The 144,179-nt window shown below is 41.7% G+C and overlaps 1 protein-coding gene across 2 annotated transcripts; it reads right to left on the bottom strand.

Moving 5' to 3' along the window:
- Nucleotides 1–43,379: 43,379 nt before the first annotated feature.
- Nucleotides 43,380–103,333, bottom strand: cacul1 (CDK2 associated cullin domain 1). 2 transcript variants are annotated; one of them, XM_078413431.1, is made up of 10 exons: nucleotides 103,233–103,333; nucleotides 102,742–103,061; nucleotides 92,650–92,776; nucleotides 90,387–90,489; nucleotides 80,290–80,385; nucleotides 68,705–68,807; nucleotides 64,153–64,242; nucleotides 57,109–57,247; nucleotides 51,757–51,800; nucleotides 43,380–49,939 (listed from the first exon to the last, which is right to left on the bottom strand). In XM_078413431.1, exons 2-10 carry the CDS (start codon nucleotides 103,049–103,051, stop codon nucleotides 49,887–49,889), a joined length of 1,065 nt encoding a protein of 354 aa, XP_078269557.1. In that variant the 5' UTR covers nucleotides 103,052–103,061; nucleotides 103,233–103,333; the 3' UTR covers nucleotides 43,380–49,886. The 2 variants fall into 2 exon arrangements, with proteins under 2 accessions (XP_078269557.1, XP_078269558.1); XM_078413432.1 differs by lacking the exon at nucleotides 57,109–57,247.
- Nucleotides 103,334–144,179: the final 40,846 nt, after the last annotated feature.

The raw sequence follows: 144,179 nt of genomic DNA, 5'->3' as shown, positions 1-144,179 counted from the left end.
ATAGAGAGGTGGTTGGAACAAAGCCCAGAGATTAAAACAGAAGGAGGGGGGGAAGTCAGAGTTCTGAAGAAGGCTCTCGACCCGAAACGTCACGCATTCCTTCTCTCCAGAGATGCTGCCTGTCCTGCTGAATTACTCCAGTATTTTGGAACAGGGATGTCACTTGGGGAAGAGGGTAGAGGGGAGAGTTAACAGGAGGGGTATTGGAATGATTGTGGAGTTACTGAAAGAGTTAGAAGAGAAAGACCTTGTGAGGTACAGTGTGTAGGTTCTGTAGAATTTTGGATTTATTTTTCACATGGTTATTTTTCATATATCGAAGGTCATGTAGTACATTGTTGGGAATATGTTAGAAAGATTAATTAACAACAACGAATCAAAGAATTTTTATTGATTATAGCTTAATAATTGGGAAAAAATTAATACTGAAATTTTGGAAAGGTCCTACATCCCCCACAATTAAAATGTGGATTACAGGAATGTCGGAGACACTCCATCTGGAAAGATTGAGACTTGTACTCATGGACAGGTTGATTCTTTTCAGAGGAATATGGTCTCCATTTATCGTATATTTAAAGGGTCAAAATGGCTTGGTGCGAGGACCTGACCGCGGCCTGAATAATGGAATGGAGGAAGAATTATGAATTGTAAATCATCGATATATCTCCAATGATGGATAACTTTTTTAATACTCCATTCATTTCTTCAATTTGGACTTCTTATTTTTATTTTATTTTTCTCTATCTTTTCCTCTTTGAAAAAAAAAAAAGTATAGAAATGTATAAGATATAATAATTTATTAATATGTACTTATGCTTAATAAAAATATTTATCAAAAAGAAAGATTAAGACATTCTTTCTCAAAAATATTAAATGTAATGTGAAAGCTCTAGTCTACTTGAAATCTGCAGGAAAAAGAAGGAAGTTAAGATTGCTTTTAACTTAAAAACTCTGCTTGTTTATGAAGAGCTGTTAAAGCTACAGGCCTTTGGTCCAACGTATCCTTGTCGACCAAGATGCCCCATCTAAGCTAGTCCTATTTGCAAGCACTTGGTCCATATCCATCTATTCCATGTACCTGTCCAAGTGTCTTTTAATTGTTGTTATTGTACATGCATCAACAACCTTTCCTGGCAGCTCATTCCGCATACCCATCACCCTCTGAGTGAGAAAGATGCCTCTCACATTCCTATTAAATCTTCCTTTTTTTACATTAAACCCAAGCCTCTGCTTCTTGATTCCACTATCCAAAGTAAAATACTCAGAGTATTAATCCTATCTAGTCCCTTTATGATTTTATTTATCTCTCCTAAGATCATCCATCAACCTCCTGCGCACCAAAGAATAAAGTCCTACAAAGAATACAAAGTGCTGGAGTAACTCTATGGGTCAGGCAGCATTTGCTAAGTATTTCTTGGGAATGGGAAAGGGAGGGGACCAGGCGTGGGGAAGTGAGACCAAACGCAGGCTCGGCGATCGTTTCGTTAAACACCTTCGCTCAGTCCGCCTTAACCTGATCTCCCGGTGGCTCAGCACTTCAACCCCTCCCACTCCCAGTCTGACCTTTCTGTCATGGGCCTTCTCCATTGCCATAGTGAGGCCCAGCGCAAATTCGAGGAACAGCATCTCAAATTTCGCTTGGGCAGTTTACACCCGAGCGGTATGAACATTGACTTCTCCACCTTCAGATAGTTCCTCTGCCCCTCTCTTTCCCCTCCCCCTTCCCAGTTCTCCCACTGTCTTCCTGTCTCCTACTACATCCCATCTTTGTCCCGCCCCCTTCCCTGACATCAGTCTGAAGAAGGGTCTCGACTCGAAACGTCACCCAATCCTTGTCTCCTGAGATTCTGCCTGACCCGCTGAGTTAATCCAGCATTTTGTGTCTACTTTCAATAATACTTGATTAGCTGTGAATTGCTTTAGGGCATTCTGTGGGACATTGTGAAAGGCACAATCGAAAAGAGTGGTCCTTCTTTAATGACCTCTCCAACATCTCCTTCACATAGATTAATTATTCTTTATTGACTAAAGCTGTCTCAATATTTGATTCAGGGGGTGATCACCAATGTAGTGCTAATAAGATTTCATCTCAGCCAATCATGTATGATCTTAATTACCCCAACCATCCCAAATTAATGCAGAACACATCTTTTGTTTGATGTGATTCATTAACCACGATCCCAATTGAAATACATATTTGGATTGCTTTGATTTACCTGCAAGGAATTTATAAATGTGTCAGCTATTCTGAAATAGCTCCAAATTATTTTTTGGTAGAATATTGAAAAGTCAGCAATTTCTTTGCACAAACATTGATAGCTTTAAGATATTAAAATGAATACATTTCACCTGAAAAGCATTTGTGGAATTTTGATACAAAAGTTTTGCTCAGAAAGTAAACAGTACTCTTTGGTACTCAGTGGTTCATACCGTCCAATAAGTATTTCAGAGCGCTAAAAGAGATGAAGTAGATTAAGCTAGAGCATAAGATACTTCAAAACTTTCAGAGCAAAAAACAATCTTCTGGAGGAACTCAGTGGTTGATCAATATTGTGCTAACATTTGGACATGGGTTAATACGTGGTCAATAACACTAATGCTCTTGAAGCACCAGACAATGGAGACACAAGGAACTGCAGATGCCAGTTTTCAAAACAAAGACAAGAAGTGCTGGAGTAACTCCGCAGGTCATGCAGCGTCAGTAAATTTCCCCGGTGTGGGACGAATAAAGGAATATATTATCTCTGGGGGTTACAACCCAAATTATCACCTATACATGTTCTGCAAAGATACTGCTTGTTACTGGAGTTACTCCAGCACTTTGTGTCTTTTTCCGAACTAAGGTTCTGTATTAGCCTTGCAATGCTTTGAAAGGATTTTCAATGCACAACTCAGTAATCTAAGGAGATGAAAGTAAAAGGGCACAAGAGAAACACCAGGCCCTTTCATTTCATACCCATTGTACAATACGTACAATGTCTTTTGCAAAAAGGAGACCAATGGAATGTGGAAATTTAAGAAGGCAAAAATCTGCAACATTACCCCCAACCTTTTACATTGATAGAGTAGAAATTCAATCTAGCATTAGAACCAATCCCATTCAATCCATTTGTGCAAATAGTATTTTAAAATCTACAATTGAGGGACCATGTTGCACAGAGGTTTTACAGTGCCCGTGCTTACTTCAATCATATCCATTCTTTATACAAATGGTTTAATAATTGAGATCTTACAACATTTTATAACACAATTCTCAGGGATTTGTTTTCAGAGCTGGGGAAGAGTTTAAGTAGACTTCACTGAGGCTTTCACCAAGGATCTGCATGGTGGGCTGATCTGGAAGGTTAAGGTGCAAGAGATATAAGACGTGTTGGCAAACCGCTTCCAAAATTGATTTGATGATGAAGCAGAGGGTAGTGGCAGATGGGTGTTTTTCTGACCAGAAGTCCATATCAAGGGTCTCGACCCTAAACGTCACCCATTCCTTCTACTAAAGATGCTGCCTGTCCCATTGAGTTACTCCAGCATTTTGTGTCTATCTTCAGTTTAAACCAGCATCTGCAGTTCCTTCCTACTCAAGTGATATACTGCAGGGATCGATGCAGGGACGGTTGCTGTTTCTAATATATAAACGATTTGGATGATGACATAGGTGGCCCTATTTGTAAGATTGCAGACAAATGGAAAATTGATGTAGATAGTGAAGAAAGTTGTTTAATTATACAGCAGGAAATAGATTAGCTGAAATGCTGGGTTGAGTGATGGCAAATGAAGTTTAATATGGACAAGTATGAGGCAATGCACTTTAGGAAGTCAAATTCTGATAGGGCACACAGAGTAAATGGTATGTCAAGTCCATTCAAGTTCATTGTCACAAGTATGGTGAGGTGTAGGTAAAATGAAAACCATGCTTGCAGCAGGATCACAGGATGGGCTCAGACAACATGCAAAAGCATCAGTTCTACGTAAATTCTGAAAGACAGACGACTGTGCTAAAAAACAAGACAACATTGCAAACCACAGTAAAAAACAAGCAAGAGCATGGTAGTGCAAGAGGAGGCCCGTAGTGGTCTACTCTTCCTGTTGATTATGTTGAAGCAGTTGATTTCAACTTCAAGATCATGCTCGAGATCATAAGAGGAATAGATATAGTGAATGCACATAGTCTTTTACACAGAGAAGGTTCAAGTTGAGAGGGGAAACATTTAATGGAACCTGTGGGGCAACTTTTTCACACGAAGGAGAGTGGTTATATGGAACGAGCTGCCGGAGGAGGTAGTTGAGGCAGGTACTATAACAACACTTAGAAGACATTTGGACAGGTGCATGGGTAGGAAAGGCTTAGAGGGATATGGGCCCAAGACAGGCAGGTGGGACTAGTGTAGATGGAGCATCTTGGTCAGCATAGGCTAGTTAGACTGAAGGACCTGTTTCCGGCCGTATGACTCTGAAAATAACTCAATCCCTGATTCAGTAGCTTGATAAAAAATAGAGGTGAATCATGAGGTCTATTTCACCTGTTGAAAAACCCATCCTTGGACCGCCACAATTCTCAGCAGTAATGATACCACTTCAGTTACTTCACTGACTGCCAAAGCTAGGATGACTATTGATACAAACTAATCTCCTCGGATCTATCGGCTGGTCCAAATGCTTCCTTTCTCAGTTAGTCACTCATCTAGAACTTTCATCCCAACCCTTATTTTTGTCTGCAACCTCACCATTCGACATCATTGTGTCACAAAAACAGAAAAAGCTGATGAACTCAGTAGGAGAGGGATCATTGATGGACAGAATGTTTCAGATGATGATCTCTCGCCAGAACAATGGCCTCTTGGGGAAAAAAACCTGTTAAAAGAACAATCGCAATCTCCTGACCCATCCATTTCACAATATTAGTTCGACTGCCCAGACAAAGTAGAGTTTGGTTTCAGAAATCGCAAGAATGTATAGGTCTACAACATTTGCAAAGTCCAAGATAGACACAAAATGCTGGAGTAACTCGGTGGATCAGGCAGCATCTCTGGAGAAAAAAAAATAGGTGTCAAGACCCTTCTTCAGACTCATTTCTTGTGCTGTCTTCTGAGGTGAGACTATTTACGTACCTTCTGGATTTAGTTTGTAGTATTCCTGCCAGGAATCTGATGAAAGGCGGCACAGTGGCGCTCCGATACAGTTGCTGCCTGACAGCATCAGAGACCCGGGTTCGATCCTGACCATTGGTACTGCCTGTACGGAGTTTGTACGTTCTCCCTGTGACCGTGTGGGTTTTCTCCAAGTGCTCCGGTTTCTTCCCACATTCCAAAGACGTATAGGTTTGTAGATTAATTGGCTTTGGTCAGTTATTAATGTGTCCCTAGTGTGTGTAGGTTAGTGTACAGGGTGAACGGTGGTTGGCGCTGACTCAGTGGGCTGAAGGCCCTGTTTCTGCGCTGTATCTCTGAAGTCTAAAGTCTAAAGAAAGGTGTGAAATCATGTAAGGGTACATAACAACTGAAAAGACATAAGATAAGGGCCAAATGCAGGCAGATGGGACTAGTAGAGATGGGACATCTTGGTCAGAATGGATAGGTTGGCCTGAATAGTCTGTTTCCATGTTGTATGGCTCTATGCCTCTATGATACAGGGACATAAAGTTGGGTTTCCAAACCGATTTACAAGAACTGCAGGTAAATGAAGGAATTGAAAAATCCCTGCAGTAAGGTGCCTGAATCTGTTCCTCATTAAATGTTCCTTCAGTTACCCAATGACCTTTACAGCCCTTTTACCCTGTAGCTTAGATGGTCACAGTGATGATCAGCTCTGGGGCATTGTGCATACTCAAGTAGCATAAGAGCTGTTTGTATATAGAATACGCATGTAAATTGTATGAAAATGGTAAAAATCTGTACTTCTTTACAGGTTTCTGCAAACTGCGCACAAAAATCATCCAAGATATGTGCCAGACTGCATTAGTTTCTGCAGGTAGCCACAAGGAACTGGCAAGGTTCAAAGTAAGTCAGTGTCAGGTCTAGGGATACAAATCATTTCAGTATCTGAGATTGATCACAGCAGTTTCTTGTTTATTCCTCAAGCAAGAGTCAACTGGTGCTGCCTGCCATGGTATCCTGCTTTAATGATGACCTACAGCAGCAATGCTGAATTGATAGCAAATATAGTAAGTCATAGCTTCGGCTCCTTTGGGGCCACCCTCAACAAGCCTGTTATTTAAAGCCCTGCCCTGAAGACTTCAACACAAAGATCAGACTGATGTATTTATGCATGCACACTATTGCAAGCACACTATTGCATGCATTGTCTTTCAAATTTTAAACTGAGGCCAATCAGTTCTTTAAGGTGGATATAAAAATATTACAGCAGTACCTCGAAGAAGAGTATAAGAGTTTTCCCCAGAATCCTAGCCAATATTTATTGCACTGTCAACATTTCTGAAGAAAAGGCACATCATTTGGCCATTATCATGCAACTTTTTCCATGAGATTAGATACAAAATGCTGGAGTAGTGCAGCGGGTCAGGCAGCATCTCTGGGGAAAAGGACTTGCATCCCGGATGTTAGCACATTTTCCCCAGCCAACAATGTGGAGAATTATGGGCTCCACCCTTCCTGAGGCCCTCGGTTGCCGGCTGTGTTTTGTTCTGGCCTTGTTAATCTTTCAGTCGGAACAAGAGTTCTGACCTATTCCTTTTCTCCAGAAATGCTGCCTCCAGCATTATGTGTCTATCTTCGGTGTAAACCAGCATCTGCAGTTCCTTCCTAAACATTTTCTGTGAGATTGTTGTACACAAATTTACCTAGATTCAGATTCAAATTAGATTACTGTTGTATGCACTGGGTGTTCACATGAAGCTCAAAACTTAAACGGTATACATGCAGCAATAATAAATACAACAAGTTGTTGGGGAAGCACAATGGCTCAGCGTGGAGTTGCTGACTTACAGTGCCAGGGACCTAGGTTCAATCCTGACTACGAGTGCTGTTTGTACAAAGTTTGTACATTCTTCCCGTGACCTGCTGGTGTGATAGTGCTGGTATGCAGGGATCGTTGGTCAGCGCAGACTCGGTGGGCCAATAGGCCTGTTTCCGTGATGTATCTCTAATCTAATCAAGTACAAAATAACAGAGTGGTGCAAGACAGTACTGCAATTCAAAGTAGTGCACAATATATTAAATGTTATTTGAGATTACCGTGTCTTGTGAGCTTCTGCTTTGGCCTATTTTCTATGCCTTTTATTGTGCACTACCACCTCCCTTTGCCGCAGTACTTGGTAAGAGACTTGTCATGGGCAGAACAACTAACAGAACTCCGTTGATCCAGAATTGCCAATTATCCAACACTGCACTTCCGTTCCCTTCACCTCCACATTCAGGGAAGAACCTTGTGATAAACATAGTTTTCTCATAGCAGTCAACTATAACCTCAGACTATAATCTCTCATTGTTTACATATGTACTTGATGCTTTGACTGAGACAACGGGGAGCACCAGCCGAATTCCACCAGTTTATGATTGAAGTAAAAAAAAAAGTTTTTGCCCTAAATGTGCTTTCATAAATTCATGTTCATAAATTGTAGGAGCAGAATTAGGCCATTCAGTCCATCGTCTACTCCGCTATTCAATCATGGCTAATCTATCTTTCCCTCTCAACCTCATTCTTCTGCCTTCTCCCCATAACCCCTGACACCCGCACTAATCAAGAATCCGTTAAACTCCACCTTAAAAATGTCCATTGACGTCCTCCTCCGCCATCTGTGGCAATGAATTCCACAGATTCACACCCTCTGACTAATGAAGTTCCTCCTCATCTCCTTTCTATAGGCACGTCCTTTTATTCTGAGGCGATGACCTCTGGTCCTAGACTCTCCCACGAGTGGAGACATCCTCTCCCCATCCACTCTATCCAAACCTTTCATTATTCGGTCTTCTTGAGGCACGAAGATTGGATAGCCTTGAGGCACACACTGTATTAGGCTTCAGCTGCATTATGTTCAAACAAGATGATTTTCGAAGAAATGGTGATGAAGGTCATCCCATTAGCAGGCATGTACCCCTCACGTAGATCCAGAGAGGTCCATCAGGAAGGAAAATCGATGGCCATTTCTCTGAACACTTGCGTTCGGTCCGCCAAGGCCTGTTGGCTCTCCCTGTTGATAACCATTTTAACTCACCTTCTCATTTCCATACTGACCTCTCTCACTTGGGCCTCCACCATTGCCGGAGTGAGGCTGCACACAAACTCGAGGAACAGCACCTTAAAATCCACTTTGGTAACTGACAACCCAACGGTATGAACATTGAATTCTCCAATTTTAGGTAACTACCAACCCCTTGCCCCTTCTTCACCCACTCCCCCCCCCCCCCTTCCATCTGTGTCCCACCTGGACTTCCCTCCCCCTCCTTTCCCACCCTCATTCCTCTAGCCTCACAATTCTTCAATCCTTTTGTCTTGTCATCTCTTGTCACCTTCTGTCTTGTCATCTCTTACCTTTGTTCAATCATCGTCCTATCAAATCTCCCCCCCCCCCCCCTCCCACGACTGTATCCACCAACCCACAATCAGTCTGAAGAACAGTCCCAACCGGAAACATTGCCAATTCATGTTCTCCAGGGATGTTGGCTGACCTGCTGAGTTACGACAGCACTCGGCCTTTTTCTGTAAATCAGCATCTGCAGTTCCTTGTTTCTACGTCTGTATCTGCCACTGGTGTCAAAACATGTTGATGTACCAGGCACACAAGTATTCACATAGATTGAGGATTTATCATGGAATATTGACGGTGCGCTAATGCAAATCTTCAGCTGCTATATTTCAGAAAGCGCTAGCTTAATTTTAAATGATTCGTTGCCTTTGTACAGGGAAACATTTCATATGAATTTATTAACATTTTAATTGCTAACAACTGCATTTTAATTTCCTGCTATCAGGTTTGATACTCAACACCATACAAATATTGAAACGAAATGAAACTCCTCTTAAGGAAATTAGACTTAGATTACCAATGTAAGAAATCAATTGGATACTGTACCATGTCTATGGTGGTTACATTAGTGGACTACTAATCCAGAGATCCTGGTTATTGAACTACAGAGACAAGCATGTATCCCACCATGGCAGATGGGAAAGTTAAATTCATTTACTTATATAATCCTAGAATTAGAAGCTATAGTCAGCACAGTTTACCATGTCAATATTCGATTCATCAGATTGTCCAATATTCTTTAGGGAAGGCATCAACCATCCCAGAGATGTGTGGATTTGTAGGTTAATTATCCTCTGTAAATTCCCCCTAGTGTGTAGGAAGTCATAGAGTCACACAGTGTGGAAACAGACCCTTCAGCCTAACTTTCCCATGCCGACCAACATACCCCATCTGAACGTCCCACCAGCCTGTGTTTGGCCCATATCCTGCTGAACCCATCCTATCCATGTACCTGTCTAAATGTTTCTTATAGGTTGTGATGGTACGTGCCTCAACTACCTCCTCCGGCAGCTCGCTCCTTATACCTACCACCTTTTGTGTATAAAAGTTCCCCCTCCGGTTCCTATTAAATCCTTTCCCCTCACCTTAAACCTATGAGTGGAAGAGAATGTGCGATATCACAGAACTATTGTGAACCAGTAATGGTCAGCGATGATGTGATGTGCTGAATGGTCTGCATCCACACTGTTTCTTTTAATTAAATGTCTCCATCATCTGTGACAAAAAAATAGTTAATTCTGAAAAGGCTTTACATGCCAATTGTATCAAATTGCCATAAGATTAAATATATAAAACTGGACAGATCAGCAGGCATTGACTAAAGAACCAGACAAAATGAAAGCGCAGCAGCCAAGCTAAACTTCTAAAGTCATCCTTACTAGTATTGGAACTATTCACAATTGGAAGAGTTACACAAAAAAAACAGTTAAAAAGCAATCGCACAGAATCTTCCCATTCTCCCAATACTCCAGAGATATACTGATACACCATCATCACCGGTCAAAATCTTCCAACTCCCTACTTAACCACTTTGTGGAAGTATCTTCGCACTGGTTTCAGAAGAGTGCTCACTGCTATCTCTTGAATTCAATTATATGTTGACCATATCATGAGTGAATTAAAAAAATAAATCCTAACATGGTCCTAACATGTGCGGCACGGTAGCGCAGCGGTAGAGTTGCTGCTTTACAGCGAATGCAGCGCCGGAGACTCAGGTTCGATCCTGACTACGGGTGCTGTACTGTAAGGAGTTTGTACGTTCTCCCCGTGACCTGCGTGGGTTTTCTCCGAGATCTTCGGTTTCCTCCCACACTCCAAAGACGTACAGGTATGTAGGTTAATTGGCTGGGTAAATGTAAAAATTGTCCCTAGTGGGTGTAGGATAGTGTTAATGTACGGGGATCGCTGGGCGGCACGGATTTGGAGGGCCGAAAAGGCCTGTTTCCGGCTGTATATATATGATATGATTATGGTGTCACCAGATCTTAAACAAAATTTGAAAAAGCTGAAAATACTCAGTTGGTCAGGCAACATCCGTGGTTAGAGAAGCAGCATGAATGTGTTACACAGAAGAATATTTTTCATTTGATGTATTCATTTCTTTCTGTCTGGGCATCATGAGTCAGGTTAGCATTCATGGCTAGAAGATGGTGCTAAACCACTATTTAGAACCACTGTCCTCCTTCTGTGTGAGAACTCTAACGGGTAGAGAGCTCCAGGATTTACACCCACTAACAGTGAAGGAGTGCTGATACATTTCCAAGGCAGGATAGTGTACAAATTGGAGGGAAAGATGTGAGTGTTCCCATGTGCCTGCTGGCCCCGATCCAGATGGGTGAATTATGGCTTTGGGAGTGGTGTCAGAGTGGCCCACATTTGGGCAGGACGTTGGCACAGTGGTAGAGTTGCTGCCTTACAGTGCCAGAGATGCGGGTTCGATCCTGACCATGGGTGCTGTCTGCACTGAAGTTGTACGTTCTCCCCGTGACCTGTATGGGTTTTCCCCGGGTGCTCCGGTTTCCTCCCACACTCCAAAGCCATACAGGTTTGTAGGCTTATTGGCTTTGGTAAAATGATAAATGGTCCCCAGTGTTTAGGATAGTTTTAGTGTGCGGGGATCGCTAGACGGCACAGACTCGATGGTACGAAGGGCCTGTTTTTGCGCTGTATCTCTAAATTAAACTAAGCTAAACTAAACGAGCAGCTGCATTTATTTTGTTGATGGTATGCACTTGAACCAGTGTGTCAGCACTCCTCCCTTGGATGCTGCACTGACCCCTATCACTGGCAGACAGTCCAGGAGAGGCCAATCCCCAGCATCACTGGTAATGGCTGGGTTCAATGAGCTGAAGATAGACACAAAATGCTGGAGTAACTCAGAGTGACAGGCAGCATCTCTGCAGAGAAGGAATGGGTGACGTTTCGGGTTGAGACCCTTCTTCGGACAGCTGATATTGGTTTGGCCAACTGAACATTGTCAGCCTACTTCCTATAAAACCCAGGCATTCTCGCCCGTGGGTGTGTGTAATGGACATTGCAGGCTTGAGGTAGACTGAGCCACTGGGACAAACCCAAGACCACCAGCACCACCTTGTGGTCAAGACTGAGCTGCCGGGAACAAGCCCCAGACAGCCTGCACCATTACTGAAGTTGGAGCTGAGACTGAGCGGCCAGGGCAGGCCAGAGACGCCAGTGCACGTGGTTCCCATGGACAATGAAGGACTGCGCTGACACACAGAGGCAAAGACTGAGCCGTCAGCAGAGCCCAGAAGCCATCAGCGCCGCATCAAGCCCCAAGCTGTACGATACGATAGAACTTGCCAACAGTCATAAAACACAGGATACATGAAATGTGAAATTAAAGTAATGAGTGGAAAGGATTGGGAATGAGCAAAGATTGAGGGAAGGGTAGGGGTAGGAGGAGGGGCTGAGAGGAGAGGAATCAGTCAATGTCATGGCAGAACGGGGTATGCTGCCAGAACAAACTTGAGACTGCCTGCACCTCCTCTCCAGGTGAGGGTGAGCTACAAGGTGAAGCCTGAGATCACCACACCTCCTCCATTAAAGCCCAGGGCTAAGCTGCTCAGACATGTCCGAGACAAGCCATGTCATCGCACAAGCACTCTGGTGGCGAGGGACAGCGCCCCCACATGGTTCTGAACATTACTACTGGAAATAAAATATGTCATGTGAGTGCACCCTACTGCGAGTGTTGGCGTGGTCATTGCTGAACCCAGCATCATCCCTGACGCCACAGCATTGTGTGCTGATGATGGCGGGGAATGAGTGTTTAGGGTGGTAAATGGGGAAGAATTAGCTTTACTGGAGTGTTCGGGTTTTTTTGTTCAGGTAGTTGGAGGTACAATCAATGGGCAAGTGGGGAGTATTCTATCTTGTCTCTTACTTGTGGTAATGCAGTTGTTGGAAAGGTTTTGGGGTGTCAGGGGGTGGATCATTTGTCACAGACACCAAGCCTCCGACCTGCTCTTGCAATCACCACGTGACTGGTCCAGCTGAGCCTCTGCCCAATGACAGCACCCAGTACCCAGTATATTGGTAGTTGGGACCTGATGGTAGAAATGGTGTTGAAAATTAAGAGGAGGTGATTAGATACTCCTGTTTGAGCAGGTCCTTACCCGACACTCTTGTCACACATGTTACCTGCCATTTATTAGCCCTCGAGCATGAATATTGCTTGGATCTGACTACAGAGGGCATGGTGCCGTTTACAAAGAAAAAGTCCAAAGTCCGATCCACATGTTGGAAATATTGGAGCGCCCCCAATCCAGGTAAGCCCAGGCATTGCCGAGGCTGCTGCAGGCATTGCCGAGACCCTACGTCCCCTCTCCTCGCCTGACCGCCTGTATCCTGGGGATGCCTTCTGCAGCCGACCTTGAAGGCGCTGGATGCCTTCATCGGTCCCTCTTCTACCAGCCCACCCCTCGCGTCCGTCGTTGCCAGTGGCTCCCTCCATGACTCTCCAGTGTTCGGAGCTTCCCCCTGCAGGCAGCAACCGCTGGGCCATTCTCAGCACCCGCCGGGTCCGGCCCTGGTCTCGGCCGGCGGCCGGAGGAGTAAAAGGGAGAACATGCAGACTCCACACTGACAGCACCCGAGATCAGGAACAAACCCTGGGTTTCTGACACTGGCAGGCAGCAAAGATCTACCAGCTGTGCCGCTATGACAATGCCGTTAAATCTTACTACTTTAAACTCAAGTTGTGTTAAAATGGAATCTTGTGGCATCATTGAAAGATCAGCTTTCGTGGAACAGATTCTACTTGAATTTGACAATATTTTCACTCGGCCACTTGAAAGTTGCATGCACCATTCACTAACGTGCAGTTTTTTGTTCCTACCCTGACATTCAATGTTCGTACTACTTTGCCATTATTTGTTACCCATTTCTGTTTTTCCAAGGACTTGAGATACTTGTTGCACTAAAGGTGCTGTGTGCGCACAAGGTGTTGCAATTCATTCACCCATTGAGAAAATCCTATTCAGAGCCTTTATCTCTGATGAACGTCAAACATCTTGAGATGTGTAAAGTACAGTGAATAAATATATCTGAGTGGCAGAGCATCTACTTGCAGCATGAATGCGTCACACAGATGAATATTTTTCATTTGATGTATTCATTTCTTTCTGTCTGGGCATCATGAGCCAGGCTAGCATTCATGGCTAGAAGATGGTGCTAAACCACTATTAAGAACCACTGTCCTCCTTCTGTGCAAGAACTCTAATGGGTAGAGAGTTCCAGGATTTACACCCACTGACAGTGAAGGAATGCTGATACATTTCCAAGGCAGAATAGTGTACAAATTGGAGGGAAAGATGTGAGTGTTCCCATGTGCCTGGTGGCCCCGACCCAAATGGGCGAAATTATGGCTTTGGGAGTGGTGTCAGAGTGGCCAACATTTGGGCAGGACGTTGGCACAGTGGTTGAGTTGCTGCCTTACAGCACCAGAGACCTGGGTTCGATCCTGACTATGGGTGCTGTCAGCACTGAGTTTGTATGTTCCTCCCGTGACCTGTATGGGTTTTCCCCGGGTGCTCCGGTTTCCTCCCACACTCCAAAGCCATACAGGTTTCCTCCAAACCAGAGGCGTAACTATGGGCACTCGCATGGGTCCTAGCTACGCCTGCCTCTTTGTCGGGTACGTCGAACAATCCCTGTTCCAGATGTACACTGGCCCCATCCCCGAACTCTACCTCCGCTACATCGACGACTGCATTGGTGCTACCTCTTGCACCCATGCAGAACTCACTGACTTCATACACTTCACCTCCAATTTCCATCCTGCCCTTAAATATACCTGGACTATCTCTGACATCTCCCTCCCGTTTCTGGACCTCACCATCTCCATCACAGGAGAAAAACTAGTGACGGACATTTACTACAAGCCCACCGACTCGCACAGCTATCTGGACTACACTTCTTCCCACCCGGTCCCCTGCAAAAAGTCTATCCCCTACTCCCAATTCCTCCGTCTACGCCGCATCTGCGCCCGGGATGAGGTGTTTCAGACTAGGGCTTCCGAGATGTCCTCGTTTTTCAGAAAACGGGGCTTCCCCTCCTCCATTATAGATGAGGCTCTCACTAGGGTCTCTTCTACATCCCGCAGCTCTGCTCTTGCTCCCCATCCCCCCACTCGCAACAAGGACAGGATCCCCCTCGTTCTCACCTTCCACCCCACCAGCCAGCGGATCCAACATATCATCCACCAACATTTCCGTCACCTACAACAGGACCCCACCACTGGCCATATCTTCCCATCCCCTCCCCTCTCTGCGTTCCGCAGAGACCGTTCCCTCCGCAACTCCCTGGTCCACTCGTCCCTTCCTACCCAAACCACCCTAACCCCGGGCACTTTCCCTTGCAACCGCACGAGATGCAACACCTGTCCCTTTACCTCCCCCCTCAACTCCATCAAAGGACCCAAACAGTCTTTCCAGGTGAGACAGAGGTTCACCTGCACCTCCTCCAACCTCATCTATTGCATCCGCTGCTCTAGATGTCAACTTATTTATATCGGCGAAACCAAGCGCAGGCTCGGCGATCGCTTCGCTGAACACCTGCGCTCGGTCCGCATTAACGCAACTGATCTCCCGGTGGCCCAGCACTTTAACTCCCCCTCCCATTCCCAGTCTGACCTCTCTGTCATGGGCCTCCTCCAGTGCCATAGTGAGGCCCGCCGGAAATTGGAGGAGCAGCACCTCATATTTCGCCTGGGCAGTTTGCGGCCCGGTGGTATGAACGTCGACTTCTCCAACTTCAGATAGCTCCTCTGTCCCTCCCTTCCCCTCCTCCTTCCCAGATCTCCCTCTATCTTCCTGTCTCCACCTATATCCTTCCTTTGTCCCACCCCCGACATCAGTCTGAAGAACGGTCTCGACCCGAAACATCACCCATTCCTTCTCTCCCGAGATGCTGCCTGACCTGCTGAGTTACTCCAGCATTTTGTGAATAAATCGATTTGTACCAGCATCTGCAGTTATTTTCTTATACTACAGGTTTGCAGGCTAATTGGCTTTGGGAAAATGATAAATTGCCCCTACTATGTAGGATAGTGCAAGTGTGCGGGGATCGCTTGTCGGCACAGACTCGATGGTACGAAGGGCCTGTTTTTGCGCTGTATGTCTAAATTAAATTAAGCTAAACTAAACGAGCAACTGCATTTATTTTGTTGATGGTATGCACTGTAACCAGTATGTCAGCACTCCTCCCTTGGATGCCGCTCTGATCGCTATCACTGGCTAACAGTCCAGGAGAGGCCAATCCCCAGCGTCACTGGTAATGGCTCAAGTTGTGTTAAAATGGAATCTTGTGGCATCATTGTAAGAAAGATCAGCATCCCTGGAACAGATTCTACTTGAATTTGACAATATTGAGTGGCATAGCATCTACTTCCTAATTTCACTCCAAATGCCTTGTTCACTTTCTGAATGGACTGACGACCTTAAAGCTGCAGATGCTACTCGAACTAGTGTAAGGGATAAAGACACTATAAAAATTGCAGATGCTGGAATCATGAGCAAAAAAACAAAGTGCTGGAGGAACTCAGTGGGCCAGGCAGCAGCTGTGGAGAGGCATGGACAGATGGTGTTTTGGGTTGGGTCCATCTTCAGACCGGTTAAATTTCAGCCAAAAAAATTGACACTGTACCTCGGTAGACGTGATGATGAACTAAACTAAAACTAAACCGGTGCAGTTAATTTCTCTCATTTCTCCTGTTGGAATACCACCGTTTCAGCAGGTGAGAAGCCATTTTTTTCTGGAAACTCATTCATTCTGACGTTCATGTTAAATGATCATGAAGCTACTTTTTTTTAAAAAGTGTATTTGAAAAGTAATTACACTTTTCACTGTGTTAACCCTTCCCAATGCCAAAAATTCCAATTATCACACCGTCATTCCTATTTAAAATGTTATAATAGAGAAACTAAAAATATCTCCACTCATGAGAAGGATTTTTTTCTCCAATTAAATGTTTTGCTCCTGCTTTTGTAAGTTGCTCTGCACTCCATTCTTCTCAGCCTCATTATTATTTCCTGTCAAGGTGAAAATCCAAGAAAGTAAGAGCTAAAAGATCCATAAAATGTGCTGAATCTATCCTATTCAACCCGCATTTCCTGCTCCTTTCCCTCTATTTAAGATAAGGAAAGTGGAAACCCTGTTGGCCATACAAGCTGTATTAAAGGATAAGGAATACACTCAATCCCATAAAGCCAGACCCACCAGCACAAGCATCACGCTGGTGTCCCAAATGCAACATGTATTACAAGAGAGCAACATATAAAGTGAAAGTTTTAATTTTGTTTGAGAAACAATCTTCTGTAGCGACCATAGAGAATGGTCCAGGTCGTCGAACCCTCGGATTGGCCAGCGAGGTCACGTGGGAACGCGACCATGGGGATTGGTCCAGGGAACGACATCGCTGATTGGCCAGCGATGTCATGTGCGCGTTTGGCGCCCGTTTTAGTCAGTTCGGCGAAGTCTTCAAGGAAGACAGTAAGTTTGTATTGGTTGTCCTGTACCTTGTTGTTTAACTCTGTATTCGTGTATTGCGGCTGCAATAAACTTCGTCTACAACCAACAAGTTTCGGACTCGCCATATTGGTGACCCCGACGTGATCTGGACGATCACCGACTGAGCAGGAACCCGACGCCTCGTTGACGATGACCGAGCAGGGCACACCGGAGTCAAGCGCGGCAGGCGTTCATCTTCCGTTATTTTGGACGTACGCACCGCAAGCTTGGTTTATCCACGCCGAGGCTCAATTCCATATAAAGAAGGTGTCGGACGAATCCACGAAGTACTTCTACCTCGTCAGCGCTCTATCGCCGGACACAACCAAGCGCGTGATGCGGTTCATCGTAAATTCACCTGCGGAAGACAAGTACGAGGCCATGAAGAAGGTATTACTGCGAACCTTCGGGTTGAATAAGCATGGTGGTGCGGCAAAACTTCTGCACCTACCGGATCTTGGAGACCAACTGCCTTCCGTCCTCATGGCCGAAATGATGATGCTAGCCGGTGAGCATACGGATTGCCCGATGTTTGAACAGGCATTCCGCGAGAAACTTCCCGAGGATGTCCGACTGCTGCTTACGGATTGTTCTTTTAAGGACCCCGAAGCATATGCAGCGAAAGCGGACGCGCTCATAGCGGCAAAAAACAAGGCAAGTGGTTCAATCAACAAAGTCTCGACATCGGTGACCACGCCACAGCGACGGCAAGATGGCGCCACGTCTCCCGCCAATTCTCCGAAAGCCCGCCAAAAAGATCCGCACAAGCGCGGCTGGTGCTATTATCACCTACGATGGGGTAACGAATCCCGCAACTGTCGTTTGCCTTGTACCTTCACGGGAAATGCCTCGGCCGGTCGTACATAGGGGCAGTTACGATTGGCCAGAACCGGCGCCTCTATGTCCATGATCGATTCACGGACACAGAATTTTTGGTAGACACGGGAGCCATCGTCAGCATAGTGCCGCCGACCGACCTCGAAACCAGATCGGGTAAGACAGGTCCCACCCTCATCGCGGTTAATGGCAGCCCAATTCGCACTTTCGGTACACGGAAGATGTCCCTTGTGTTAGGCCTCCGCACGTACGAATGGCCATTCATCATAGCCGACGTCAAACAAGCGATCCTGGGCGCAGATTTTCTCTGGGCTTTTTCACTGGTTCCTGATGTCCGCGGTAACGACCTCCGACCCTCCCCCGAAGATGAGCACGTCGCTCCGACAATCGCCTCCTCGCCCAGCCCTACTGTCCAGGCCGTCGTCGCGGCCCCCGACTCGTATGCTGCGATTCTGGCAGAGTTCCCAGAGCTGCTCGTCCAACGTTTTGACGCACCTTCGGCTAAGCACGGTGTGGTCCATCACATCCGCACCGAAGGCCCTCCCGTTTTCGCTCGGGCCAGGAGACTACCGCCAGACAAACTGGTGGTGGCAAGGGCGGAGTTCAGGAAGATGGAGGAAATGGGAATTGTCCGTCAGTCTGACAGCCCGTGGGCCTCGCCATTACACCTGGTCTCCAAGGCATCTGGGGGGTGGAGGCCATGTGGCGATTATCGGCGTCTCAATGCTGTCACCACGGCTGATCGCTACCCCATACCGCACCTACAGGACTTTTCATCTGGGCTGGAAGGAGCGGTGGTGTTTTCCAAAATCGATTTGGTGCGAGGATACCATCAGATTCCGGTGCGACCGGAGGACATACAAAAAACTGCAACTATTACTCCGTTCGGGTTGTTTGAATGGTTGCGTATGCCTTTCGGTTTAAAGAACGCGGCACAGGCTTTCCAGCGACTGATGGACCGCGTGGGCCGGGGTTTACCCTTTTTGTTTATTTATTTAGACGACATCCTGGTAGCCAGCCCCTCAGTGCAGGAACACCAGGCCCATTTGCGGACCGTGTTCCAGCGGCTCCAAGACCACGGGCTCATTATCCAACCCTCCAAATGTCAATTCGGCCTGCCTGCCCTCGATTTCCTAGGGCACAGAATTACTCCTGCCGGCGCCGCCCCTTTGCCCGAGAAGGTGGAAGCTATCCGGGCTTTTCCCAGGCCCACCACAGTAAAAGGGCTGCAGGAGTTCGTAGGCATGGTTAATTTCTACCATAGGTTCGTCCCGGCAGCGGCGCGAGTCCTGCGCCCGCTTTTCCAATGCCTTGCAGGGAATCCGGTAGAGTTGTTGTGGTCCCCGACCGCAGAGTCGGCTTTTACGGCAGCTAAGGCAGCCTTGGCAGACGCCACCATGTTGGTCCATCCGAGCCCCTCCGCCCCCACGGCCCTGACGGTTGACGCCTCTGACGTGGCGGTGGGTGGGGTTCTGGAGCAGCAGGTTGGTGGCCGTTGGCAGCCTTTAGCGTTTTTCAGCCGGCAACTAAATTTGGCCGAGCTGAAATATAGCGCATTTGACCGAGAGCTTCTAGCTCTCTATTTAGCTGTCCGTCATTTCAGGTATTTCCTCGAGGGCCGCCCATTCGTGGCATTTACGGACCACAAGCCATTAACATTTGCTTTTTTGAAATTGTCTGACCCATGGTCGGCCCGCCAGCAGCGGCACCTGACTGCTATCTCCGAATTTACCACAGATGTCCGTCATATCGCGGGTAAGCTTAATGCCGTTGCTGACGCCTTGTCTAGACCTGCTTTTCCCCCTATTTCCCCCTATTTCGGCACAGCTCCTAGCGGATACCGTTTCGGCTTACCAGTCCACCACTTCGGGATTGAAGTTGGCCCAGGTAGCTTGTGGGTCGGAGGGCACGAAAGTCTGGTGCGATGTTTCTCTTCCACGTCCCAGGCCGGTAGTACCGCCCTCCCTTCAGCGCCGGGTTTTCGATGCCATTCATGGGCTGGCGCACCCGTCCATCCGCTCCACCTCTGCCTTGGTAGCAGCGAGGTTTGTCTGGCATGGCCTGCGGAAACAGGTAGCGGGGTGGGCACGTTCCTGCGTGCCCTGTCAGACCGCTAAAGTCCAGCGCCACGTCCAGCCCCCCGTACAGGATTTCGAGGTCCCGGCTTTTCGTTTTTTCCACATCCACGTGGATTTGGTCGGGCCTTTGCCTTCCTCCCGGGGCTACACCCACCTCCTCACGGTGGTGGATCGGTTCACCCGGTGGCCAGAGGCTTTCCCATTGTTTGATATCTCGTCAGCGTCTTGTGCTAGGACTTTGGCCCTTCATTGGGTAGCTCGTTTCGGGGTCCCGGCAGTTATTACAACTGACAGAGGGCCACAGTTCACTTCGTCCCTCTGGGCCGCGCTGGCGGAACTGTACGGGTCCAAGTTACAACCCACAACTGCATATCACCCCCCGGCAAATGGACTCATAGAAAGGTTCCACCGCCAACTTAAGGCGTCCCTCAGTGCAAGGCTTGAAGGCCCGGACTGGGTAGACCAACTCCCTTGGGTTCTTTTGGGCATCCGGACTGCTCCTAAGCCAGATCTCGGTGCGTAGTCCGCAGAGCTAGTATATGGCTCGACACTTCGAGTACCCGGAGATCTGTTTCCGGACCCTTCAGCCCTGCTCCCTACAGTCCCATCAGCGTTAGCATCTCTCCGGGAACGGGTGGGCTCCCTGGCTCCAGTGCCGACTTCACGTCATGGGTGTCCCATGGTACATGAACCGTCTTCCCTGAAGGACTGTGAGTTTGTTTTTCTGCGTAAAGTTGCCCATCGCGCCCCGTTGCAGAGGGTCTATCAAGGGCCGTTCCGGGTTTTACGTAAGGGAACGGCTACTTTCACCTTAGACATGGGCGGCAAGAGTGAACTCGTCTCGGTGTCCCGGCTCAAACCTGCCCATTTGGACCCGGATCAACCAGTCCTGGTCGGTCAAACCCCTAGGAGAGGCCGACCTCCGTTAGTTCCGCCCAGTCCAGAAACCCCCGTTCCGACAGTTCCTCCAGGACCCCCCGTTTCGGCAGTTCCTCCAGGACCCCCCGTGCCGGTAGTTCCTCCAGAACCTCTCGTTCCGGCTGTTCCACCAAGTCCGGAACCTCCGGCTCCTGTGGTTCAGGCTGTCCCTCTCCGTACTCGTTATGGTCGCGAAATCCGGCTCCCTGCTAGGTTCCGCACCTCGGGTTCTGGGGGGGGGGTCATGTAGCGACCATAGAGAATGGTCCAGGTCGTCGAACCCTCGGATTGGCCAGCGAGGTCACGTGGGAACGCGACCATGGGGATTGGTCCAGGGAACGACATCGCTGATTGGCCAGCGATGTCATGTGCGCGTTTGGCGCCCGTTTTAGTCAGTTCGGCGAAGTCTTCAAGGAAGACAGTAAGTTTGTATTGGTTGTCCTGTACCTTGTTGTTTAACTCTGTATTCGTGTATTGCGGCTGCAATAAACTTCGTCTACAACCAACAAGTTTCGGACTCGCCATACTTCGAATTTAGAACACAAGAAAATGTGAGCAGAGGGGGCAAAATGAGAATAGAAGAGTCTGCAGATGCTGGAATCTGAAACAACAGTTAATCAGTTGAAGAAACTCAGCTGGTCAAGCAGCATCTATGGGTGAAAAGGAATGGTCGATGTTTTAGGTTGAAATGCTGCATCGGCACTGTTGAGAATGTGGATGTTGCTGGAGCCTCCTTGGTTTAGTTTAGTTTAGAGATACAGCGTGGAAACAGACCCTTTGGTCCACTGAGTCCACGCTGACCATCGATCACCCGTACGCTCGTAATATCCTACTCCATAGGGGAGCCATTTACAGAAGCCAATTAACCCGCAAACCTGCACATCTTTGGAATGTAGGAGGAATGTAGGAGAAAACCCACACGGTCACAGATGGAATGTACAAACTCCCCAAAGACAGCACCCATTGTCATAGATCAAAAACCCGGTTCTCTGGCGCTATAAGGCAGCACCTCTACCGCTGCGCCACTGTGCTGCCCCTATCTGTCTTCTCCCCATTAACTGTTTCATTGCACTATCAGCATTCATGACTAGATGCAGTGGGGCTACAGAGATTTGATCTGATGCAATGCTTGTTGGGTGTGTTACACATTGGTTGATCTGACGTTTTTGTTGTTAGGTCAGTTACCTGATGGCTTTGTTGCATTAGCATGCACGCAATCACATGGCTGGTTTCTCATCACTTTTTGTTGTGTCTGGTGCTGCTTACTGCCTGCCCTTGTTCACTTCTCATTGAAGCAGGTTGATTGGCTGACTTGAATAACTATAATTAGTGAGGGTGATGCAGGATTGTGAGATTGCAGATTGTGATGGTGAACTTGTGTTGATGATCCAGATGACCTCATTTTGATCTGTAAGATCTGCTCCGAGATTAATCGACATTTTTTCAGTCAAAAAAATCTTATGGAGACGTGACCGTGTATCGTCAACAACTGTAATGGTGGTCATTTCACGGACAACTGCATTGGTCAAGTAGGTTTATCCCTCGCGTTGGTTCACTCAGTACCCCAGGCAGGCTGTGAGACCTCAGTCATTACTCCTGGTCTGTGGTTTAGTAAACACTAAGAAATACTGGAAGCATTCAACAGGCCAAGCATCACTGAGAGAGAGAATATCAGTAGACTTTACAGTTCAAGTATCCTTTATCGGAACTGAACGAGGGAGAAAAGAACATGTTTTACATTGCAGAAAGGAGGAAAGTAGAAGAGAGCAGAGAGAGAATGCTTGTGGAAGGATGTATACCAAGGTTGCCTTGGCAACAAATGCACTAAAAAACTGCAATTAGGCAGCAGGAAAATGAATGAGATGTTATCAATTTGAAATTGTTAAGTTCAATATTGAGTCCTGAAGGCTGAAACAGGTGGAAGATGAGATGATGTTTCTCAAGCTTACTTTGGACTTCTTTGGAACAAAGTAAGAGATCAAAGACAGAGAGATCAGAGTGGGAGCAGATCAGAGTTGGCAGTCAGCTGGATTCTCAGGGTCACCCTTGAGGACTGAATGAAGATGTTTGCAAAGTAGTCACACAGCTTTAAGCATACTCGCTTTGGCAATTTTCCAGTTCTGATTAAAGTTTGTCAACTGTGGTTCTCTTCTTACAGATGCTACCTGACTTGTCAAGTGCAACCAGCATTTTTTATTTTTGTTTCAGACTTCCAGCATCTGTGGGCTCTTTGCTTCATTGTATGGAACACTCAGCTAATAGATAGATAAATGTGAGGTGTTGCATTTTGTGAAGTTAAACCAGGGCAGGACCTTCGCAGTGAATGGTAGGCCCCTGGGAAGTGTTGTAGAATATAGCGATTTAGAAATACAGGTACATAGTTCCTGGAAAGTGGCGTCGCAGGTAGATAGGGAGGTCAATATGGCTTTTGGTAGATTGGCCTTCATCAATCAAGGTACTGAATATAGAAAATAAGACTCAAAGTGCTGAACTAACTTTGTTGGTCAGGCAACATCCCTGGAGAACATGGATCAGTGCTGTTTGGGTTGGGACACTACGTTACAGTTGTACAAGACATTAGTGAGACCACAATTGGAGTACTGCATTCAGTTTTGGTAGCTCTGCTATAGGAAGGATGTCATTAAGATGGAAAGAATGCAGAAAAGATATGAGGATGTTGCCAGGACTTGAGGGGCTGAGCTGTAGAGAGAGAGAGAGAGAGGTTGGGTCGGCTGGGACTTTAGTCCGTGGAGAATAGACAATAGAAAATAGACAATAGAAAATAGGTGCAGGAGAAGGCCATTCGGCCCTTCGAGCCAGCGCCGCCATTCAATGTGATCATGGCTGATCATTCTCAATCAGTACCCCGTTGCTGCCTTCTCCCCATACCCCCTGACTCCGCTATCCTTAAGAGCTCTATCTAGCTCTCTCTTGAATGTATTCAGAGAATTGGCCTCCACTGCCCTCTGAGGCAGAGAATTCCACAGATTCACAACTCTGACTAAAAAAGTTTTTTCTCATCTCTGTTCTAAATGGCCTACCCCTTATTCTTAAACTGTGGCCCCTGGTTCTGGACTCCCCCAACATTGGGAACATGTTTCCTGCCTCTAACGTGTCCAACCCCTTAATAATTTTATACGTTTCGATAAGATCCCCTCTCATCCTTCTAAATTCCAGTGTATACAAACCTAGTCGCTCCAGTCTTTCAACATATGACAGTCCCGCCATTCTGGGAATTAACCTAGTAAACCTACGCTGCACGCCCTCAATAGCAAGAATATCCTTCCTCAAATTTGGAGACCAAAATTGCACACAGTACTCCAGGTGCGGTCTCACTAGGGCCCTGTACAACTGCAGAAGGACCTCTTTGCTCCTATACTCAACTCCTCTTGTTATGAAGGCCAACATTCCATTGGCTTTCTTCACTGCCTGCTGTACCTGCATGCTTCCTTTCAGTGACTGATGCACTAAGACACCCAGATCACGTTGTACGTCCCCTTTTCCTAACTTGACACCATTCAGATAATAATCTGCCTTCCTATTCTTACCACCAAAGTGGATAACCTCACACTTATCTACATTAAACTGCATCTGCCATGCATCCGCCCATTCACACAACCTGTCCAAGTCACCCTGCAACCTCATAGCATCTTCCTCACAGTTCACACTGCCACCTAGCTTTGTATCTAGGATAGAATAGGAGGCTGAGGGGTGATTATATAGAGGTGTGTAAAATCATGAGGGGAATAGATAGGCTAAATGTACAGAATCTTTTTCCCAGGGTAGGGAAATCAAAAACAAGAGGATATATGTTTAATGTGAGAGGGCAAGATTTAATACAAATTGCAGGGGCAACGTTTGCACTCAGAGGGTGGTGGGTATATGGAATAAGCTGCTCAAAGAGGTGGTTGAGGTAGATATTATAACAGCATTTAAAAGACACTTGGACGGGTACATGGATAAGAAAGGGTTAGAGAGATATGGGTCAAATATGGGCAAATGTGACTACCTGAGAGGGGGCATCTTGTTCAGCATGGATGAGTTGGGTTGAAGGGCCTGTTTCTGTGCTGTATCAATCAATACTTATTACAGGCTCAAGGTCCAGATAAAAGCCAAGACATTACATATAATAAACATACAGAAGCACAATAAGTTACATATAAAAGCACAGTAATTATAACTCCATGACTCTAAGAGTTGTGCCACCATGTCATTGTAGATCTACTGCCACCTAAAAATTAATATTTATTTCAATGTTAGGGCTGATCGTCCAAATTGGATATCAATTTTACTTTAGCAATCCTTCTGAGTGCTTGAAGCCCTGAACGCCTTGACCTTGCTGCTGAAAGTAGGTTCCGAGGACCTTCATGTGTCAGAGCTCACAGGTCGCTAAGTCGCACGTCACTTGTTTCTTTCATCATGATACAAATTGCATTGCCACTCCCTCACATTTTCATACATTCATTCTTCACCATTTATGGCCACTATTTCAATAATGACAGCGATGAGTATGTTTGCAATCTGTCCCAGGATTCACTGATGAAAAGGAAATGAACTGCCTGAAATATAGCCAGTAACACTGTAATTTCATTTTTTATTCATTTGAAGGTACCAGTACTACGTCGCCCTTTATCCTGTGAAGCAAGTCATTGCCATTGATCATTATATCTCAAACATCATCTCTGTGATCCTACTTCTTTCATGCTATGATGCATCTTTTACCATAAATTGGAATTAAAACCCAGCACAGGGTGTCAGCTGGTAAAGCTGTTGCCTGACAGAGCGAGAGATCGCAGGTGCTGGTCTGTGTGGAAACTGTACCTTCCTAAAGCTTGTGGGTTTGTAGGTTAATTGGCCTCTGTAAAATTGCTCCTAATGTGTGAATGATGAAGTGGGTGGGATAACATAGAACAAGTGTGAACAGGTGACCAATGGGCAGCATGGACTCTGCGCATTGAAGGGCCATTTCTCTGCTGTATCTCTAAACTAATCGAGATAGAAAAAATTCAGATTAACCACCTATATGGAACTATATGATACAACCAAGGACAATAATAAAACAAAATGTTTTCTTCTGTTTGGGTAATTGAGCAAAACAGAAACATGTAAGTTGACATTCTACAAAATGGTGGAGAGGAAAGGCCATGTCATTGTGTTGATCAGGTGTTGCCAAGGTCTCTGTAGACCTGCATCAGCTTTATAGACAATAGGTGCAGGACTAGGCCATTCGGCCCTTCGAGCCAGCACCACCATTCAATGTAATCATGGCTGATCATTCCCAATCAATACCCCGTTCCTGCATTCTCCCCATACCCCCTGGCTCTGCTATCCTTAAGAGCTCTATCTAGCTCTCTCTTGAATGCATTCAGAGACAAGAAATTTCTAGACAAGAAAAAAAAATCTGAGCCAGACCTTTACCTTGCTGTCAGTGTAAAACATTGTGGATGTGCTTCTGCTGCTCATTACGGACACCGCTCAGTCTCTCTTTATTTAAATGAAATTAGACCATTTCAAGAACAGGTAGACAATATGCAACACACACACTTGCAGGTTCATTATTTGGTCTCTTCCCTTTCTCAGGTGTAAAATTAATCACTCTGCGAAAGTGGCATTAATATCAAAAACAATGGGTCATTTCTGCTGACGGGTAGGTACACGCGAGATGGCCAGTAAAGGATACTACCCTGGTCTGTGCAGAGCCTGTTAATGCCAAGCCATGACGTCTCAGCATTCCCATGACAACATCAATAGTGTCTCACTTCCATGTACTTCCGCAGCCTGTGTTCCTGAGTGCTGGAAGATAATAAGCAGAAGTAGCTAGCTCTTTATTACGCACCAACCCCTTGCCTAGGGAAGAAACAAAGTTCGGGTTGCAGCATCATCCGGTGCATCATGACCATCAGACAGTTTTCTTTGCATCCGACCAAAATAGTGGGTTTGAAGTTTTAGAATTAAAAGTCAGTGACATTAATTTTAAAATGTTAAAAAAAAGAATAATTTACTCAGTGAACCTAATGTGGGTTTATCAGGAAGATAAAGGGTATAAGCTTCAGTAAAGATGTAACCGCTTATTTATACAGCCATTATCAAACTTTTTGCTTTTCTCACATGGAATGAATTGAAATCATGATCGTTGGTGAAGAAACTTTGACCATGCATTGTCCTAGAAACAGTAGAAATGAGGAACTGTAGATACCGGTTAATACACAAAAAGGCACCAGGTGCTGGAATAACTCAGCAGGTCAGTCAGCATCTCTGGAGAACCTGGATAGGTGCGTTTTGGGTCGAGAGCCTTTTTCAGAAGGGTCTTGACAGGAAACGGCACTCATCCATGTTCTCCAGAGATGCTGCCTGACCTGCTGAGTTACTCAAGCATTTTGTGTCCGACAAACAGTATTGGGACTATTGTTCGGTTACTCCATTTGGGATGATGTGGGTGTGAGAGCGGATTGGCAGTCCACTGGGAAAACTCCTAACTTTAAATAGTATATCACATATGTTACTTGTCAGTCATCCCCAAATTTAATGTCTTAACATATTAAATTATATATCTTGTAATAAAACAAACTTTTTAAATTGCTGCCTGGTGACACTGAGACATTGAATTTGCACTAACATTTGCAGGCAAGTTAAATGGCAGTATCAGTACAGCTGTGGCTACTCAATTCAACCTCATGTGATCTGCATTCATTATGATTATATTTGAGTAGAAATGGAAGGCGATCATGGTACCTTAGAAAAATCTACTACAGGTTCACCACCAATTTTCCAGAACCTTTGGTACCAGAGCCTTTCTGAATCAGTCTGAAGAAGGGTCTTGACCAGAAACGTCACCCATTCCTTCCCTCCAGAGATGCTGCCTGTCCCGCTGAGTTACACCAGCATTTTGTGCCTTGTTGAATTATCTGTTTTGCCGGACCAAATGAGGTCATAGTTGAACGGTATCGGAATGGTCTGCCGAGGGGCCGAGAAACCGGCCCACAACGTTGGCCTTGCCAGTCAGCTGAGGGAACAGTCCTGCCGGCTCTGGCCGGGCCGGAGTTCCATAGCCCAGGCCACAAGGGGTAAATTCAAACCACTGATCAGCACGGAAGTCCCGCTGAGGTCAAGATCAGCCATCTCTCCCGGCCTCGGCTCCACATTTACAGGGGGACTTTTCAGGAGATTTCTAGTGTGCTCTGAAATTTATCTGGATTACACACGGTGCCAGACCACCAGCTGCTGGGAAATCAGTGGTGACCTGTATATAAAATTTGATGAGAGCTGGCTTGAAATCTGAGATTTTATAATTTTGTGAAGTAAAATCAAATTAGGAGCAGTATAGATTTTGAATACTGTGCCTGAATAAGCAACAATGCCTTGATGAATAAACAAGCAGTTTAATTTTGTTGTCTGCAAAAACAGCATTCAGTGACAATAACAATATGCAGACATTTGGCTTTTATCGCAGTGATGTGACAAAAGCACTCAGTGAATCTCATTCAATTGTCCACATTCCCCGAGATTGAATCCATGCCTCCTATTGTTTGACACATGGGTGCAAGCAGAACAATAGTGTTCTTGCAACATTGAAAGAATTCAGCTCAAAATTCATTGAACACCTTTGGATTCTAGAGACTAGAAACACCTTCATATTTCTAAAAGTCGACTTCAAACAGAATTTCAGTACAAGCTCATCAAACAAAGTCTCAAGGTGATTCAGACAGTCCGCTGTGGTAAGAACATGGCCCAACTACAGAGTTATGGCTTCACAATAATATTCTCTCCCATCCACTGCATACCAATGTGAAGTCGGCAGTATAATTGCAATCCTAATTGGTCCCATCACTCTTTTGAAATAATGAATAAAAACGTAGGTCTCCTATTTCAATAGCTTTTACCTGTAGCTTAAAAACAGTCCAACAGAATCAGCATAGTAAGGCAAGATTAATACTTAACTATAAAAGATAAATAATATTTACTGCTATCTATATATGGTGTTAAAGGTTCTAAAATTCATTTTAATATATTAGATTGGTTAAGTTTTTTAAAATCTATTTAGTATTTTTATGTTGGTTTGATGATAAAAGTTGGGCAAGATATGAAGAATGATATTCTTTGAAATCATACTAGAGAGATAATGTCTGTATCCCCCAAGATAGAAGGCAGATATTTGGTTAATGTTTTATTCATGTTCATAATAGTGCTGCACTCCTTCAAATTCGTAAATACTCATGCTTTTGGACTAGGATTTAAATTCATTGTTTTCTGACTTGGAGGATAGAGTGCGACTAATTAAACACCATCAAAATAAAAATACTGTATTTTTTTTGCCTATTTATTGATATGAAATAACTGCATTTACTTTCAGTATTCCTGCATCTATTTATCCCGTCAGTTAATATTATATTTTTAACAAGTTTGATGCCACAGAGAATCAATTCCCTTGTTTTAGTTGGAGTGACGTTGATTCTCCCAGTGCCTTTATACTTTCAAATCAAATTTCTAAGTACAGTATCGATTAACTTTTGATTGAGGAGCTTCACGGTAGCAAGAGCAAGATCTAGATTATTTTATGTTTGCGAGAGTGTCCTGGCTAATACTTAAATCACCCAAGATGGGCACAAAAAGCTGGCGCAACTCAGCCAGACAGGCAGCATCACTGGAGAGAAGGAATGGGTGACTTCTTACTGAAGGGTCTCGACCCGAAACGTCGCCCATTCCTTCTCTCCAGAGATGCTGCCTGTCCCGCTGAGTTACTCCAGCTTTTTGTGTCTATCTTCGGTTTAAACCAGCATCTGCAGTTCCTTCTTACGCACTTAAATCACCCAGATCACGGCCATTAAAATCTAGTCTTCATCTCTTTGAAACAAAGGGAAAAACTAATGCAGAGCCAGCTTAATCCTAAAAAAACATCAGGATGAAAATAAAAACAACTTCCAGAATATCTGGCATTGAGATTAATGAATCAAATGCCAAAGTCCTGCAGCTGTTTTGCAAAGAGATTCTACAGATCAATGGTTGGAGAGAGAGGATAAATTTAAATTTAACTCTTAAAATGTCACTTCAAGTATGATTTTGAAAAGCAATATTCATGCTAGTGTTGCACTGTATCAGGAAGCATATCATAGTGATCAAAAAGCAAATAGCAGTGGATGGGACTGGAAAGCATCTATGACTGGGGTTGGTGAAACTGTCATTTCCTATTTGTAACAATAAATTGAACATGGCTCAGTCAAATGGGATTGACTAATAAAGTGGCTTCTATTTTTTTTTAAAGTTTCCATTTCATTAAGAATGCACACGTGGCAATATTAAACCTAAACCAAAGTATGGGGCAAGCACCTGGAGGACTGGCGACTTGCTCAAAACATATACGGCAATACAGCAGAGAAACTGCCCATGTAGCCCAATGTATGCACCAACATTGATGCCAATCTAAACTGATCCCATCTGCCTGCACAAGATCCACATTGCTCTATTCCTTGCCTGTTCAAGCATCTGTCAAAATGCCTCTTAAACATTGCTGTCATATCTGCTTCAACCCCAGCAGTGTGTGATAGATACCACAATATTTTAAAAGAACAAAGAGTTTCCCTGATGACCTGGTCAATATTTATCGCCCAAATTATGGCCGCTAAAATCTAGTCTTTATCTCTTCCAATCAAAATGAGAAAAATCAATACGTGGCTTTTCAAAAAAAAACAAGAAAAATAAATAAAAACTAAATTTCAGAACAACAGATCTTTCAGATTAATGAATCCCCCGCCAGTAAAGTTCTACAGCTGTTTTGTGAACAGATTCTACTGATCTAACAGCAGTTTGTGTGGGGAAGATTTGTTGTAGTCTCAATAGGAATAAAAATGTAAAAAAATTGAAGTTCCCAGTAATATTGCTGCTCTCTGTGCGGATGAATTTCATACACTGCTGTGCATGCACGTGCTTTGGGATGCTTGGGACATGCTCAGATTATCAATCTCAAAATCACATACTGTGGCCAGTACCTAGATAAGCGTGACTTCTTTAAAACTTGGCCGATCTTGTGTTGGCAGTGGTTCCTGATGGGGAATGGAGCATGGAATTAGAGCATGCCTCAGTTTGAAAGAGTGGGTTCTTTTTTAATATTTTTGTTTGTGATCGATCATTCTTAAATCATAGGATTTTAAATGAAATTGTGCCCAGATTTTGGAGATCGTGGTGCAAGCGCTGCAATTATCATGGACCAGAAAACTGTTCACTGATAAAGGGTGTGGAGCTCCTTGCTGCTAATGTCCACTTTGAAGTAGGCACCATGTACACCAGATCGATGGGGTTTTGCTCCAGGCTAGGCAGGCTAAACAGCCAGACTGTAAAAAGTATTTGGTAGGTGGCTGCTGTTGCCTGGTCCAAGGCAGCAGATAATATCAAAGGCCCATATCATCATGGCCACGCTCTCTTCCCTCTGCTGCCAAGGGGAAGAACAGTTACCTCCAGGTTTAAGAGCTTGTTCTTCCTATCAACTATCAGGTTCTTGAAGCACCCTGCACAATCCTACCTCAACACTGAACTCCTGTAGGGACTGTTGGTTGCTACATGCACTTTGGTTTATGCAGTGTCATAGTGTAATTTAGTTACAATAGCTAAAAGATGTTGCTGCATCTAATGTGCTGGTAAAGCAGTCATAAGAAACTTTTCAATTGTTCCCATCCATACATAGCCCATGCATAAATAACTACTCCCAAATGTTTTTGAATTTTCAGAAAGCAAAGTGGAAAGCATGGAATATAGTTAGCAAAATCATTGCGCAGAAAGCAAAATTAAGCTGGGATATAGACAGGCCATTGGCGCCGAATATCAGAAATGCATAATTTAAAAATAACAAGTAATTGAATGTTCTACTGAGGAAATGAGACTCCACACAAAATTAGAGACTTTCTACAGCAGAGAAGTAGTTGAAAAATAATTGTTTCTGAGAACCAATTGATTACACCAATTTATTTCTGGTAATTAAGCCATTTATCACAAATCTGTCATATTTTTCAGCAGATGAATAATTTACTAAGAAGCAGCTCTACATATTATGCGCATTACACAATATTTTAAAGGGTGTCAGTTACAGAGTACTTTTTCACTTAATCATCAATTTAGATTCCATTAAAAACAATTAGAGGGAGGTGGCTTTTAAAGAAGTATTTTACAAAAAAATAAAAAAGGTAATAAAGATTGAGAAGAAATACTCATACTGCTAGATTGGTTTGTAGGTCAGTAAACATTGAGGGCGCAAACTTCTCTATACCAACTGCTTTACTGAACTGGATGTATGGGAGCTTTTTCCTACTTACTTGTTTGCAAGGGAGTGGAGGGAAGATGCTTGCACAGACAGTTCCCCACATGTTGAGCAAGTTATTGATACAAATGCTGAAGAGAAACACTTCTTCATGCCTGGATTAAAGATGTAGATTGCAAAATAATTTGTATGCTAGCTTTAGACTTTAGAGATACAGTGTGGAAACCTGCCCTTCAGCCCACCGAGTCCGTGCTGACTAGTGATGACTCTGTACACTAGCACTATTCTACACCCTAGGGACAACTAACAATTTACAGGAGCCAATTAACCTATAAACCTGCACATCTTTGGACTGTGGGAGGAAACTGGAGCACCGAGAAAACCCAAGCGGACACAGAAAGAACGTACAAACTCCGTACAGACAGCACCCATAGTTAGGATTGAACCCTGATCTCTGGCGCTGTAAGGCAGCAACTCTACTGCTACGCCATGGTAAAATATGTCCATCCCATCCCTAAAATGTTAACATATTTTACGTTAATAAAATTGTGCCATCCCTAATATATTAACATATTTGTTGCAATCTTGCCTGCCGAGTGCTTCTCGCATTCTATTTAGTTTAGTTTAGAGATACAGCATGGTAACAGGCCCTTTGGCCCACTGAGTCCACGACGACCATTGATCACCTGTTCAAACTAGTTCTGTTATCCCACTTTGTCATCCACTCCCTACACACTAGGGGCAATTTACAGAAGCCAATTAACCTACAAACTGCACGTCTTTGGAATGTGGAAGAGCACCTGGAGAAAACCCATGCGGTCACTGGGAGAACATGCAAACTCTGCACGGACAGCACCCGAGGTCAGGATCGAACATGGGTCTCTAGCACTGAGAGGCAGCAGCTCTACCACTTTACTGCAATAAATCCATGGCATGATTAGATTCCTCTGATGAGCAAAAGTTACCAATGAGCCTCTCACCAAATCAGCAAAGAGCACCAAATCAAATCAACACTACCTAGATAGCTGGTGGGACCATTAGACAACACAAGGGGGCTGGTTCCACAAGGTTCCATAAGACCCAGAGATCTGTGGAGAGAAATCCAGAGGTTCCTGCAGGATCAATGGAAGGACAATTTACAAGGGTGAGCAAAATTGGGTTTTTTTTAAGACCGAATACCTAGCTTCTAATATGTAAAATCCTTAACTGCTGGCAGACCATTGCAAGGTATGTCCCATTTCATCCTAAGCATAATGAGAAGTCAGTTTTTGAGATCTTAGCTCAGGGATGACATTCTGTAGAGCAAGGGCAATAGAAATTCATCCTGGACTGCAATTTAAAAAAAGAGGATGTAAATGAAATAAGTCTGTTTTACACACTGCCTGCATTGCTTGTTTGTACTTTGTTTTCAGTAGGGGATATACATATACCTGTATATTAAAAAGCAATACTTCAGTTGTGCATCAAACATCACCTCCCATTCCCACAAGCCTGCAGTCCAGCACTGTGCTGTTGGAAGCATCTTCCTTCAGTCAAGAAGACGAGGCTCTTCCTGCGTTAATGGATATAAATGAACATCTTTGGCACTTTTTAAAAGAGCAGATGATGTCTGCGAATTCCATGGTCAAAATGAATCTTCAAGGAAGCAAACAATGGCACATTCACTTCTCTCATTGACGTTGCTCTTTGCAAATTTAACAAAAGAGGCCATCATTTAACAAGGTTCTCTTGACAATATCGATGCCACTAAATAATGGAGATTATTGCTATAGATCATAAAAGTTGATGTTCTTAGATTTATTTTTCCTTGTCATCAAGCAATCTAAATTTGAAATTTAGTTAGAAGACAAAATTAGTAATTGAAAAATAACTACCGATCAATAAATTTATCATGCTATGTTGAATGGCTTCCATGTCGTGAAATAGGTTGAGAGAAACATCATCCAAAAAGTACATATTAGATACTGGAAACCTAAACATTCAAAATGTTAACAGTTTCCCTGTGCGCTCACAAGTACTCCTTGGTCTTCAGATTACATCCAGCACTTTGTTTTTCTTTGAATACGAGTTACCCATAATATTGTTTAACTGTTGCCTTTGTGTTCATTACATATTGTTTTAATATTTAATTTTTAAATTAAACAATTTCATTTTTAGCAATCTTTCAGTTCAGATAATTCTGTAACTAAAACATGAAACCAATAGACAATAGACAATAGGTGCAGGAGGAGGCCATTCGGCCCTTTGAGCCAGCACCGCCATTCAATGTGATCATGGCTGATCATTCTTAATCAGTCCCCCATTCCTGCCTTCTCCCCATACCCCCTGGCTCCGCTATCCTTAAGAGCTCTATCTAGCTCTTTCTTGAATGCATTCAGAGAATTGGCCTCCACTGCCTTCTGAGGCAGAGAATTCCACAGATTCACAACTCTGACTGAACAAGTTTTTCCTCATCTCAGTTCTAAATGGCCTACCCCTTATTCTTTTATTAAAAGGAGTTAAAATCCAAGCTTAGTCAAAAAATTACTTGTACAAACAGAAAAAGTTGGAAAATCCAAATAAGTGGAAAAAGTGGAAAATATTGGCTTGATTCCCATTTCCAGAATTAGTTATTTGATATGCTGAGTATTTCCAGCATTTTCCCCATCATACCCATGGGTTTCTACAATAAATTGATATTTTGTTCTATTCATTTGACAACTGTAGGAACTAAGCTTATGAACTTGGACTTCGAGGCAGCTAGTTTCTATGGGTCTACTGTAAACTAAATACACACAGTGCAAAAAATCTTCAATTGATGGAGAACAGCAGATACTATTTAAAACTGCAAATGAATGCACCCCAGGCTTTGCTCAAAAATCAAATTTATAACATTTACCCTTTCAAATTGCTGTCTCAATTCTGGTTTCAAACTTCACAGGTTTGGCATTCCTCAGTGATAAAATGTTAATACTGAAAAGAAATTCATTTGTCTTTGAAATTCATAAACACAGGAGGATATTTATTCCAGCAAGTACACAGACGCAACAAAATGTGACTTTATCCCACTCTACAGCTTCAGATCCAGAACCGTTGGTTTGGTTCATCGGTCCTCAAGCTTATCCTGATGCTTTTTAAATTTGGTGAGATTTTGTGCCTGCATTACCACAAATACCAGAACCCTACCTCTCATGAAGTGAATTATTTTCTCCTCCTACATGCACAATGCTTCAACAAATTCATACTGAACCCTCATTTTTTAAATGTAATCAATTGACTGCAATAGCAATGGATTTCAGAGCAGAGCTCACTGTGCAAGTTATATTGCTCATTTAGTGCATATGGTGGGTTTTTTACCTGCTGATTCTGCTGGAGTTAAATAGGTATCCAATTTATCTCCAAGCAACAGAAAGCTAAAATAATCATATTGCTGCACTCTTTTCCATGAATGCAAAAGCTCATCACCTTTAAAGTGCATTCAAGTAGCTTTCAGAACCGTACAAGTCATAATCATCTCCTGATACATTGGATATTACGTTTGTATTTGCAGAATGTTTTTGTTCATTTAAACTCTTAAAGGTTATAAAGCCCAGATTTCAAATTGCCCAAAGTCAATCTTGTGCATTTTACATTAAAGGTGGACGCAGAGAATCCTCTTGATGCACAACATCAAGCAATATCAATTTCCAGGAATTTCTATTATAGACTAGGCAAGCTTCACCTGTGCCACGTCTTTAAAAATAAAGCTTCATCTAGTTTTGAGATTCAATCCAAGTGTTGTTACAGGTGAGGGAACATGTTAATGTGTAATTAAACATGTAAATTGATGGGTGTGTGTAAAGGTGGTCCATGAATGGTCCCATCTATTGGTATTTTCCTTTGATGCCTTGCCGTGGAAAGCTGAGCAATGAAATATAACAGGGCTGCATTTTTTTTTTAAACGCCTCATGGAACAATGCATATTTTTTTCCCCACATAGATTAGCTGTTGAATTATTACTTTTGCTAAATTAATTTCACAAAAGAGAAACAAGATTAGTTTACAAGGGAAAATGGTATGGTAATAGCTTACTCTGAAGGTTGAATATCATCCTGTTAAAAGCTTGATAATAGACAATAGACAATAGGTGCAGGAGGAGACCATTCGGGTCTTCGAGCCAGCACCGCCATTCAATGTGATCTGGCTGATCATTCTCAATCAGTACCCCGTTCCTGCCTTCTCCCCATACCCCCTGACTCCACTATCCTTAAGAGCTCTATCTAGCTCTCTCTTGAATGCATTCAGAGAATTGGCCTCCACTGCCTTCTGAGGCAGAGAATTCCACAGATTCACAACTCTCTGACTGAAAAAGGGTTTTCCTTATCTCAATTCTAAATGGCCTACCCCTTATTCTTAAACTGTGGCCCCTTGTTCTGGACTTCCCCAACATTGGGAACATGTTTCCTGCCTAACTAATTTCCTGCCTGATTAATTTTGTATTTAAAGTGATGAAAAACAATTGATCCAAAACTAACGGTCTTGGCAGGGGCTTGACCCGCTGAGTTACTCCAGCACGTTTTATTTTGTAAAACAAAATCTGCAGTTCCTTTCCTGTCTTATCTTGAATATTGTCCTCAAGTAAAGTGGAATTATATCACTTAAACCACTATAAAAACAATTAATATCATAGTGATGTGTGCCAGGATAGTGAAAATTTGTGCGCTAGCCAGTTAAATAATACAATAGACTAGTACAACCCAGCCATGCACGAGTGTAACGGGGAGTGCAAAGAGAAAAATATTGGAGAGCAGAATATGGTGCAATGGTGTTACAATTACAGAGAAAGTGCAGTTTAAAAAAAACAGAGATGTTCACATTTACCACACTCGATCAAATTAAATGCACAAAAATATGGTTGGAAAGCTCAAATCATTAAATATCTAGAAAAGTGATGGCAATTCTACAGAAAGTACATCTATGAATTTACTGAAAATAGGAAATGGAACAGCACAGGCTCGGTTCTATCTGTCCTGACTTGCAAGAGGCTATAATCATACTGCTACCAACCCTCGTCTCAATGGCTTTATAAATTCTTTGTTGCACTGCCAGCATATTTATGGAACTACTCAGGTCCACTGAATGAGTGAGAGCATGTAGATTCAAGGCAAGACAAAAGACACTAAACAGCAGAAGCACTGAGGAACACAGACCCAGGAATACATACCCTTAGTCAGTCAAAACAGGTGAAGTTTCAGGTGACATGGTGAATTTTATTTTATTGTTTCAGGCAAAGAATGTGGTGGGACTGCACAAAATCTATTTCGACCACAGCTCAAATAAGTACATTGCACTCGTTGTACAAAACAGAACTGCAAAAGAATAGTTATTGGTATATTCTCAAGAATGGTGGCTATCTCAAGAATTGGACCCCTGGAGAGTCCTCTTATGCTTTCCTCTTATGCGATCATTCAGGATCAAGGACGGCTTCCTTCCATTCAGGTTTTCTGAGGACAGAGGCCAATGTGGGAACTATAGTCGCTTCTGCAGGTATAAATTGCAAAGCAGAGCATGGGGGTATGCAGTTTGTGCTCTTTCTTCAGTTTACTCAGGGCTTCTGCACTCACGGTCCTTGGACTTGAGATTCCCAATATCATCCTGAATGCTCCTTCTCCATTCTGAGCTGTCAGGTTCCAGAAGTTCCCAGGAATCTGTAGGTAGATAACTTGGTTTTGAAAAGACGTCTTTTATTCTTCATCATCTGGTAACCACTTCCCACGACAGGGCTTATTTGGTAGTGTGCATGCCAATGATGTGGCCGACCCAACAGAGGGTAAACAGGTCTTCATCCAAGGCTATGTTGGCTTGGGAGAGAAAACCGAAGCTGGTTAACTTATTCTTCCAGGGAATTTCTTTAATTTTGCAACAGCGATGGGGTTACTTTTATATTGCCTTTGGGTGCATACTCTAGGTAGTCCAGAAGCATACAGGAGGGCAGGGATCACCGCTTAGTCGTGGAGAGTTATGTGCCATAATTGATGTCTTCTATTCCACAACTGAAGTCTTCTGTACCAAAGGATATGCTGGTGTATTGAAGATAATGAATTTCATCAGTGATGTCTCTGCCTTCACTGACAGGAGACTCCTGCGATGGGTAAGGTAATCCATGCTCTATAGGGCCTCACCATGGACTTTGGATGCCAGTGGGCAGTGGTATAGTGATTAAGGGCCCAGGTCCTTCATTACATAATATACAGTTCTTTAGCAGTGAAATAATTAACTAAAGGACATTTAAAGTGATTGACAGGATAAGTTGAAGCTGAGAGAATTCTTTTTCATCCAGGAGGGAACTGGAGTTCTGAAATTTGTGGGGGGAAAAAATCATTGTATATTTAATAAAGTATACTGTAACAACCCACAGTGCAGGGCAGCATGGTGGCACAGCAGAGGAGCTGTTACCTTGCAGAGCCAGAGACCTGGGTTCGATCCTGACCTCAGGTGCTGTCGGTATGGAGTTTGCACCTTCTCCCTGTGCGGGCGTGGGTTGTCACCGGGTTCTCAGGTTTCCTCGCACATTCCTAAGATGTGCGGGTTTGTACGTTAATTGGCCTTTGTAAATTGTCCCTAGTATGTAGGATGCAAAAGTGGGATAACATAGAAATCGTGTGCAGTTGATCATTGGTTGGTGTGGCAGCTGTGGGCCAGAGTCTGTTTCCACGCTGTATCTCTAAACTAAACTAGGGTACAGACATGCAGTCCAAAAAGGTTGGATATGAGATGAGGCTGCCAAGGTTTTTTCCGCCTTCGTTAAGTGTCAGAATATCATTAGTTTATTGACTAGATCCGGGCCAGTAGTCTGCTGTCCAACCACTTGGGAGTCTCCAGCTTTTCGCTTTAGTGCCATTCATAAGGTACTGGAGCAGTCCTTGGGCTTAAAACCTGATGGACTAAGTGCAAGTGGCTAAGTGCTTAACTGGGAGAAAAGTGCAAGTGTGGACCGAAGTGCAACCTTCTGCTTGTGCTGATAAAACTTCCCACTGAACAAGCACATCAAAATGAAAGGAAAGACAATAATATGTATATGTATGGATATTGTCTTTAATATATATATATATATATATATTTTTGTCTTTCCATTCATTTCGATATTACGATGTACTTGCTCAATATAAACAAAAACACACAAATACACACACACACACACAAACATATACACGTACACATGGACAAACAGCCATGATCACAATGAATGGCAGTGCTGGCTCGAAGGGCCGAATGGCCTCCTCCAGCACCTATTTTCTATATTTCTATTTACATACATATACACACAGCAACTGAATTATTTTTTAAGTACAATTATCTTAACTTCCTTAAATAGCCTGAAAGCTATTGAATGATTATGGATGTCACAATCATTACAAATGTTTAATTTCAGTGCTAACTTTGACAAGTAAACCTGCATGCAGGACCTCGCTAGTAGTAAAAAAATAAATCTAAAAACCAGCCTTGAGTCTTGAGAGATCCGGTGCTAAAGATGGGCTCACCAATCCTTTGAAGCCGACGTCCTGGTGGAAAATGGCCCCTGGATTGCACTAAAAGCTGTGGTCTGTGGAACTCCCTATTTTCAGTCTGAAGAATAATAATAATAAATTTTATTTGTCATATGTAGGTTGGCACAGGGTCAACGGTCAATGAAATGTATTTGACAAGACAACGGGACCTCAGCAGTAATATTCCAAGGATAAATAAGATTAAAAAATGACATTAGTAAGGTAAAAAGACAATATTAAAAATAGGTAAAAAGACAATATTAAAAATAATCAACATATACGATTTGAAATGTGTTAATGAGTTCGGAAGCCTGATGACCTGATGGTAGAAACCGTTCTTAAGTCTGGTGTATACTCCTGTATTGTCTGCCTGACGGTAACAAGGAGAACAGCCTGTGTGCTGGGTGGCTGTGGTCCTTGATGATGCTGCGTGCCTTCCGCAGGCACCGCCGGTAGAAAATGTCCTGAATGGCCGGGAGACAGTTGCCAGTGATGTGCTGTGCCGTCTTCACCACTCTCTGTAGTGATTTGTGGCTGTGGGCAGAACAGTTCCCGTACCAGACTGTAATGCAGCCCGTCAGCAGGCTCTCGATGGTGCATCTATAGAAGTTTGTGAGAATGCTGGCGTTCATGCCAAACTTCCTCAGTCTTCTCAGGAAAAGGAGCCGCTGGTGGGCCTTCTTTGTTATTGTGTCCGTGTGCAGTGTCCAGGAAAGGTCCTCAGTGATGTGCACACCGAGGATGTTAAAGCTGCTGACCCTTTCAACCTCAGCATCACCGATGTGGATGGGGAGGTGTCCACTCCCCCGTTGTCTCCTGTAGTCCACGATCATCTCTTTAGTTTTGCTGACATTGAGAGAGGTTATTTTCCTGGCACCAGCTGTTTAGTGCCTTTACCTCCTCTCTGTAGGCCGTCTCATTGTTGTCTGTGATGAGGCCCAAGATTGTCGTGTCGTCAGCAAACTTTAGGATGCTGTTTGAGCTGTGCTTAGCAGTAGTCATGGGTGAACAGGGAGTACAGGAGAGGACTGAGCACACAGCCCTGTGGTGTGCCTGTGTTGAGGATCAGTGAGGAAGAGGTGTGGCTGCCAATTCTCACCACCTAGGGCCATCTCGTCAGGAAATCGAATATCCATCCGCAGATGGAGGTCTCCAGTCCAAGATCAAGGAGCTTGGCGACGAGTTTTGAGGGAATAGTGTTGAATGCCGAGCTGTAGGCAATAAAGAGCATTCTCACAGATGTATTTCCTTTGTCCAGGTGGGTGAGCGCAGTATGTATAGCATCGTCCGTGGCCCTGTTTGGTCTATATGCAAACTGAAGAGGGTCCAAGGTGTCAGGGAAAGAGCAGATGCGAGTTTTGACTAGTCGCTCGAAGCACTTCATGATGACTGATGTCAGTGCAACAGGACGGTAGTCATTTGAACAGGAGGTTACTGGTTTCTTTGGAACAGGAACGATGATGGATGCTTTGAAGGAGGTGGGAACCACAGACTGACTCAGAGGTTGAAGATGTTGGTGAACACCTCTGCCAGTTGATCAGCACACGCTCTGAGGGCCCACCCTGGAATACCATCTGGCCCTGGAGCTTTGTGGTCGTTGACCTTTTTGAAGGACCGCCTCACGTCTGCAAGGACAATGTGGTAGTCCCCCTGCACACCTGTGGACTCATGGTGGGCGCGGTGTTGTCTGCATCGAACCGGGCGTAAAAGGTGTTAAGCTCGTCCGAGAGCGATGCGATAGGCGGAACAGTGCTCCCGTTTTTCCCTTTGTAGTCTGTGACGCAGCGTAATCCACTCCACATGCGTCTGGAGTCCGAGCTGTAGTAGTTAGATTCCACTTTGTTTCTGTAGTCTCTCTTGGCTTTCCTGATGGACCTCCAGAGGTCATATCTGGCTACCTTGTAGGCGTTGAGGTCGCCCGAGTTGAAGGCAGTAGCCGATGCTTTAAGTTTAGCACGGTCTCAACCTGAAACATCACCTCTTTTTTCCTCCATAGAAGCTGCCTGACCTGCTGAGTTACTCCAGCACTTTGTGTCGATCTTTGGTCCAAAGGCATGCCTGGCAAGTTCAGTTGCATAGCTTTTAAACTGCATTTTCAAAAAAAATTCAAGATAAAGGCAAGTTCAAGAATCTTCAGTCCCAAAGTGTTATCTTCCAAAATGCAGCTTATTATTTTTGGATGAATAATCACTAAAGCATGTAGTTGTCAAATTCATGTGAAATAACAATACATTTCACTGTTCAGACAGGTACAATCTTAGAGGCACATTTTAAAAAACATTTTGAAGCAATGTTTCTTTCTAAAATCAGAAGCAGCAGGATCCAACCATCCCACTTGTTTTAAAGATACATAATTGTTCTGATAAAGGGATTCTCATCTTCTCAGGATTGGGATTTTTTACTGGTTAAGCGACTAAGATACATCTCCTTGCTCCACTAAATTGGCTCAGTTGGTGTAATTATGTAGCATCTTTAATATTGAAAAGTGGCTTTCAATTGCCATTAGAGACCAAATATGAATGTAAAAAACGATTAAATAGGTTGAAAAACAGATTAATCAAAAGGAAGATCTTAAAGAAGGAGTAATGGCAAAGTGGACTAAAGAAGGATTCATTTTGTTTCATGAGAACGTGGGATAAGGATTGGCTATGGTACAAAGCAGGGCTGGGCACGTACCTCAGCTGGGCAAGGCACCGCCTCCCCTCCTCCAGAGAGTAGGGTTTTTTTTAGGGCGGCACGGCAGCTCAGCAGTACAGTTGCTGCCTTCCAGCGCCAGAGACCCAGGTTCGATCCTGATTACGGGTGCTGTCTGTATGGAGTTTGTACATTCTCCGTGACCTGCGTGGGTTTTCTCCAGGTGCTCCGGTTTCCTCCCACACTTCAAAGACTTACAGGTCTGTAGGCTAATAGGCTTGGTAAAATTGTGAATTGTCCCTCGTACGTGTAGGATAATGTTAGTGTGCAGAGATCGCTGGTTGCCGCAGATTCGGTGGGCCGTAGGCCTGTTTCCATGCTGTATCTCTAAACTAAACTAAAAGAACGAACTAATTTTCCATGGTTAAAATGAGTGTCTGCAAATGGAAGGACACAGAGAAACTGCTACTAAAAGTTGATCTTGAGTCTTTGGAACAAAATAAATAGACATTGGCATACAGATAATGGGACAAAGGTAAATGGAGAAAGCAAGCAGCAGAATAAGAGGATCAGTACTTTCAGGCCAGGGAATAGAAAGAAGGGGAAAAGTGGATAGGTTAATGGAAAGATAGACAGCATTCAGAAAGGTCAGATATGAGAGCAAACAGTTGGACACAGGAACAAAAATGATGAACAAAGCAGATGAACCCAAATTAATGCAAAAGAAAATTAAAATATGGATTGTATTGAAGAGTAAGCTGTCCGTAAGACTTTCATATAATTTCTTTATAATCCTTCTGAAATGCTATTAGCATTTGTTTACAATATTTTATACTATAATTTTAAAAAGGCCATGTGACAATTAGGCAAAACAGTTAGAAATGAAAAAAAAAATCACAGAAGTAATTGATAAACAGGATAAATGACAATTAAAGCTGTTGGGTGGGGGTTGGGTGGGGGAATCCTAACTTCTAATGCAAAAAAATGCAAGTTGAACTTTTGCCAAAAGTGTGAATTAGCATAAAAATAGCAAATTATTTTGATAAATTACACTATTTTGACCAAACCACAATTGAGCTCAGGATAGTGCCAAGAGTCATAAAAATCTATTTAATATAATATAGGAAATAAAAGCAACATCCATTTTACAGGCTACAATTTTTGACAAAACATCCAAAAATAAAACGGCATCCTTTATTAACTCACCAGACAATTAATCTAACATTCTGAAATAGAAACAAATGCAGTTACTTATGTACAACAATTACAAAAATAAATCCTGGCAAATTTGCAGCAAACTGAATAACTTTATTGGAAGAGGGGTGCACAGCCAAAGTTGTGAAGATCACAAAACTGACATCCATTGTTAAATAATCAATTATTCTCTTTTAATAAAATAGGTGACTTTACCAAACATCATAAGTTTTAGTGCAAAAATGAATTCAATTACTTTATAGTCATCTTATGCAACATATTGCCTTCCATTCTTAAAAAATGTTTATCAATAAAGTGAACCATTCACTGGTTTCCATGGGTTTATTTTTTAAACTAATTAAACCCATGCAACATTCTGCCTTGCTTGCATTAATTCTTTACTCCAAACATATCTAAAAATGTTAACAGGACTACATAATCACAGCAATATCATTATTTGAAGACACACTAAGCAATCCTACTGTAGTAATCAGAGTTTTACAGAAACTACCTTCAAGATTTGAGACTTTGAATAGAAAAAATGTGCAAAAGATCTATTTTTAAAATTTTGAGCAGCCCAGTTAAACCATAATAAAATACCATGCCGCCACAACTTAAAACATGTGATATAATGCATATCTTACTTGCTTCCTATGCTTGAAATGTCCCAGAAACTTTCCAAAATCCCTAGGTTTAGAGTGGAGAGGAGTGCAAGGGTTTGACTGAGATGAAAATTTACCAATTTAATTGTACTTTTAAGAGAATGGGTTACAAATGGCTTGTATTTACAATTGAAATATTTAATCATTTCATTCACAGTAGATTATAGTTGAACCAAAATTGTCACTGTAATCCTTGTGTAGTTCCTCACCGAACAATTAATAAACAAAGATGATTTTCCACCCACGAGGAAATGTAATTTGATTTCAATAAGTGAGTCTGCCCGATTTCTCTCTCTGCCAGGTACTTTTAAGAAGGACAATTTCACACCACACACCATTTGGTTCATTGAAGTTTTCTCGATCACATTAAAAAGCTGTATACATAAATACATTTATGTATTTGCCATTTGAGAAATCTAGATGGACAATTTAATGGGAATGATTTGACTCTGAAGTGGATGAGAACAGAATTTCATTGTGCCTCAACTCTCATTCAACGTCCATTTTAACGCAGTCACTATGTAGCAAATTGGACATAGGCAGTAAGGCTAATTTATTATTAAATATCAATCTGGCTCCTACTATTCATCATGCATTGATCAGCCAATTGTGCAAAGACAAGATACTAAACCCAGTATTTTCAGATTTGCATCACACAAGAAACACACATTAAGCATGGAAGATACACATTGACGAGATGGGTTGTACAAGTGGTCAACTGGGGTAAATTTGATCTTAAGGCTTGGTAATTGTTGGGATAGAAATAATACTAAACTTGGCTCTCAGCAACCAAATGGACGCACCACTCAAGTCGGGTTTCCTCCAACAATGTCAACTGGCTTCTCATTTAGACTGCCTTCTGGGCTCCAATATTTAAAACACTTTTACAAAGTCAATGGCAACGATACAAAAATTCCAGAGACATTTCTAGCATAGGGGAACCATAAACCTGTGTTATGGAGCAGTGTTAAACAACACGTAGCAACTTCCTGCAATTTTTGGGTGCACAAGGAAGCACGAATGACTCCAGATGCTGAAACCTGGAACAACAAACTGTTGAAGAAACTCAGCAGGTCTGGCAGCATCTGTGGAGGGAAATAGGTTGATGTTTCAGGTCATGACTCTGGACGGGAAAAAAAAAATCAGAGAGCTAGAGATGGGGAGGAGGGGTAAGAGCTGGCATGTAATCGATGATCCAGGTGAGGAGGGGTGGAGTGGTCAGACGCGAGGGAGATAAGAGGCCTGGACATGGTTGGTGAAGGTAACCAGGGACTAAAGATGGTGGAATTTGATGAAAAAGGAATGTGGAGTATAGGACCAAATAAGGGCAGCAAGGAAATCTGATAGAAGAGAGCGAGTTTTGGGCAGATGGGGTGGGTGGGGAAGAAGCTGGGTGAGAGGGGTATGGAGTTATAGGACAGTAGGGTTGTGGGAGGATCCAAGTAGAGAGCGAGAGATAACTTACAAGTCATCTGAAATTAGAGAATTCAATGTTCATGCCTTTGGGATGTAGATGATCAGGACGGGATAGGTGGTGGTTTCTCTAGTTTGCCTTTGGTCTCAGTCTGGCAGTGAAGGAGGCAGAGGACTGAGATCAATGTGGGAATGGGAAGGGGAATGGGAATGGAAATGGCTCCAGGTAGCCATGACTGACAAGAGCGCAGGTGCTCAGCAAAGAGGTTACCTAGACTATGCTTGGGCTTTCTCATGAAGAGGAGGCCACATCGAGAACATCCAATGTAACTGATGAGATTGGAGGAGGTGCATGTGAATCTCAGTCGAGGTCTGGATTGAACCTGGATCTCTGGCGCTGAGAGTCAGCAGCTCTACCAGCTGTGTCAATCATTTTGTAATTAACATCTTAACTTAAACACAAGTCATCTTATGTTGACATAATTCAGACAAAAAACAATTTACAGAATTGAAATAAAGCTGTGTACAAGATACATTTCACTTGCAGCATCGAGTTTTTTGATGTGGGAAATGGTATGAGGGAAGAAATGTTTGGCCAGGATGCATGTTATCAGCACAAACACAAACCTGAAAGCTATGCACCATTGCTGTAAATCATCCTTTCTGTTCACTGCCATTATCCTGCTTTAATGCATTTTCAATAGTTAATTCTCTTATCAGACACTTCACAAAAATAACTCGGTTTTGTACAACTATAGTTAAAACAATTTTGCCACATTTGAAACAACTAGCAAAAAGGTTTAAACTTTTATGTAGTCCATCTGATTTCGCCTGTGTGCTATTAAATGACCAAAAATATAAACTCATTCCTTAAACATCCATTTATGATTTCAATATAAATGATGCACCAGAGATCTTTTGCTTGTCATACCAGAACTTCATAAATTTGTGATGAGCATGTCAGGTTTATAAAACGGAGATTAATAATGTCTAATTAAACCGCAGCTGTCAAGCAGAATGCTTCTTTACATTGATGTTCATTTCTATTTTACATAAAGCACTCCAACTTACAGCTGGAATATATACTCAAACAAAGACTTCCCTTTAATTTTTTTAAACCAAAAGTGGTGTAGTAAACAAACCATTTGTTTATAATGGCAGAATTAAAATGGGAGACCATAACCACTAGGACCAATTTCAGGCATACGCCAATTTATCTCCACATCTCTCTCCCTTCGCGCAGCCCCCCACCCCCAGGATAGAGAAGCATCAGCCATGTTTAAGGTGGGAGATCGAAGGGTGGTGGGTTTGTGGAAAAAGTTGTCAAGGGTAGGTATAATTACAAATGTTTTCAATAACATTTGGGCAAGTTTATGGATACGAAAATTTTTGAGGGCTATATAAAAGCAGGCAAATGGGTTTAGTTCATTTAGGTATCTCAGTCAGTATGGATGAGTTAGGTCCAAGGATCTGTTTCCATGCTGTCCAACACAACGAATCTATGCTGAATTAAATGAATATTAAAATTGTTACACATATCTCCGTTGTGCTAGGATTAATTTAAAATTAAGCAGCAGGTGCCATGACTCTTAATTATCAGATAGCACACACCCTCTCCCTCTCACCAGGTAGATAACGCCTATTATTACCATCTTTATGGTATTATTATACCTTGAAGTATAATTCAAAATGGTATGCAATAATTTCAATAGAAACATATTGAAACTCAGCTGTCGATAAAGACTACAATTTTACAGCACCCTTCACAACCTCAATGTAAAGCATTTACCAGTCAATGAAGCACTTTTGTATCATAGTTTAATGCAGGAAACAGCAATTTCTGCAAAGATCCCACGAGCGATAACGTAAATAGCAAAAATCTGTTTAAAGTGCTGTTGGATAAAGGCTAAATATTGGCCACGGTACTGGATGCAATTCCTTTGCTATGCTCTGATGTTAAGGGATCTTTTGTCCACCTGAGAAAGCAGGTAGAGACTACAGTGTAATGTCTCATCCTGGAGCCACCAAACTGCCAGATTTAAGTTGAATGTGGAACATGATACCATGAGGACAACTCAGCTTAGGCAAATTTAAGGGCAGAAACAGTACATTATGCTGAAAGAACTATGCTAAGTAGGTTCACTTAAGAAGGCGTTTAAAAACTTATATGGTACAGTTGTGTCAAATAACCTTTTCCATACTCGGAAATATCAATGGTTGACACATGAGGAGCACAATGCCATTCTAGAAATTACCACTGTTTATGTTCAAAAAGCAGCAAAAGCCCATTCAGGACTTCAGCTTTGCAAAGGCGAGAGTGTATTACACCAAACAGAATGTCTTTAACTAGTGTCACGAGAATTCCACATTACCAATAGTAAGCAACGAAGCTGAAAGATGGGAACCAACACCTTTTTAGAAGTTATTTTCAGAAGAGCTGAAACATTGTTAGAAACTCGGTGAGACCTGGAACAGAAGTAAAGTTTTTCAGCTGGTCTGCCACGACCACGAGATTATTCTAACCAAACCAGATGAGAAAAGACTTCATTTTAATCCTTGCATCAAAATGAGAGCTACCCATTTTTATTGAGAACTAAAAGTGAGAACTAAATACTGGGGAAGGACCCGTGACTTTTCATTTCAAGGATAAACAGCCTTTATGGTCATTTTTCTGAAGCAGAAAGTTGATGGCATTATTGGAAGGTTTCTGAGGAGTCATATTTCAGCATTTGCATTATAAATCACCACTTGTAATAGTCACTGAATACATTAAATTTAACAAGGATTGTACCCTTCAGTCCTAGCATTTTCCAGTTATCATTAATTTTCAGAGTATAAATTAAATCATGTCCATCAGATTTTCTTTTTGTTCTCTATTTCAATATTACTCCTTGAAAATTCAATAGGTAATATGCAAACAGGCCGACGCTCACACGAGCTATCACAGTGGTTACACCAGCGAGCAGTGGGGAGAAAGCAGGAACAGGGTACTAATTCTGGATGATCAGCCATGATCATATTAATTTTGGCGGCGCTGGCTCGAAGGGCCGAATGGCCTACTCCTCCATCTATTTTCTATGTTTCTGTGCTATAATATCCAGTTAATTTTGGATTTTATTGCACAATTGGAATAACTGCTACAGCCAGGTGGGCAAGATTGCATAATATTAATCCAAAATTACAATCATTATTCGCAAACATTTTCCCCTCAAAACATAATTTCAAATAATATCAATCCAACTTAGAAAGTCATCCTTCAACCATGATTATTGAATGTCAAATTATCGGATCACCTTCACTCTGCTTTACTTTCCTCTAAATGACTTGTGTTCAACAGTGATAACAGTGGGTGAAATTGAAAACAATCTCGGCACATACAGCAATGCTTTAACAGCCCAGATTTAAAACAGCAAATTGTGCGGGGATAAAATATTTTACATTGAGTGGCGCTTGACCAACCCAATGTGAGGAAATAAAAAGTATAATGACAGAGTTGGCACATGGCCAAAATACCTACAATGGCAACAAGTTCAAGATAATCAAACCAACTTGATGTGCTGGGATGTCAATTATTTTGCAGTGTTACATAACTGGAGTTGTACTGCACTCAACAAGAGATCCATTCATTGAAAACAATGTTGTTGGATTTTCCTATCAGATGGATAACAAATCCTTTTATGGCTATTTTTGAACAGACTATGTTGTTTAATCCTTGAAACAAGAATTATTTTTAAGATAAACTATTTTCAGCTGACCATATATTGGACAGGGCAGAATCTCATCATTGTGCACTCATTTTCATCAAATGAAGTGCATTGGAATTAAATTTAGTTGAGATATTAACAGAACACTGGTTCAACAGTTTAAAAATAATTTGGTGAGGATGTTATTCGTGTGTAAAATAATGTCAATAACAAACTCCAATCAAAATTTACCTATATGCAAACATTTAGAGGAGCACAAAAAAAAATCATATTCTGGCTGATGCCATAAAATATGGAGTACTTTCTTTATACAAAGTGTCTAGATGACAAACAACAGTCAAAATCGTTAGTGGGAGAAAAACTGCTGGAAACTGGATTTCTTGTGGAAAAAAAAGTTACATTCCATTCTGACACCAATGGCAAAATGCTGACGCTTGCTCAAGAGGAACCGGTATACTATACAACAGGTCCAGAAAGTTCACTACATTACAAGCCAGTGGAAAGTACTCTCAAGTCTGTTAGCAGCATGATCATCAAAAAAAAAACTTTAAAAGATGGCATCCTTTTTAAGGGCAAGAGGAAAAACAGGCCCGAGCTTCAGCAGATCTCTTCACTGCATTCCTCCTCTACCGTCCTTGCACCTTCATGTTCAGTCCTTCTTCCAAAGACGATATAAAACAGGTCTTCACTATCTGAATCCTCTTGCATTTGCACATGATGACGAAGATGATGATGACCCATCTAAAATAGAATAGGAGCAAGTACTCAATTTCTTTCCATTTCATAATCACCCCAGGAGGTAGAGAGCAGCAAAACTTTATAGTATTTGAATAGATCCAAGAAATTGCTCTGGAGGAAACCAAATTAACCCAGTAATTTGAGGTTGAAGTGGAATTGGCACACCAAGAACAAATTGTGTCCAAATTTACAAGAGTTCTCAGAAAGCTCTTGTCTGGTCAATTTTCCACTCAGATTGCAGAATTCTAGGAACCAGTTCAACCAGGCATTTTAGCAAATTAATTTAAAAATATTAATTGATATATCTAAGAATGTTAACCCTGGGCAATTTTATTAACACCACTGAAATAGAATTGTCAGAAAATAGTATTTGCAATTTGAAATGCTCCTCCAAAGTAGTCTTGTCCACCAGTAATAATTTTTTTTTTAAATGTACGAAACCATTTACTGAATAACACCATTTACTAAACATAGCACAAAAAGTAAGGAAATTTGTGTTTGGTAGATTATTTCTTTGTTGTAACAATGCTTCTTGGCAATAAATCTTATACCGTTGGAAAGCCTGTTTATTTCCCTTTTAAATGGTGCCACATTTGTAAGGAACATGCATTTGTGGGATGAGCAGCAGAGCTGAGTATATGGGTTGCGCCCATGAAAAATTTGCCAAATCTTCTCTGCCAATGCCAAACAGCTTATTCTGCCATTGACTCTTGTTCGGTGTTGTTTGGTGGATTGGATGATTGAAGTCTGAAGAAACAAGACATATTGACAATTTAACAATTTATTCATTTAATAAACAGGAGCCACAGTAGCGTGTGGAAGAACCATACACAGCCATAACAGCCTGGCACCTCCTCCTCATGCTGGTCACCAGCCTGGTCACACACTGTTGTGGGATGGCATCCCATTCTTGTCAGCACCTGGGGGTACCAGAAGCTCAAAACAAGAGTCAATAGCAACAGCAGAATAAGCTGTTTGGCATTGGCAGAGAAGATTTGGCAAATTTTTCATGGGCGCAACCCATATACTCAGCTCTGCTGCTCATCCCACAAATGCATGTTCCTTACAAATGTGGCACCATTTAAAAGGGAAATAAACAGGCTTTCCAACGGTATAAGATTTATTGCCAAGAAGCATTGTTACAACAAAGAAATAATCTACCAAACACAAATTTCCTTACTTTTTGTGCTATGTTTAGATATATAGCAGCTTCTTAGTAAACTGCATAATATTTAAGATATTAAAATATCCTCTTCTCAGTTCTTTAGTACCACGAGTTCACATTTATATAAACCTCATCATTACAAGTAATCCAAACTGACCAATTTGTGGTCGGTCTGTTTCTAGCACAATGCCCCGTAAAAGATTGCAGATCATTCATTTAAACTGCACATAGTTGGCAATAGGGCTGCTGCCTCAGCATCAAGAGACCCAGGTTTGATCCTGACCGTGTGTTGTCCGTGCGGATTTTGTACGTTCTCTCTGTGACCGTGTGGGTTTTCTCTGGGTGCTCTGGTTTCCACCCACATCCAAAAGAAGTGCAGTTTTGTAGGTTAATTGGCCTCTATAAATTACCTCTAGTGTGTAGGATGAAAAAGTGTGATAACATGGAACGAGTGTGTGGGTGATCAATAGTCGGCGTGGACTCGGTGGACCGAAGGCCCCGTTTTCCATGCTGTATCTCCAAACTGAAAATTTGTAATCTTTAGCAGCTAATGAAAAATAGCACAACATAGTGGAAGTTCCTAGCATAATTTACATATACTGTACATTACAACATTGGAAAAAGTCATATCTCATTCAAGATTTAGGGTACTCACTGAATATCAGCTCCTCTCCTGCTCTTTTTCGTGACTGGTCCCCTCTAACAAAGTAGAGAACAAACATCAAAAATCTCCCTGCATTCATGATCAGATCAGCTAATTCTTGTATTGATAAAAGTAAATGCCAGTTTTGCACAATGTAATGGAGTACTTTCATGAACTTTCAGCTTTGAGAAATTTGACAGCTATTTCTTTTTGAAAAGACGTTCGAATCAAATGATAATTTTCTCTTCAGTCACTTAACCAAGTCTCATCATTGAGCTCCAAAACCTAGGCCTCCAAACATCACTTTGCATCTGGATTCTTCACTTCCCGATTAGCAGAATTCAAACAGTGCGGATCAATTATAGCAGTTTCTCCTCACTGATCATCAACAGAGGTGCACTTCAAGGCTGCATGCTTATCCCCACTATGGCGATTCCAATACACAGGAACGCCAGAGGTTGGAGAGAGTGTGTACTCAGCTCAATCCTTCAGCATTGAGAGCATCTACACAAGGGGTTTCTTCAGATAGATCTCGGTCAGATAAACAAGGGGATACCAGAAACACTTCCATATGGTTTAAGGGTGCCTCCAATCCCAAAACACTTTCACTGATTTGATTTTGGAAGTGACAATTTTGTGTGGTAAAGCTTCAATAGCAAATCTCAATACAAAGCCATATCAGAGCACTGCAAATGTAAAACAATCTTTCTAAAATAAATCGCTGGCGAAATAGATAAGCTATCACTGGGGATTAAAGAATAATCAGTGAATTAAATAGTTTAATGAGTTCTCATCAAACTCAATCCTCTGAGCAAAAAGGAAATGTCCACATGTAGACCTGTAGCTTCTTGGAATCAAATTGTTCAACCATCGAAATAGGTTGTAAGCAATTTCAATGCACAGGAACACAAGGCTAGCGAGAGTGGTGCACTCAGCTCAATCCATCAGCATTGAGAACATCTATGCAAGGCGCTTCCTCACTTAGATAGATCTCAATGTTCCAAGAATAAACTTGAGGAATTGGTACAAAACGAACTGCTGGAAGAACTTCAACAGATTAAACAGCATCTGTGGAGGCAAGGGGTGGTCAACATTTTGGGTTGAGACCCTGTGATCAGGACTGAATGAAGGGTCTCAATGCAGGTCCTGAATGCAGGGCATCAACCAGAAACATTAACCATCCTTTTCTTTCATATTTGCTGCATGGCCCAAAGTTCTTCCAGCGGTTTAAGTTTTCTAAATGTCTTGTTATTAAAGCATTCAAAATTGATAAAAATGTTATAACTGATAAACTACTAAAATTATTAAAAACAATATACAAATCACTGCATAAAAATTGATAAATACCTACAGTTCCAATTGGAACTCTCAGCATTTACCAACAAAATGCTGTACAGACTGTTTGAGAATCAAAGTTGGGATGTTATGTTACAGTTGTACAAGACGTTGGCTAGCCCACATGAGGAGTATTGTATTCAGTTTGTCACCCTGCTGTAGGAAAGCTGTTAAGCTAGAAAGCGTGCAGAGATTTACGAGGATATTGCCAGGACTTCAGAGCCTGTTATTGGGAGAGGTTAGGCAGGCTAGGACTTTATTCATTGGAGTGCAAGAGGATGAGGGGTGATCTTATGGAGATGTACAAGATCATGAGGGGAATAGATAGAGTTAATGCACAGAGCCTTTTACCCAGAGTCGGGGAATCATAGCTTTAAGGTGAGAGGAAAAGATTTAATTTGAACTGCAGGGCAACCTTTCCCTAGTTTAGCAACCTTTCCCTAGTTTAGCAACCTGCCAGTGGAGATAGTCAAAGGAGGTACTATAACAATATTTAAAAGACTTTTGGTCAGGTACATGTATAGGAAAAGTTTAGAGAGATATGTGCCAAATGCAGGCAGATGGGACTAGTGTAGATGGGCACCTCAGTCAGCATAGGCAAGTTGGGTCGAAGGCCCTGTTTCCATGCTATACAACTCTATATTCTTGATCACCACAGTCCACTGGGATGTAGAAGTGTTGGATTAAGCCTTTTCACTCTTCATTTATACTATATTTCTACCTCTTTCCCAAGTCCCATCTCTTTATTTTCTATTACTGTTTTTCTATTGATCATTCCACGCAAATTATTTTCTGCACTGTCTTGCTGCTTTGCCTCTCATCACTGTGCAGACTGATTCAAAATTCAATTGTACTGGAACTTATGAACATTGCAGGCATCAGAACACTGAGTAAAGATTCAAATACAGCTTGGGATTCAAAGCCATTAGCAGTCAGACAAATGAGGGGATACCAGAAACACTTCCTTATGGTTTAAGTGGGAGCAAGGAAGTCTCCGATCCCATCGATTTGATCTTGAAAGTGAAAATTTTGGGTGGAAAAGATCTAGCAACAGATCTCAACACAAAGCCACACCAGTGCACTGCAAATGTAAAACATTTTTTTGGAAATAAATCACTGGCAGAAACAGATAGGCTATCTTTGGGAATTAAAGAATACCCAGTGAATTATTGCACAAGAAAGGTGATCGAAAACCTATCATCTACTTCTGTGAGAGAGCGAATCATAGCTCAAAACTAAATGCGGTTATGTACTCAGTTTCCAAAGACCTATGCTGTGGAATGTGCACCATACATTTCTTGGCCTCTGTAGCTCTTGCCTTCCAAGGCACTCCCATTAAACCTGCCTTTTTGTGCCAGTTTATAGAACCATACCCTTGCAAACTGCGAGGTCAAATTCACCCCTGAAGCTCAGAGACTTGTTTTGCAATAATAAAAATGCTCTACAGTCACAGATATCTCAATACCAAAAAATTACTAAACTAAGTTTGACAATACTTAGTTTAATAATCCAAGATGGTACAACCTAGCCTTCTTCTCAACTCTAGAATTACTTACAAGAATGGAATAGAGGGAAACAATGGAAATTTTGCTATTTAAATTTTAAAGGAACCCAAATAATGGAACTTAAATAGAAACAGAAAGTGCAGGAAATATTCAGGTGGTCAGGTCTATGAGATGGCCTTGTCAGTACTAATCTACTTAATATTTCTAGCATGCTTTTATATTTTGGAATTCCAGCACCTGGAGGGTTTTGCTTACAACTTGAAACTTTGTGCAGCTGCTACTGAAAGATATCACCATTAAGCAGCAAAAGGCCATCAGTCTCAAAGCAACAGCTTGTGGAATGAGTGAATTGATAGATTGTTTTAAGCAAGAATGTGATCAAGAGCATCTTCGCTGATCTTTCAGACCAAAAATTAGATCTACAAGTCGCAATATTATTGGTACCATCACAGGTATTGCTGCTGACTTGGTTTTAAAATTCCAAACAAATGGAGATTCAAGGTAGATTGGAAATTTCAATTTTAAGTGTTCTTGACAGAGATGGCCAGTCTAGAAACCCTCTGGCCAGAGACATTATGGCCAGCGATTCCCATGTCATGGAAAAGCAAAGAAACTTTGGGTGTTAAGAAACTAAAAACAAAAGCCGAAGCTGAAAATATCAAATTATTTATTTAGCATTGGTATGCACAGATATATTTAATTTATTCATTTGTTTTCTTTCCCCTCCCAAATGCTACAAAAGGCAAGACAATATAGTAACAATGGTCAACAGCTGACGAGAGAAAAATATAACAAGCAAAGAAATTCTGAGCGATGCAAAGAATGAAACGAGCCTCAAAGTTAGGTTTCAAGTTACAATGAATGAAGATTTTAGTCCTCATCATAAACTTAGCACTAAATATATCCTCTTGTGCTTGTCAAGAGGGGGGAGAGAGGGAGCAGATGGGAGAGGATGGTGATGGTAGCCTGCACAAAGGGAGGTAAATACAAGTAGCAACCTAGTTGGGTCCCAGTCCAGCACCATAGTAAACACGGCTGTTCTGAGTGATCAAGAACGGTTCTTCCTAAATCAACATGGACTAATTTCTGCTGCAATGCTCCTGATTGAGTTTTATACAGGACATCGGTTGGCCATAAATTACCGAGATTGCGCCAGAGGATCGATTAGATTTTATGCTGGGATTTTCCAGAGTGAGATAAACCAACCCAGGAAAAGGTATTGCCAAAACACTCCAGTGCATTTCCAATTATGTACCATGCATTTGCATTCAGAGGCCAACAAAATTAGCATTAAAAATGAATATGAAACTTTATTTCATATATTGAATTGAGTTGAATTGAATAAGTTTATTGGCCAAGTATGTACACGTACAAGGAATGTGCTTTGGTGCTATTACATTGGGGCGGCACAGTGGCGCAGCGGTCGAGTTGCTGCTTTATTGCGCCAGAGACCCAGGGTCAATTCTGATCATGGGTGCTGCTGAGCCGGATGGTCACATCGCATTCTACTTGCACTTTATTCCGGATGGTCTCAGATCTACTTGCACTTTATTCTGTTTTAAAACTGTTCCAATTTGTTTCATTGGGTTGTTTAAATTAATACTGACTAGCTAATTAATTTATTGCATCGTATGGGAGGCGCATTCCCAATCTCGTTGTACCCCTGTACAATGACAATAAAGATATATTGTATTGTATTGTATTGTACAGAGTTTGTATGTTCTCCCTGTGACCAAGTGGGTTGCCTCCCGGTGCTCCAGTTTCTTCCCACATTCCAAAGACGTGCAGATTTGTAGGTTAATTGGCTTCTGTAAAATTGCCCCTGGTGTGTAGAATGGAACAAGTGTATGGGTGATTGTTAGTTGGTGCAGACTTGGTGAGTCAAAGGGCCTGTTTCTATGCTGTATCTCGAAACTGAATATTAACTATTCAGTCACTGCTATAAGGAACATTGTTAGTGGAAGGATAATTGAAAAAGTGAAAACAGAAGACAAGGTTTGTGATAAATATCTGGACAATAAATTCTGCAATGTCATTTCAACAAAAACTATTTGTTTCGTTAGTATGTTCAGTGTCTCACATTCATTCCTGTAAACTTATTTTCAAAAAATCACCAGGTTGATCAATATTACACAGAAATAAATGACCTTTAATATTTCATTTCATAGATGAGTAACACTGAGTATTTCAATTGGATAGTGAAGTAAAAAGTGGCGATTGAATAGTAATTATGAATTTATCTTCTAATAATGCCAGTACACAGACAACAGAAGTGACTTACCATCTCACTCACTGCTAGAAATTTGAACCAGAATTTTCAAGGAATAAAGTTTCATTAAATGACAAGTGGAGTGCTGGGCAGAGATCAACAGTTTTTGGCTCAGCATCACCCATTTCTTTTTGCATTCCTATTTGCTGGATCACAGAGGTTGCTGCCGAATGCCCGATTTCACTGACAGAGCATACTACCCCCCATATAAATACAGGGCTGTGAAAGATTCAAAAACTGATGTCCTAATGTTACCTGGCAAAGCCATTCTGTATTAATTCTCGCTGGAGTTTTTGGTCTTCAGCGGCATATTCTGACAGCTTGGATTCCATTGCAGGGGGAAGGATATTTGGGATAAATTTAGAAAAAAGACTTGGTGCCAGCTGTGCCCAATCTAGAAACAATACACATAGAATGAACAAGATTATTAAACAGCAGTATTGTCAGTAATTTTAAATGTTTATAGATGTGACTTGATATAAAAATCAGCATTTAAAAAAAATTAATCCTTTTTTGCATCGATTGTATGCATTATATAACTTCCCAATACAAAATTGGTATGAAAAATTCATCAGGTTTTCCCACTCAATATCTCCTTTTAAATTGGAGACAAGACTCTTGAATTGGAGACTAGTTGCAAATTGCCTTCAATAATATTCACATATCCACGTCTGTCAACACCTTATCTAATTCAATGATTAGAAATGTAGAATGCAAGCGAAGAAAAAAAATACATGTTTCAATTACTGAAATATATTTCATACGAACTCCCTAATATAACCTATACACTGCAGAAACAGTCGTAACAAAATGCAAGATTTAATTTCCAAATTAGAATTAGAGCAAGAAAATTGTGATTGAATACTAATTAACCACGAGGTTCAGAAACTTGAACAGCATCTGGGAAAAGCTGATTAATACTACGAGCATTGCTACCATGAAAAGTTATTGCCTCTGTGCTTATTACTTATCATATCCATTTTATTATCAGCAAGAGCAAACAAGCATAAAGGACCAAATGCCTCCTCCTGTACTGTCACCAAGTATCCATGCTCACTTAATCTGTGAACATGATTACCCATCAGCTCCAAAAATATGAATTTAGTGTATTCTCATTACACTGCTTTGTAATAACTGCAACAAGCATACTTTACCTACACTGTTTCAGAAAATCCAATAATCTTGAAAGATAAATTTTTCAAATTATGGAAATGCTTAAATTGACCAAAAACAAATACAAAGTTGAAATTCAATCACAGCTGACTATCTGGCTGCCACAACACAGTAAGGCTTCTTTTAGCAGTTTCATTTTGTGCCCTCATTTTTCCTGTGAAACTCACAATTTACCCTGGACACATCGGAAGGAATTTAATAGTGTTTTACTCTGCATCAGTTAAAAGTTATGCAATATCTAATGAGGGCAAATAATATATAGAAAAGGTGGTGAATGATTAACAAAAAGCCTTCCTTAAAAAACAATGGAATAAATTAAACAATTATTTGATGGGTCATGACAGAGATTCATGAACTCCAGCTGCAACCAGCTGAGCAAATACCTGAAGACCATATTTGGAACTCTGCAAGTTTCCAATGGGTGTCAAAAATTATTTGCAGTCATTCAAACTGCATGAAATTTATTTAAAAATCTGCATTTTATAAGCAGCAAACCACAAATATTTTGAATGCAATTTTACATTGTCTTAAGAATACCATTTCCAAACGTAAACTGGTTTTAGATTAACCACTGGAACAAAAAAACATGTTAGGAAATGCCTGTAGTTTTATGCCAAACACCTACCCCATAAACATCAAGTAATTCAAGATTTCATTATTAAGTGTTATTATTTAAAACCACTTAAATATTCTTTAAAATGATTAATTGGTTTCATTTTAGAAGACAAATTCTAAAGTTTTATTCAATAACATTCATCAACTAATTGTTCTTCAAGGTTTGAGGAAGTTTCACTTAGATCCAGTCACCCAGAGTTGCCAGAGCAACTAAGGTTCACCGATCGGCATAGTTTAATTTTATTTGACAGTATAATTGTACTACTTTTATGACCAAGTTGCAAACACTAATAAAAATTGCTCAGATCTGTAACTCTGCAATTTTGCCCTCCCTAATTTCACTGAGGGTAGAAGTGAGCAGACTTTGGTTCCAAAACACTGCCCTTCTATTGCCTGATAACATGATACACATTCCATATGAACCAGCAATAAATCAGATGAGCTCAATGGCCTATCTATTCCCGAAGGCGAGAGAGAGAGAGCAACTACACAATTAAGTCCATTCCACAACACTGATGATATCGCCGTGGGAAACCAGTTCGCCCAATAATAAAATGGGAAATGAACAGAAGTGAACCAAGCATTTAATTGTTGTCCAAATAAAACATCAAGTTGTCTGACTTCTAGATGAAGCATGTTCAGGAAACTCAGAAGAATCAGAAATGCGATGTAACACTACGTTTCCAATAAATGCTTAAACTAGTGTAAGCATATCACTATTTTTTTCAAAACAGGCCTGAAATTCAAGCACAATTATTGATGTTTGCGCACAACAGGAAAGTAAATGGCCAGATGAGTAGTTTGGAAGCTGTTTTATAATTTTTAATTATTTTGAACATTCGGTTTATTTTATGATGTCACTAAAAGATGCCAAAATGGAGTCTTGAAAATTTCCACCCCTTACAACCCGATAGCCTTCACTTCTAACTAATTAAATATAGCCCCCAATAACTTCCAAACTGATGCAGCGATACAGAGCCATTCTTTTTTGGGGAAGTACCAGTTGTCTAGCACCACAGTGACCTAGGAATGATGAACAAATAGCAATTTACGCCACAATGAACAAGTTGAAAATTCAACTTGGTTTCTTACCAAAGTTCACTCCGCTGAAAGTCTTGCTCTGCAAGAAATTCTCTTCACTCCACAGAATATCAAGATGTGGATTGATACATGAAGTTAGTTCATGTACTGGAAAGAAAAGGTCCCAAAGACGCCTCTTTCATTGATAGGTTTGTGCTTCAGAACTGATTCTTAGGCCAAACTGTTCACGTTTAACTAAAACACTTGTCCTTTCCCAAAGCAGAGAATTACCCAGGGCATGTCTTTGTCCCATAACGACGCAGCCATTGCCTTGAAAGTTCTTGGCACTGTCAAGTACCATTTAAATAACCACGAAGGAGCTGTAATGCAACTTAAAAAAGATTGAGATACTGATCGTGCAAACTGTAAAATATAGTGTGGATCTACTTGGCCTCCCTTCCATTGCTCCATTTATACCTCACGCTTCCTCGACAAGGCCAGCAGCATAATAAAGGAGCTGCCACACCCAGGCCACTCTCTCTTCTCCCCTTTCCCATCAGGGAAAAGGTTTAGAAGTGTGAAAACGGACACCACCAGATTCAGGGACAGTTTCTTCCCAGCTGTTATCAGGCAACTGAATCACCCTACCACATCCAAAGAGCAGTGCTGAACTACTATCTACCTCTTTGGTGACGCTCGGACTATCCTTGATTGGACCTTGCTGGCTTTACCTTGCACTAAACCTTATTCCCTCATCATGTATACACCATAAATAGATCGCTTGTAATCATCTATTGGACTGGTTAGCACGCAACAAATTTATTTTCACTGTACTTCAGTATATGTGACAAAAAACTAAACTGATCATGGGTAGAGCTGCACCAGGCAAATGAACAGCATTCAAAAATACACACTGAACTTGTAGCTTATAGATGGTGGAGCGACTTTGGAAAGCGAGGGGAGAAACTACTCATCACAGGATACGCAGTCTCTGGCCTGGTCTTGCATAATATTTAGATATAATATTTAGATATATCAGCTATAATATTTAGATGGCTGGATAAAGTTGCTGCTGCTGTTGTCATGGTCTTAATGGAGAAGGAGCAATGAATATCTAGTTATAGTGTTGCAATGTGTATGCAGATGACTGATTAAACCATTCTCGACTTGAGATATTCTTTTCCTCTCTGCTTCCTCTATTACAGCTTCGTCATGTGCACGAGCACTGCTTTTTATGCGGGTATTCTAAACAGGACGATGCAGTGCTCGTTGTTCCAAGTTGTTTGTGCCATTGTTGAAATTCAGGAGCATTCTAAGAGTGTTTAAATCTCAATGTCCACCATGTGATTATGCTCGTCAGCTCTTCATAAAGTAGTTATTTTGGTATTAGAGCAAATATTTTCTGACACATCTTGCCCACTTCCTCTGAAATTCTTTCAACAACATTGGGGAGGTTTGTTTGAGATGGAATCTGTGTGCCTGAGACCTAGTCTTGCCACTTGATGTGAAGTGCCCTGCTCTGACAGGTCATGTGGAAGTGGTTAAGCTGTCTTGTATGTCTGGTGTACTGTCCGTATCTTGCAAGCATAGAGTAAGGAGAGTACAACAGCACAATACGCCTTCCATTTCAACGTTAGGTTGACTCCTCTTCATTCCTACAATTTATTTCTCAGTATTGCAAAAGCAGAGTTGATTTTTGCTACCCTGTTGACTTTGCCATGACTGTTGACTGTTCTTCAGAGAAAGTAGTCAATGTATGTGAACTTCTCCACTACTGACAAGATAAGGCAAAGTTTTGGTCAGTGATGACCCCAAGACATTAATGCTGAGAGCCCAATGGAAATACTGGAACGTCAAAGTGACATCAAAGTTCCTTTTTATTGCAAATAGTCACTGCCCAATCTTGTTTGGAACTGTCACTTATCACAATACTTCAAATCTGGGTGTTACTAGAGGGATCATGCATCTAAAATAATGCCCCATTTAACATTCACACTTCTGATTTAATGGAGAAAGAAACAGCTAAGATAACCAGGTCCAGGACATTCTTGAAGAAGATTCCCATGGAAATTTCTTGAAGCAGACATGGCCAATAACCCAATATCAAAAGCTTTTTCCATTTGTGAATGCAAAGACTCGTGCAAGGGGAGTTTTTTCTCCAATCCCCAATAAAAAGTTCTCAGTGATCCCTGTTGCAATAGTCAAATGATGCCATGATGTTAAAAGGCAGTGGCTCTTACTTCTGGAACTCTTGCACTTTTGCCTGTTCGTGGACAAAGGCTCTGCTGAATTTCTGGGATAAATAGTTCAGGTAGAATTCAAACTGAGCAACAATGAGCAGGTTTGATCAATGAGCTCCTCAATAGCACTGCAGATATCACATTCCTTCACTTTGCTGATTGAGTGGAGGCTGATGCAACAGTCACTGTGAATGAGACAAGCTTGAGAAATTTTCCACTACATCTCTTTCAAACAGTTTTGAGCCATAACTTCGTTGGTCACCCGTATCGACAATCTCTATTAATCACGAACTTGGTCATTTCTAATATATCAGATAAAAGTAACTAAATTGCCTCTGGACAGGATATTGTGATGGTAGGGCTGCTAGAAGTCAGATAGGATACACCATAAAGAAAAATACAGATGCCGGAAATATGAAATAAAAACAAAGTATCGGAAGCACTCAGCTGGTCAGGCAGCATCTGTGGCAAGAGAAACAGAACTAAAGTTGCAGACCCTTTACAAAAGATTATCCACTTGGCACTTCGGACTGAAGATAGGTTGCGAGCCATACTTTCCACACACAGATGCTGGATTTTGCCTGTTGTCCTTCACATTAGCTAGTTATTTAATGATCATAAACCGTTTAGCTCTATCCACAATATGGTGCTTTCATTCTACAAATGAATTGTAGACATTCAGATGGCACCATTTCATCAGGGTGTCAAATCGTCAGTATACCTGGTGAAGCTCCTGCCAGAATTTAATCATGCAATTGCAAGGTAAAGGGATAAGCAACAGCATGAGGTTAGTGGATAATGTTCCCACAGGTGCTGATGGCTCATGGAATCACACAGATGCGTAATTATGTGGACACACAAGGAATCTATTTTATTTGACACACCAAGTAAAATAACATGAACTACGAGCTGGCCACACTTAGGAATAATGACATGAATAGATCTAACTATGACAGTCAGATTTGTGAAGAGATAACGTTCTTTAATTAATTTATATTCCATATGTGTTACAAGCTTCATCCAGCATCCATCCTGTCGAGGATGGATCAGTAATGATGCCCTTTGGCGAAGTGTCTATCAAGACCTTTCACTAAGTCCATGCACATCCTGTGCCCTCACTAGCTTTGGCTCTTCTTCAAGTGGAATTCAATGTGCAAGTATTCTAATTCATCAGCTGAGGTAGCGCTCAAATACATTTCTTTGTCATATTGACCTTATGTAAAGGCTTTTGGGGAAGAAGGTAAAGGATCAGTTCTGCGCAGATTTTCAATGTTGATCAGATTTAACCCGTTGTTCCTTTTGATAATCCATGGTTTCATGCTGATCATTAGCAATACTGGCTCTTAAATACAGATTTTATTTAATTAAATAATTTGGTTAGAAAACTAATCAACTTGAAATTTCTCAAATTTCATAGAGATATCCTGAAACCACTTCAAGGATACACTGTGGTCTTTGGAAGAACCAAGTCTTGATAGACACTTCGCCAAAGGGCATCATTACTGATCCATCCTCGACAGGATGGATGCTGGATGAGGCTTGTAACACATATGGAATATAAATTAAAGAGCTTTATCTCTTCACAAATCTGCCCCAAAAAAGTGACACAAAACATTTTTTTATCCAAATATCCCAGTTGTATGCTAGGTCGGTCCCCAAAAATGAGGCCTTTGTGACGAAGATGCATTTAGGTCGAATTTGTGCCCTTTCGCTTGAAAAAGAAACTATAGTATTTATAGCCTACAAAAAAAACCCCATCTTACTCAACACCAATCAGACAATTATTAAAATCCATGCATGCAAATAGAGTGAATTGGTAAAAAAGTGGGGGGGGGGAGGAGAAGGTGCTGCACCAATGTAGGAGAGGTTTGGGCCCAACGGGTCCACTTGGTCCAGTAAAAACTAAAAAAGAACTCTTAAATTGCGATCCATGTCTGAAAAACACACATTTCCTCTAATTAAGGGTTTCAGTAATATTTACCTTCTTGATTATCTAACTTGTGTTTTTGGTTGATAAGACCAACTTGTAATATTCCACCAAAGCCCAAGGACAGAAAGCAATAAATCAACCACTTGAGTTAAGACCATAGTCTAATTAATTTTAGAAATTGCAAGGATACAAGATAAAGGAAAAATATTTATATAAATTATGAAGAACTTAAGAATAATGCGCCCCAACGTTATTTCACAAAATAAAACCCTGACAGTTTAGCCTTGCATATTTTTTCTAAAAAAAACGGAAGGCACTTACCAGGTCTAAGTGTGTACAAGCCTTTAACTATATTTGCCATGGTTGAAGGAGTGATCTTAAATGGAGTTGATTGAGCTTCTATTAGTAAAGCTGAAACAAAAGTAGAAAAGATAATGTCAAAGTCATTGAGCACATAAACATGTCCTTCGGCCCAACTTGTCTACGTTGACCAAGGTGCCTACCTGAGCTAGTCCCACTTGCCCATCTTTGGCCAATATCCCTCTAAACCTTTTCAATTTACATACTTGTCCCAGTGTCTTTTAAACATTGAACCCACATTTACAGCTTCTGCTGGTAGCGCATTGCACATACACAGCACCCCATGTGCAAATGTTGCCCCTCAGGTCCCCTCACAAATCAATACCCTCTATTGTTAGGCTCTCCTATCCTCAGAAAAAGACCAACCTTTTCCTATCTGTGCCTCTTCATGATTTGCGACACCTCTATAAGGTCAGTCCCTCAGCCTTCTACTCAATGAAAAAAAGCTAATCTATCCAGTCTCCCCTTACAAACTCAAGCCCTTCAATTCTGGTAACATCCTTGTGAAACGTTTCTGCACCATTCCAGCTTAATGACATCCTTCCTACAGGAAATCAGGACTGCAAACAGTACTCCAAGTGTGGTCTCACCAACATCTTGTACGTTAGCAACATAATGCCTCACCTCTTGCAGTCAATGCGCCAAAGACGACAAGAGTGGCAGATGTTTTCCTCACCGCCCTATCTATCTGTGCTACCCCGTTCAGAGAACTATGTACCTAGATCCTAGATCTCTGCTCCACAACATTGGCTGGGCCCTGCCATTACTGTGCAAGTCTGCACTGGGTTAACTCATCAAAATACAATGCTTTGCACATATACAACTCAAATTCTATCTGCTAATCCTTGGACCATTTTCTCATTTGATTTAGATCCCATTTTAATATTAGGTAACTTTCTTCACCATTCTCTATACCACTAATCTTGGTGGCATCTAGAAAACTTACTAATCATACTGCCATCTAAATCTTTAATGTAGATGACAAAAACAGTAGACAGAGCACCAATCGCAGTAGCACGCTGCTAGTCACAGACCTCCAATCTGAATAACAATCCTCCACTACTATCCATGACTCTTACCATGAAGCCAATTTAAGATGCAATTAACTAGAATGCCCTGGATCCTACCTGTTCTAACCTTCTGCACCAGTCTAGCATGCATGACCTTGACAAAACCTTGCTACAGTCACAGTCATCAAGCTTCGGTCACTTCTTCAAACAATTCAAATTTAAGGGATAATTTTCCATGCACAAAGACACGCTAGTTATCCTTAACCAATCCTTGCCTTTCGAAATGCAGGTCTATCCCGTCTCTCAGAATCCTCTCCCTTAACTTTCCCACCATTGATGTTAGGCTCTCATACCAGTGGTTCCCTGGCTTGACCCTTCTTAAATAAGACAACCTTTGAGATTCTCCAGTCTTTAGATGCCGTACTTATGACTATCGATACAAATATCTCTGCCAGGGACCAAATAAGTTCATCCCTGGCTTTCCATAACGTCCTAGGATGCACCTAGTCTGGCCCCAAAGATTCATGTACCGTTATGCACTTGAAGATTGCCAGCATCTCTTTTGTAATGTGGATCTGCTTCAAGGCATCAATACTCTCCGAATTCCCTGGCTTCCACAATTTTCTTCACAGTAAATAACAATGAATTTAAAGGAAAACCATTACACCTCAATATTTATTCACTGAAAAATAAACATCAGCAAGAAAGCAGTTAATTTTTTTTGTGTACATTGTCAGAACTTGACCTTTGCTGCCCATCACTAATTCCCCTTGGGAGAGTCAGCTGTGTCACCTCGATCATAGGCTAAATTTATGCCAAGTGAAGAAGCTTTCACTACAGCTGACCCTGAAATGCAAAAGAAAATCTATTCCAACATGACACCCCTGTAGACTAAAGAGATTATTGCCTGGAAACCAGTCTAATATTTTACTGGTTCCAGTATTACTGCACTCATTAAATAAGAGGCTGCATTGTCAAAAATTGTTATTGCGTCATTTTAAATGTTACCAGAAAATGGATGCTCTCACATATGTTCTGCCATCAAAGACTATTTGGTGCAAATACAAAGCTCCTTTATGCTGATTTGAATTTACTGTGTAAAGCAGGGGTTCAGCCAACTACCATACTACAGCAGAGGCAGATATCCACTTTATTGTAGTCCAAAACTGAAGATGAAGGGAGCAATTTTTGGATTGCCCTATCCTAACAAGGGCATGAAAAAAGTTTATTCACATCATTATATGGAATAAAACACCTCACGTGGGCAACAACGGATTTCATTATCTCTAACTTTCATAAACAACATTTTACATTCTATCGCATATCAAAAGTCTCCCAAAATGATTTAAAACACAATTAATTCATTTTGAAATAGAGCCATTGCAATGAAGGAAAATGAAGTAACTGATCTTTTTGTATCAACATCCTAAAGGTGTTATGAATAAGGCATTACAAAATTGGCCATGAGATTAACAGCAAGGAGGAACAATTTAGAATACAAGAATCGAGAGATGGTCTGGTCAATTGGTAAAATAGAGTTCAGTCTGGAGGAGTGGTCAGGAGTCTGCATTTGGGCAAGTGCAACACAGGAATTCACAAACAGGAGAATATAGATGTGTGGAAGAACTGAAGGAACTTTAAGGAAAGCTATACAGATGTTTAAATTCTTTAAATGTAGCACGCCAACAAAACCTAACCAAAATGATGAGCGAGAAAACTAAATAGGTTGAAGTTGTCTAGGTTGGAGACACATTTGGAGGCGTATAAAATTATGAGGAGCCTAAAGAGGTAGCATCCATTTTATTTTGCTATAGGTCCCAAATTTGAGGGCACAAGTTTAAGATAACCAGCAGAAGAAAAAATATTTTCACCAAGAGGATAGGATTCCAGAACTCACTGCCTGAAAAGATGGTAGTGACACAATTCCTCACAACGTTTATCAAGGACCTAGATCTGTACTCAAGGACTTGTGACCTGCAGGATGCTGGATAGTGGAATTAAGTTGACTTGCTTGACAGAAGCTACCTTTTGCGTAATAAATGTTCTCAGATTCTAGGAGATGAACAATTCTTTGAGAAGTGTGTGTGAAATCTGGATCTGTAAATGGGAACTCATTTCTCATCTTCACCCGTCTTCTGAACCATTAACCACCACCACCTGCCAACAAATTCTCATCCAATTGACAATTATAATTTAATGCATCCTCACTGTTACACTGAAATTCCAGTCTAAATTAAGCACTCAATGCTGTAGTGTGCTTAACCTTGAAGGGAAGACTAACTTACAGTCAAACTATTACACAAGAGACCCATGGAAAAGAAAAATCATTCAAATGGTTATCATTACAACATTTCTACCTTGCACCCAACCTTACTGGAGCTTGGAAAAGCAGGACTATCAAATAATAGCATTATTTCATGTTTATTATATTTTTTTAAATCTACTTTTTCCACTTAGATTAATGTAATAATATTTAAAGATTTTGATATCAATACATACTCTGGCAACATCACCCAATAACATCCCACTCAGTAGACTGTGTAACTGAATTATTTTCTAGCTGTCCTTCTGAACATTTTGTTCTTTTGTACATTTTGTCCTTTTGTACATTTTGTCTATTTTGAAATGCGACATAAAATTTTACACTCCAAATTTTGAGTGCTGGAATGTACTTTTAACCCTCAATGTAAACACTAAAGATTTTTACTCATCTATTCTGAAATGTTACTTATGTCAATGGCTTTCAAAAATTACAATGCAAGTAGTCTTCAAGGTATTATCCTCGCAAAGTGTCCAAAACCACTGCTAAACCTTTCAATATAAAAATACATTTCTAGTATAAAATTCGTTTACCTGCCCAAATTGAAAACTGATGCAAGTTCAAATTTAAATTGTTTGTTAAATCTCCTTTCCCTTTTCCTCTTTTCTTTCAGATATATTGAGAAAATAGCCTACCGTGGAGTGAACAGGGACTTTCCATTTACCTGGAAGTTATTATTTTCCCCTTCATTTACTGTGATGTTTTAGACCACTTTGATCATGAAGGTAAATGTGTAGCTATCCTTCCAGCTCTAAATGCGGATATAAATTCTGCCTGGAGTTATATTAAATAAACTGAGGTTTTACATTAGAATAATAACCCAAGATACAAAATGAAAGCCAATCCAGTGAAATCTCACTATTTTTCTGATAGAAAGAAATGAAGCACGTAAAAAGAACTGAGATCATTCATTTTTAGTAACAATCTATATTTTGCACATAGTTCATATAATTAAAAATTTGTCAATGCAGATTTTAGAATAATATATTCCCAGTTGCATCCGGGGGACCAAATGATAACGTTAATAGTGAAGGTCAGGCTTCAGAAAAGGCTCATATTTATTTTCAAGATGTACTTCAAATTGATGCAAAACTCACAAGTAGCACTGTATTCAAGGATAATTCTGAAGTCGTCCCATAATTAAACTAACTGCACAAAAAAAATACGTATCAACAATACTTACGCATTAAGGTGGGAACATGCTTTTCTGCAACCTGTTCTGTAAACAATTTTATGAGGTCATCTCTCAAATCTCTGTTAAGTTTGGTTTCAATGTAAAATTTGTTCTGCAAAGTATGAGAAAAAGTTATCAGTAGGATTTAATGTTGTAAGTTAAGTGAGCAATTTTGAGAGGGGCTCATTTTCTGGGCCCCTACCCTTGTGATTGGCATCATTCTGTATTATTTCAGCTAGATCAAGCAGGTATTCCCTCATTTTGACTGCCTCATAACTTCATCCCAGTCCATACTGCTGCCCATGAATATCAGACTGGTCAATATTACTGTGATAACCTTCACAGGTATGCAGGTGTTTTGTTCTTGTCCCCCCTCTTCCTTCCCCCCCCCCCCCCCCCCCCCCCTCCCCCTCCCTCCACTCACAAGTACTGTCAATGTGGAACAATAATGACTGGCAAGTTATGTGTCCAGTAAATACTTAGCGCGAGGTTATATTTGACACAAAAACATCAGGTACGTATGATGCAGAGCAAATGCTGAAGACTCCAATGTGTTTACCTCTCCACTACCCTGCCTCGCCAAAAAAATGTTGGATAAAAAGACTGGAGCATTGGCTGAGAATTCTAATTATACCATGGTTTTTTGGACCAAATCTGTGCAATATACATTGACACATGTTCCAAGATGCTGAAGAGGACTTTACAAGGTTTTTTTTAAGGTAACTACCAACATTTGAATGATTAAAGAATGGAGGGTATGGGGAACTGGCTCAGTAGAGGAGCCGAGGCCAGCATCAATGACTTTAAATGGTGGGATGGGCTTGAGGGGGCTTGGTGGGCGAGTCCTGCTCCTCCATTCTTGTGTTGGGTGGAAAGAACAGCAAATGAATTGTTGCGTCTCTCCATTGCTAAATAAAATCCTTTGATGGTTTCCCTACACCTCTCTGGAACCGGAATGCAAGAGAAGAAATCAGTAAGATTTCCACACATCACCATGTTACCTTGTGTTCTTTGAAAGCTGCACTGAGCCAAATGCGAACATTTCCAGAGCTTCCCATTCATAGCACGAGAATCAGATTCTAGAATCTCTATCAATTCATCCAAGAGAGTTCCTGACGGGCCACACGGCCAGAAGCTTTCCGATGGGCCGCGGCTGTGGACTGGGAACACGGCCGGAGGCCTTTATCGAGGCGCCGCAGTCTCGATGATTCCCGAATCGCCGCATAGAAGCCCGGGTCGGGGCCCAGCTGGGGCGTCGCGGGTAGAAGCCCGGGTCGGGCAGAGTGGCCGACGGAGCCCGCGGCTGAGGCCCGGGTCGGCACGACGGAGGCATGAAGTGGTGCGTCGACAACAGTGAGGTCTCGGCGGCGGCAGTGGTGAAGCCTAGCGACGATGGAGCCTCAGCGGTGGTGAAGCCCAGCCATGGCAGCGGTGCCTCGCCACAGCAGCGTTGCCTCGCTGGTCGACCCACGGCGACGAGCGTGGAGGACCGCCGTGAGGGGGAGGGGGAAAGAAAGAACAATGGAGGACTTGGCGCGGGGGACAAATGGGGAAGTCAGCATGCTTTGTAACTTTGTCAGCGCTGTAGGTGGCTGCTATTTGTATACATTGTGTATGCAAGCAAAGAATCCCACTGTGCCTAGCCACATGTGACAATAAAGTATTCCTATTCCTCCTATTCCTAACCCATCCCCCTCCTCTCCTGTGTCCACCTCGCCTCACACTTACTTTTCCCCCTCCCTCTTCCCTTTCACCTACATTCCTTCCTCTAACTTCATAATTCACAACCCTTCAATCCTTCTGTCACAGGCTTGGCCCTGCCTCTTCTCTTCCAGCCATTTTCACTACCACCCTGCCCCTTGCACCACCAACAGTCTGATAAAGGACCATGACCTGAAGCATTGCCTATCCATGTTCTCCAGAGATGCTGCTTGACCCACTGAGTTACTCCAACATTGTGTCTTTTTTTCTTACATTGCAAGTTCAACTAGACTGGAACTTCCTAAATCTACACTGGTGTTTAGGTTGCTATCGACAGAGAAGGATGACAAATCTTTTTCAAATGGTACAAATCTAAACAAATCGGATGTAAATGGTTAACACACAATGAAAATTATTTTACTTGTGTAGATGTGAAATTTGAACCAACTTTCCCAGATGTTAGTCTAAAATCATAACCATATTACAGCAATACCTACTTAGAATCAACATCCATACATCAATTTTGGCCATACTAACTTATTAGAATATATGTCGTTAGAATTCTGGTGAAGAATTTGGTCTTTAGGCAATGAATGTTTAACACTGTTCTGCTATTCTACTAGATCTTACCCGATTTGAACAGCAAGAATAAAATTAACCAAAATATTTGTCATATTACTTCAAAATCAATGTTTTGTAAGACAATTTACATTGTCGTGCTTAGGCTGTCTAGTTCTGCAATTTCAACTAGACTGGAACGTAATCTTTTTAAATTACATAACAACTCCCTTATTCCACAAACCACAGACTTTTAAAACAGCAGTGAAGAGAAAGATTTTTATATTTAACTTCAAGAGATTTTCTATGACACAATTGTAATATAGTGATTACAAGTTATCCTCCCAGTTATAACGTTATTGCTTCATAGAGAATTAACCATTTCCTTCCTTCTGATTACTCTGCAGTACATATCTTCTTTAAATAAGGTGGGGAGCCTGGTCTACTAGTCTGTTAATGTAGCTCATCTATGTGGCAAATGCAATTCTGGCTATCCTGTTCTCAAATATTTCAAAGACTCCAAAAATCTGGCTTATAGCATGCAAATGGATTATCATAATTACTGCTCACTTTATTTTGTAGAACATCTCACTTTTTATTTAAAGTTTTTGGTGCAGGAGAATGGACATCCTTAACTTTAAAATGCATTGCCAATGCAACGGAACAGATCAACAGATTTAAAAACAAACCGCAAATGACAATTCCACCATTGAAATTAATTGCAAGAAATCTAAATTAGTCAGATTTCTTCTGACCCTTGCAAACTGAAGGGCTCCCTGGAGCTTGCAAATGATTGCATAACCAGCATAGGGGTATTTGGATTCTGTAATGTCAGACTAAAGCAGGATGGCATCCGTTTGGTGTGGGTGGAAAATTAAGAGGAACTTATAAGCAAATTAAATGTACAAAAAGGTCAAACTGTTACCTCATGAAATGAAACTTGCATTGAAATATTCATTGTAATTAGGCAAGTTGTTCCTGTTGCAAATATGATATTCAACTAAGTCACAATAACCTTCTAGGAGTATCAGTGCAAACACGTTTATCTTAAAGACTTAAATTGGTTCAACAGCAAACCAGTGGTTATATCATCATATCATATATATACAGCCGGAAACAGGCCTTTTCGGCCCACCAAGTCCGTGCCGCCCAGCGATCCCCATACATTAACACTACACCCACTAGGGACAATTTTTATATTTACCCAGCCAATTAACCTACATACCTGTACGTCTTTGGAGTGTGGGAGGAAACCGAAGATCTCGGAGAAAACCCACGCAGGTCACGGGGAGAACGTACAAACTCCTTACAGTGCAGCACCCGTAGTCAGGATCGAACCTGAGTCTCCGGCGCTGCATTCGCTGTAAAGCAGCAACTCTACCGCTGCGCTACCATACCGTGCAGCATCATTCCAAAAACAGATCTCCCCAAAGACAATGAGATGGTATTATATATAATTAAAGAGAGATTTTACAATATTGCTCCACATTATAAGAATACATTCTGCACATGAGAATGCTTTTCTCGTCAAATCTTGGCTGTGCTGAAATTGGACTGTGATGTTAAGTGAAATCTATTGTTACAATCCAAGATTAGGGTTAGTATCAAAACAGTCTACCCTAGTCATTGGCAGATAACACTAGCCACAATGGCAAGCTTGTTCTGCTGAATCCTTAATCCCACAGGGTTTACACTAAGTTCCGATAAAATAACATGTTTAGATCATTTCTAAAATTTGTACGGCATTCCATAGCTTTCAATGGAGCTATAGAGCAGAGATGTATTAATAAAAAAGGACAATAAGAACAACTAATTGTCCGTTTATTCCTGCATTTACGAGCCAATCCTTGACCTGCCTATCTATACTCTAATTTTCCCCTCAACCTGCAAAACACCTAAAAAAATCATGTCTTCAGAATAAATAAGAAATAGCAGAAGAAAATCACATGCACCCAAGTCTTTTATGTTCCTGAATAAGATTATGATTGTTCTCAGACCATTTTCCTTCGCGATTTCCACAACACTAGATTTTTTAAAAAAAATTAAATCTATTTCAGTCTTGAACTTACTTCACAAATCAGCATCTACAATCCATTGGGGGTGCAGAATTCTGAAGAATTACTCTTCAAAAGCAAATCCTCCTCATCTCAGTCAGAACAATATCATGTTAACTTCTGTGATTTCTCCCTTTGGCTCTAAAGGAAACGTTCTCATGGTCTAGCCTACAAACCTGCTTAAACAAGATTGTCTGTTGTTCCTCCAAACACCAGAAAACATAGGGTAAATGTATTTAACCTTTCCTCATCCAAGAATTACACTAGCACTGGATCCTTCAGAATTCAAAATTGTGCACAACTCTCCAAATATGAGCCCAGCACAATGACGCAAACATCATAAGATTCTTGTAATGGAGCAGAATTAGGCCATTCGGCCCATCAAGTCTACTCCGCCATTCAATCATGGCTGATCCATCTCTCCCTCCTAATCCCATTCTCCTGCCTTCTCCCCATAACCTCTGACACCTGGACTAATCAAGAATCTATCTATCTATCTCTGCCTTAAAAATATCCACTGACTTGGCCTCCACAGCCTTCTGTGGCAAATAATGCCACAGATTCACCACCCTGCCCAAAGAAATTCCTCCTCATCTTCTTCCTAAAAAAACGTCCTTTAATTCTGAGGTTATGACCTCTAGTCCTAGACTCTCCCACTAGTGGAAACATCCTCTCCACATCCACTCTATCCAAGCCTTTCACCATTCTGTATGTATCAACGAGGTCCCCCCTCATTCTTCTAAACTCCAGCGAGTACAGGCCCAATGCCGTCAAATGCTCATCATAGTTAATCTACTCATTCCTGGGATCATCATAAAGAAAGCCCATCTGTACCTCTATGGTAGAGAGCACATTAACCGATTGCATCATGGCCTGGTTTGGCAACTTGAATGTCCAAGAGTGAAGGAGATTACAAAAAGTTGTGGACACCGCCCAATCCATCACGGGTACTGACCACCCCATCATCAAAGGGATCTACAGGAGGCGCTGCCTCAAAAAGACCGTCAGCAAACACCCACACCACCCTGGCTACGCTTTCATTTCACCCCTACCATTGGGGGAAAAAAGTATACAAGCCTGAAAAAGATAACAACCAGATTTCAGATTAGCTTCCTCTCAACAACCGTCAGGCTCTTGAACACAAAAGTGGTTTTACAGAAGAGGTCCAACAATGTGCAACCTTACTCCAACAGAAAAGCTTTGTTCTAATCATTGCCTTAAGTCCTCCAGTCACCAAAAGTATTCTATGCATCTTGCAAGACGATTTTGAAACTTCAAGCAATTCACCCAACAAATGCCTAAATTCCATACAACAATATTTTTCTATTACTAATTTAATTTTTCGAATCTTATTTCATTGTGGTAAACCTAAGCAGGTCGACCACTGACACCAATTAATCCTCCCAGAAGTTGTGACGACTATTACTCCAGGTGCAAACTAACCAGGGATTTGGAAAGCTCCATGCATGGTCAATATTGCCTAAACTCTTGATAATGAAAATGAAATAGGAAAATAAAGTAGAAACAAAGAACTGCAGATGCTGGTTAATACATAAAGGGGCACAAAGCGCTGGAGTAACTCAGCAGGACACGTAACATCTCTGGAGAACATAGAGGTTGGGACCCTTCTTCAGACCCCTTCTTTGTTATTGGGGTGGTTGGGGGGGGGGGGGGGGGGGGTGCAGGCAGATAAGAAAGTTGGAAAAGGGGAGAAGCCGGACGAAGCTTGACAAGCATTTGGTGACCTTAGGCCCGGGGGGGGGGTTTAGACAGGCAGATGGTTGGAACAAAGGTCAGAGAAGGTGTGAGACAGGTGTGAAGAGTTCTAGATTGTGAAACCAGAGGGAAGACAGTAGCAGGAGGGAGGGGGAGAATAATGAAGATGATTATTATCACTGACAAATAAATGTTTTGAGAAAGAATATAAAGATGTTTGCATAGGAGAATAACTGCAGATGCTGGTTCAAATTGAAGGTCAACACAAAATGCTGGAGTAACTCAGTGGGTCAGGTAGATCTCAGGAGAGGAGGAATAGGTGACGTTTCGGGTCGAGACCCTTCTTCAGACTGATGTCAGGGGAGGCGGCGGGACAAAGATAGGATGTAGTTGGAGACAGGAAGAGTGGAAGAGCTGGGAAGGGGGAGGTGAAAGAGAGGGACAGAGGAACTATCTAAAGTTAGAGAAGTCACTGTTCATACCGCTCGGGTGTAAACTGCCCAAGCGAAATATGAGATGCTGTTCCTCCAATTTGCGCTGCCCCTCAATATGACAATGGAGGAAGCCCATGATAGAAAGGTCAGACTGGGAGGGAGAGGGGATGTTGAAGTGCTGAGCCACCGGAAGATCAGGTTGGTTAAGGTGGACTGAGCGAAGGTGTTGAGTGAAACGATCGCCGAGCCTGCGTTTGGTCTTGTCGATGTAGAGAAGTCAATATCTGGAACAGCGGATACAATAGATGAGGTTGGAGGAGGTGCAGGTGAACCTCTGCCTCACCTGGAAAGACTGTTTAGGTCCTTGGATGGAGTCGAGGGGAGAGGTAAAGGGACAGGTGTTACATCTCCTGCGGTTGCAGGGGAAAGTAACTGGGGAGGGGGTGGTTTGGGTGGGAAAGGGCAAGTGGACCAGGGAGTTACGGAGGAAACGTTCTCTGCGGAAAGCAGAAAGGGGTGGAGATAGGAAGATGTGGCCAGTAGTGGGATCCCGTTGGAGGTGACGGAAATATTGGAGGATAATTTGTTGTATACGACGGCTGATGGGGTGGAAAGCGAGGACAAGGGGAACTCTATCCTTGTTACAAATGGGAGCATTAGGATAAAGATATTCAGCACAGAATGTTGCAGCATCAAAATAAAGGCCAAACTTGGCGAGCTGTCAGCTACTGATCAACTACCAAGCAGTCAACTACCGGTCAGTTACACTTTCTTAGCAATGATAATGAAGAAATATCTTCACGCAAATAATTCAAAAATTAACCAAATACATCTCTCAATCCTTTTCTCAAAGCAACCCTGGTGAAAGAGTTTCAGTCACACAGTTAGCAAAGGGAAAGGAGATCTTATCAAAAACACAGAAGTCACATTGCTGAGTCACTAATATGCTGCTATGGATGAGGAATTACAACAATTAAGAGATTGGATAGGTCATGGCTTTTTCCACTTGAGATCACAAGATTAATAAAATGCAAACTGATAGATAATAGGTCACACTCATAAAGACAGCTTGCTTTCACTGATTGCCAAGTTTGAAAATCATCTACCTTTTGTAGTAATTTCTTGGGCAGGGGGAGGGGGGAATGCAGTGCCCTCCGTAATGTTTGGGACAAAAACCCATCATTTATTTATTTCTCTGTACTCCACAATTTGAGATTTATAATAGGAAAAAATAAATAAATCACACTGTAGAGATTCGAACTTGACTGTGCACAATATAATGTTTTATTAGCAGTTACACCTATTGCACACAGGCGCGTTTGATAGGCACTAAGGTGAAGGAAGGTCCTGTTGCTTCTCTGGAGTCCACCTCTCGACTGGCATCTTATCTCTCCTCATCCCGCCAAAACACCCAGTAACATGATCGTACCAGCTGTACTGACGAGGGTTTGATCAATAAGTGGCTTGGCCACCTGATGGCGCCACATGACCCCCCCCCCCCAGAACAGGAGGAATGAAAACGAGCAAGGAGGTCGATTCACAAATCGCAGCATGGACGAGACGCCGTCCCTTCACATCGACTAGCAGAGAGTGCCCGGAGGAAAACAGCGCCCAGCCATGGCTGGGAGACGTCGGCAATGACGAAAGCCCAAGTAAAATGGCAGGAGCAGAAAATGAGAGGGACCGTGCGAGTACTGTCCGTCCAGATGGAGCTGCCGTTGACAGCGATCAGATCCGGCCCCCGTTGACCAACACAAATGTCAACCCCCGATGAGGGCAATATACTAACCTCAGCTCCTGTGTCAACGAGGAAACACCGTCCGGAATGACGATCCCAGACGTAGAGGTGATGCTTCTGGCCGGTCACGACAGCCCCTACTGGCGGCCGGCCGAGGCCAGAACATGGCTTTAAAGTGCACATTGTCAGATTTTAATAAAGGCAATTTTTATACATTTTGGTTTCACCATGTAGAAATTACAGCAGTGTTTATACATCATAATGTTTGGGACACGGCAATGTCATGTAAATGAAAGCAGTCATGTTTAGTATTTTGTTGCATATCCTTTGCATGCAATGACTGCTTGAAGTCTGCGATTCATGGACATCACCAGTTGCTGGGTGTCTTCTCTGGTGATGCTCTGCCAGGCCTGTATTGCAGCCATCTTTGGCTTATGCTTGTTTTGGGGGCTAGTCCCCTTCAATTTTCTCTTCAGCATATAAAAGGCATGCTCAATTGGGTTCAGATCGGGTGATTGACTTGGGCACTCAAGAATTGACCATTTTTTCATTTTGAAAAACTCCTTTGCTGCCTTAGCAGTGTGTTTGGGATCATTGTCTTGCTGTAGAATGAACCGCCAGCCAATGGGTTTTGAGGCATTTGTTTGAACTTGAGCAGATAGGATGTGTCTATACACATCAGAATTCATTATGCTTCTACCATCAGCAGTTGTATCATCAATGAAGATAAGTGAGCAAGTACCTTGAGCAGCCATACATGCCCAGGCCATAACATCCCCACCACCGTGTTTCACAGAAGAGGTGGATGCTTTGGATCTTGGGCAGTTCCTACTCTCCTCCATACTTTGCTCTTGCCATCACTCTGATAAGTTAATCTTCGTCTCATCTGTTCACAAGACCTTTTTCCAGAACTGTGGCTGCTCTTTTAAGTACTTCTTGGCAAACTGTAATCCGGCCATCCTATTTTTGCAGCTAACCAGTGGTTTGCATCTTGCAGCGTAGCTTACCTCTGTATTTCTGTTCATGAAGTCTTCTGCGGACAGTGGTCATTGACAATCCCCACCCGACTCCTGAAGAGCGTTTCTGATCTGTCGGACAGGTGCTGGGGATTTTTCTTTATTATAGAGAGAATTCTTCTGTCATCAGCTGTGGAGGTCTTCCTTGGCCTGCCAGTCCCTTTGCGATTAGTAAGCCCACCAGTGCTCTCTTTCTTCTTAATGATGTTCCAAACATTTGATTTTGGTAAGCCTAAGGTTTGGCTGATGTCTCTAACAGTTTTATTCTTGTTTCTCATTCTCATAATGGCTTCTTTGACTTTCATTGGCACAACTTTGGTCCTCATGTTGATATGCAGCAATACGTTTCCAACGGTGATGGAAAGACTGGAAGAAAGACAAGGTGCTGAGAGCTCTCTTATACCTGCATTAAGGAGGCAATTAAACACACCTGAGCAATTACAGATGCCTGTGAAGCCATGTGTCCCAAACATTATGGTGTCCTGAAGTGGGGGGACTATGTATCAACACAGCTGTAATTTCTACATGGTGAAACCTGAATGTATGAAATGGCCTTTAATAAAATCGGACAATGTGCACTTTAACCACATGTGATTTTTTTTAAATTACAAAATAAATCTGAAATTGTAGAGTACAGAGGCAAATAAATAAATGATGGGTCTTTGTCCCAAACATTATGGAGGGCACTGTATTTGCCTTCTTTCAGGCATTCATCAGCCCAAGACATATTATGCAGAAAGGTTATTAAAACAAGATTTGGAATGTTACATTTATACGTCACAGATATTGTCAGTCATTAATACTACTTACAGTCAAGAGTCAATAAGATAATCTGACTGGAGTGAGGCAAGATGAGAGTCAAGCAGAGATCACAATGAAAATACTTGAATGTAAAGTGACCAAAAATTTAATTTGCTACTGCAAGTTGTCGTTGAATTAGCAACTTAAACACAAATAATTGATAGCATGAGGGGAATCAACAGAACAGAATTAGATCCTTTTATTGTCGAGCAGCATCACAGGGGAGCAGTAAGAAGAAGGGTCTCGACCCGAAACGTCACCCATTCCTTCTCTCCTGAGATGCTGCCTGACCCGCTGAGTTACTCCAGCATTTTGTGATACCTTTTATTGTCGAGGATCATTTCTATGGAAGATAAAGATAATACAGCAAGAAGTGGTCTCGTTCAACTAGAACATTGCTGCATCTGATGTGCATTAAAGGCACGGATGCAATAAAAGACAGAAAGAGATCCAGCTGCTGTCACAGACACCTGCTCAGTCAAAACAATTCCCTCGACTAATTTACATAGAAAATAGATGCAGGAGGAGGCCATTCGGCCCTTCGAGCCAGCACCGCGATTCATTGTGATCATGACTGATCATCCACAATCAATAACCTGTGCCTGCCTTCTCCCCATATCCCTTGATTCCACTAGCCCCTAGAGCTCTATCTAACTCTCTCTTAAATCCATCCAATGATTTGGCCTCCACTGCCCTCTGTGGCAGAGAATTCCACAAATTCACAACACTGGGTGAAAAAGTTCCTTCTCACCTCAGTTTTAAATGGCCTCCCCTTCATTCTAAGACTATGGCCCCTGGTTCCGGACTCACCCAACATTGGGAACATTTTTCCTGCATCTAGCTTGTCCAGTCCTTTTATAATTTTATACGTCTCTATAAGATCCCCTCTCATCCTTCTAAACTCCAGTGAATACAAGCCTAGTCTTTTCAATCTTTCCTCATGACAGTCCCGCCGTCCCAGGGATCAATCTCGTGAACCTATGCTGCACTGCCTCAATTACAAGGATGTCCTTCCTCAAATTAGGAGACCAAAACTGTACACAATACTCCAGATGAGGTCTTCCCAGGGCCCTATGCAACTGCAGAAGAACCTATACTGTAATCCTCTTGTTATGAAGGCCAACATGCTATTAGCTTTCTTCACTGCCTGCTGTACCTGCACGCCAACTTTCAGTGACCGGTGTACAAGGACACCCAGGTCTCGCTGCACTTCCCTCATACCTAACCTGACACCATTGAGATAATAATCTGCCTCCTTGTTTTTGCCGCCAAAGTGGATAACCTCACATTTATCTAAAGGCATTAATAATGCTATTAAGAAAAATCAAGCCTGCTTTCAGCATTATTTCCCACCAATCTCAAAAAGAGCAATAAATCTAAGTTATTCATGCAGAATTACGCTGGCATTTGGGAGTTCTGGAGTCTGCAACCGATTAACTTCGTGGGGCAATATCCTTTTAATTAACCAAATATCTGGATAGCTGAAGACAGCACAATATGGTTCTAGAATTATATAATAAAGACAATCTCGTATCATTATATTTAATGTCAAAAGTCTAGACGCACGGGTACTCACCATGTAAATGAATAGAGGCACAATGCTCTGTAGAGCTCCCATGTATTGGCTGAGTGCGGCATTAAACCTCTCAATGTAAGCATCCGGACAGCTGACCTGCATGGAAAATTGAGGAAAGCATTAAAGGAATATGCATGTCTAAGAAATATACCAATGTACAGCAATAAACAAACCTTGTATTTGACAGCACTACGAATGTCTGATGTTGCACAAAATTGCTGCAATACGTGTTCTATCTTTGTTTAAAAATAACCGAAAACGTGGGGCAAAATAGTGAATGCAATCCTAAAATAATTCCCTGTCAATCTATCCATAAATCAGCTCTCCACTTCCAGTATATTTAAGATATAGGAGCAAAATTAGACCATTTGGCCCATCGAGTGGGCTCCACCATTCAATCATGGCGATTTCATAATTTCTTCCTCTGTCACATTTTCATTCTTTAGTGTTAACATTGTTTCACTCAAGATTGACAAATGTACAATCAAACCAATTCCAAGTGCAAAGGTCAATTTAGCAATCAGTATCCTCACTGGGAGGGCACAGATAGGAAGCGCAGGTCAGAGAATTGGAGGGTTTCAGCACTCTCCACAGCCTACATTCAGTATAATTAATGAATGGTTCAAATCATGCTTCCAGTGGGAACCACCAGCATTCAACCGCTCCATCTTAAATCAATGGAGTCAGTGGTGGGATTCATCAGCTTTACACCAAGGAAATCACTCTGATCCAAAGTAGACAAGCCAGTCTTTGGAATGAAAACCCTGCCATTTAGATGGAGATCCTCATTGTATTTTAACATTGGTAAATCAATTCTTAGTGTGACTTGATCTTTAAATTTTAATATCTTTTCAATATCTCCAAATATCCTGAATTTGACACAAAGGGAAGGCCCTGTACCTAGTTTTGCCACCTGACAGTGCATCAGGGAACTGTATACTTAGAGGCCAACTCTCCACTGAGGCTTTACTGAACACAAGAGTATAAAAGTCCATTTGTGTAGATAGGTGGCATAATGAGCGACAAGCCAAATCTAGCATGATGAGACTCAAAGGTAGACACAAAATGCTGGAGTAACTCAGCGGGTCAGGCAGCATCTCAGGAGAGAAAGAATGGGTGACATTCCGGGTCGAGACCCTTCTTTAGTCTTCAGACCCGAAACGTCACCCATTCCTTCTCTCCCGAGATGTTGCCTGATCCACTGAGTTACTCCAGCATTTTATGTCTACCTTCAATTTAAATCAGCATCTGCAGTTACTTTCCTACACATGATTAAACTCAATAGGTCCATAGGCAGGCTGGTTGTACTTTATGTATTTGAGAAAATACAGTGTAGAATCCTTGTGAACACTAGGTAGCACACAATGAATCTTTATATTTGTTAGAACTGAGAAAAATACCAATGAAGAAAGGTAACAAGGAGGGTAGAATGCAAGGAATGTAAAATATGCAGCTTTCCACTGTGCTAGTTTCTCTACCGGATTGTTTTCATAGCCAAAAATATTTGCTACAGTAGTCCCATGTTAAAATTTAGTAACACTGCCCTAAATATATTGTTTTTTGCCCTAAATTCCAATAGGAATATGAGCAATGATCCATTGCATTTGTTACTCTCCAGAATGATACATTTGTTTGTCAGATCCATTAAACAGCAATAGGGAAGTGTTGAAGGCAATTCATTGTATCTGCTGAGATTTTGAGCATTACTATGCAGTGATCTGAATCTTTCTGCTCACCGATTTAACAGTTCAGGATATTCTTGCTATGGAGGGCGTGCAGCGTAGGTTCACTAGATTAATTCCCGGAATGGCGGGACTGTCGTATGTTGAAAGGCTGGAGCGATTGGGCTTGTATACACTGGAATTTAGAAGGATGAGGGGGGATCTTATTGAAACATATAAGATAATTAGGGGATTGGACACATTAGAGGCAGATAACATGTTCCCAATGTTGGGGGAGTCCAGAACAAGGGGCCACAGTTTGAGAATAAGGGATAGGCCATTTAGAACGGAGATGAGGAAGAACTTTTTCAGTCAGAGGGTGGTGAAGGTGTGGAATTCTCTGCCTCAGAAGGCAGTGGAGGCCAGTTCGTTGGATGCTTTCAAGAGAGAGCTGGATAGAGCTCTTAAGGATAGCGGAGTGAGGGGGTATGGGGAGAAGGCAGGAACGGGGTACTGATTGATAGTGATCAGCCATGATCGCATTGAATGGCGGTGCTGGCTCGAAGGGCTGAATGGCCTACTCCTGCACCTATTGTCTATTGTCTATTGTCAGTCTACAAAAGGACATTCTGATTTTAAAAGAAAAGATGTTTCTTCTGCCAATAACAAAATCAGTTACCCTGTGAGATTGTACAGCATTTTAATATAATTAGAAAATACCCATAAGGAAACTGAAAAATATGCATGCCAATGCAATTACCAGTTTCAGAACCTAAAGCAACAGTTGCCAAAACAGGTCTGTTCTCATTGCCGACTTCGAATGTACCAAAATTGGACGTTTTAAAAATTAAGGTTTCAAAGGTCACATGTACCAATTAAGGTAAAGTGATATGCAAATTACCATACAGCCATACGAAAAAAGCAACAAGACACACAGCTACATGAAAGTTAACATAAACATCCACAACAGCGGATTCCCCACATTCCTCACTAAGATGGAAGGCAAAAAAGTCCAAAAGTCGAACCATCCGTCGGGGCGATCGAAGCTCCCACAGCCGGCAGTCGAAGCCCCGGCGTCGAGGTGGTCGAAGCTCCCACGGCTTGGAGATCCCGAAGTTGGTCTCTGACCAGAGACAGTGGGCTCTGTAATGTTGTCTGCAAGCACCCACGGTTGCTCCGAGGTCGACCCCTGGCAAAGGGATCGCGAGCACCGTGATGGTAAGTCCACAGGCAACCGCGGTGGAGCTCAAAATCGGTCTCCAGCAAAGGCCGCCAACTCCTCAATGTTAGTGCAGTGCGGGCGGAGATGCGATACAAAAAAAAACAAACAACAACAAAAAAACGACCAAAAAAAAATCAATAAATATATATTTTTTTAAATCGCATCTCCGTCGAGGCAACAGATTAGAAAGTTTCCCCCAACCCCCTCCCCCACCCCCACATAAAAGAAGCTAAAGAACACTAAAAACATACATTTAACACATACAATGAAAACACAAAGAAGGAAAGGCCAGACTGTTGGCGAGGCTACGAACCCTATACATAAGATCTGATAGGGCAAGAGGTTGAACACAAGACCAATTTCAAACTTTCCAGCTTTGTTCAGTTCTTTACACATATTGATTTCCTAGTCCTTCTTTAAGCTTTTACATAACAGTGAATAACAAATGGAATAATCAGAGCCCTTAGAAAAATCAAAACATTTCTTTCCTCTCCACAAGAGCTAGTGCACTGGCAAATCTTCAAAGCACAGGAATTTCTTTTGAAATCTGCCAAACTGTACAACACTCAATGATCTCAAGCGGGTAACGTGACCCATTCATTTCAAGCATTCCTCCTTGTATTCTTAACATTCCTTATTAAACAAAAAGCTTCTTAAATCCAAAGCTTAACATTTTATTGAAGCTATACTGGTTATGAATATGACCAGAAACTACGCCTATTTGCCTTACGTCTTCCCACAACTTCCCTCTAAGCTTGCTGAAATCTAAAACAATGTGCAAATGTTTCCCAATGTGATGCTTTGTGCTCAATACTGCTGACATGCAAACATTTCAAATGGATTGATCTACTTTAATTTTATACTATATATTTTTTCCAGAAACCCTTTTAACATTGTCATAATATTTATTTATAAATTCAAATCTTTGTGATAGACAAATAGCTTGAGATTTTCATTAATGGCAATAATTTCCAACTTTGCCCAGTAAGAGTAACAAGTGGTAAGCTGAAGGAAATACTTTTTTTATAGAACTGCAATCAGACACTGCTTCTACTCTTTCATTTCTAATATAGCTTCAAAGAAATGTTAAGCCGTCTCTTTGAGAGGCTTTTAAAAAAACAAGGAACGTTAGTAATGAGGAATGCCTGGACTGTATGTTTGTCAACATTACCCACTTAATAATATCTCTTGCACAGTACTTTAACCTTCAGATATCCAGGCATGGAGACAATAAAATATGGCCACCTTGTCCAAACACCCAATAGATAATTATCCAAGAAATTACAATGAGAAATTTCTGAAGGTGTCCAGAAGTTACATAACACCTTTAATTAGACTGTTTCATGAATTTCATTGCTCCATTTCGGGACAGATGACAATAAACCACATTTGACTCACTTGGACTAGCTGGTTTTCTCTGGTCTTTGACTTTGAAATAAAAAAACTGAAAAATGTTGGAAACACTCAGTGGTTCAGGCATCATCTGAGAAATTTTCAGATGAAAGACTCTTCGGCGCTGATGTGGCCTGACCAGATGCTTCCAGCAAATTCCACTTTTATTTCAGATTTTCAATATCGGTGTTTCTTTTTTAATTTCCCTTCACTCTCCCGAGTTTGAATAATTTCATATAGGTTATAAGCATAACTGGACAGCACCATTCCAACAATCTAGTGGTGCTTCCTCAGCAGATCTGTGCTGTCTCTATTTGCCCATGCTTCAATAAGCAGCACCATAGTGCTGACTTATAGAAGCAATTGCTGACAAGCTATCACAGATATGCCCAGATGGGTGTCACACAAAAGTTCATTCAATATTTCCCATTGGATCCGTTAAGTCGCATTTCGCCAAGTAGTCTCTCAGAACTGCAGAATGCAAATTATATAGTAAATGGTTATATCGTATTATATAGCATATATTTCAACTTTTATTGGTTTAGACGTGCTGTTCTCAATATATTTGCTGCAATATTTGCACCTATCAACATGTACATGGATCACTCCCCCATGTGTCCTTTTAAAGAAATGGTTTTGTTTATATAGCCCATATTGTTAATGAAAAACAAAGTTAATATCCTAGTATTTCTCATTTCAGTGAAATATCTACCACGATATACAAACTTCTAAAATTAAAATATCACTTGGGCTGAGAAATTGCTAATTAGCCCCAAATGAATAACATGATAGTTTCAGTAAGCATCATTTGTGTAGTACACCACAAACAAACTCACCTTCGTTACAAGCTTCTACTAATCCAAACTTAAATTAAGCCCACAAAACCCTTTTCTGACAAACTAATCTAATTCAGCAAAATTTAAAAGCAACCAGGCACTCTCTACAGTTTCTTTCTTCACTGTAAAGTTTATAAAACACTTCATTCTGAAGTATTCTACTGAACTGTACATTATGTTCAAATTGTGAAGCTACAAAGCTCATGTATATGGCAAACCGTACATATTGGAACACAGTGATTCATCTGACGCAAGAAAGCCTTCACCACTATTCAGTACCATTTAATATCAATATTTTCATGACAGTAGCAAAATTTCATTGCCACTCAACAATGAATGGAAATCTACTTAGGTTCCGACAGGTGACAACACCAGAGCAATGCCGACTTGCTTTAAACAAGGCAAATCTATCCAACAATTTTAAGTTCATCTACTGGATTCTATAACTACAGATTTGACGTCAAGAAGAGATTGATTGGGCTGTTTATTCTTATTGGAATATAGGAAGCCTAGGGGTGGCCTTGTAGATTTTTAAAGTTATGAGGGATGTTCATATGATAGTCTAAACAGACCAGAGCAGCGGTCTAAAAAATGGAGAGCACAGGTTAAATATGAAGCTTCATTGACGCAAATTATTTACACTTTAAATCTTGCAAAAAGCAAGTGTTAGCTAGTCATATGCTTTTTGGTTCCATGTTGGAGCACTAAATCATACATCTGGGTTTGCAGATCATACTCGCCCTCAAGACTCAGTAAAATTCAGATCCAAATGAATGATCCATATACACTTGCCAACACTGAAAGCTTACAAGTGATGGGTCACTTGAAAATGGAATAAAGAACTGCCTGTAGAAGTCGGCTCACTTCAGGTGACCAACTTCAGGATAGCACAAACTGTATGTTTATCAACACCACCTTATTTTATATCAGACTACACTGACACCTTCTGGCTCTGTTAAACTTTAAACAAAAGCCTGTGTATGATTTTTTTTAAATCACTGCCATCTGCTGTATATACAATACCAGATAATTCAAACAAAGTCAAGTAGTATAAACCAAGTGTGCAACACATTATGTAAATATATTATAGTCATACAGCTTGGAAACAAACCGACAGACTAACTCAACCATGCTGACCAAGGAGCCCAACTTAGTTCCTTTTGCTTGCAATTGACCAAAGCTCTAATTGTTTCCCATCCATATCCAAATGTATCCATCTCAACCACTTCCTCTAGCAGCTTATTTCATGTGTATACCACCTTCTGTGAATATTTTGCCCCAGATTCCTAATGTTCACCTTTAACCGACAACCTCTAGTTCTTGATACCCTTTCTATGCCCCTCATAATGTTACACCCCTGTCAGATCACACTAGTTTCCTACGCTCCAGGGTTAAAATCCTAGCTTGCCCAACTTCTCCCTATAACATTATTTCTGGCAATATCTTCATAAATCATTTCTTTACTCTTTCTAGCTGAATAGCTTCCTTTCCTGGAGCAGGGCAACCAAAACTGAAGACAACACTTCAAGCACAGTCTCAATGAGTTATACAACTGCAGTATAACGTTCCAACTTATATACTTAATGATCTGATGAAGCTTCTTTACTATTCTGTCTACCTGTGATGGCACTTTCAGGGAACTATATACTTCTATGTCTCTCTGTTCTACAACATTCCCAGGGACCTGCCTTCACTGTGAAAGTCCTACATTGGTTTGACTTCCCAAAATGCAACACCTCAAGTGAATTCAACTCCCATTTGCCACTCCACATCCTACTTATCCAGCCAATCAAGATCTTGTTTGATAAACCTCTTCACTGTCTAAACTTATGAACTAGGCCCTGTATATTTTCATCCAAAAATCTTATCAATATGGATGACAAACAATAACAGTCCTAGCACTGACTCAAGGCACACCACTAATCACGGGCCTCAGTCCCAAAAACAACTTTCTACCATCGCCCTCTGCTTTCTACCACCAAGCCACTCGAGTATTCATTTTGTTAGCTCTCTCTGGATTCCATGCAATCAAACCTTTTAGAGCAGCCTACCATGTGGAGTCTTATCAAAGTCCTTGCTGAAGTCCCTATAGACCAAGTCTATGTCCTGGGTCTCAGATCTTCTTGGTTACTTTGAAAAACTCAAATTCATCAGACATCAGCTCACCATGAAAGCAGGAGGCTTCAATGAGGACCTCACCCATTGCCTGCAGCTCCACACATAGATGGTCAATTTGGTCTTTGAGGGGCCCTATTCTTTCCCTCTTTACTCTTTTCCCCTTTAATAAACTAATAAAATACTTTGGGATTGTCCTGAATGTCTTTGCCAAAGTTATTGCATGGTCCATTTTTGCCTTCCCATGGCCCCTATGCTCCTCAGGGATACTCCATCATAGCAGCCTGTACCTGACCCATGCTTCCTTTATTCTGACCAGCACCTCAATATTTGTTCTGAAATGTTCTTCATTATAAAGTACAGCATAGAATTATTTCACACAAATCACAGGTATTTATTCACAAAATGCTGGAGTAACTCAGGTCAGGCAACATCTCAGGAGAGAAGGAATGGGTGACGTTTCGGGTCGAGACCCTTCTTCAGAAGGTCTCTGAAGAAGGGTCTCGACCCGAAACGTCACCCATTCCTTCTCTCCTGAGATGCTGCCCAACCTGCTGAGTTACTCCAGCATTTTGTGAATAAATACCTTCGATTTGTACCAGCATCTGCAGTTATTTTTCTCACACAAATCACATGTATTTCCAACAAAAGGCCAGATAATTTAAGTGAACAAAAGACACATCCAAAAAATTGCTATTACAATATTCCCATGGCAATCCAATGTTTACAATTAGCATGGATTAATTCATCATTATAGCAAAAGGATTCAATGCCTACACATCACCTTCGCAACTGTCTTTTAATCCTGTGTCCATGCAACAACCTACACCTAATCCTGTGATTGTGAAGGCATGTGGATTCACATGGAATCTTAACACTTCAGTGCAATTGCAACAGAAAGCAGAATAATTTCTAAGCACAACCTCTAAACTCACACCCCAGGAGTTTTAATGCACACTATTAAAATTATAGTTGTCGCTTTTCCATATTCAGAGTTGTAATGATAGAGGGCCATTCAGCTCACCAAATCTATGACAGCTCTCTGCAGAGTAATCCAATTAGACCCCCCCCCCCATGTATCCTATACCCTGCAAGTCTGTTTCCTCAAGTCTATTATCCATTTTCCTACCTGGAATAAGATCAAAGTTGTATCAAAAAAAACATTTTCCAAATTTAAAACAGAATTGAAAACACCAGTAACCAGTTGTTTCACATCTCCAACTACACAACGCAATAAAACCTCAGTAGGAAATTCACAACCTAATGAACAATCCTGCCAAATGTTCCACTGGGAGGAATGAAATGTAGTACAAGGTTTCTTTACAATAAATAAAGAGAAGGCATATTTATTGGGAAGTAATTAAAGTAACTACACAGCTAATCATTAAAGCAATTCGGCTAGCACTATGTTTTCAAATTCACAGGACGTGATGTTAAAAATCCAAAGTGCCACCTCTCAACTTGCTCCCGATGGTGATGGAATGAATGCTTGAGCACTCACCTACCCTGCTCCGATGTTGAGAAAGGCTGGGCAGACACGTCATTGGGGTTATCAAGTGGGCTCCTACTTTCATCAACGTTTCGCTGACTAGGCTTACGACGTCTCCAGTAGGCGCAGCGTCCCAGAACCCCTAAATATTTAAATGGCAATTTCCCAACCTTATAACTGCATTGCCTAATAGTTGAGGAATATTTTAGTAATATGTGAAATAAGCCAAACAAATACAATAGAAACAATTATAGGCAAGATACAAGATAATGTACCAAGCAAAAACTGACCTTTATATTAGATATCAACCAATTCGCAAAAGGTAAATGCCACCTTTGGTCAAAATATCAAACATTATTCCCTTCTCCTCACAGATGCTGCCAAGCTGATGAAATGAATGAAGTTGCATACCAACATTTGAGTCCAAAATTTAATATTAATGAATCTATAGAAACATTACTGGAATTCAGACACAATATTTCAACACAACTTGCACATGTACATCCATTCTTTCATCTTTTCTCCAGGAGTTGTGTACAGATAAATACCCCAAATGGATCAACCAATTGACGTACCAGTAACATTTCAAGAGGTAAATAGTTGTAATGGCGTTGGCCATTCTATTAAAATGATGCCACCTCTTCATTTCTACATCATGAGGCAGAGACTCTGCAGTCATAAATCAAACAAGGTGCCGTGGTTCAAAATTTCTGAGCCAAGTGATCACATTTTGCATTGATGGGAGAAGAGTTTTCTCAGTATTGATGACACAACCAGAATTGGAATCATCCTTTTTATTCCAAAACAATTAGACAGCCAGATTAAACCTAAGGTAAACAGGCACCTTCTGGTATAATTACTTATCAAAACATTCTGTAATCATCAATAATAGCAACGCTAAAGTAAACAAGGTGGTGACACCTTTCTGTATCACTCTTCAAAAATACAATACCAAAATATGATCTTGTCATTCAACCCCCCCACACACACACAATATAATCAATCGGTTCAGCTCTGCCTCACGTGAAATTAGTCATTTTTTAAAGATTATTTTCACCCTGGCATTTAAACACCCTATGCATACATGGCACTGTGTCCAAATGCATCAGCAATTCAGATATATTTTGCTTGAGGACACGACAGATGCACAACATAACACCAAATTGTGAAAGCTTACATTTCAGTTTCTAAGTTAGACAGCATGATATCCAAACTATTTTAGAACACAGGATTCAGCACATGCAATAATACTGCTGACAAGCAAAAATTAGGTACCAAGTGCTAAACAATTGTAGCGACACAGATTTATTATTGAAACAAATCTTATACACAATACACAAAGCTTTGCAAAGAAAATAATAGACATCCAAAATTACATGTACCTGCAGCTCCTCTGAGATTCGTCTTAAGTGACTGGTTATTTTTGTGATGAGGTCACAGTACATCTGTTCTGAATGTTGCTGGCACACACACTTGTAAACACAACTAAAAATAAAAAGAAAATCTGACTTTTAGTCTTGACTCTGCTGATGAGACAATCTTCCAATAGCACATTTGATAAAGACTACAAAGTAAATTGTTAACCTACCTGACTCACCTGTTACATTGATTAAGGATTCATCCACTCCATTCACCTACTCTTGAATCCAGATTGGAATGAACCAATATGAAGCAAGTTTCAACAGACTTAATCTGCTACCTATTCTGCCTGTGCAGAACACAAAATTGGCTGCTTGAAAATAATCTGGTGATCGTATTTAGAATTTATGGTTTTGGAGTGATTACTACGCATAGCATATTAAGAGTCAAAGAACACTGTTGAGGGATGCATCTTTCTGTGCCATTCACAGAGATTGATAGATAGTAATAATGTGTGTTATCTTCAATTCTAGAAAGGAGACATTACTCATCCATTCAGTACAAAGGTCACTCCCACCTTTATTAAATGACATTTTTAAAAAAGGATAGTGCAATGTGACCTGCTATTGCCATCAAGTTCAAACAGTTCAACTGCACAAACATTTCTTGGTGTAAAAATAATATAAACCTAAAGAGAAAAAGCAGAAAGAAATAGAAACTTGAATCACTTAAATGACCTCAGCTCAGTGATAACTTTATAACCAGCAGCAGTGTGGTCCTTTCAATGGAACTTGCCTTTGAAGTAAGATGAGAGGAAACTTTTGAACATGCTGCAATATGATCTTAGGATGTATTTTGGAAGCTTAAGAGTCATTCAGTTCATGTCATCATATTATTATGGTCCTATTATTCCCATTCAAAATAAATACACCTCTTTGGTGCTAATGTTTACTTCCATAATATAATACACATTGATGCCCTACATCACTGAGAACTATATTCTGCACTCTGCATCTTCCCCTTTGCTCTCATTTATTGTACTCCAGTTTGACTTGATTGTATTTATGCATGATATCTGTTTGGATAGCATGCAAAATAAAGCTTTTCACTGTACCTCTGTACACCTAACAATAATCAACCCAAAAAGTGTCCTCCCATGTCATGATAGACGGAGAGGGAAGAAAAATCTGATATTTTCCATTCTCCATTGCTTCCCTGCAACGGGTCAGAGCCCAAAAATAGCAAATAAAGGACTGAAAATGATAGTCGTTTCAAGACCTTTGCATCACATGAGCAAGAGTTAAATTTGAATGCACCTCAAAGTCCAATGTGTGAATTATATCCATAACTTGCAGTGTTTTAAGTAAAAATGGAAATACAGTATAAGCCAAATAAACATTTTGCATTAGAGCTCCATGGAAAGGCTGGAAATTGTTTAATTGTGTAAATGGATAAGAGGTAATACTGAACTTTCAAGTGAGGAAAAATGTTAGAAGAATGAATTATGGACGATTTATCGAAACCTCAATCCCAAAGAAATTTAAATTCACTCATTTGCACAAGGATGTTTGCCACTCATGAGGCGATTTCACCACGTCAGAAACATTTGTTTTCTATAGCTACCCTATTGTATCATTGTGCTTGCACTTGCCATATTTCTTGCATTATTGAATAATGACCCAAACACTATCCATAATTAAAACAGAATATATACTGTATTCAGTCATTATGGAATACCATGAACCACTTTAGACTGGGTTGAAAAGTGTTTGAAAAATGTATGGGAGAATTTGCCTAAAGTTGTTCTTCCGTGAGTCAGATCATTCATAACTCAGGCAACCTTTCTATATATTTACTGAGGACATACAGCACATAACATCAATTTCATTTCATTAAAGAAGCTGCAACTAAAATTGGTCAGGTAACCAACCCCAAACCAGAAAACATACACAAAGGCCAGAATATAACAAGGAATATTACAGAAAATGGTAGCCTAAAAGGGAAGAGTGTGAAGGTCAAGTAAATAAAAACCAATTCCACCAAAATGCTACAAATTACTTTGAGTTCATTGGACTGGCAAATTTGTTAGAATTTGTGCATTATATGAATAAATTACAAGACTCTTCACTAAGCCTCAAAAAAAATGAATTATTAGACTTGAAAGTCTGGGCTGCCATGTTAAACAAAGTATCAAACATTGTTTTCACAAATGGAAAATATTTTAACTCAGCTTACTCTTTAGAAAAAGTCACATTACTGATTACAACTAATTCTATTTTCTCTCACCTGTAAATTTGCTCGTAAGAAATAGGGATGCAGTCTCCAGGAGACTGTGTCAAAAGTTGATCAATGGCACTGTCCAGCTTCGGCCAATAAGTGCGTTGGTAGTCTTCTGCTGTTATAACGTTCATCACTAAACAAGGTAAAAACAAAATTACCAAAATCAGTGCAGACTTCAAGAAATTTAAGACTCCAGGAATCTTTTTCTAATTTTTCTTATTGCTTAGATGGACAGAAATTAATGGGTCTTCCAAGCTTTTTAAGAGGACTATAGTCTGGAAAACCGGACATCACACATCTGAAATTAATCCAACCAGCTCCCTCTACCAACAATCTCATCCACCTGGCTGAACTTGTCCTTACCCTGAACAATTTCTCTTTTGATTCTTCTAACATCCTCAGAACAAGGTGTAGCCATGGGCACCGCAGGAGCCCCAACTATCAGCGACATGCAAAAGCCCGTCTTGCTCTCATCATGCCTTGCCCCACCCAACAAACAGAACACAAAAGGCAGGAGTAACTCAGCAGGTCAGGCATCATCGCTGGAGAACAGCGATAGATGACGTTTTGGATCGGGCTCCTTCTTCAGATGGCTGACTTGCTGAGTTACTTCAGCACTTTACGACCTTTTGTGTAAACCAGCATCTGCAGTTCATTGTTTAAACAGATCATAAAGCTCCCTTATTGGTAACCTTTCACCTTACAAGCATCTGCATCCAGCACATTTTTCTTCTTCATTTCCAGCTGCAGAGATTCTACCACCAGTCACATCTTCTCCTCCCCTCATCTCTCCATTATCTGCAGGAACCACACTTTCCATGAGCCCATAACCTGCTCATCACTCTCAATCCAACCATTCCAGATTCCTGGCACTTTCATCTGCATCTGCACCTGCCGCAGTTGCAATACTTATTTCTGCACCTCCTCCTTCACCACTATCTGGGGACCAAAATAGCCCCTTCAACCGAGGAAAAGATTCACATGTACTGCCACCAACCTTTTACACTGCATGTGGTGCTCCCGTTGTGGCCTCCTCTACATCAGCGAGAACAAGCACAGACTAGGTCACCGGTTTGCTGAGCACCTGCATTCTGTCTGCAATGGAGATCCAGAGCTCTCAGTCGCATGGCATTTTAACTCCTTCCCCAATCGCAAACAAGCTGTCAGTCCTCAGCCTTCACCACTGTCAGGGTGAGACACAAGGCAAACTAGAAAAACAACAGCTCATCGTGTTGAAGGCCAGTTGGACAGTCTTCAACCTATTGGTACATACTCCTACACTTTCCAATTTAAGTAGCCTTTACTTCCCACGTTTCCATCCCCCTCTTCCGATCCATCTTGGCCCTCCCATTTTTGTTCCTTTACCAGACCTCTTTCGCCCCCCCCCTCCCTCCCGTCTTCATCACCCATTTGTCCCCTGCTTCCATCCACTTCACCTAACAGATAGTCTCCCACTTCTGTTTTCATATGCTCTTCATCTCTCTCTCTTAAATGGCTTCCATCATTACCTTGTCTGAAGGTCCCAGCCCCAAATGTCACCTATCCATTTACTCAAGAGACGCCACCTTACCGGTTGAGTTAATCCAGCATTCTGTCTATCTTTGGTATAAACCTGTATCTGCAGTTCCTGGTTACTACCCATTATTACCATCCTTATCAGAGTACAGCACTGATAGGCTTTACATCACTGCTTATTACCCTCCGGCTGTCTCCCATTTCACTCCATCTCCCCCCACCTGGCTCCAACTGCCCTTTTTTTAAAAAAAATTGTCTGCTTTCACTTTTCACCAATCTGCCTCCGTTTTCCTATTCCAACCCACCCCCTCTATCCATCATCCTTCCCGAGACCACCTACTGGCCTGTCTCACTCTCTTCCCTCTCACTTCTACTGCAGAGTTTTTACCAAAACATTCACAATTCCAGTCCCCACCCTGAGAAGCAGCTTAATCCATTGAATTCCTTCAGTGGTTTGTTTTTCAGCACTAGATTCCAACGTCTGCAGACTCGTTATCTACATCCATAATACATCCATAAATAAATCCATACATAAATGACGCAGCTCCAATAATGACAAAACAAAGCAAGCGCCTAAATATCATAAAATTCCAGCAAATCACCAATGCAGCAGGGATTGTTAATGGCTCCACCCTATAGCTAAGCCAAACAAAGCAAGACACCCCTTGCAAACACAATACCTGCTATATTAAGGTATTTTCTGACAAGATTACATGTTGAATGACGGTTTCAAATAAACTAGCAGCTGTTATTTTCTTCTTGTGCAGAATTTGTGGTCCAAAAATTTAGGGAACAGGATAGTCAATGAACATGGGTAATTGTAGTCAGTACTTGCACACAAAAAAAATTTAAAAAGCTCAGTCAACAGTAAACCTATCGGCCAGTATTACCATTAACAGAAAAGCAATCATCTAGAACTGATCTTTGGTATGTGATGTTCTTGACGATGAGTGATTTAACTGCATGAATACAAGCCAAGGACCACTGGTTTGATGCTTTCATTGTCCAGGGTAATTATTGCAGGCACAGCAACTATTGCCCCTTAAGTATTATTCTCAGGTACTGATATGACTAAATAGAGTCAAACAGGAAAAAAGCAAACATAGTTGATAACCTTTAATCAATTGTCATATCCAGAAAGTCCCAGTTATGCAGAATGACAACACTAACTTGGATAATACCTTTTCAGGCCCTCAGGGCATCATAACTACATAACAAATGCAATTGTTTTGATGACAGGTATCTCTTGCAGTGTTGGAATATAATCAAAAATTAACTTTCATAAAATAAAAACACTTTCAGCAAATTATGCAACCAAAGTTTTTTTTTGCAATGGGATCCAAGGTGAACCAGCTACCTGGATACAAATTGAGATACGAGACTGCAGACGATGGAATCTTGAGTAAGTAAAAAAACAGCTGGAGGAACTCTGCGGGTCAGGCAGCATCTCAGAAAGGAATGGACTGTAGACGTTTTGGAACCCTTCCTCATTTGCATCTATGGACGGTGTCTAGTCTGGTGAGTTCCTTAAGCAATTTTTTATCTTAGATACAAAACTGGCTTGAAGGTAGGAGACAGAGTGTGGTGGTAGAGAAATGATTTTCAGACAGGTAGTCTGTAAGGAATGGTGCACCACAGGAATCAGTTCACTGTTGTTCATTATTTATAGTAACAATTTGGATGTGAACGTAGGTGGCAAGGTTAGCAAGTTTTTGGATAACAATGAAATTTGTGACATTATGGACAGAGAAGGTGGTTATCCAAGATTGTAACATGCAAGATGAGGTTTAAGAGGTGCACTGATCCTTTGCCTCACCTGGAGGGGCTGCTGGGGTCCCTGGATGGAGGCGAGACAAGATATAGGGACACAGGTTGCACCTCCTGCAGTTTTGGAGGAAAGTGCCGGGAAGGGGATGAATTGGGTACAAAGGAATGAGCAATGAAATTGGTGGCATAGTGGACAGAGAAGGAGGTTACACAAGACCTTAATGGGATTTTGATCAATTTGGCCAATGGGCTGAGGAATGACTAATTGAGATTAATTCAGACACAGATATGTTTCATTTTGACAAGACGAACAAGGACAGGACTTGCACTGGAAATGGTAGGAACCTTAGGAGGGTTGTAGAATTAAGAATGTAGTTACGTAGTTCAATGAAAGTGCAACACAGTAGACAGGGTGGTGAGAGTGGCATTTATCTTCATTCGGCAGTATCTTGACTCCAGGAGTAGGGCAGTTAAGTTAGCTGTATAAGATGTTGGTAAGGCCACGTTTTAAGTACTGTCTACAGTTCTGGTTGCCCTGCTGGAGTGAGAATGTTATTTAACTGTAAAGGGCACAAAAAGGTGAGGATGTTTCTGGGTTCAAACTACGAGGAGGGACTGGATGGACCAATTAATTTTGCCCAGGAGCAAAAGGAGACTGAAGGGTGACTTTATGGTTGAAAAAATCATGAATAGCCACAGTCACTCTCCCCTCCAGTGTGTGGTGTGTATATGGAACAAGCTGCAAGGTTTTTTTCCTCAGGGCAAAGGATTTGTAAACGTATAAGATTATTAAGGTGTTGGACACGTTCGAGGCAGGAAACATGTTCCCAATGTTGGGGGCATCCAGAACAAGGGGCCACAGTTTAAGAATAAGGGGTAGGCCATTTAGAACGGAGACGAGGAAAAACTTTTTCAGTCAGAGATTTGTGAATCTGTGGAATTCTCTGCCTCAGAAGGCAGTGGAGGCCAATTCTCTGAATGCATTCAAGAGATAGCTAAATAGAGCTCTTAAGGATAGTGGGGTCAGGGGGTATGGGAAGAAGGCAGGAAAGGGGTACTGATTGAGAATGATCAGCCATGATCACATTGAATGGCGGTGCTGGCTCGAAGGGCCGAATGGTCTACTCCTGCACCTATTTATTGTCTATTGTCTATTGTTTATTATGACAATTAAACTTCCACTTTTAAAAAATACAAGTGTTGAAAATTTGATTTGTTTCAAAAACAATTGTACAAAGCCTTTTTTCCTGAAATCACCAAATGAGTTTGAACCCTCAATGGACAATTCTACAACATAACCTATCCCCAATTAAATAATAGTAAATGTTAAATTATTAAAAGTTCACCAAAATTCCAGATTGATCTAATACAAAAATAATAATATAAAATTGGGCTTTAACATGGAATCATCAGGTAACAGCCTGTTGGGAGTTTGAAAACTCAAGTCTGGTGCTATCCTGAGCTTACTCCACAGTCAGATGATCAGGAGGCAAATGTTTGCAATAGGGTTAGAATGCAATAGGGTTAGAATGCAATTGTTTGATGCATTAGCTCTCAGATCCCTCGCTTATTAACATGTCAGTTGCCTTTCAATAACTTTTCCAATTAACAATCTGACGTGCTCAAATCCAAGGAGCAAGTTCTGCACAGCAATATATCTTCATACACAGCAACCAACGTTGATCACTTTATTAGATTATCCACAAAGCACACTTCCTTCAGGGTCACTGAATAGCTGTTAACATTGACCCCAGATAAAAGCTACAGAAGCCAGCTACAGCAATTATAGTGCAATTTAAATAGAACATAAAACTTGATTTTCCTAATGTTCAGCTTTCAATAACATATTATGCTGCATTGCAAATCGACTACTGAAGATGGTTGTAGCAAGATACACACAATAACATAATTTAAACATGACAAGTTTAACTATTTTTATGGCAACTACCCAGATCCAATATTGTACACAATTCATAAATCTCAGGAGTTGCAGGCTACAGCAGCTCCCACCTCCAACCAATACAAATGTTAAATATGGAAAAAGCAGCACCTGAATTTCCATGTGCTGGAAAATTTCAATAACCAACTCAGTCGCTAAGTTAACACAGATTTCAATTTTCAAGAGCTTTAAGTTCACATAATATGGAAGGCCATTCAGTGAATTGTGTTTGTGGTGAAAGAGCTATCTGATGTGCTTCATTTCCTTTATTATGTCTCAACTTTAGTTTTGAAACTTATCTTGAATCTTATTTCAATACTTTAGCCAGTGCATTCCAGACTGTTGCTCAATAACTAAGATTTTTTTCCCCTCTGGCATAAAAGCCAATAATTGGAAGGCACATTAATAAAAAAGTTTATTTCTTATTTTAGCAGGTCTTTTATTTTTAACCTTAATTATCTTTATTTTTTTTAATTCCAGTTACCATCATCTCCATATTAAATACACCTCATGCCACTGATATAAATCCAGATAGTCTCCACTACAGTCTCTCCAAAACCTTAATCTCCTTCCTGGTACCTAAATTTTATAATAATTCAGCTCAGGCCTAAAAAGTGAATCATAAAAGGTTGGATTATAACTTAATTGTTTTTGTACTGTGTCTCCAAATACAAAGACAAAGAATTTAAAAAAAATTAAAGTGCTGGAGGAACTCAGCAGGTCAAGTGGCATCTATAGAAGGCAAGATGATATTTTGAACAGGGCCCCTTCTTCAGACTGATTGTAGTAATGGAGAAGAAAGCTAGAAAAGACACATCGGGATGAGACAAAGTCTAGCTTTGGTCTGAAAGGGGGCTGGGGGGTTTGATTGGCAGACAGGTGGAGTAAGTGACAAAGTCTAGATGTGAAATAGACGTGAAAAGGAAGACACAAATGGTCAGGTAAGGAGAGAAGAGAGGGATTGAAATGTAAAGCCAGAGGGAAAAGGAGACAAAGGGGATGGGAAAGAGGAAGACATTGCGACCATCCAACACCAGTTATTTCTTCCTATCCCCACCTCTTTCCACTTTCCCTGGAGACCACTCCCTCCACGACTCCTTGGTTCGCTTATTTGTTCGTACCTAACCAGCCTTCTTCCCAGCACTTTCCCCTGAAACCCAGGAGATGCAACATGCTTCCCAATAACTCGCCTCACTTCCATCCAGGGACCTCAACAGCCCTTCCAGGTGAGGCAGAGGAACAGTGCACTTCTTGAAACCTCATCTTCTGCATTCAGTGCTCCCAACAAGGCCTCCACCAAGTGTAGACCTGGCGACCATTTCACCATATGCCAGACAAGGTTTGCTGGACCATCTCCCAGTTGCTAACTATTTTAGCTCCCCTTTCCCAACCCATAGTGACCTTTCCTTCCTCCATTGCCAGAGTGAGGACACATGCAAACTAGAGGAACAGAGCCTCCTATTCCACTCAGGTAACTTGCATCCCAAACACTGAATGCTCACATTTCATCCAATGTCATTCCCTACCCATCCCCCCTTCCCGTACTCCCGCAAACCTGGCGCATACACATTTCTCCCACAATCTTGTACACTCGTAGTCACCCCACACCTTTTCCCTCATTCATATGCACATTTCCCATCCCCAAAACTCTCCCCTCACCCCCATTTTCCTTTCTATCACCCCTCTTTCCCTGTAACTGACTCTCCGGCTTTACATTTCACTCCTCCTCTTCTCTCCTTATCCATTCCCTCTACAAATGCTACCTGACCCACTGACTTCCCCCAGCACTTTGTGCTTTGCTCAATCTTCCAGCATCTACAACTTTTTGTTTCTCGATTAAAAAGTCTTGTCAATCTGACCTGTAACCTTCAGGGATTCGAACATTTGATTGCCTGCGGCTTTCTGCTTCTACAAACTATTTAAAACGAGACATTTCATTTTTGCTGTGTAATGTACAATAAATATTGATGAATTACAGCCAAGAAATACAATGTATGACAAAAGTAATTTTTTTTAGTGACAGAAACACAGCATGCTGCCATTATGCGACTGTAATATTCCAATGTCAATTCCATTGGTATATTGAAGAATACATGATGTGACCATAAAGTACACAAATCTGAGTTCAAGAATCTAAATTTTGCTCTTCACAATGCACTTCATTGGCTGAGGTGCTGTTCATCACTTAAAATAGCTGAAGAATTGGTGCAGAGGAATATTACACAGATTTGTGGCCCCTCGATCTAAAAAGTCACAAGATGGAAAATGACTTGGGTACATAAATCCAACACCTTTTGTTTAGTTTAGAGATACCTCGCAGAAACAGGCCCTTCAGCCCACCAAGTCCGCATCGAGCAGCGATCCCTACACCCAACTAGGGCCAATTTTACATTTATACCAAGCCAATTAACCTACAAACTTGCACATCTTTGGGAGTGTGGGAGGAAACCGAAGATCTCGAAGAAAACCCATACAAGTCACGGGGAGAACAAGCAAACTCTGTACAGACAGCACCCGTAGTCAGGATCGAACCTGAAACTGGCGCTGTAAGGCAGTAGCTCTACGCTGCGCCATCATGCCGCCCTACTTTGGTACTGGGCAGGACAAAATAAAAATAATGGATAGAAATAAAATCTACTTTTTCAATATATGTTTATGGCAGGAATATATCAAATATTCTGTCCAGATGTCCTCAGCAAATAGCATGCCTCATATCTATAAAATATGTTTATTCTATGCAGTCACGGTTAAAAATGTTTAAATATTTCAAGGATTGAAATTATCCTTGACCAAATATTTCCTGATAGCCTTCAACAAGTGTGAGCTTATAATTTAGGCCGACTTCTTTACAACTCTGAGGGGGGGGGCAAGGCATTTCCAAATGTGAGCAAGTTAAGCCCAGGTGAATGCAAAAAAAACATACAAAAACTACAAAAAGTAGACATGCGGTCCTGCTGTTCTAACCAATATTTAGCCCTTCACAAACATAATTTTAAAATGGTTTATGTAGCCAATACCGTGTTGCTGCTTGTGGAACTTACTCCATATTCAAGTAACAATACTTCGAATCAGCCTATTGCTGGTAAAAGACTTTCATATCTTTCAAGGTAATGAATTGCAATAAAAAGTTTGTATTATGGCAAAATAAAATGCAACATTTTCTTTCAAAACTATACTGCTACAAAAAAATGTATTTCACTCTTGTATGCAATAATCACTTCAGTGTAATACAATCATTCCAAAGCCTAAAATATTACTTAAGAGTCATGGAGCTTTACAGCACAGAAACAGGCCCTTTGGAGCAACTTGTTCATGCGGACCAGATTTTATAACTGAGCTAGTCCCATTTGTCTATGCCTCACACTTATCCCTCAAAACCTTACCCATGTAACTGTCTAGATCTATCTATGCCTTTTAAATGTCAAAAGATTACCTAGAGTTCGCTGATTCACAGAAATTTAAAAATGGAATATGTGGAGTTTCAATTCCTGCACATTTTGCAATTAACAGGGCCATTCAATTATTGATGAACACTGGAGCCACTTATTCTAGTAAGAATCTACCACCTAACCATTATAGTCTTTTTTTGTTTTGCTCCAATTATCCCAAAAATCTCCCAGTGTGGCATTTTGGTTGCTATACACGATCTAAAAGATTAGTCTTCATATTGCACCCTAAAAATTAGAATCCCATCTCTGCAAAGTCAGCTCCAGAAACACCATCCTTATGACCACACATATGACCTTAATGCAGGTCGATGGATAGCAATCACCTCCCAGAACTCCAGCCACATTTATCTTTTCCAAAACACGAGTGCTTTCCCATCAGTCCCGAAGTGCCTTACCGCTTTGCTGCTGAGGAGATTGGTCTTCAAGCACAGCATCCTCAAGCTCCATGTTATTCCATACAACAATGAGTTTTGCACATGTAGATCCAAATATCCCAGGGGATCTGCACTTGTACTCTGCTTTGTGGATTCAGGCAACATTACTCTACCAATTATTTAAGATTTTGTTTGTTTTCTCTTGTCAGCGGGACAAGTCCAATACATCCATATTATATTTATGCTACAAGACCACCTTTTGGGAAAGACACCTTCTTTTGAAATTGATCTTTTATGGTCTGGTTACATCGTACTACTGATCAATTACTGTATTATTGATTATTGTATATATATTTACTGCATTATTGCATTCATTAGTCTATAAAATTGCAGCAAGAATGTCACTGTTCCTCTACATTTCACTCCCCTTATCCATTCCCTCCACAAAGGCTACCTGACCTGCTGACTTCCTCCAGCACTTTGTGTTTTGTTCAATCTTCCAGCATCTACAACTTTTTGTTTCTCAATTAAAAAGTCTTGTCAATTTGACCTGTAACCTTCAGAGATTCGAACGTTTGATTGTCTGCGGCTTTCTGCTTCTACAACCTATTGCACATAACAATCAAAGACTTAGCTCTTGACCAATCTTCAACCAATATTCCTATGAAACATGAAAATCAAATTGGTGAATGGAAACTAATAGCTGGATTAGAAGCAAGTTGTGTTTAACCAGATAGGCATCCCGAGTATTCCTTTGTTGCTGAGAGGGGCATTTGTGTAATTAGACTTTCTGGCTCAATTATACGTTTACCATCTCTACAGCATTGCTCACGGGAATATAACATTTAAATACATATGATGACATCTAGATGTACAAAGAGCAGACTGAATTAAAAAGTTATTAACCATTGGAAGGCAAAGCAATAGGCAAGGCGGGGTATTAAAAATAGAAATAGCCGCCAAAAAATCAACACATTAAATCCTTGTCACGTTAACTATCAATTGTTGACTGTGTGCATATCCTAAAGAAATGTTTTCCCCGTACGTGACTTACAGAACTTGGACGCTGAGGTGTTAATGTTCAGGGTTACTTTACTGGTCATGGGCGCAGGCTCTCTGTGCGCCGCTGGCCCTCTCTCTTCGCCGTTGGCAGACATATGATGGAGTAGTTCTTTGGGATCCTGCTGCGTTTGCGACATCCCCCCAAACTCGGGTAGGGTAAGCTCAGCGCGGTGATGGGTGTGATGATGGTGATGGCGGTTATGGTGGTGAGGCTGATAAGCGTCCGCCTCCCAGTTGTTGTGATTGTGGTCGTCCATTATCAGCTGCTGATAGCTGGCGTCCTCCTCCATGTTCTCGTCCATGGTGTGGCAGCTGTGTGAGTTGGGAGGCGAGGCGAGGGGAGGGGAGGGGGAACAGAAAGAACACTTTAAGGCAAATGCGAGAATAACAGTCGCGGATCAATCAGTCCCTGTGCCATGAATGCTCCGGGTTTACATATATATATATATATGTGTGTCTGTGTGCATGCGTGTCCGTTTCTACCTCTTGTTTATATGCTGCACTTCATTCCAGCGTCGCCACCCTGGCTGGGCCCAGGTCCTTCACGCAGCGCTCCCCTTTACGGCCTTCTTGTTGCTGACCGGCTGTTGACTTTGCGACACTTGGCGACCACCCCAGTGTGCGCCGGGAGCGGCGGCCCTTGGTGACGGTAACCATGGCGACGCGGCCTTTGTGCGGCAAGGCCTGACAGCGCCGACGAGGCCCGCGTCTCACGCACCGGTACTGAACTGTTATCATTTTTTTTAAATTTTAAGCTGTTAACCTCTTGTTTTGAGAGGCGGGGAGCCCGGTTTGGAATCGAAATGATCCGCTTTTTTTTCTGTAACTAGGGACGCAAACCTCTCCCCCGCGGTGTGAACTAGCGGAAGTTTAGAGGGAAACCTCTAAATAGACACAAAATGCGGGAGTAACGGCAGCGGGATGGGCAGCATCTTATATTTCCTTTTCTCTGTGTGTGTCTCTCTCTCCCCCCCCCCCCCCCCGGCTCTCAGTCTGAATTAGGGTCTCGACCCGAAACGTCGCCCATCTCTTCTCTCCAGAGATGCTGCCTGTCCCGCTGAGTTACTCCAACATTTTGTGTAATCTTCGGTGCAAACCAGCATCTGCAGTTCCTTCCCACGCACTAGTTGTCAAGCAGCGTCGTCTTTAAGTGCAACACAACTGAATTTAGGGAATCTTTTGCAGCTGCCGTCCAGATGTGTATTTTCCCCCATCCATCCCATCAACAGACAGAGCCCCGGGTGATGTTCCTGCTTCCAAGAACGCTTCAAATTAGGGCCAGATTTTACTTTGCAGATGGAAAGTTTGAGCCTTAGAGGTTGCATCCCGGGCGTGCATCCGAATGAAAAGTGAAGAGTGGTTGCAGTTATAGAGGAAGGGAAGGAAGAGAAGTTGCTCGAGTGGAACACATCCCACTTTGGGTATTTGGAGGGTAGGGGTAAGAGAAGGATGGGGAGGAATGAATAGGGGGAGGGGGAGAGGACAGGGGGGTGAATGGGGGGAAGGAACTGTGGGGTAGGAGGATAGGGGAGGGGTGCTGGGGGGTAGAAGGATAGGATGAGGGTGGAGAGCTGGGGGGAGGGAGGGGATGGGGGAGTGGCTGGGAGAAGGGGAAATTAAACCTAATTTCAGTACTGCATATAAATGGGAGGTATAGGTAGAGTAAACAAAGTTTTTTACCCAGGGTGGAAATGTCGAGGACCAAAGGGCACAGTTTTAAGGTTAGAGGAGAAAGTTTGAAGGCGATATCCAGGCTTGCAGATGCTGAAATATTGAACAAAGTACTGGAGGAACTCAGCAGGTCAGGCAACATCTGGAGAGGGAATTGGCACCTGAAATGTCACCTGTCCATTCCCTCCACAGATGCTGCCTGACTCGCCAAGATTCTCCAGCGTTTTGTGTTTTTCTCTTTTCTTTGGTTATGCACTTACGCAGAATTCATAGAACTGTACAGTGCAGGAACAGCTCCTTTGGCCTACAATATATGTGTTGAATGTGATGCCAAGTTAATCTAGTGGAGACACTGGTCCTTTGACCCAACGTGCCATGGAGACCAAGATGTCCTATCTACCCTTGTCCCACCTGCGTTTGGCCCATATCCCTCTAAATCGTTCCTATCCATGTACATGTCCAAATGTCTTTTAAATGTTGTTGCAGTACCTACATCAACTACCTCCTCTGACAGCTCATTCCATATACCCGCCATCATCAGTGTGAAAAGGTTGCTCCTCGGGTTCCTATTAAATCTTTCCACTCTCACTTTAAACCTGGTTCGTAATTCCCCAACTCAGGGTGAATACAGATAGTCTTTTACCCAATCTATTCCCTTCTAGAAGATCACCCCTCATCCTCATATGGTCCAAGGAATAAAGTCCTGCCCAACTTTTCCCTATAGCTTAGACCTTCAACATCCTCAAATCTTCTCAGCACTCCTTCCAGCTCAACAGTGTCCTTTCTCTAGCAGGATGATTAAAATTGAACACCATACTCCAAATACGGCCTCACCAACATCTTATACGACTGTTATATAACATCCCACCTTCTATACTTGATACGTTGACAGATTAAGGCCATATACCTGCACTCCTAGATCTCTCTGCTCTACAACACTCCCCAGGGCCCTGCCATCTACTGTGAACGTCCTACGTAGGTTCTATGTTCTATGTTTTATATGTTTTATATTCTATGTTCTATGCCCTTGTTTGACTTCCCAAAATGCGACCGCTCGCACAGAGCACTGCAAACAGTATATGAGGTTGGAGGAGGTGTATGTTAATCTTTGCCTTAACTAGATGGGCTGTTTGGGTCCCTGAATAACGGCAAGGAGGAGGTGCAGGAGCAAGTGTTGCACCTCTTGTGGTTGCAGAGGTCAGGGAGGGGTGAGCAAACCAGGGAGTCACAGAATGAGTGGTTCCTACAGAAGGCAGAAAGGGGTGGGAAGGATAAGATGTGGTTTGTTGGCAGCAGATATAAATGACAAGATCAGGGAGGGGTGGGTGGGAAGGGACGAATAGACCAGGGACCCAGGGGTCAGGCAAGTCTTTTGCCTGCATGTGATCCATATCCCTTTTTTTTCTACTTTCCCCCTCTAACCTTAAATTTATGCCCTTTAGTCCTTGACCTTTCTACCCTGATAAAAAGAACTGACTGTCTACTTTATCTATGCCTCTCATTTACATACTGAAATCAGGTTGCCCCGAAGCCTCCAAATTTCCAAAGTGGCCCATGTTCTACTTGAGCATACTCCATTTCTGTACTTTCTCTACAACAGCAACTTCCTCTTCACTTCTCCTTCAGATGTATATCCAGAAACCTCACAAATGCAACCACATCATTTAACCACTACTTGCAGCGAATCTCAAATCTGTTGGAATCCTGAGTCCATCCCCACCCTAGCTCCCCGGTCTACCTGTCCCCTTCCACCCACCCCTTCTTGATCGTTGTCATTTATGCCAGCTGCAACAAACCACATCTTCTCCTCCCCACCCCTTTCTGCACTCCCTCCGTGACTCTCTGGTTCCTTCACCATTCCGCATCCTCTCCTCCCTGACCCTGGATGCTTTCCTCTGCAACCCTTGTTCTTGCACCTCCTCCTTGCCACTGTCCATGGACTCAACCTGCCGTTTCAGTTGAGGCAAAGATTCACGTACACCTTATCCAACCTCGTATGCTGCGTGCTGTGCTCATAACATGGCCTCATCTACATTGGCAAGACCAAGCGCAGACTAGGTGCAGAGGACCTGAGCTCAATTTACAATAACGGTTTCAACTCCCATTCTCACACTAACCTGTCCATCTTCAGTCATCTCCACTGCCACTTTGTAGCCCAAAACGAGTTGGAGGAACAGCACCTCATATTCCATCTGGGTACTCCACCCACCAACTCATTTCACCCATCACACACAACCTCCTCCTCCCACCCCCACCCCACCCCACCCTCCCATGGACTTTCGACTACGTGGATGCTTCTCTTGTCATCCACAATGTTGACATAAACATTCAAAGTCTTTGCTGTTTTCTTATTTTCCATTGTAATTCCCCATTCTGTAAGGGGCCAAGTGCATTCAGAAAGTATTCAGACCCTTTCTCTTTTTCTATATTTTGATATGTTACAGCCTTATTTAAAATGGGATAAATTCTTTTTTTTTAATCATCAATCTACACACAAAACCCCATAATACAAAAGCAAAAACAGGTGTTTGTAAAGTAACTAAAATTAAATAACTGAAATATCACATTTACATAAGTATTCAGACCCTTTGCTATGACACTCAAAATTGAGTTTAGTTTCATCCTGTTTCCATTGATTATCCTTGAGATGTTTCTATAACTTGATTGGAGTCCACCAGTGGTAAATTAAATTGATTGGACATGATTTGGAAAGGCACACACCTGTCTATATAAGGTCTCACAGTTGACAGTGCACGTCAGAGCAAAAACTAAGCCATGAAGAAATTTTCTGTAGAACTCTGAGACAGGCCTTGGTCAGGGAGGAGACCAAGAACCCGATGGTCACTCTGACAGAGCTCCAGAGCTCATCTGTGAAGGTGGGAGAACCTTCCAGAAGGACAACTATATCTGCAGCACTCTACCAATCAGGCCTTTATGGTAGAGTGGCCAGGCGGAAGCCACTCCTCAGTAAAAGGTGGAGTGACAGCCCGCTTGGAGTTTGCCAAAAGGCACCCAAAGGACTCTCAGACCATGAGAAACAAGATTCTCTGGTCTGATGAAACCAAGATTGAACTCTTTGGCCTGAATGACAAGTGTCACATCTCATCACCTGGTCAATACCATACCTAAGGTGAAGCATGATGGTGGCAGCACCATGCTGTGGGGATGTTTTTCAGCGGCAGGAACTGGGAGACTAGTCCGGGTCGAGGGAAAGATGAATGGAGCAAAGTATAGAGAGATCCTTGATGAAAGCCTGCTCCAGAGCGTTCTGGACCTCAGACTGGGGTGGAGGTTCACCTTAGGACAACGACCCTAAGCACACAGCCAAGACAACGCATGAGTGGCTTCGTGACGAGCCTGTGAATGTCCTGGAGTGGCCCAGCCAGAGCCCTTGAACCCGATTGAACATCTCTGGACGGACCTAAAAATAGCTGTGCATCAATGCTTCCCATCTAAACTGACAGAGCTTGAGAGGATCTGCAGAGAAGAATGGGAGAAAATCAAATTACCCAAATACAGGTGTGCCAAGCTTGTAATGTCATACCCAAGAAGACTTAAGGCTGTAATCACTGCCAAAGGTGCCTCAACAAAGTACTGAGTAAAGGGTCTGAATACTTATGTAAATGTGATATTTTAGTTATATCTTTTTAATTACTTTGCAAACATTTATAAACACCTGTTTTCGCTTTTTTATTATGGGGTATTGTGTGTAGATTGATGATTAAATTTTTTTTTTTTAATCCATTTTAAAATAAGGCTGTAACATAACAAAATGTGGAAAAAAGTGATGGGGTCTGAATACTTTCTGAATGCACTGTATCTCAGCTACATACCCTCTCCCCTTTTATCTACCCGTACAAACTCTTGTCAATCTCATTTTATGTTTCTTGTAAGCTTATACCCATGACCTATTCTTACCCTGATTTTTTTTTTTGTATAACATTTTCCCAATTTTATGGTCTTTAACTAATTTTGGAACTTTGTATGCTGCTTCTTTATTTCTGAAAAATGACCTGGAAATTTCAGCACTGACAACAAATTATTCATTAACCACCAGGGGGCATATGAGTTAGATTTTATTTTTTGCTGATCACAAATATGTGATATGCAACAGAACAGCTTGGCTTAAAGAATCTTCCCCCACGTAGCCCAAGCATTTCACAAAAAAACACCTCATGGCTTGACTGATTGCTTATAGTTCCTTTTGGAAATACTTGCCATAAAGTCAGTCGTTTCTCATGTTTTTATCTAGGGCAAAGAATGTTTTAAAAACTATGCGTATAATTCTGATTTTCTCCTCAAATATGGTTTCAGACAGTAACTGAAGAACCTATCTAGACAGTTGCAATCAAAAATAACAACAGAAAAATGAATCTAGATCAATTCTTTGGGTATAATAAATCACTTGGGTCGGGAATAGTAATACTTATTCACCAGGGATAGAAAATGTAAAGATGGAAGAGTTTGTTTAAATCCCTCCTGAACTGTTACGCTACCAATCTCAAAACATACAAGGGTATGTAAGACATCTCTCAGGAGCAGGCTTTAAATTTCTTTTCACTATTCAATGAGATCATTGCTAACCTGTGACACGATTCCAACTACCTCGAAATACCTGCAGATTGGCAGATCAGTGTGGGAATGGAAAGAGGAGTTGAAATGGCATGCAACCATGAGGTCAAGATATCCATCGTGGATGGACTGTGGATGCTTGGCAAAGCAGTCACCTGAGTCCAAGTTCAGTCTTGCTGATATAGAGGAGGCCACAACATGTGCACAAATGTAGTAGATGAGCTTGGAAGAGGTTAATGTAAATATCTGCCTCACCTAGAGATTGTGATCGACTTCAGGTGGCGAAGCGGTACACGCAAGCTGGTATACCTTCAGGGCACTGAAGTAGAGTTGTTTGAAAGCTTCAAGTTTTTAGGAATAAATATCACCAGCAATTTGTTCTGGACTAGCCAGATTGAAGCAATGGCCAAGAAAGCATACCAACGCTTCTACTTCCTTAGAAAGCTTAGGAAGCATGGCATATCTCCAACAACCCTCACCAACTTCTACAGAAGCACCATAGAAACCATTTTATCAGGATGCATCACAGCATGGTTTGGGAACAGCTCATTCAAGAACGCAAGAAATTATAGCGTTGTGGACGTAACCCAGACCATCACGCAAACCAACCTCCCTTCCATTAACTCTACCTACACTTCATGCTGTCTTGACAAGGCCACCAGCATAATCAAAGACCAGTCTCACCCTGGTCACTCTCTTTTCTCTCCTCTCCCATCAGGCAAAAGGTACAGAAGTATGAAAGCACATATCTCCAGATTCAGTGACAGTTTCCTCCCAGCTGTTATCGGGCAACTGAACCGTCCTCTCACAGGCTGGAGAGCAGTCCTGACCTAACATCGATTTCATCAGACACCCTTAAACTATCTTTAATCGGACTTTGTTGGACTTTATCTTGCACGAAACGTTATACCTGTATTTGTACGCTGTGGACGGCTTGATTGTAATCATGTATGGGTTTTTTCATTGACTGGATAGCATGCAAGATTAAGCTTTTATACTCTACCTTGGTACACATGACAATAATAAACTAGACTAAAAGAAAGAGCTGTTTAGTTTGTATTTTTGGTCCAGATTCCAGCTTCTGCACCCTCTTGTATCTCTCTGAACTACTCATGACCTAATTACCAAATACCTTTACATTTACACCTGACAAAACAAAAAGTGTGTTCATGGTAGATTGAACCAACCTAGCCCACCTTTTGTCGACAAAAATAAATGTGCCCCTTTATTATTCAAATGTCTCTTAAATAATTTCCCTACCCTCACATTAATCATTCTGTTTGAAAATAGAAACTCCCTGAATTCAGACCTCAATGTGTCCTATCACAATAATGTCCCAGATTTATCTTTTTAGTTCCATTTATGATATTATTAAGTCATCTCACTAACCCCTTTGAGACGACGGGCAGATGCAGGCAGATGGGGGAGGGTGGATGGATGGACTGGAATTGAGTTTGCTCGTAAATTGATTAATCCTCAATTTAAATCATGGCTGATGAATGCTAATTAGCAGAATAATTAACTGTTGATTTGACATGCAGTTCTTGCATTGAAATCACTGAGTGATGTTGACAGGAAAGATTTAGTTGCACCTCTGGCGTTAATATCTCTTACCTTGCTTTGCAAGAGGGATCCTTGCTTATTAAAAATCTTAAATTTGAATGCTGTGATGATTAACTCATTCTAAAATGTCCATTACCATTTTTTTTAAAGTTTCTGTTTTGACCAAAATCTTGCATGACATATGTTACTGTTTGACATCCTAGAGCATACCTATTACTACTCCATTTTTTTGTAAAATTAAAAACAAAAGTGAATATAACCTATTCTTGCCATCTTTCACATCCATAAGAAATAGGAAGAGGAATAGATCATTCATTTCCTCATGCGTATTTCACCATTCATTAAGACCCTGGCTTTTGCTGCAACCCCCTTTCCGTGCATCAGCGCCGCATCCCTTGGTTCTCTTAATATCGAAAAATCTATTGATCTTTGATTTGAATTTATTCAACGATTAAATCTCCATGGGGTGGAGAATTCCATCTATCTTTTAGCTAAAAATAAGGGTGTGCATCAAGTATGTGTGGGTCACTTGGGTTACTGATGCCGAGGTGTCACGGAAGGGATTATATTGGCACTGTATTCAAATAAACCTCCACAATCCATTCCAATTTGTTTATCTGGTGCCAGAACTCCTATTTAAAGGTGTACAGCCATTATTACTGCCACTAAAAAGTGAGGCAATCTGACTGTCAGCTTTTATTTTTAGACAGAAATGTCAGGGTAGCCCTTGGGATCGTGAAATATCTGGGTCAAATCTGCTACTGGAGCAATGAAGGTCAATTATTTTACAGCTAACGTGAAAGAACCCTAGGGATGCTGTCAGCTATACTCTCCTCAAAGGCTTATAAATGAGATCTGGATCTCCATCAAGATTGGCTTTCAATGGACACCACTGAAGGAGCACTCACTCCTTAAGTAATGTAGGGGTTCTATAATATTGCCTCTATGATTGCTATGTATGAGATGACTGGTTTAGTTCCAAATAGCGCAACATTCCAGGCAGATTATGTTGTTTACTCATGCCCAACAGGAGCTGCAAAAACACCCAAGTTAATTTCAAATGAAATCCTTACCTCAATTAGAGAGGAAATATCATTCTTTCATATATGAATGGGAGTGAAAATATTTATCTGTTTCACTGCCATTCAATCTATTCTTTATTCTTTTGTAAAATGAAAAAAAAGTGTGACATGAATAATTTTCTGCAAGATTATATTTTGAAGGCCTAAGGAACAGGAAATGGAAAGGAATATTTCACTCAGAATCTAACTATTGATTCTGCGCCATGATTTTAAAAGTTGCACATGAAAAGAATCATGTTAATAATTTTTGGTTTAAATGACGGGTATTTTGATTGCATAACTTAGTACTGGCGACGAAGTTTCACCTAGGAAAGCAGTTTAAGTTTACCTCATTCTCTTTCCTCGTCTGTTGAGCCATAGTTCAGCAAACCCCAGTTAACTTCCTCCAATACCTTGGCGATTCTTCATGTGTAAGATTGCGCTGTACATTTTGCTGTTTTCCTGTGTGAATTGTCTCTGCCGAGTTAAAACTTGCACATTTACACAGATCCAGTAGGGGTCACTAGATTGTAATCAAGGGCAGAATGTTTGCCTAAACCATTGAAGTCAATTACAATCCAAATGTTCTTCCAGCTGAAATAATTAAGTGGGTTCAGGCCAGAGTTCAATTTGGGACCTTCTGATCTGCACAGTTCAATCCAATCTGCTGAACAATTGATAATAGCATAATCTTAATTACACAATTGTCTAAATTTATTATTGTACAAAACAACAGGCGGCATACTCGTTGGTATTACAGAGGATCAATAGTCTGCCACTGATCTTCCTTTACAACATTATAAGTCCAACAAACAATATTACATGAGAAATCTATAAAGGATTTTTAAAAATGGCACCTGAAAAAAATCATAGTTGGAGCAGCCCCACTCACCCTGTGGCCATTTTCAGCTGTTCCTTATAATTCCAGCCAACTACATGTTGGATTTTATTTTCAAATTTTGTGATGGTTTCATGTTGATTCAAATTAATTCTAACACCTTTTAAATCCCCCCCCTTAAATTTGTTACTTTCCCGGAATCTGGCATCTTAGTATATGTAACGCAAGGCAGTCATTACCAAGCCATCAGTTTGCTCACAGTGTCAAATCATGCCCCCATGTGCAATCAACTCACCAATCACAAGTGCTGCAATCTGAATTTTCTACTCCAGAAATGCAGTCAATTGATACAGCATACCGACCAGATCAACACCAGTAATTATAACTCTCTGGGGAGTTTACAGGAATTTACAGTCATCTCCGCTTAGGCAGCATAGCCTGCCATGTGGGCAATCACAGGTGTGAAACTGCTGGCTCCCTGGCACAGTGTATTGGAATGGTAATACAATGCGCTGTCAAATATTACGGCACAAAGCTGTTCTGAATTTCTCTTCACTGCTTCTCCCGTTTACCTATGTATATTATTGATTATATTTGTTGTCGGAACACTTGCCCTCACTTTCACAATGCACAATGGCAGTACAATTCTCTTTCCAATTTAAACAATTAGCAACCACTGAATTAATCATTGCATAAACTGATTTCAGTCTTTAATAAGAATCACTGTTATTGTTGATTGTTCCAGACAAAGACCGAACCTGGAGCTGCTGTTTATTCAGAGTACAGGAGCTGCTTGATGTCTTTTATATAAGATAAAATATTAAGTATTGAGGTGTTATGTGTTGCAAATTTTAATATTAATAAAGGGTTGATAGGTCAGGTTGATGAATTATCTAAATTTTCAATCCAACTGAAATATTGACATCATTATAAAATATGCATGGGAAATTTCAAATAATATAGAGTAAAGCATGGAAACAGGCCCTTTGGCCCAACTTGCCCATGTCAACCAAAATGTCCCATCTATACCAGTCCCATCTGCCCACATATGGCCCATATCCCTCGACATCTTTCTTATCCATGTACCTTATTATTTAAAAAACAATTTGCATGCATTTGATTTGAAGAACAAATATTTTCACTTGAATTTACTTGTATGCGGTACTTGAATCCCGGTTTTCAACTGTTTCCAAACTTTGGTCTCTGACCAATATAAAAGATAACCAGACCATTTGCAGCTACTGCCTTTATCTTATCTACATTAGTAGCACTCCCCCCATCCCCACCCCACCATCATTTGATGAAGCAATTTACGTCCAGTAATATTTCCCCCAGCTATATAGCTGAGATTTAGTGATCACTAGCCAGGCGTGGACCCGTTGGGCCCAAATCTCTCCTGCAGGCCCGGCAACCCTCTGTTATAACCACTCCTTCGGGCCTGAAATTTCGTAAGTCGAAGCATCGTAAGTTGGGGAGCATCTGTAATAGATCACGTGGCCGGAAGCGAGCTGCGGCTGGCTACAGGTCGCTGCCGTTTGCACCATCGCAAAGTCAAAATATCGTAAATCAAAATATCGTAAGTCGAAGCATTGTAAGTCAGGGAGCATCTGTATTAGATCACCAGGCCCCAACTGCGCACATGCGAACCTTCTCCCATTGTGACATCGAAAATGCATCTCGGCAGCGACGGCCATCTTATTGGGCCCTCTGCCACTGCGCTGCACCACAGGGGGAAGGTCAGGTGCGGGGCATGCCTGTACGGGCGCCGGTCCTCCCGGCGGGAGGGGGGGAGCGCACTTATTAAAGTTTCAGCTCGACGGCTCAGCACCCCCTCATTGGTTGCTACTCCTTTCACTCAGGCGGGTCCCATTGTGACGTCGAACGTGGCTGACGGCCTGGGAATTGGCAAAGTGATTTTTTAAACTTTAAAATGTCAATAACTTTAAAAATGTAACACCAATTTGAATGAAACTTTGTTAATGCACACCCCAGGACAATGGTGAGTAAGGTGGGCCTAAAATTGTCATGCTATCGTGTACTGTTTTGGCTGTATTTCGGGAGCAAGCTGTCAAATATAGATACAAACAAGATGAGAGTTTTAGTAATATAAGATGGCATAGGAAATTGTAGTGACCAGCTGCTGTCAGTGTATGTTGTAGGGACAACATATGTGTAGTCTTTTGTCTCACCATCATCGAAGGGATCTATAGGAAGCACTGCAAGAAGGCAACTAATGTCATCAAAGACCCAATAGTTTAGCCATGCTCTCATCTTGCTGCCATTATCAGGAAAAGGTGAGACAGAACCGTTACCTCCAGGTTCAATAATAGCCTATTCTCATTAAGCATCAGGTTCGTGAAACCTCTGCTAGCCCCTATTGCAGCACCAAAGTACTATGGAGTTTTCATTACTAAGGTTGCAACGTTCTTTGCCTTCATTATCATGGTCTGCTTTACCTAGAATAATTATAATTTATTATATATCGTTTTGTTTAATATGCCTGTAAAGCTGTAGCAAGTAAGAATTTCACTTTTCTCATCCTGGTGTATACGACATTTTATTTTTGACTTTTGGGCTGGTTAATGAAGCAAAACTGAAATAAAATAATCAGAATCAAACTGCTCATGGTATGTTTGTCAGAAGAATAAGATATTGCTTTTCATATTTACAGTATGTGATTTTCGTGCAATATTAGTCATAGAGTCATAGAGTTCTACAGCACAGAAAGAGGCCCTTCGGCCCATCGTGTCCACGCCGCCTGTTACCAAACACAGTCTAATTTTAATCCCATTTTCCCGCATTTGGACCGTAGCCCTGAATGTTGTAGCATTTCAAGTGCCCATCCAAATGCCTCTTAAACGTTGTGAGTGTTCCCGCCTCCACCACCACCCCAGGCAGTGAGTTCCAGACTCCAACCACCCTCTGGGTGAAAAAGTTCTTTCTCACATCCCCCCGAAACCTCCCTCCCCTTACCCTGTATCTATGTCCCCTCGTTGTTGAACCTTCCACCAGTGGAAGAAGTTCCCCGCCATCTACCTTATCTATGCCCCTCATGATCTTGTACACCTCAATCATGTCCCCTCTCAGCCTTCTCTGCTCCAGGGAAAACAACCCCAGTCTGCTCAGTCTCTCCTCATATTAAAGTACATATGTTCAAAGTTTGGTATTGGTTTATTATTGTCACATGTTCTGAGATACAGGGATAAACTTTATTTTCATGCTTTCCAGCCAAACCATATTATACATGAGTGTAATTAAGCCATATATAAGTACAACGGGTAGTGCACAGAGAAAAATAACCAAAGTGCAGAATATAATGTCACAGCTTTACAGCTACAGAGAATGTATAGAATTTTTTTAATGCATGGGCGTTATGAGGTAGTTTGGGAGATTAGGACTACACTCTTAGCTTATGAGAGGTCTGTTCCATAGTTTGATAGCAGCAGACAAAAAGCTGTTTCTAAATCTGGTGGTTTCAAACTCTTGCATGGCGCATCTGTAGAAATTGGAAAGAGTCATTGGAGACCTGTTGAATTTCCTTTGTCTTCTGAGGAAGTAGATGCATTGAGAGGCTTTATTAGTTGTAGTGTCAATATGGGTAGACCAAGACAAATTGTTGCTGATATTTACATCTTGGAACTTGAAGCTCTTGACTATCCCCATTTTATTATCACGAATTAATGAATGAATGAATGAATGAATGAATACGTTTATTGGCTAAGTATATACACATACAAGGAATGTGCCTTGGTGCCCCACTCACGAGTAACAACACGAACATACAGTAAACGATGCAGAAAGGGGCATGTACTGAAGTTGATAACCAGCCCCTTCATTTTGCTGATATTGTTGTCTTGACACCGTATCACTAAATTCGCTCTCTCACTCTCTCTCTCTCTCTCTCTTTCCTATACTCCATCTCGTCATTGATCAAGGTTCAGCCTACTTCGTTGGTGTCATCTGCAAACTTGAAAATATGCGCCAAACAATTCACATTTTAAATGTAATATGTTCCAAATCAACATTTTTTTAATAAACTTTAAAATAAATGTACACAATTGGTAACTGCTAAATATAACCACGGATCTCTGCTGTACAAAACCATCTAAAGTGACAGGATAATCTTAGTTGTGTAGGTTATTGTTAGAGTAGTTGATGGACAGGTTGATTTGTGAATAACTAATTCATATGCTCTAAATAGCTGTTATAGCAACAAGAACAGGTTTAAATAATGTCAGAAGATTGAAATGCAAAATGTGATTTTGATACTGATCTGTAGTTCGATCACATGCTGTTTGCAAAACCAGGCAAGATCCATTAAAAAGATTAATGATCAAGGTTATGTGCCTTGTTTTAAGCAAAAGTATGCACACTGTTCCATTTTTGTGGTTATTGAATGAAATGCCAGCATTCAAGTCCAATTACAAAAGAGATGAAAGAATAATATTAACCCCATAAGTCAAAACCACATGGATTCAGATGTTATAATAATGCGAGGCCAACCTCTTCAAATTCCTGAGGAAGTGTCATCTAAAGTGGAATGTGGAAAATCCCAGTCTTACAGCAGACATTTCACTTGCCCAATTAGGGAAGTTTTAAGTCAAACTCAAATTGTTAGGGATTCAGAATAATGCTGAGAGTGGATTCAGAATTGGTTGAAAGCAGAAGGCTGGAGGCCCACTTCAGAGGAGCGTGATATTAGGAACAGAGCAGGCTCTGTGTTTGAACTAATGGTATTTCACTTACGAGGTTGGAAGGTGATCTAAAAGACTTAAAATCATGAAGGGTATATTCAGAGCAGATAGAAATAAATTATTTCCAATGACAGAGGAGTTATTGAACCACATAAGATGATAATTGACAAAAGAACAAAAAATAACAAGGGAAAAAAAATTCTAATGCAGTGAAAGTTTGGGGTTGGAATACCCTGAGAGGAATAGTAATGGTGGCAGAATCAATTGTGGCTTTCAAAGGGGAAACAGGGTCAATATCTGAAAGGAAAGACTTTCCAAGGCAGCAAATCATTAACCACTAACTTGGCATCCTGAAGTTCTATACTATTATCAGCCATTAGCTCGCATTGTTTCACGGCCATTAATGAATGAAATAGCAAAAACAACGTCTTGTATTCCCATAACTCCCTCAACATTGCAAATTGTTCCAAAAATATTCACAAACATATTAGCAAACCAAGTTTCAACACCGAATTACAGAGGGCAGTGATAGAGCAGATATCACAAAGCTTGGCCTCTGAGATATGTTTTGCTGAGTGTCTTGAGAAAGGAGATAGAGCTCTTAAGGATAGCGGAGTCAGGGGGTATGGGGAGAAGGCAGGAACGGGGAACTGATTGAGAATGATCAGCCATGATCACATTGAATGGTGGTGCTGGCTCGAAGGACCGAATGGCCTACTCCTGCACCTATTGTCTATTGAGATGTAGACAGATTGAGAGATTTATGAAGTAAATTCCAAAACTTGGATCTTAACTACTGATAACATGATTGCTAATGGAGGAGGGGTTATGGTTAGTGATGGGCAAGAGGCCAAAATTGGAGAGCACAGGGGCCTTGGAGAGCACAGGAGCCTTGGAGAGTTGTAGGACTGGAAGTGTTTGAAGAGATAGGGAGTGGCAGGGTCAAGAATGGATTTGAAAAAATGATGTGATTTAAAAATAGAGACCTGCAAAACCAGAGCCAGTGTTAGTGAATAGTATACAAACAGCAACATTTTGAATGATCACATCATCCAGGGTGGTATGAAGGAAGTTGGCTTGAAGTGCATCAAAATAGTCTGGAGAAGCAAAAGCATTGAAGAGTATTGCAGCAACAGCTTAAAAGTGGCTTGTGGACAGCACACAGGTCCAGCTAGTAGATTCAGTGCCTTGCAGTGCCAGAGACCTTGTTTCAATTGTAAAGTTCCCATTTTCTCTCTGTGATCACATTGATTTCCTCCAGGTGCTCCAGTTTTCTCCCACATCCCAAGAATTTGCAGATTGGTAGGTTAATTGGCCTCTTTAAATTGTCCCCAGTGAAGACGAGTTGTAGATTCTGCTGGGTGGTGGTGGGAGGGGTTATTGATGAGAATGTGGGAAGAGTTTAAAAAAATGGGATTACTGTAGGATTAATGTAATGGGATGGTTGATATTTGACACAGACTCAATGGGCTGAAGGGCCTGTTTCCACATTACACTTCCCCCTCCCTTTCCCCTTCCCCCCTTCCCCTCTCCCTATCTCTCTCAGCTGAAGTAGGAGGGCATTTGGCTGAAGTTAAAGCGGTGAAAACAGGTGGTCAGGTCGCAGAAATATGTGATTCATTGTTTAGCCTTGGGCCAGATATGACACCAAGATTGTAAATGGACTAATTTGAAAAATAAATACTGTATATGGTTATCAAGAAGAGAGAACTGTTAATAATATCAGCTGCGGTGGGGGACAGGAAAATAAGTTTATCGGTAAACAGCTTAATGGGAACATGGTTCAATGTATAGAAAGTGATTCTTATTGACAAGAGGATGTCATAGAGAGCAAGAGATATGAGAACTCCCCCCCCCACCCCCCCCCAAAAAAAGTTCTGGACTAAAGCTGGAGTCAAACTGGTAGTGGTGAGTTTTAAAAATAGTGGGAAGGGTGTGATATGGGGCTGGGGAGGGTGACTGTGGCAGGGCTAAAAGTAACAGAGGAGGTTGTGGGATGGCCACAGATATAGTAGAAAGAAATGTGGTAAAGAGAGTTCGGTTAGAATGGGAGTATGGTGTGTAGCAAGCTTTCTATAGATGTCTTACAATTCTTACAATGTGTAACATGGGGCATATTTTAGTGATGATATTTGTAAAGGTTTTCGGTTTACATCGGAGCTAATTCTGTCTCTTTGCTGGCACAATGTATGATCGGAGGCTGGTTTGCAGACAATAGTACCAGCCAGGTGTTACTGTATCCATAGCAATTTCTCAAGTGCCACAGGCTATTGTGCAGACCACACTGATGGACAACCGCACCTTTCATTTGGTCTGCATGTTATTCGAGAATTAATTATAGTCCAGCTTTACTGTTGTCATTAATATTAATTACACTGTGGTTTGGCTGTTAGGTAAGGATTGTCATCCATTGCTGAAACTAACAGATAGGATAACTGTACCTATGTGTTGCTCCAAATATTGCAGTCACATGATACGGCGTATACTGTGGTCTAAATGTTAGCCTAAGTCCATTGTACTCTGGTTGAAACTGTAAGTGTTTTTCATTGTCATCAGGGTTGATGTATCTCCCCAACATTATAATTTAGTAATTTATTATTAGGGGTCACAGACTAATCTTAAAGACTGGAAACTCAAGAGACTGCAGATGCTGGGATAGACAATAGGTGCAGGAGTAGGCCATTCGGCCCTTCGAGCCAGCACCACCATTCAATGTGGTCATGGCTGATCGTTCTCAATCAGTACCCCGTTCCTGCCTTCTCCCCATACCCCCTGACTCCGCTATCCTGAAGAGCTCTATCTAGCTCTCTCTTGAATGCATTCAGAGAATTGGCCTCCACTGTCTTCTGACTGAAAATGTTTTTCATCATCTCCGTTCTAAATGGCCTACCCCTTATTCTTAAACTGTGGTCCCTGGTTCTGGACTCCCCCAACATTGGGAACATGTTTCCTGCCTCTAACATGTCCCACCCCTTAATAATCTTATATGTATCCCCTCTCATCCTTCTAAATTCCAGTCTATACAAGCCTAGTCGCTCCAGTCTTTCAACATACACAGTCCCGCCATTCCGGGAATTAACCTAGTAAACCTATGCTGCACGCCCTCAATAGCAAGAATATCCTTCCTCAAATTTGGAGGCCAAAACTGCACACAGTACTCCAGGTGCGGTCATACTAGAGCCCTGTACAACTGCAGAAGGACCTCTTTGCTCCTATACTCAACTCCTCTTGTTATGAAGGCCAACATTCCATTGGCTTTCTTCACTGCCTGCTGTACCTGCATGCTTCCTTTCAGTGACTGATGCACTAGGACACCCAGATCTCGTTGTACGTCCCCTTTTCCTAACTTGACACTGTTCAGATAATAATCTGCCTTCCTATTCTTACCACCAAAGTGGATAACCGCACACTTATCCACATTAAACTGCATCAGCCATGCATCCGCCCACTCACACAACCTGTCCAAGTCACTCTGCAACCTCATAGCATCTTCCTCACAGTTCACACTACCACCCAGCTCTGGAGCAAAAAACAATCTGCTGGAGGAACTCAGCAGGTTGGATAGCATCTGTGGAGGGAAATATCCATTTTCTCTTACACATGCTGACTGACTCACTCAGTTCCTCCAACAGGTTTTTGTTGCCTTCACGGCTGTATCACATACAATGGTTGATTGTTGTTTATCGATACTATGGCTGGTATGGACTGACCAGATTATTCACATGCCTGACAGCACGGCGGATAGCACAGTGGTGCTGCAGGTAGTTTAATTGTCTGACAGCTCCAGCGACAGGTTCGACCCTGACTTCCAGAGCTGCCTGTGGAATTTGCACAGTATGAGTTCACTGTGAGCGCTCCTCAAGATGTGCTGGTTGGTAGGTTACTCTAGGCTAGTTGGTAGGTTACTGTAAATTAACCTTACTGTAAATGAGTGAAAGAGAAATTCGGGGGGTGGGTGTTTTGGGGCATGTATGAGAGAATTAGTTATAGGGGAATAAATGTGGAAATGGGATTGATAGGTTTACTCTGAGAGCAGTCATAGATTCAATGGGGAGAATAGATTTGTCCAAGAACATAAGGAAAAATGGGGAAAAAAAACTATGAGAAAAGATTACCAGGTTCTTTGAAGACTTTATTCCAATCTCCGTCACAGGGACTGAGTACGAGAGAGCAAAGGAAAAGATTCAATGGGGTATTCAAGGCCTCCTAGAAAGAAATGTAACCACCCCTCCAACTCTTGGAAATCCCATGCCTTGTCAAAATGGTGCTGAGAACCACATTGTCCATTCAAGCAGAGCACAGAGAAGCCCAGCATATCTGACTGAAGGAGCGCACCACCATACAAACAACCCAACCACTCACTCCATCAGATATGTAGGAAAATAACTGCAGATGCTGGTACAAATCGAAGGTATCACACAAAATGCTGGAGTAACAGTGGGTCAGGCAGCATCTCGGGAGAGAAGGAATGGTTTTTTTTTTTGCTGGTACAAATCGAAGGTATCACACAAAATGCTGGAGTAACTCCATCAGATATCTGCTTCCTCATCATTGGAACAGTTTGTGCTTCTTTCATTGGCCTCCTCAGAATCTTCAACATCAGTGTCATCCTCCATTCTGAGGAACCATCTGAGGACAAGAAGGCAGAAGATATGTAATGGTGTACATAACCGCTGCTGGCATTATGATACATTTTGTGCCATGATTGAAGTATTCCGATTAGGTGTTATTGATCAACCTAACGCTGATCGCTAGACTTTGCACCTACTTGATGGACTGAATGTCACAGCACTAGGTTTACAGATATGTGAAGCTCCCTAATGTCTTAGTTAGGACTAAATGCACAATGTCATTGTGGCAGTCAGAACTGCCATATCACTTAGACAGACACAAAAAGCTGGAGTAACTCAGCGGGACAGGCAGCATATCTGGAGAGAAGGAATGAGTAATGTTTCCGGTTGAGACCTTCAGATTTATCGCTTATTCGGATAGGACATGTCCATTCAGTTTAAATGAAAATAAAATAGATTCATTCAAATGTAAATAATATGTGTGCCTCTGGTAAAGCATAAATCATTCAACAAGTGCTATTTTGAAATTTCAGATGTCTATACCACTAAAACTGTTGCTGTAATCGCAAAAATATTTGGCAGCTGCTCAAGAATTCAGAATAAAGTGGTCTGGTTGGAACGGTGCATCAGTGCATGAATGCATTGTGCCAATTAGAGGTGGGATTCTGCCTTAAGTCCATGATTGTAGATGCTATGAACAGGAAGTTCTTGCTGGTACCTTTATAAAGTTATCTCCTGTGGGGTGAGAAGGGACCAATGAACAGTCGCGCATGGTAGTGTGGACGAACTAGAAAGGGAAAACCTGTTTATGTTAACGTTCAGCAACTTACTAAGATGCATAGGTATATTTCTCATCTCTGCCATATTTGATGACACTTGGTTGTTCATGGTGGCAACTATTTTAGCCATTTCTCTCCAAATCTGGCTAAAGCACACATTGCTTAGAAATTCCCGTGCATCCTAATGGACGATCTGGAAAGGCAATGATGCGGTGAAACAATGACTGCTTTGTCGTTGTCCCACTGCTTCAAAATTGACTTGTGACTAAGGTCTTAGGCATCTGCCATGTTATTAGAGGCATTGGTTATTTTTGGTTATTTTCGTACTTGGCTGCATATCAGCATGGAATAGGGGTATCAGACTGAGGAGTCTGTTTCTGTGAGTGGTTCAATATTCTGGTAGTCCACGATGGGATTAAGATCACATTGTTCCAGGGCAGCTCCAGGACAAGCATCCCAGGACAGGATGGTCCAAGTATCCCTGTCCAGCTACAAAAGAAGCATTGCACGAGGAATAACATCTTCTCTTATGGCCCAGACACAGAAGACACTTTGGCTTTGCTTGAGTGATTCACAACTGGATGTGCTTGGTCAAATTTCACTACTGACATACTTTGACCTAGAAATGATCACAAAGATAATTTACTCTAAGTGAAATGGATTTTCAATTATATAGCACTCCAAAAAAATATTTGAGATGGAATTTCTAGGCATATAACTCTGTTGCCTTTTGCCAACAATGCTTACTGTTCTACGATCATCGTGGAATGTAAAAAACACCCCTTGGCTTATCCACTATAAACTGTCCCGGATCAGTTCTCCCTGCATCCCACACCCTTACCTGCAAAAACAGGTCTGAGGAATGTCTGGATTACTTTGTCACTTAGACTGAAATTATTTGTTCCACTTTTTCTGCAGCTTGCCCCCCTTCTCCCATCTCAATGGGCCAAGCAGCCATCTTGCAGCTTTCTCTTGCCTTCTCCAAACTCACTTTCACCAAGGCATCTGAAAAGCTGCACCTTTGGACTGATTCCCATGGAATTTCTGAGATTGCTATCAATTTTCTTTTCCTGAATCCCCATGTTATCAATTTAATTCAAGTGTCTATTTTCATTTTAAATTTATGATTATCATTTCCTTTTCAAATAACACCATTGACTCTCCTATAATCGGGCACTAACAAGTCATCCCAACCCTCAACAAACAACTTGAACCTCCAAAATAAATTAATTGTCTTCCTCGCCATGTTTAGCATGCTCCATCAGTTATTCCATCTCGTCATTAACCCGTCTTTATCAAAATCTCAAAATTCTCTATACCTGCGATATATATTGCTTCACACGCTTTGGGTTGTTTATGACATTAGGCATGAGCAACCGTTTCATCCTTCTGCAGTGTCTTCCCGCCATTATCTGACTGAATTGGACTTCTATAGCCTGATTTCATTTTATATTCAGTCAGTGAATCACCATAATGCCTCCTCTTGCTCCCTCACTGTTACCTCTGGTACATAAGATCCACCCTTTGCACCCTCCTACCACTCATCTATATGTTGCCTCTCAATGGCATCATTTTAAAACATGCCTTGACAACAGCCAACTTTGCCACACGATTACAACATAGAACAGTACAGCACAAAAACAGGTCTCACAATGACTGTTCCGAACATAATGCCGTGACCATCTCTTATCTACACACATAATAATCAATATTTCTCCATTCCCTGCATATTCGCGATCCTATCTAAATGCCACTATCGTATCTGCCTCAACCACCACCCAGGCACTGTGTTCCAAGCACCCATACCCTCTGTGTAAAAGAAAAGCTGCCCCCACCTCCTTTAAGCTTTGCCCGACATCAAAACTATACCTTCTAGTATTTGTTCAATCCTGTCTCTTCCTCAGATCCATCTGCCCAATATTTGAATTGCTTCTTCAAAAACCAAATCCTAATAACTGCTTTAGTTAATAATCCAAATGATTTATCCACCTTTCCTTTGAAAATGCTGACTTATTGTTTCTTTCATTTTCAGGGGCAGTAAATTCCAGTTAAACTGTCGCTTAGACAGAGATATTTTCTCTCATACTGTATAATTCTTGTATCTTTTGCCAAAATGGTTAAATCTGCTTTCCCGGTCATTGAATAGTCTACTAATGGCAATATCCTCCCACTAGTAATCATGACCTTGTGGTTATTGTTATTGTTGATGTGGCTTGAATAACTCAAGCAGTCAACTTATAATTTCAATACTGTGTTAATTCATTGAAGCCAAATGAACCGATCTTTACTTGGTGGCTGCATTGAGAACCTCCAACTTTGCAGTGCGTGGGTGAACTCACCTCTGACTTTTGTGTGTGTATATTCAAATGAAAAAGTCAGAGGTGGACAGGAGGTCGGATGGTGGTGCAATTGACCTCCCATTCTGCCACAGGGCTCACCATGGCTGGGATCAGCAAGCTTGGTTAAGGTCAGTGCAAGTAAGTGGTATATCCCAAAGATAGACACAAAATGCTGGAGTAATTAGCGGGTCAATAGACAATAGACAGTAGGTGCAGGAGTAGGCCATTCGGCCCTTCGAGCCAGCACCACCATTCAATGTGATCATGGCTGATCATTCTCAATCAGTACCCCGTTCCTGCCTTTTCCCCATACCCCCTGACTCCACTATCCTTAAGAGTCAGGCAGCATCTCTGAAGAAAAGGTATGGGTGACGTTTTGGGTCGGGACCCTTCTTCAAAAAGAAAGTAGGGGGTGGAAGATTAAGGACTGGAGGCAAGAAAAGACCAGGACCAATCAGGGCCAGCCACAAATGACCTCAGGCAGGTAGGTCCATTGTTGGCTGGGGAAGGTGTAATCTCAAGAGAAACAATGTGGAGAACTGGAACTGTGGAAGACTTAGAATAAAGGGGAGGCCATTTAAAACTGAGATGAGAAGGAACCTTTTCAACCAGAGAGTTGTGAATTTGTGGAATTCTCTGCCACAGAGGGCAGTGGAGGCCAAATCACTGGATGGATTTAAGAGAGAGTTAGATAGAGCCCTAGGGGCTAGTGGAATCAAGGGATATGGGGAGAAGGCAGGCACGGGTTATTGATTGAGGATGATCAGCCGAAGGCCCGAATGGCCTCCTTCTGCACCTATTTTCTATGTTTCTATGAATTGGTCCAACGACTGGGGTGGAGGAAGTGTGGGGGGAGGGGGGGGGCAATGAGGGAGACAGGGTGGAACTCAGTAGATCAGGCAGCATCTGTGGAGAGAATGGACAGATGAAGATGCGGGTCGGGACCCTTCTTCTTCATTAGCCTGATGAAGGAACTCAATCCAAAATATCATCCTTCCTTTTCCCTCCACAGATGCTGCCTGGCCCATTGAGTTCCTCCGCCACTTTGTTTTTTCTCAGGATTCCGCATCTGAATTTCTTGTGTCTCCACGGCCTTCTCTAATTTGTAGGTTGCAGAATCTTGTCCTCCAGGAAAATCAATCCTCCAGAGCCTCAGCGCAATGCAGGCTAGATTCAGGACCATCTGGACTAGCCATTAAAGAAGACTTATAACAGTATATAACAGTATAACAGAGCTTTATTTGTCATTCGGTACCGAGGTACCGAACGAAACTACATAGCAGTCATACAAAAAAAGTACACAAGACACATAACCCCAACACAATCGTCCATCACAGTGACTCCAAACACCCCCTCACTGTGATGGAGGCAACAAAACTTCCACTCTCTTCCCCACGCCCACGGACAGCCAGCTCGTCCCCGACCGACCCGCACAGTCCCCGCAAGGGGATGGAAGTCCCCGCGGCCGAATCGCACCGGGTGCTGAAACGTCTCGCGGCCGAGCCGGGCGATGAAAGGCCCCGCGACCAAGCCTTGCGCAGCTAAGTCCCGTGGCCGAGCCGCACCGGGCGATGTTAAGTCCCGCGGCCGAGCCGCACCAGCGATGAAAAGTCCCGCGGCCGAGCTGCACCGGGCGATGTAAAGTCCCGCGGCCGAGCCGCACCGGGCGATGTTAGGCCCCGCAGCCGAGCTGCACCGGGCACTGTTAAGTCCAGCGGCCGAGCCGCACCAGCGATGTAAAGTCCTGCGGCCAAGCCGCACCGGGCGATGAAAAGTCCCGCGGCCGAGCCGCACCGGGCACTGTTAAGTCCAGCAGCCGAGCCGCACCGGGCGATGTTAGGCCCCGCAGCCGAGCTGCACCGGGCACTGTTAAGTCCAGCAGCCAAGCCGCACCGGGCGATGTAAAGTCCAGCGGCCAAGCCGCACCGGGCGATGTATAGTCCAGCGGCCGAGCCGCACCGGGCGATGTTAGGCCCCGCAGCCGAGCCGCACCCCGCGCCGTGAGGAAGAGAAAAGTTTCCCCCACCCCCCCCCCCCACCACCCCCCCACCCACACCACCACCCCCCACACATACACAACCAAAAAAAATACAAAAACCATCCCAACACACAACAAAAAAAAAAGGAAAAAAGACGAACAGACTGCTAGCGAGCCGCAGCCGTTAGGCGCCACCACTTCCGCTTGTATTTATCTTTGCATAAGTGAATTCTTGAGCCATCATTAATCTTTTGGTTTGGCTTTATTTGCCTTAAAAATAACATGTCACATCTTGTTCGAGTGCAAATCATTTTAAAAGCAATGTAATGGAAAATGTTTGCCAGATTTTAATTAATTATTTCGAACTGGCCAAAAGGAACAATGTTAATGCTGGCAAATAGAGTCTGTTATCTTGAAGCATACAACTTTTAGACAGGGTTTGATTCATTGCAAACTTAAGCTCCCTCTATTCTAAGTCTCTGCCGCAACCATTCGACATTTATTGTTCCAGCCATTTTGCACTTTGCATGAGGCTGCCAGCTTACAGTCAGATCAGGAGTGCCCTTGTGCTGTGGGAACATTCCAACGAATACCTGGCGCTAGAGATTTCCTTGGTTTCCATGTCAGCTGTTAGAACTACAGAGAAGATCACTGGTCAAACAGGTTAGATTATACATATGGGATTTTGGTCATTATTGCCATTTTGGGGTATTTTTACAGATTAAGTGGTCAACAAAAATGGAGAGCTTTAGTTAATAATTAAATTCAATAAAATGCATCAATGTTTGATCTTATTCAGCACATTAAGGATTCCTACGGCTGGATCGCTATTTATCTCATCACCTTTGCAAGGTTAATGACTATTTTCCCCTATTACCGACAAGGCTCATAATGCTTTGCATAAAATTCCCCCTTAACTCTGGCAAATATTTGATGCAAAGTTGGTCATAGTCATAGAATCATAAAATGTGGAAACAGGCCCTTCTGCCCAACTTGCCCTCACCAACCAACATGTCCCATCTATACGAGTCCCACAAGTCTGCGTTTACCCCATATCCCTCTAAACCTATCCTATCCATGTACCTGTCTAACTGTTTGTTAAACGTTGTGATAATACCTGCCTCAACTACCTCCTCCTGCAGCTCGTTCTTTACACCCACCTCCCTTTGTGTAAAAACGATACCACTCAGGTCCCTATTAAATCTTTTCCCCCCTCACTTTAAACCTATGTCCTCTGGTTCTCGATTAAACCTATGTCCTCTAGTTTTCGATAAAACCTTTGGATCTCGGTGTGCTCATGGCTGGGTTGACACTATGGAGGTTCCTTTACGAAAATATGGGGACCTATCTGGTTGATACAACGGTGTCCCTAATTGCCAAACAAATTCACAAGTGACGCCCCTCTCTACCTCGTGCCTTTTTTTCATTCTTGTTGACTTCCACAGGAACACCTCTACTACTCCAGAAGTTGTGCCTTGAGTTATTAATGTGTGTATTGCACTGTTCATGTGCTTTGAGATTTGATAGCTGGTTTTCCTGGTAAACAAAAAAAGTAACATTATTTATAAACTAATTTTTTTCCCTTAATTATTCTTTCAGACAAATCTTACCTTTTTATTTATATAACTGAGCACACCACTGGCTTTACACCCCATTTCAGCTCTCGTGTCAACTTCGCCTGCAGCCACATACCACTTACCACACTTCCCAAATCAGATCCGATCACGTTGAGCATATTGGACATTTTCTCACCAAGCACATGCAGAACAGCAGAGGGGAACTCAGCCCATCTTCTCAATCAAACTTTATTACCAAGACCCCAAGTCGCATGGACAGCCTTCATTCCCATGTTTCTGTTCAAATATTGACTCGACTTGAAGTGAAAATGGTGAAAAGATCCATAAACAAGTTATATGAGAACTTTCAGTCACAAAATTCTGGATCCATTTCTCCCCAGTAACATTTGAAATGATGAGATTGATATATACAGTGATTCCCATCAGATCAAACAGCAGATAGACACAAAAAACTGGAGTAACTCAGCGGGACAGGCAGTATCTCTGGAGAGAGGGAATGGGTGATGTTTCGGGTCGAGACCCTTTTTCAGACAGCATCCGTGGAGAAAGAAGTAGGTCAGTGAACTTTTTTTCAGTTCTGATATTATACTTACGTCAGATTTTAGTGGAAATGCAAGTTGTTGGCGGTCCTCCCAACAATGTAATCAGCATAGACATTTCTTCAAAACAGGTTTCAGTCATCTTGTGACAATGAGATTAGAAAGTACTCCTGTGCATCACTGAGGCATGCATGATTTGCTTTGTATTTTATTTTAATGATATATAAGCTACTCCTTGGAGTTCTGAAACACTAAAGCCCCTAATGCTTGCAGTTACTGCAGCTCTCAGTTACACCAGCCTGAACAACCTGCTAATGGTTCCCAGTGGTAAAGTTTATTGCTGGCACAGAATATCAAAGAGTTCACGAGTTTCATTTTACTGGTGGTGTTACCAAACAACAGGAATGCTCTCCGTAATTTACAAAAGAATTCAAAAAGATTAGAAAATACAAACTATTTTATGAAGAAATTGTAAAGTATGAAGGTATAAACAAGACTTATTTGCTGGGGTAAATGTAGGTATTATACTTCTATGCGGCTTTGAATGCATTTTGATCACCTTGTCACTTATTGCAGTAATGTTTGTTAATTATTTCATTTCCATATCAATGAAGGCAGGACAATTAATATTTCAGGTATTTCTATTTGCGATGTGTAACCCATACATATGAAATTATATAAACACCTGGCTTTGCTTCCACAGTACAACACTGGATATGAATGCAATTGCATATAATGGTTGGGAAAAATAATGTAGGGTTGGTGAAGTGAATATTTATAATGAGGAACATTCTTGGGAATATTCAAACCAAAGGTAATAGTTCCAAACACATTAGTCAAGCAACATTTTCAAATGAGATCTAGGTGCTTCATTTCATGTTAAAAAATAAATAAAGGCTTCTTGAAACTCGATTGAAATTCTGCATGTCATGTCATGTTGCCACAGTGGCACAGCGGAAATGTTGCTGTCTTACTGCACTAGAGAGTCGGGTTTGATCCTGACCACGGGTGCCTTCTGTACGGAGTTTGTATGTTCACCCTGTAACCGCATGGGTTTTCTCTGGGTGCTCTGGTTTCCACCCACACCCCAAAGACGTACAGGTTTGTAGGTTAATTTGGCTTCTATAAATTGTAAATTATTCCTAGTGTGTAGGATAGTGTTAGTGTATGGAGTGATTGCTGGTTGGTGAGGACTCAGTGGGCCAAAGGGCCTGTTTCCACGCTGTATCTTTAAACTAAACTAAAAAGAAGCTAAATGCAGTATTTTAGAAGAAAGTGAACGCTTTGTCCCATGGGGAACAGAGGGAATCAGAGGTGGAAACAACCTGATAATGACTGTGTTCAGGAAATGGAACCGGTTTTGAAGATAGCAGATTTACCCAATGTCAATACCAAGCAGATGGTATTGGAAGGCTGTAAACATGGGTAAAGCAGAAGATTGTTATCATCCTTGTTCACACTGAGCTGTGGACTTTATTAAGGAGATTTGCATTTCTGAAGGGTTTATCTAGGGCATAAGTAAGGGCAGCCCTATGGCACAGCTAATATAGTTGCTACCTCACAGAGCCAGATACTCAGGTTTAAAACTGACCTCGGGTGCTGGTGGAGTTTGCACGTTCTCCCTGTGACCACGTTGGTTTTCTCTGTGTACTTCAGTTTCCTCCAACATCCAAAACATGTGCTGGTTTGTAGGTTAATTGGTCCCTGTAAATTGCCCCTAGTGTGTAGGGAGTGGGATGAGAAAGTCTGATAACATCGAAACTAGTGTGAACGAGTGTGGTCTGCAAGGTCGGCGTGGACTTGGTGGGCCGAAGGGCCTATTTCCATGTTGTATCGCTAAACTAAATGAAACAAAATCCTAGGATAGTGAAGTTAAAATGGTATTGAGTGAAATGTAAGTATCATAGTTAGCTGTAGATGTGTAGACGTAGGTGTATTGGAGTTTGATCCTACAATTATCACCTTCATATTAGTTGAGCTGACAGTCATTTTATTTATTGTTCTATAATCTGGAGTTATCTATCAGACTGAACAGAAAATACTTTCCACCATTACATTGTGATTTAGCTGTTAAAGCAATATCCATGCAAGGGTATTTTAGAAGAAATAGGAATGGATCTGAGTGACAAGATTAGATACAAGAAGGTTTGATTGGCTTGCAAACTATGTGGTGCAAACTATTCCTTGTAGGGAAAATGGTCACATGTTCAGGTGATAACCCAAGTATATGTGCAAGAGCAGAGAGATAGAGATGGTCACAACATGGAATAGGAATTAGGGAGATCCCAGAGCGCAAAATACTTTTTGTGCTCTTTTAAATACTTTGCCTTTTCTCCGATGGGGTTCAGGAAATAAAATAGCCTCCTTCCGGACCTCTGCCAATAGTGGAAGGGGTAGGTGTCTGATTTTTCCAATTAACATGCTGAGGGCTATTGACAAAACAGACCAGAACTTTGCCACAGCAGCACAAAGTTTTGTTGAACCACTGTATGACGTAGTCTATTGCCTTTACCGCTTATTGGCATGTAATGGATTTCCTTTGGCTTTTCATTCACCTGTACATTTCCACTTGAATCCCCATTATTTATTCATTCCAACTCCAACAGAAATAATTTTGGTCTTTGCTGTTTGCAGTGGAATTATTAAATCAGGAGCCCCAGCCCCAAGTAAAAGCAACAAGATCTATCTGGAACAATCAAGTGCCAGACAGCGTGGTGCAGAATCAAATTGATGATCTGGGGGGGAAAAAACAAGCAATCATCGCAATCAATTTTCAATTAAAGTTATAATCAATTATCTACTTCCAATTTGTTCCCACTATTACTTCACTGTTGGTAATCTGCAAAGGCTGTACTTACTTTGTAATAATCAGCATCTGCTGAATCAACAGAAACATGGTATAGTCAGTGCGGCAAAATACCTATTGATCCAGAGGTCAATAATCAATTATTTTGAAAACTTTGTGGTCAGTGCCTAACACTTTAGGGTCCTTTCTGTCTTTGATTAAGAAAATTATCTAATAAGTTGAACTAAACATAAAGATCAGCAAAGGAAGAATTTAATGATCAACATTCAAAGATCAGATCAAACAACTTGGCCACAGTGGTTTGCAACTTGCTAATATTTTACTTTTGCCCATTGCACATCTCACCACTGCACAAGATCAAGGGGAATCCTGCACTGCTGATTTCAATAACTGCTTCAAAGACCAAGAATTTACTTTGATTAATTGAAAACTTGATATCCAGAAATTAATCACTGAAACTTCAGCTGTTCAGGGAATAAAACTATTTATGGAAGTGTACTGCTTTAATGTGTTACTGCTGGTTAAATAATTGATAGGATACTAAGCACTACGTCACTACTTTGCAAGTTATTAAAGATGTAAAGTTTATTTGAAATTCTGGTGTTTCATAGTTAACTGAACTATGAATACTAAGCTAGGTACTGCTATGACATAGAGTCATACAGCATGGAAATAAGCCCTTCAGCCCAACTTGCCCATGCCGACCAATATGCCCCATCTACAATAGTCCCACCTGCCTGTGTTTGGCCCATCTATATACTAAAACTCTTGTTTGTTTGTTTGTTTGTTCCTGAACTACAGCCTAAATGGTACACGGTAGTGCGACAATTTTAGGCCCATCTTACTCACCATTGTCCTGGGGTGAAGTTTCATTCAAATTGCTGTTATATTTTTTAAGTTATTGACATTCTAAAGTTTTTTTTTAATCACTTTTGAGGAGGGGGGAGGAGAGTGGGAGGGAGTGGGAGGGAGAAGGGCGGGAGGGGGGAGGGAGGATGGCGGGAGGTGGGAGGGGGAGTATGGGAGGAAAGGGTGTTGCACCAATTCAGGAGAGGTTTGGGCCCAACGGGTCCACTTGGTCTAGTATCCATGTAAACCTATCATATCTGTGTACCTGTCCGAATGTTTTTTAAATGTTGTAAGGTACCTGCCTCAACTATCCCCTCCAGCAGCTCATTCCATATACCTCCCACCCTTTGTGTAAAAAATGTTGCCCCTCAGATTCCTACTAAATATTTCCCCCCTCACCTTAAACCTATGTCCTTTGGTTCTTGATTGCCCTATTCTGGGTAAAGACTGCAAATTTACTCTATTCCTTTCATGATCTTACACACCTCTGTAAGATCACCCCTCATCCTGCGCTCCAAGGAATGAGCAAAGACACAGCAGGCCGAATATAAAAGTGGAAAAGTTGATGTTATTCACTGTGAAATTAAAACATTTTCTGTTAGTGTTCAGAGGGCTCTGGGTGTTGGACATGAATCGGTGAAAGTCAATGTGCAGGTACAGCAGGCAATTAGAAAGGCAAATTACATGTTGGCCGTTAGTGCAAGGTGATTTAAGTGTCAAAGTTGGAATATCTTACTGTATAGATATGGGGTCCACGTGCGAATGCACTTGGAATATTGTGCACAGGTTGAATCTGCCAGAGAAAACAAAGAAAGGATATTCTTGGGATATTGCAAGGAAGAGTGATTTCCAGAATGGGAAACTACGAAGAGAAGTTAAGCAGACAAGGTCTTTGCTCTAGCCATGCAAAATCTTTATGGTGTTTGACAGAGCAATTGAGTCACGGTGGCGCAACAATAGAACTGCTAGCTTGCATTGCCAGTGACCAATCCTGACTGTGGCTGTTAGTACGTTTTCCCCTTGACCAAGCGGGGTTTTCTCCGGGTGCCCCGTTTTCCTCCCACGCTCCAAAGACGTACAGGTTTGTAGGTTAATTGGCTTCGGTAAAAATTGCAAAATGTCCTTAATGTGTAGGATAGTGCTAGTTTACAGCAATCGCTGGTTGGCACGGAATCAGTGGGCTAAAGGGTCTGGTTCCACGCTGTATCTATAAAACTAAAAAACTTTTTTTTTTTTAAATGTAGGGATGATGTTTGCCCTGATAGGGCTGTCAAGATTCATGAGTCACATTTCCAAAATAAAAGAGTTGCCATTCAAGTCTGAGATGAGAAGAAATCTCTTCAGCCAATTTCTCCTGTAGATTTCTCCACTCAAGAAGATTGTAAAATCTCAGTTACTTAGTATTCCTTAGATCGTAGTGAATGATGGGCAGACATTCTTTATTCTTGCAGGAATCAAATTTTAGATGTTTTTGTTAACGTTTTACTCTAAATGGCTGATTTGAATTGACAGTCACTGGGGAAGATCATGATTTCCACAAGAAGTGTTCAGAGCAACTGTGAGATACTTTGTGAACACAGCAAACTCTATTTTCATTTTCCTTGAAAGATATTTTCTCTCCTTCAGTCAGAAATTATTATAGTTTCTGGCATTTGTTACACACTCCCGCTGGTCCACTATAGTTTTCACAAAACATATAGACTTTAGAATTTAGACTTTAGAAATACAGCGCGGAAACAGGCCCTTCAGCCTATGGAGCAGTCACCATGTACAGTAGCACTATCCTACGTACTAGGAACAATTTACAATTTTACCTATGCCAATTAACCTACAAACCTGCATATCTTTGGAACGTGGGAGGAACCCGGAGCGCCCGGAGAAAGCCCACACAGTCGCAGGGGGAACATACAAACTCTGTACAGACAGCACCTGTAGTCGGGATCGAATTTGGATCCAAACACTCTTTTCAGCCCAATAGAGACATAGAAGGCTTTTGTACTCATTGAATTATTCTGATTGCTAAACATCTTATTTATGCCAAAAATATACTTTTTGAAGACCATTTACAGTTGTAGCTTTAAAAGTGTGCATGTTTTAGGCACAATTCAGACTTGGCTGTGTTTTTTACTACACCTTATTCAAGATCCAATGCCTTAAAGTAATTTGATAGAAACGCTATAAGCTACAATATATACGTAGTTCTAAAGCTAATCCATTTGAACTCTGATGCAAAGTTCAACTCATCTCATTTCTTTCCTCCAGCCCTAATGTTAGTGACCTACCCATAAACTAATTTTGTAAAGTAGCATAGAATTGAACGAATTAAGCAGATTTTTAAAACAATGCCTAGATTTGTGAATATATTTACCCAGAAATTGACCTTTACCTTTTTTTGGTGTTCTGAGCATGTGTTGGGCATTGCATTCACATGAAATCAAATCTGCTGAAATAATTCCTCAGCCAAACACAAAGTAACAGAGTAACTGAACCTTTCTCAGATTCAGACTTGACCTGAAACATTGCTTATCCATTCCCTCCACAGAAGATGCCAAACCCACTGAATTACTCCAGCACTTTGTGTTTCGCTCAACCTTCTAGCATCTGTAGTTCCTTGTGTCTTCAAACTCCTGGAATTGAGCAAAACCATATTAAAAAATAATACTGTGGTGTTTAGCGTGCAAAATCAAGTGATAAAATAGGATCGGCGTCATGGTCGTCATTGGGAATTTTATGGGGACCTCACTCACGTTCTGCATCATTGCCCTACTTACTACTGGGAAGGCAATCAGGGCTCCTCAAGTTAGTTCCATAGTAGCCGTAGTAAAGGACCCGAGGGAAAAAAATGAAGGGCCAGGGACATAGCAATCTCCTGTGTGATTCCTGTGCGCATCACCATTCCTGACCCCCTCCACCCTGCCAACCCTCCCCAATCATTATTATAACAGGCAGAAATGGTTCTCCCATTAGGTCATTCAATTTCTCTAGTATAGCAAACCAAGAAATAAACAGAATAAAAATATCTGTGAGCCAGGGATGTCTAATGCTGCATGTTGATACCATGACACGTTATGCCACCGCGCCATACACGATAACCCCATTTCAAAGCTATTTACTTGGGAAAAACTGCTCACTGACAATGAAAAGCACTCAGTAAACATTGATCAAAGACAGCTATGTAAGCATCCTTGGCGCCCTTTCAGTAATGCATAGACCTGCTTACTGAATTTCTGAATAATGTAGATCTCACATTTGATATTTGATCTGCACTAAATTAGTAGATCTCCCCTGGGGGAGTGGTGAAGGCAATCCAATTGGACTCGTGCCCTCATGCTTGGATAGAAAATGTTTTTAAAAAACATCTCATGGCCTGTGATTCAAATCAGCAACCAATGGCTCCCTAAACTTCACCTGCACTCTCACCACCATTCGAACCCCTTCCTGGGAATTGTGCGCAAATAGATGCTGAGTTGAGGAACAATGATCCCCTTGTAATATGCTCTACAGATAAATAGACAGCAGACACAAACTAGACAGTCTCGTTCAAAGTCTTCCTGAGAGAAGGAGATAAAAATACATTTTCTAATATTATTATGCAGTTCAGGAAACTGTGTGACAGGATGACAGTGTTTTCCTGTGATCTTTTGCATCTTAAACAGCATAAAAGCCAATACTTTCATACTGTGTGTGCTCTGAATCTCAGCTATTGGACTGCTCAGAACAAATTGAAACTGGCTCAGTTTGTCCCTCAGAAATTCACAATCATCCTTTGCCAGCCCACTTCTATTGGTAAAACTTTGTATGGCTACTCCATTTCCTGAAGATTAAGGAATTACATGCAATGCAATCAAAGAGAATCACTTGGGAGATATGAGGAACTGCAGATGCTGGAACCTTGAATAAAACACAAAGTGCTGGAGGAATTCCACAGGACAGGCTGTATCTGTGGAGGGAATGGACAGATGTGGTTTCAGGTTGGAACCATTCTTCAGTCAGTCCATTCCAGACCATAAGTTGCTATTCCCTACGCCCTGCTGAGTTTAGATTAGTTTTGAGATGGAGTGTGGCTTCAGGCCATTCCGCCCACTAGTCCGCGCTGACCAACGATCACCCGTACACTAGTTCCACTACACACTAGGGACAATTTACAGAAGCAAATTAACCTCCAAACCTACATGTCTTTGGAACATGGAAGGAAACCAGAGCACCAGGAGAAAGCCCATGCTGCCACAGGGAGAAGGTATGAACTCCATACAGACAGTACACATAGTCAGGATCAAACCCAGATTTCTGGCGCCGTGAGACAGCAACTCTACCGCTGTGCCACTGTGTTGCCCTAATATTCCTCCAGCACTTTGTGAGAAATATGTGGGAGCTTGATTTAATTTAATTTATAAATTAATAAATGATTAATTATATTATATTCCAGTGAGAATTATATTATTTTCCAGCGAGAATCCATCAGTCCACATCAAACAGGAGCATTTACGATCATTGTAAGCATCTCCAAAGCCTAGGTGTCATAGGCGTCGCACGTCTGTACAGAGACTTCCATGGCAGCTTCCTGGGCAGCCTCCGTGACCTCCTCAAATAGATGTCATCCCTCCTGTGGGTGATGTGATCCACCAGCCTCTCGCGGGTCTTCTCGGTGAACTTGGAGCATGCCCTCCTTCAGGAAGGAACAGTGCTGCCAACTGCAAGTAAACAGCACCCTCAATTGACTGCAAGAATGCTGGTGGTATTATGCCTGTGCCCCATTAAAGTTGGGCGATCTGCTCTCAGCCACGTGTCTAAGCGCTGGCTGCTTCAAACTCCATAGAACTTTTCAGAAACGTGCTTCTTTCTGAAATAGTATTGTGTTGTTTTGTAAGTAGCGTCAACACTGACCACAAACCTTTTAGAACAGGGAGACAAAGCATGTTGACTTAATGTGAAGTAACAGAAACAAATGATTTTAGGCCCAGTGTAAAACTGTGTAAAAACTTAACTGTCCATGCTGTTTGACATCAATCTTTAAGTGGTTGCCTATTGTAATATTGCCAGCTTGATCCCAGCAAATTATAATTGGCATAATTAATATTTATAGATCATGAAGGAATAATGAGTGCTTGAAAGACTGTTTCTGCAGACCTAAGATGTAAAAGTGAAACATTTTTACAGCTGGTATTTAGTGCAATACTTTCTTAAACCTCAAAGAAGTGGTGGATACCTGGAACTCTCTGCACCATGGCTGGGTCAATTGTAAATGTCAGTACTCAGACTGGGAGATTTTTGTTAGCCAGGGTATTAAGGGTTATAGAAGCAAGATGGAACAGCTGCGATCTAATTAAATGGTGGAACTGTTTCAAAGTCCAGATCCCTTTTATTCTGAGCAAAGAATGCAGTCCCTGATCCAGATAAATACAGCACTTTGCAATGTAACACATGCCTTCATTCCTGAGAATCAAGAGGATCTGAAATGCCTATTTCAAAGTGGCAGCATTTGCATATGGATCAACGCCACATTGCAAACAACCTCTTTAAATATCCTCAGCGGCCACATCTACAAGTTAACTTCTCAAAGCCAAGATGTGTGAGCAATCTTGCTCCTTGTTATACATCCCTGATACAGTTTAAGGAAAGCACATATTAACAGAATCGACTAGAAGCACTTGTTCGACTCAAAGTGCTTGAGTAACTCAGCGGGTCAGGCAGCATCTCTGGAGAAAAAGGATTGGAGACGTTTTGGGTCGGGACCCTTCTTCAGACTGGTTATTTAACTGGTAGAACTGGTAGAAGTACTTGTTATTTTCTTATTTAAACACGCACACACACACACACACACACACACACACACTCACACAGACACACACACACACACACACACACACAGACAGACACAGACACACACACACACAGACACACACACACACACACACACACACACACACACAGACAGACACACACACACAAACACAAACACACACACACACACACACACACAATTTCAAATCTATGCTGCCAGGAAATTCCATGCACACGTTGCTAGTGTAATAGACTTAAAACTAGATTTCATCGCAGCTCAAATTACCTCTGCATCCTCTGCACATTTTTGGAATTCAGCAAGCAATCCATCGAGTCTGCTCTGCCATTTGATCATAGCTGATCTGTTTTTCCCTCTCAAGCCCATTCTCCTGCTTTCTACCCAGATCCTTTGACACCCTTACGAATCAAGAACCTGTCAATCTCTTCTTTGAAAATATCTATTGACTTGGCCTCCATTGCTATCTGAGGCAATGAATTCCACAGATTCACCACCCTCTGGCTAAAGAAATTCCTCTTCGTCTCCATCCTAAAGGTACGTCCTTTTATCGTGAGGCTGTACCCGCCGGTCCTAGACTCTCCCACCACTGGAAATATCCTCTCCACATCCACTCAAACTGGACTGTTCAAAAGGTGTGCAGATGATTAGCATTTGGTCTTTGATTTAAAAAATAACATGTCAATGGAGGATAAACCATGGACCAGTGCAATCAGAGTAGTTGAACAATACACCAAATGGCAGACCTGAAGTAGCTGATCTCCTTTCTGCAGTTTTATTTGGCCTCTAAATTTCTTTAAATGGCTGAGGTTGGTGGTGGCACAGTGGCGCAGCAGTAGAGTTGTTGCCTTACAGTGTCAGAGACCCGGGTTTGACTATGGGTGCTGTCTGTGTGGAGGTTGTACGTTCTCCCTGTGAGCATGTGGGTTTTCCTTGGGTGCTCCCACACTCGTCAATTGTCCCTTGTGTGTGTTGGCTGGTATACGGGGTGATCGCTGATTGTTGTGGACTCAGTGGGCCGGGGGGCCTGTTTCCCCCCATCTTTGTGATGAAAGATGTGAAAAGCACGTCTCATTTTGAAAGATCTGATCATGCCATCCGTGTCCATCAACACTCCGCTGAATTTATCAGGCCTGCGTCTGAAACTGAAGATAGACACGTAAAGCTGGAGTAACTCAGTGGGACAGGCAGCATCTCTGGAGAGAAAGAATGGGTGGCATCTCAGGTCGAGACCCTTCTTCTCGACCCAAAACATCACCCATTCCTTCTCTCCAGAGATGCTGCCTGCCCCGCTGAGTTACTCCAGCTTTACGTGTCTATCTTCGGCTTAAACCAGCATCTGCAGTTCCTTCTTACACACTGGTTCTGAAACTGCTCCCTTCTTAAGAGGTGGAAGGAGCTTTACATTACTTTTCCCACTTGGTTTCCAGGCACCCACCATGCTCTGTGTAAAAAACTTGCCTCTTTAAACTTTTCCCACACCTCAAAATTATAGCTCTATTTGAAATTTCCACTCTGGGAAAAAAAGGTTCTGACTGTCTCCCCTCATAATTTCATATACAGAGAAGCATTATAATAGATCATGGGGGGTGATATGGTGTCCGCAATAGCCAAATGTCCACTATAACTGAGTAAGGGGGGTAAATCTGTTCAGTATTGGAAAAACAGCCAATAGGCATACCCTAATCACACAACAGGAAAGGACAAAAAATACATTAAGCATTGTAAATAATAAAAAAATGTTAACAGACTGTAATTTCATTTACCTTTGTTCCCAATACAAACGGACGCCTCGGTTACAAGATTTTGTCCGCTGTAGCCAAATCTGTTATAAAGTGGTCCATAATAACGAGGGTAGACTGTACTTCTGTCTATTACTATCTACCTCTTTGAAGACCCTCGTACTATCCTTGACCGGCATTACCTTGCACTAAACGTTATTCCCTTATCATGTTTCTATACATTGTAAATGGATCGATTGTAATTTTGTATTGTCTTTCTGCTGACTGGTTAGCATGCAACAAAAGTTTTTCACTGCACCTCGGTACACGTGACAATAAATTAAACTAAAGTAAACTAAATTAAACTTGTATCAAGTCTCCCCTCAACTGTGGGTCAGATTGATGCCAGTGAAGGTTTTGCTGATCCTCAAGCGAACTGCAAGGTGCAAGGACGTGGGAGATCTGCTTTGTACATGGTACCCAAAGTTATTGCAATTCAAAGGAGCGAAAACACTCGAAGAATGGACTTTCTTGTCTTATTAAAGGTAATAACAATAGCAATTTATAGGTTAACGTACGAGCTCAATAACTGCTTTTCCTTCAACACTCAAAATTACGAAAAATTTAATTGAAACCCATTGCATTTCCATACATAATGTAACATATTTAGTCATGTGAACTTGGCAGATAACAACAAACAGATATACATTCCATTACTAATGCTTGACACAAAAACTACAAAATAAAGATTATTAATACTTATTTTGCTGCTTTCTCAAAATTATATTTTACTAACCCCACCCACTTGCAAAACATTTTGACCAAATGAAATGGGAAGATATTATTTATTGAATATTTGTTATTCCACACTCTCAGGTCTGGTTGTGGGAGGAAACATCAAGTCTGTGGTATATATAAATTGCCTAGAAATTTAATGGCAAGGATCTACAACGTTGCAGTCAAGCAAACTTTGCAGACAATGGGATAAGATTACCACTAATACTGGCAATTTCAGGATCAATCCTCCAGATGATTCGGGCTGTTCTACTGCAATTTATTGAGATGCTGCTACTTTGATTTCTGCCTTCAAATTTGATTTGACAGTTGTTTGAATTATATCACAGCCAGATGCCACCATTCACTGTAAAAAAAATGACACAGTCTGTATGATATATAATACACTTTGAATTGAAATAGAAGCAGAAGCAATCAGATGTAGGCACTGGGAAGAACAAAGACAGGGTTTGATTGACGCAGGGAACTAGCTCTCCAACCTCCACATTCCCCCAATCAGCCCGGCCTTTATTAAAAGCATCTGCACCCTGCTCAATCCAAGCCAAAATCTTGCTCCTTTTCAGCTTGCAAGTAGTATTATTCACCATGGATTGTTCCACTGCCTTCAATTTCGCAGGACTGTCCTGTAACGTCGTCAGTCACTGGAAACCTCTTCCAACTAGGTTTGCAGCAGCATCAGTCATATCCGCACATTCATCTGGATTATTTTCCCATTGAATCAATAGAAATGGAAGCAAAATCTCCCTGTGATGGAGCAGGCATTCGGCTTGCTGCAAAAGTCGAAGTGGAAACAAGGGAAGCATGTGAAATTTTCAGCAGGTTAGCAACGGGGGAAACATTTCTGATGTATCCTGTCATGATGGGGTCTACCAGGGGATGGATGATTAGAGTGGCCACTTTTGCACATCAAAGGAAAGCACAGCCAGAGGTCTCAGGGAAGGCAATCTATATCCGCGGGGAGTGACTCCGTGATATCAGGATTGATGAAGATGGGTTACACTCTGATCTATTTTTTTTAATGGGAGAAAAGAGATAACCTTTGCAGATTTGTGACAAAATGAATATTGCCTTCAATCTTTTAAAAGATTGTCCATTTACGCAATACTCTCACAATGGGGCTAAAACTACTTCACAGAACCATAGACTGAAGTAGCTGGAAAGGAAACCATGCAGCCCATTATGTCTGTGTCAACCCTTTGAAAGTTAACTGATCCTACTTCCCTGGAAAGGCACAAAATGCTGGAGTAAAAGTGGCACGGTGGCGCAGCGGCAGAGTTGCTGCCTTACAGCGCCAGAGTCCCGGGTTCAATCCTGACTACGGGTGCTGTCTGTATGGAGTTTGTACGTTGTCCCCGTTACCGCGTGAGTTTTCCCTGGGTGCTCCAGATTCCTCCCACACACCAAAGACATACAGGTTTGTAGGTTGACACAAAATGTTAGAGTAACTTAGCGGGTCAGGCAGCATCTTGGGAGAGAACGAGTGGGTGACGTTTTGGGTTTGTAGGTTAATTGGCTTTAGTAAATTGTCCCTAATGTGTTGGATAGTGCTCATGTACAGGGATCGCTGGTACAAGGTAGGCCTAAAGGCTTGTTTCCACACTGTTTCTCTAAACTAAACTAAACTCAGCGGGCCAGGCAGCATTCCCGGAGAACATGGATGGATAATGCTCAGACTGAAGAAGAGTCCAGATGTGAAACGTCAGTCTGAAGAAGGGTCCTGACTTGAAATATTACCTATCCATGTTCTCCAGGGATGCTGCCTGACCCGCTGAATTACTCCAACATTTTGTTTCTTTCCTTGGTAAACTAGAATCTGCAGTTCCTTGTTTCCATGATCCTACTCCCCTTCCTTTTTCCTCGAGCTCTATGATTATATTTGCTTTTCGAGGTTCTCATCCCACCTCTGTTTGTTTTCATTTACTAGGGAGCGTCGGCTTGTAAGGGGCCCATTATTGACCAAGCCCTGCAATGTGCAGACTTTCTCAGTGGTCCCTCTGGCTAAAAGCAGCTTGAAATCAGAGTTTTCATGGTAGGTTGATTAAGATGCAGGTGATTAACAGTTAATTGGTCGTATTTTAAAAAATGGGGCAGCACAATGGAGCAACAGTAAAGTTGCTGCCTGACAGCGTTGGATCCTGACTATGGGTGCTGTCTGTACAGAGCTAGTACATTCTCCCTGTGACTGTGTGAGTTTTCTCTGGGTGCTCCAGCTTCCTCCCACACTGCAAAGTCATGCAGGTTGGTAGATTAATTGGTTTTGGTAAGTTGTAACGTTATCCCTAGTGTGCGTAGGTTAGTGTACGGGGTGATCGCTGGTCGGCACAGACTCACTGAGCCGAAGTTTCCTGTTTCCGCGCTGTACCTCTAAAGTCTAAAAGTCTACGGTCTAAAATTTCGACGTGGCTGTTCCAAGGACCAAGAAGCACTTGGAATATTCCCTGTCATAAAACGAAGCTTGTAGAGGTGGGGTTAATCACAACTACCTTCTGCAACTTGCCAGCAGGTGATCGACAAAAGATGAACAAGGAGTTAGACAGGATGACTCATGGTTTTCATTCAATTATTGTCCAGTGTCACCATTAGAACCCTAACTTCCCATCACAAAGTTTACCTTCTGTAGAAAATATATCAACGATAGCTACTAAGCCTATTTTGAACATATACATGAAGATGACGTAATGCAAGAGCATTTTCTGTGAACAAAAAATTCTTTAAAATCTTTCCATTTAATGTATGAAATAAACTCTTCTGAAAAAGGCATGATCATGGCCAGTAGCACGACCTCCACTTGTCAATGTTCCGAGTCCAACAGGTTAAACAGATATGGATAATGCGATCTATTATCAAAGCAATGCAGAATTGATTGAAAAAAAACACAATACAAATTTGTGTCTAATCTTATTAGCATTTATGGAATCTGAACTAAAATAATCAGTGGTTTTGGCATCTGTAATCCAACACAAGGAAGCAGCCTGGAGAAAATAGATACCTTGAATCCAATTGGAGGATTATCCTCCATCTATTATGATTGCTGATGCACAAGGTTATTTGATGCTTAAGTAAAGCCAAGTGTAAACAGGGCACAATAGGCAATAACTTAATGGGTTAGTGTTTCAAGTGCTCCTGGAATCAAACATTGTTTCTACTGAATTAACTGCATTGTGAAAGGTTTTGTAAAACCTTAAGACTGAGACCAGATTGATGAAGCGGCATTGTGGTACACAATGTGTATTCTGATTTTTTTGGGCACATTTTTGAAAGTCTCATCAGTGTTTTCAAA

This window comes from Rhinoraja longicauda, chromosome 16, assembly GCF_053455715.1.
Source record: "Rhinoraja longicauda isolate Sanriku21f chromosome 16, sRhiLon1.1, whole genome shotgun sequence".
NCBI classification, from domain to species: domain Eukaryota; kingdom Metazoa; phylum Chordata; class Chondrichthyes; order Rajiformes; family Arhynchobatidae; genus Rhinoraja; species Rhinoraja longicauda.
This window is presented reverse-complemented; position numbering and strand designations above follow the sequence as displayed.

Excerpts from the sequence above, each read along its gene's own strand:
- cacul1 (XM_078413431.1), bottom strand. The coding sequence starts at position 103,051 with ATGGACGAGAACATGGAGGAGGACGCCAGCTATCAGCAGCTGATAATG. Across the intron at positions 64,243-68,704 it reads GCATGTTCCCACCTTAATGC|CTTTACTAATAGAAGCTCAA; the intron begins GTAAGTATTGTT and ends CTTTTGTTTCAG. Across the intron at positions 49,940-51,756 it reads AGGAGAGGAGCTGATATTCA|ATGGGTCATCATCATCTTCG; the intron begins GTGAGTACCCTA and ends ATTCTATTTTAG.